Genomic DNA, 134,460 nt, shown 5'->3' on the forward strand with positions numbered 1-134,460 from the left:
CATTACTGAAGCTCATTTGACCATTCCTGGCTTTCTCCAGTGGTCTCTGCCTGCATTTGTGGTATCCCAGCTGCACTGCCTACACACAGTTTTATTCAGCTCACACCCAGACATACTCTACTCCTTGCTTTTATACCCTTCTGAAAACCCTTGCAGTGATATAGCTCAAGTCCCAGATGGCCTTGAATGAATTGTGTCATGGCCATCAACCTCTATCTTTTCAACTTTTTTACATTTGTTCCAAGGCAAAGATAGATTTCATAATCATCAGCTTTCAGGAGACTTCAGACAGCTTTCACCCCACTTATACATTAATTTCCACAAGGACTTTGGGGTACAACACAGAGAAGCTCCTACTTGTGCCTACACATGCTATGTGACAGTCACACATTACAAGTAGTGGCTTTGGCCACCTGAAGCCAAGGACAGACTGTAAGACTTCTGGTTTTTGCACACTGTTTCATCTTCCCTCCCATCACAAGGGAGAAAGAGAAGTCCACAGCACTTGCAGAGGATGTTCCTGCCACTGCAACACAATGGAAGAACAGGACTTGGGTACTTCAGTCCCCTGGCTTCCCAAAGAGCCTACAACTGGAATAGCTTCACTGACATTGATATTAGACAGCATTGACTTCTTACTTTAAAACTGCTCCAAGACGCTAAGTATTATATTATCCAAAAAAAAAAAAAAAGAGATAAGAAACCAAATTCCTTTTAGAACAGCTAGACTATATTGCAAACCCAAAATTTATTCAGTGTAGTCATAAATATTAAGTGTCAGTAAAAAAGTCTGAGAGATGAGAGTTAAGGCTAGTTCTTCTGAACCCTGAAGTGAGAGCTTCATTCAGTTTCAGCCCTCAGAAGCTTACAAGTAAATTATGCTTCTTGTAAAGCTTGCACAAAATCTTCCTCTCAGCAAAACTAAAATGACCCATTTTTATTGATAGAAGGGAAAGGAAAATTAAAAGAAAATACCAGATTGTCAATACGCAACTAGATCTCTACTTCAGCTAGTTCATTAATCCCAAGTAGTATCACCCACAAATATGTTAAGGAAAAAAAATACACAAGCCTGGTTTTAAAGTCCTGCTTTCCACTGAAGTTATTGTAATCATTGAGAACTTCCCACCCCGAGGGGCTTTTTAGCACTCATTGCTACTGTCTCTCAAGATACTGCTACATGGCACTTGCCTACCAGTGTTTCACATGCATTGCTGAATCTTTGTATCCATTATTTTCTGAAATGCAGAGTGGCAATGCACTGCACTCTCTAATCACATGTGGTAAGAAAAGGTGCTGCTTGGCTATCCATCCTGAACTCAGGCAGCTGGAAACTATGTAACTTACAATAACGTACGATTAAACGACCTACAAGCATTTCTGCTCACTCTTGTTTAACATATTGCTCCTTTTAGGCAGCATACAGGTAGAGTTCCATTAATTAAAGCTGTTCCCTACAGATATATTTCACTTCTGCCTTTGTTTCATTTCACACTTTGTTTTGTGCTTTCTCAGTCTGTAGCATATCTGTTTAGACCCCAAATCATGCAGCGGGGGAAGAAGTATACCTAACCAAGGCAGAATTACAGTGATAATCTGAGAAACTGTGAAGCAAACCACAGTTACTATTTGGATTTGATTTGAAAATGAAGTTGGTAATCTTTTGATCATATATACTGTAAAATACTACTGTACAGCCTTAAATACTATTTCCTGCCCTAAGAAAAATTATGGGCCATTTTCCAGATCCATTGTAGCACAATGGGCATGGCATCGAAAGACAAAATCAATGAGTACAGAAAAAAACCCACATATTTCTTTTTTTAATGAGTTAAATAACTCAACAAGTTTGAATGCGAACCCTAACACATGCAAGGTAAGATTTTAATATGGAAGAAGTGACTAACACACCGTACAGGAATTTGTCCCTTCAACAGATGCCTTATCAAATACATGAAATATCCCAATTTTGACAGAAAAGAATGTACTAAATCCTCATCTCAGTTACTAACTGGCTTCAGTTCCCATGGGATGGAATTTGGTGTGGTGAGTTTAACAGGAAACAATAGACCTAGCTGTCTCATCGCCTGTAAAAATTAAACACTGTATTTTCATAACTTGGGAGTTATGTAAGGAATATCTCAGAGGCATGCAGTTGTGAGAGCTCCACACTCAGCAAGCACACTTTGAAGGATAAGGTCAAATGATAATTGCCTCCAGAACTTGGGAAGTATAGAGATTTCAAATAATTACAATCCCCAGAGCATGATAAGACCCAACTGCATGAGTAGCTTGGAAGTAGTTTAATGCACTTTTGGAAAGAAGAAGTGGGGAGAGAAGGAGCAGGGAAGGGAGGAGGCCTTTGCACAGCCAAGTTTAATCACTCTTTCTCTATGTGCACATGCTTATCCTTAAGTAGTTAAGCACTTAGATCCCCTGAAAGTCCCAAAGCATATATGTAGGTAACATATATTCATACCACTCCCATACACATGGTTAAATACACCCCAGTGTTTTCAGGAGAAGAAATCAAGTCGCAACTACCTTCAACGTCACTTGATTGGCTGCTTTTCCATCAGTCAAAATATGTACACTTTGGTCATGCAGGATGGTGGAAATTGCATACACACCTTTGTGTGTGTACACTGGCTAATGGAGACCTCAACTCAGAGTGCTGTTTCCTAGTTTTAAACTAGCTTCTTTTAAATTTAATAAAACACACATATCTGAAAAAAACTTATGAAAACATTCATCCAGCTGGGAGAGCAGCTCTCATGGCTGGTGAAGACTAGAAAATAGACAGAAAAATTCTTAAGAGCTCAGTCTTCATGTTTGTCTTGCTTGTTAATTCTTTCCAGACAATGGGGTCACCAGGCCTACAGCTTTTTGACTACCCTGTGTTCTACTTCATATTTTCCCTATGTTCAGAGCTACCTTGCTTGTGGATGGAAAGCAATAGTGGAAGAAAACTGTAAAGTCAGATTTTTAAAAAGGATTTAAAGAACACAAGCAGAAATCTGGAGTGACTGGAAAGGAGCTGTGAGAAGAGGGAAGAGACAGTGGGAACACACAGTGGGAAGAAGATTTCTGCCTGCAAGCACTCTGTCACAAGGGTGGAAGGTCTGTAGAGTAAGAGAGTAACTGCTTGAGGTTCCACCAGCCACACCTCATGTGCATCTCAAGGTTTCCTTTGGAAGAGTTCTATGCTGACTCTGTGTCCCATTAGATGTGCTCCTGGAGAGCATTGACAGGATTAGCTTCATGCAAAAGAAATTCAGCTAAGCTGTATATTCCAAGACCTGCACAGCTCACTTTGAAGGACAGCAAGTTTTTTTCTGCAAAAATCATTCCTGATCCAAGCTGGGTGGACATGGCCTGGAACATGTGACATTGCAAAGGCAGGCTAAGCAGGCAGAAAGAGAGAGCCCTGCTGGAATTTTGAACAGGAGAGGCCTTTGAACTTTATATGGGTATAAAATAGGAACTCATGCGACCATGCAATAAATTCAGAAGAAAAAGTGGTTTATTCTAATCAGCCATACTAGACAACTGGGGCAAGGGGAAGGGCAGGTTTTCCTACCAACTAGGAGCAAAAGATCAACCCTGCCAGGCCATTAGGTATGCAGCCCATCCTTCCAGTACTCCCATATCCCTATACTCTCTTGACATTGGCTTCTTCTGAAGTTGGCTTCATATTTATGGTTTTGCTTCTGTCTCACAGAGTGTATATAACAGCTCATTAGATGCACTTACAACCCAAATAAAGGCGCGAGTCTTCAGTGCAGGGACTACATATGCCTCTAGAACTGAGTCTTAGCACTGAACAGCATTTCCATACACTTGTGAGATACACTGGATACAGGCTCTGATCCAACTTAGGGGATTTAGAGGTGTCACATTTCCCCAGAATTACCCATTCAGGCTGGAGAAAAATCACTGAGCTGATTTTTTGTCTTGTCAGTTAAGGTAATGCAAGAAGTCAGTTAAAATATTTCCCACAGAAGCAGTCCATCTTCTTATGTTGCTCTCTGCAGAGCTGGCACCACAGTAAAATCAAATTTTGCTGAAATGTTTCACACATCTTTTTAAACACAGACATTCTGAGCTCTATTCTTGGAGGCAGAAGCCTACTATTTCCAAGACTAGCTCTGCTGTGGCCCTTCGACAGATGCTGGGGTAATGTAGTCAGGGCCCATCGCAGCAAGGTAGCACCATTGCTGGATTTCTGTAAGACCAAGGGAAATTGGGACTATCAGAAAGTAAAGAGGCAAATGCAAGGTGGAAGATAAGCCTTCTGCTTCCTCTTGCATGGATTCTGTGACTAACGTGGGAAGTATGACAAGTGAATGCAGGCCATCATCAATGCCACGCTCATGGCCTGTGGAAGAGTAAAGCCCCAGCTCAGGAGCAGTCAGAGTGCCTGCTGGGGGATGAAGGATCCCACGTGTCTGCCAAGCTTAAACAAAAATGGCAGCAACTTTTGTCCTCCAGGCCACTTTTAAAGAGTAAGGTAGATATCTATGTAATATCTAACTAAAATAATTAAGTTTTAAGAGTAAATTACTACACAATAATTCATTTCCTGAAAGAAATGTAGATTCTGTTCCTCTTTCCCCACTTAATTCATCTACTTGCTTTTCTGCTTGTGTTTAGCAACAAGAGGTCAATTCTTGACTCCACTATATCAATGGACACGTCTCACTGGTCCTCAGAGAGCTTGTGGTCTCATTGTCTTTATCAACAGAAAGAAAGCATAAAGACTTAAGTAATGGGTAAAGATTTTAATTAGTCATAAAGTCAGACTATTTATGTAAATGTAAATATGCTGTTGTTCTGGAGATCCGAATCCATCCAGAATTATTCAGAGATGGTTTCTGAGAAAACCCACTCTATCCATACCAATGGGCAGAGGTGTAAAAATTTAATTCCTATTTGTGATCACAAGATTGAAATGTAACACAAGCTGCAACATGCAAACAGGCAAGTGCAACTCAGAGTATTATATCAGAGTGCTCATCCCACATACAAAATGACAGTCAGTTATCATCCTGAAGTGTCAAGCCATGAAGTGTCTAAGGTGTGGTTCTTCCTGAATCTCAGAACATGAACAAAATAGTGACCATATATAGTGGTAGGATCCTCCCTGGCTACCAAACACCATCCTGTTCCAACACACATGATTTTGTTTCCCCCAACCTGCAGGCTCATTCATCACCATATCATTCAGGTTTCATACTGTTATAACTCTGTTAGCACCAGGTCCATAGAAACTCTGATTGCCTGCTGATACTGAAAGAAAGCACACATCTTTCCAGTAACATAAAACCAAGTTTTGTTCTGCAGATTTTTCCAAACAAGCTGTTCTACTGCATTCAAGTGCATGACAGCTCCATTAATTAGGGGCCACTTGGCAGCAGAGTTCTAGAAAAGTTAAATAAAATACAGTATTAAGAGTCAAAACTGGCCTACATAAAGTAGTTTTTTGTTTTTGCATCACTTCCTTCTACATTATTTAACTTTGAATTTTTGACAGACCTGTATTTGTTATACATTTTTTTGCAACCACCATAACAATAAAAGAAGGGGGGGGGGGGGGGGAAGGGGGGGTAAAAATAAATAGAAAAAATTGTCAATTTCTTTCTTAGACTATTTGTTTAACTTTCCAATTCAGAACATTCTCCCACAAGAGTCAAGAGAAATACACAGTAATACCCATCACTTTTAAAATCAGTAAAAGAAGAGTTGCCTTGAGGGGTTGCATTTAGCCATTTCAGCTGAAAGCAACAAAAGAACAGCTAAAAGCAGCTGAATCCAGTAGAGTGTAAATAAGAGATCCTTGCCAAATCTTTCCTGGTTACAAAATGCTCAACCAATTTTAAAGATCCCTTTGTGATACCTTTGTACTTTATTTATAAGGCTTTCAGTAAGCCACTCCCTTTCCATATTTGTTTGAGCTTATGCCCGTATTCCCATGATTAGTGCAGAACAAATCTAGGTGAAAGGTTGTTCCTCTTTCACACCAACATTCATCTGAATTTTTCTTCCTTTCCTGATGATGTATTTTTAAATAAGCAACTAAAATCTTACAAGATTTCAAGCAAAATATTTAAAGTTCTGCTTAAGTCTTTATTTCTTCAGAAACAAGACACCTTTCACCAAGCACATTGGATATCGAAGACCTTGTTTTAAAGAGCTTTTGTCAAGTTTCCAAAGGAGGAAAAATTTTTCCTGCTTTTTTCATTTCTCCAGTGGACTGAGAATTCTTTGAATCAGAGTAAAGAGACCAGTTATTTGGCTATCTTTTTGCTCCATCAGTGATATCTATGCAGTACTGGATGCGGTCCCAAAGTCCTGCCTGAACATATTCCAGGCTGAGCTGTGCACAACTTAGGAGGGGTTCTCTGAATGCTGTCTCTCCTCTGCACCTTCTCTGGGAAAGCATAAATGCTTTCCCAGGGTGTTACACAACTTTGCCGCAGGTAAAGCATGAGATACCGAGTGGGAATGGTAATTAGAAAAAATTCGAAACTGAGTGACCTTCCCTCAGCACTAACATGCCACATAGTACTAGTTTTGTCCTGACATGTGAGGCACTTCTCTTCTGTATCTAACCCAGGAATCACTTTACATTTCATGAATCTACATGCAACATGAGTCAGATATAAACAGAATTGCCCAACCCTTTGAAAAATTCCATTACACTTACTCTTCCTGCCAATTCAAGTAAAAGTTCTAGGCAGAGCAGGCGGCTCATAACTCACTAACCTTTTTCCTCTCACATGAGAGGCTGGAATGACTGCATGCAGACATTACCAGCCACATTTTCTCAGCTCAGTCTTTCTAAGAGCTCTTTTCAGTTCTCCAACACACCACAGTTTCTAGTTGATGTGGTCCTTTTTAGGTGTCAGACTCACCAAGGATGCCTTTCGGGTGTCTCCTCATGCCTTGCTTTCATGACACAGGGCTGACCAGCTACAAAGTTCAGGAACTACCCTTGCTGGATTACACTGCTTCAACACATACTCATCTAGAGTTTTGTGGCTTAAAAATAATAGGAAATCCCTATAATTCCTTTGTCTTTCTCTTTTTTTTTTCTTTTTTTCCAAATTTCATATTTCCTGCACACCCCAGACCTCCACTAAAATTTGATAGGCAACTCCTCTTTTACAAAAAAAAAAAGGAGTTGTGGGGGGATCTACAGATACAGCCTTGGAGATATCTCATAGGCTCACAGATGAAAAACTGAGAGAAAAACAGGAATGTTTTGTTTGCGAAAACACAGGAAAAAATGCACTGGGTTTGAGTCCCTGGTACTGAACAGTAAAAGTGGCGTATATTCACTTGCCCTGTACTGCACAAGTTGCTGGCACAAAGGGTAACCATGGGTTACTAGCAGAAGTTGAGAGAAGTCTGGCTATGTATACCAGAGCCCTGAACTTAAAATGAAGTTCAGAAAAATTAAAACTAAAAATTTTGAATTAAAAATTAGATATGTTTATTAAAAATAGGCTCATAGGATTAGAAAAATACATCTTTGCTCTCCACCTAGTTCCTTCCTGAAACACTGCTTTGCTGGCTGATTACTGCTTGCCTCCACCACAATAAAATAAAACAAAAAATCTTTATCTCCAGCCTCACTTTAGTGACTCATACCAAAAACATACCCTTTTACTTCCCTGAACTTCTGAGGAATTTAGAAGTGCAATCCTCAAAGCCCCAAGGGAAGCTTGGCATTTCATAATAGCCCAGGAGCCCCACCTGAGGCATGAAGAATGCTTTGAAACATGCCTGTGATTAATTAATTAACATATTGGCACTTAACTAGCTTTATAACGCTCCACCTAATGTTTTAGCTTAGAGTTGCCTGTGCCTGTCACAGACACTGTGTGAACAGATGCCATTACCTTGTAAAGAATAAGGCATTTTACATCTAAATAAACATAACAGTGTAACATAGATACAGCAACTTGAATTAAGGATTAATTACAGTGATTCGTAGTGCTTAAAGAGTAGGCCATTTACAAAGCGAGGAAGAAATTACTTTTAAAGACAGGGGTGTTTTGCTTCAACATTTCTGAGTGGTTGCATCATTCTTACTCCTGACAACAAAGTAAAAATCAGCACATTAGAAAACAGCCTTACTTATGAGAGTCACAGCCCAGCCCTTAACATCTACTTGCTATCCAAGTGCAATGAAGGCTTGCTCTCTCCACGTAGGGCTGGAGCCCTCCATGCTCACAGCTCCTGGCTGGGTGGGTGATGGTCGGTGGCCTAACCTGTACCCAGGGTGAGTGTCCAGTGGGCACCAATGGCAGGGAGCAAAGAGGCGATGGGTTACTCTCCCAGCAGCCTAATGCACCATGCAACTTTGTGGATTACATGACTCAGGTAGTCCTGATATTTAGGCCCTGTGCACTCCTTCCTGTCAGCTGAGGAGCTCAGCTGTGTAATTTAATCTGTAGAATAATATGTTTTCTCTTAAAGGGGAGTTGTATGAAACCTTCCTTGAAGTATTAACTAAATTACTCAGTTAACCAGGGTATTTTTGAATATTTCTGGTTGTTTAGGTCCACATAAAATCTACAGAACCATAATAACAATATACAACCAAAATACTTTGACACAAATCCTCTTTCCCCCTTCCAACTACTAGAATAAATAACTTGTGTGTTGCTTATGAGAGAGTCTTAGGCAAGTATGAAATCCAAGGGAAGAGTTTTGCATTTAACCCTGGGACTAAAGAGGTTCATGCCATCCATACATTTCACCATTAATCTCTAACTCCAGAAGAAACTGTCTCCTGTGCTTGTGGCTCCCTAGTGTCGCCTAACGGCTTTATTATTGTAAGGAGACTGATAGCTCTTCATCAAAGGCAGTGCTGGCACAACTGCTACTAGGTATCCAGGTGGGACTTCTTGTTTACTTTCTGACAGCTTGGAAGGGCAAGGTCACTCTGCCAGAGGTGGCTCTGACTGCTACCAGGGTCTGCCACCTCCAGCTGCTTGAAGAGGAGCTCATCCAGAGTTGAGAGCTGTTGCCCCTTCTCACTGTTTCCAATTTGTGCACTGCTCTTTGCTTTGGCTTGACTACAGACAGCAAATCTCTTGAAAGACTAGGAAGCACTAAAAGGTTGGAAGTGGTTTGTGAATGTCCCATGGGTCAATGGAAAGCTCATTTGTATCTAGTTTCCTAAATTAAAGCATGGGAGAAAATAGTAAGCAGCACAGGATTCCATTTTGGGAATGTGTGAAATCTAGATTTTGCAATCATTGTGATCAGTGCTCTTATTGTGATGAGTGGACTGCAAGATGAACATCATAACTAGATTGGTGATCACAAATAAAACCATGATATAAAAAAATTCTGATGGAAAATGAACAAGTGGGATTCAGTTTAGGAAAAAAAGACATATAGGAAATAACTACTACACCCTTTGAGAAAGAGCAGCTTTACTAGAAAATATTGAGTTGATACTGTATGTCAAAATGTTTATAAGACCAAAAACTTACAATTCTGTACTGTTGGTACAGAAGTAGGACATGCTGATTTCTTGTATAACTATCCATGCAGATTTGGATATTTCAATACAAGAATGACAGCCACAACTTGGAAGGAATCCAGGACAGTGCAACAGTGGAGAAAAAAAAGCTACAGAGACTAATGTAAGTTGAGCAAGTAAAGCCTGAGGGCAAAAGAAAAAAAAAGAAATGGTAACTTTTACAAATTATTTCAAAAGCGTGACCAGCAATGAATTAAACTGTTTAAAATGCTATACCAATCAGTAAGAATAGTGGAAGAAAGAATAGTAATTTATTCTACTCATTGTATTACTAAAGAAATATGAGGATCATGTACTCAGTAGTCTCATTTGGAGGTGGAAATTAGGGACCTGATTTGTTTCAAATCCATTGTTGCTGTGTTTGATTTCCTTTTTTTTTTTTGCATAATAGTATAATTTCTTTTTTTTTCTAAAATTAGGTTATCGTAATATGCTGAATTGCTTCCCCAAAGGATTTTGGCCCCTCTCTAGATACACATATAGGGTAGCCAAGAAACAAGAGCGGGATTTTTTTACTGCTGATTGTGTATCTGTCATTTCCACTTTTCCACAGTTTTCTAAATCGTGTATTCCAGGAGTTACTATGTTTCCTTTTAGCAACAAAAGTATTACAACCACAGCCAATGCCATGGGAGTTGAAGACTCAGGCACATCCTAGATGGGTAACCCGGTTATTTCATTGTGGACCATGTGAACAACCCCACACCACTGCAGGTGGCCAGGTTTTGCTCATGATTACATGATGGTTGCTAGACTCAAGGGTGAATTTGTAACTAGAGCCTCATTGCCTAGATGGAATCATAATTCACAGGCTAATCAAGAATAGTTGATGAGAGCATTTGTTGTTCAAGGGAAGGAAATAGCCTTTGAAGGCCATTTCCACTCATCGGATTTCGTTACGTAGCATTGAAATATATTTTTCTGAGCATCTGGAGATTTCACATCCTGCACCTTTGTAATGCACAAACTTCACTTTTTCACAAAAGGATGATGGGTGAGAAAAAGCTATCAGGTATAAATCTGAGTATCTGCTTTTCTCCTCTCTTAAAATTTTCTCAGTCAATGGTACAGCTAGAGTCAACAAGACTCGGCTGACTCAAAATATCTAGGAAGACCACAGATTTATTAGACACTCTTCACAACATTTATTCTCACTGCATGGTACAAAACACTGCCATTTCAAAAAGAATGACCTGTGTAAAATGTTACATTTACCATTTAGGATTCTTAGTTTGTTTTGAATAGTTTCATCAAAAAAAAATTGAAGAAAAATAATAAACATGGTTGTGTGAGATCTGTAATATTCACATCACACTAATCACAAGCTGCATCTACTCATTATATATTTGAGCAGAAATTTAGTCATACAGGATCATTGAAACACAAATTCAGCAGCACTGTGCGCTACCACTTTCCTTTTTGGAAAAAATTACTTACTTATCTAAAAATCAACGTATATTTTATAAGGCAATGAGAAATTCCAGGGTCAATTACTCCTCTTCCACTCAGCTTCCCTTGACAAATGTTAATCTAACACCATTACACTACTTGTTAATTATAGTTTAAATTCTGCATAAACTCAGCTTTATGGAATTTTGGGGTTCTTAGTGGAGAAAAATTACTTTTAAAACCAACAGGAAAAGTGTTGACGTATCAGAACTGCAAACTGCAGTCCTACAAAGTTATGAGCTGTGTAGTTGTTTGTTTATATATGCAAACAGCAGTATAAAATTATCTAAAACCTAAATTGAGAGCCTCAAGTTATAAAGAAAATGTGTCCTAAAAGAGTCAAAGACTCAAGGACTTGCTTATTATTTTTAACCCCTTAGATTCTTGTATAAGTTCAGCTGTGGATGACAACATAGATGACCCGCTACATTTTGTCAGCTGTTTGATTGCTGTAAGGGATGTGGGTTGATGGTCTCTGCCAGACAGCTGGCCACAGCCAGAAACCACCCCTGCAGCTGGCCACAGTCTGTGCACTTGTTCAGGAGCAGGGATGCCAACTACAAAGTCATTTGCCTCAGTCCTGGGGCTCAGGCACACGTTAGTGACTCTTCCACTGGCTCTGCCCAGGCTTGGCTTCTCCCATGGCAAAATTCACTGAAGGCTATGGCAAGGCTTGCACTGATTTCATACCCTACGATTGTGTCATGCCTCAGCTTCAGACACTAAAATTATCAATCTGATGTTTTCTGTCACATCATCAGCAATTAAAAAGGGAAGCAGGATTCTGAAAAATTAAGGGCCATATGTAACAACAGACCAGGTGGGGTATGACCTGCTGTGCAGGCATCCTCCTTTGCAACCAATCCTTCTGGTAGACACACATCACTTTGAGGCTGAGAATACTCTGGCAGTATAAAAAGCCAGATGTTGGTCTGTTGAGTTGTCCATGTCTTACCAGTGGAAGTATTAATCACTTACTGGGGGTGTTAACGCTATAGCAAGGAAACCCAGGTATACCATTATTCTCACACACCAAGGCAGGTAATACATTTGTCTGAGAATTGTTTCTGTTGTGTCCAATAATCTGCTCTCTGTAAAAGAGAAAGAGCCCACTAGGAATTAATGTACTGCACATAGAAATGTCTGCTTGCATTCCTCTTTCACAGACATGTGTTTGGCGCCTGGGGTATTAACTTTCAGACTTTGTTTCTTTTTACTCCGTATTCATCTGCAGTACTGCTGCCTACAAACGGGGTGCAGTAGAAAAACAAGTTGTGTTGCCCTTGCCCTTTCCCACTTGGATGCAAAGGTCGTTCATTCATAAGACTATAAGTGATTTTAATAATTTCTTATATGAAGCACCATAATCCAATGAGAGATTATTTTCACTTTTTGTCAGAACTATAGCCCATATTAAGTTTCTATTTATAAGTAACAGGATTTTTTTAATACTGTAGTAGCAATAAAACAAACAGCAAAGTAATGAAGTGTCTCTGGAAGTGTCTCTGGAAAACAAGATGAAAATAATAAATGCTTAGACACAAAAGTAAAGGCAAATCATTATTGTTTAATAAATATACAATTGCTTCCAAAAATATTGCACCCTTATCTGGTTCAGAGCTACATTATACACTATTTTGATTGGGCTTCTTGCATAAATTAAAAACAGTTCTCATTTGCAGACACAAGAATGTAAAATATTTTCAGCAAGATGTTACTAGCAAACCATCCAAAAGATAGTTTTGACTATAATTCAAGGAAATCAATCTGACCAAGGATCTGTACAATTTATGTTCTGAAAACAATCTGCTCCTTAAAAGAGAAATTGCAAAATTTCTTCAGAACTAATGTATTTCTAACTTCACATATGAATAGACCCTTAAATTCCACACAATAATGTTTTTCTTAATATAGCTGAGAATATGTTTTGATACTATATCTTTCCCTGTGTACCAGTGCATTTTTGATAGTTCTACTCCTTTATCATTATTCCTGAAGAATAACCATGCAGGTTTCTATTTTGACACTAGCAAGGAAGAATGCTCAAGGCAGACATCAACATTTCCATAAGATGAGACAGATACATTTATATATATGTGTGTGTGTATATATGTGACTCATTTGAAAAACAGTAACTAATAACCACTAATATCTATGTATAATGCATATTATATTCATATGTATAATGTATATTCATTCAATATTAAAAAAAATAATTTCAATAGCAGGATGTAACTGCTTTGCATTATTAAATAAAGGAAGTTGGAAAGACCGCTTACATGAATACTCTGCAGAAAAGAGTAAATGACATGAGAATACTTGGAGCAAAAATCATTTCATCATCTTTTAACGTGATAGCACCTGTGTGTCCACATGTGCACAGCCACTCAGTGCAGGAAAGCTGTGATTAAAAGCTCTCATGCATGAACACATATAAACAATTATGTTAACACTAGTCACTCAAAAGGGAATAAAGAGGTAATGGGTCAAAAAAAAGAAAGCAATTTTTGTTAGCATCATTATCCTTATATATTCACTAGCACAAGACCTTGCAAGGCTTTGAGAGCAGAATTCCTTATTCTCTATGCATGGTCAAAAAAGTTCACACGGACCATAATAAACAAGTACTTTCACACAGCAATGGTGTTACAGTATTCATCTTCCTGAGATGGGTAATACTGAAAATGTTGTGTATTAGGAAAAAAAAACCAACACCACAACTTATTTTTCTCTACATGAAATACAAACTAGTTTTTTATTATTATAATTTTTTGCTCATTGTTTAAAGCTACTTCTAGGTATCTCTGGATTTCTATTTTAAGATCCGCTATTGGGAATCCATTCTAGATAGAATTTCATTATGATATTTAAAAACCAACAAACAAAACATGAAAACCTTTCCTTGGCAATTTCACAGGTCTGTCTGGTGCTATAATGTATTCGTAACCATTGATAACTGAATACCATGAATCAGAGTAGCAACTATTATTCTACTTATAGAAAGACTTGTTGATTTGAATGTTATGCAGCTACTTTAGTGATGTATTTATCTCATTATTCAACAACAGTTCTACTCATTTCAAACAGCTGTATGAAACAGGGTGTTGTTATTGTACAGGTAATAGTGCATTTGTAAAGAAAACCACATTCTAACACTCTTATTTACATTATGCTTGCAAACTGAAAGAGACAAATTCAGATACAAACTCTCACATTTCTCCCTTCTTACTTTACTCCAGTGAGAAACAAATCCTTTATTTTCTATCTTGACATGAATTTTAGCCCTTATTCCTTTGGATACACAGAAGTGGGAGCTCCCATATGGGGTTATACTCCTCAAACTGTCTCCCTTCCATTACCATTGCCATTCTCACTCTGATCCCAGGTGGGCGGGGAAGCAACACACCAGGGAAGGAACATACTGTCTTTCCACATGTACTGGAGCCTTCTCAGAGAAATTAGCAACGACACACTAATGTAATGAACTTGATCACACAGATGGAGAGATTAGTCCCATCTGAAAGGATTCCTTTGACAACCACCACATGGAACCTCCATGGGCAAATGGACCAGCATCCATGCAGCTCCGGCTTCTCTCTTGACACCTCTGAGGACTCTCCTGACCAAAAGTCAAGAAGTGACTTGCTGTGTCTGGGACAGCTGTGGATCATGAAGCCATTAAAAAATTAATTGCATTAAACCATTAAAACTTCTATCTTCTGGAAAAGATGAAGGTGTATTGCCCTCCCTCCATCCCTTCCTTGCTTTTACCCACAACAACAGGTGAGCAAAGCCCCAAACAAAGAAAACCTGACACATCCTCTCACTAATATCACTTCAGCAACAGTTAACCTTATGCACTTATTCAGTCCCAAATAAAATCCCATGGTTCTGTCTTTCTTATTGCCTAATCCTGCACGTCAGCAGAGTTCTTTAGTACACTCCATTGCCTGCACGTGACTGAAAGTCACTGGCAACTGCTCTGTGACTCCCGTCCTTTGATAACTGCAGTGCCACTGTGCACACTTCCCAGCACTGCATGGCACGTGAACACACTCCCTATGCCTGTAGGAGCAAGTACTGGAGGAAGTAATGCAGCAGCTGCTGTTTCACTTGAAGGAGGAGAAGTCCGGTTACACAATAGCTTAGCAAATATAGAAGATAAGAAAAAACTGCTCCCAGATCCCAAGCAAGTGCAAATCCATTTCTGCCATCTCTCAGAGATGACCCAAAGTGGCATGGAAGGTCATGTTGCAGGATGGTGTCCCTGCAGGAAGGGTGTCTCTGAAGCAGTCACACTGCAGATGGCATAAGAGATGATTCTGTAATTTGAGTGCAAGAAAGAGCCTGTGTGACTCTCCAGTCACAGGATCACATACTGGCTGGAATACACATGTTCCCAAACCTGCTGCAGATACAATAGTATGTAAACAGCTTTGTGTCATCCATGATAGAAGAGCAAGTAAAGCAAATCTCCAGTACTCACACAGATGCATGTATATAAATGTGGCCTAAGAAAGGTGAGTCACTACACATCATTTTTTGGACTAATAGTGAAGATACCTAACTCTGAGGAAGAGTTCTGCCTGCAAGAAGGCTCAACCCACAATCTAGAGAGAGCTCCAAAGCTGAATAAAAAAATGTGGCTCAGAACACACTTCTCAGAAAAACTGGGAAAAAGCAAGGACAGATGACTAGAAGTCTGTAACAATGTAAGGAAACAGTCAAATGACTCAGGACTTTACAGTCAGGAAAACAGATGACTGAGGGATTTGACAGAGGTGTGTAAAATCAAAAGTGTCATACAGAGAGTAGCCTGGCACCAATTTTGTACTGCATCTAGAAGTTTAAAAGTGAGCACTATCAAATGAAACTTCAAATAAAAATTCATACTGAACTAATAGGTGTAGTTCTCATTAAATGGCTGGAATTCCTAACAAGCAACATCAAAGATGCTAAAAGTTGATATGGGCTTAAGCAGCAACCAGATCACCTTTTCCTACTTTTTTTCCCTGGGCATCCACTTAAGATTAGTGGTAGTTTGGAGGTAGGAATATGTTTTAATTCAGGAAAAAGAACAAAAACAGTTTCCCAAATCACAAGTTGACAGTCAAATTCCCTTGATCTGGGAAAGCTTCTGGAGTCAGTCTACCTGAAATGCTAGTGATGAGGCGAACTCTCAAAAACACCTTCACTATCAGAATGCATCCCTGTCAGATAAGCATCACAGTGAGCCTGTTGGGCTGGGTGAATCTTTGTTTTGACCTAACCCAGCCATTCTTATGTTCACCCAGCCCCACGGTATCTGTTGATTATCAGAGTCTACTGGTATTGACTATTCGTGTTACCTTGTTTCACTAACTGCACACACACCCCTGCTTTGGCACCCACTTGGTAGACATCACTTACCTGGAAGATACATGGACATTGCAGGTTTGAGTGCTGCTAACATTTGCTTCCATTTGGAGCTAACACACAGAGACAGCTCCACATTGCTCAGCAGGTAGTCCAGTGTCTGAAAAATGGACCCTGTTAGTCTGTCAAAACACTAAACTCAGAGCCTAGACAACATATAGGGTGGGGAATGGCATTTTTAAGGAACAAGCTAAAACCCCCTGTTGAGTAGGGAATTACTTATAGACAGCCAACAGGAGATAATTTTTTTAAAGGAATATTGTAAGGACCATATTTGGAGTTTGGACCCAATAAATACTTCCAATGGATGAAGATGCAGATTCTAAAAGGCAAATCAGCCTACCTGGAGAAAGGCATAGGTGCTGAAATAAACATTCATAATCATACTCCACTGCCTATGGTCTTGTAGCTTTGGAAGTCACCCAGATTTTATAATCTCTCTCCTTAGCCAACTTCTATCTAGATTGCACAGAAGTGTCAGTGAGATATTTTGCATCTTGTCCTTAATACAAACATGTCTGAAGAGGAGAATCAGTTAGCTAAATAGAAAGAGTCTTATGAAAACTTAATTATAATCAATGGAAGTAACTCTTGTGCATCCTACTCTGGGAATACATGAACCTCATGAAGCTGGAGGTTTGAGGAACCTAAGGGATTTTTAAACTCTGAGGGCTTGCAAAATGAATTTTGTCTCTTTTTACTCTATCATTTAAACTCATAGTTTGTTTTATTTCATATAAGGATAATTCAATTTTTTTAAAACCACAAAAATATTTTTCTAACTCAGAAAATCATGTGCAATGTATTAAGAACAGAACAGCCTCCAAGTCCAAGGTCTGGCACAGTCTCAGGCCTGAAGAGACATACTTTAAAAAAAATGGGATCATTTTCTTTCCCTTTTCTCTGCTGCTTCCTCTGGGTGTCTCTTTCTTTTTCATACAATCAGCTTTCTGCTTCTTTTCTCACCCTGTTTTTCACCATGTATACTTGTCTTCTCTCTTTTTCATAGTCACCCTTAAAGATATCAATAAGATGTGCTCCCACTAACACTGAAATCAATTTTAATGAATAATATTTCAGTGGGTTTGAAATCTGTCAGAATTATTTAGCCAATTTCTAATAAGAACAAGATGTCCAGGGATTACTTCCAGTATTCTCTCTTGTGAGTTTATGGCTTCTGATTCAGAAGCACTGCATTTTGAAGAACACCAAACCAAACCTTCAAATAGTATTCACTCAGATTAAAATTTAAATTTGTTTGGGTGTCTTCATAATCCCATTTGCGTTCAGTTACCATTAACATGCCAATACGCAAAATGATGACAGAACTGATAACACGAAGATCCTAATTTAAACTAAATACATAAACAATTCAATAGTTGGGAAGAACTTAGAGAACAGAAAGTTTTTGCATAAATTTGAGATAGCTGTAAACAGATAAAGGGGATTTATTTAAGAACAGGTAAATCTAACAATCTACACAGGTACATATGGGTAAAATATGTAGCACAAATACAGAACATTATATTTATCAGGGACAGACTTGAAATTATAGCTACTACAGCTACTCTGAAACAACAGCCCAATCTCCAGGATGACCAACCACTATCAGTAGAAGAAACTTTAAACTTAGCTTGTATTACATGGCATGTCATCATGCACGTCATCAGGTATGGCACACACCTCAAATCTGACCTATCCTCACACAAAAGCATCTTAAAATCTAGGAGGTTTATTTGATATTATTCATGCCAGGACATTGGAGTAACATCATAATGTTTGTGTGAAAGATGAAGCAAGAGCCACAGGTTTCTAACAGCATCCTCCAAGTTGAAGGGAAAAAAATTTTTGAAACAACTATAAAGCAAAATAACTTCCAAAGAATAGTAAATAATGTGCTATCAGAGGCATAAGTTTCACAAGTTCCATTTTTTACACAAAGAGTAAACAAAAGGTGTATTCTCATACCAGCAAGTGCTGTTTTACCTTAGCCTGGTATGTAGAGGATACAGTTTTTTCATTCTTTCCTGTGTCACAAAATGTAGAGTAGTTCACAGGCTGCAGTGATTCAAATGTCCATATTTTGAAAGACTGCAACTGCTTCTCCAGACTGACAAATAAAACCTCTTGTGCCCCGGTGCCTCATGCTTACTTCACCAGCAGAAGATCAGAAGGGTTGCAGTGCTGGCCACTCTGCACTAGCTTAAATAGACACGTTAAAAAAAATAAAAAAGAGAGGCTTGCACTCATTTGGGACATACTTTATTTTACACATTTAGAAACTTTTGTTGCATCAAAACTATACCCAGAAACCAAGTAAGCAGATTTTGGATCTGAATTTGCCTTTTTGTTGCATTTTTAAGGAAAAGTCTGACAATATAGGTCAACCTACTTTCCATTTACAGTCTTTTAAATTATAGTGATAATCTCCTTGTTACTGACAGCACTGTTAGCAGTTGCCTATTACTGTGTTGCCTGGAAATCCTTGGCAGAAATCAGAATTCTGCCTGTCTAGATGCTGCAAACAGGATGTCATGAAGAAAATCTGTATTAACTGTGATTATTAGAGTCTGCTGTAACCAGAACCACTGCTTAAAGGAAAATTTTGGAAAATCTTGTACCCATGTTCAAACTAGCTATTCTGACCACTTCTGTGGTAATTGCTTAGTCTGTATCCTTGAAAACCTTAGTTGCTAAATCTGGCTTTAAACTGAAGCCTCTCTTCCTGTCAAAATCCCAAGACACAGAATCAACAGAAACAATGGAGGAGAAGAGGATGTTGTTCTGCTTCACAAAGTATTAAGTGAACACAGAATAAGGGTAGAGGCTACACTAAAATGTAAGGAAAACATAGTTTTATATATTGCCAGTAGTAAATTGTTTACATATAAAAAGTACTTTCTTTTTCTCTAGAAGAAAAGAGAAGTCTGTAAGTGCAAACAAATGGTAAAACTACTATGAACAAAACAGGAAGAACTGGGGGGGGAAGAACTGGGGGGGGAAAAAGACATTCAGGATTAGTCCATGTCTTAAATAGTTAAAGACCATCTTGCATTGGTGTACTTGCATAACCTCAAACCCCTTTATTATTAAGAAATGAATGCAGATTATTTCCAAATATGACAGCCAGAATATTTCTGTATTACTACATGAGAGGCTCCTTTCCTTTGCAAAATGCCATGACTCCAGTTAGGAAACAATACAGTTTTGTTAACTTATTACCCAACCTCACATGCAAAGTAATAAAACTTGTGATAAATTGCTCTTGCTCCATAAACTCTCCCAAAAATAAAAGGCTTTCTATGATAAAAAAGCAGTATCTCCCAACTCCCTCCACTGAATTTGTGTTAGTTTTGCAGCATTTCTGTGCCACAATTAATCTACAGCAAAGATTTGAGGTGAGAGCACAAATTTCACAAAATACAAAACAAAATGCTTACATTGTAAATACCTCTATACCCCCAGTTACAAGAGACATGTAGCAGCTTGCTGCTTTGCTGTAGTAGAACCTGCAACATACATGCAAGATAATGAAAGAAAACAAATATTAAACATTTTAAGAACTTGATCTTGCAAGTTGTTGAGGCACCAACAATGATTTCCATGGGAACTTTGAGAGCTTTTCTGAGTCAAAGTCGGAAACTCAGCACCTCCCAGCATTTGAATTTCTCCTCATTTGAAAGTACAAAGATAATCATGACACTTTCCTCAGCCATCTTAATTAGTTGAGGTGTTCTAGATGTAAGAAAGTTAGAAGACCATGCGTTCCTTTTAACTTAAAACTCTACAACTTTTTTCCTCTGTGCCTAAATACTTTGAAGAAAATCCCTTCTCTGCCTAACCTGAAAAGAATTCATTGACATATTATTATACATTTAACTAATTAAAGATGGTACTTTGAGTATGATTTGCCATGTACTTCATGATTGCATTTGATCCCCTGACCTTTTAATCAAAAGAGGAAATAGATTTATCTGTGCTGAGAACATGACACGATTACCAACTCTGCCATACTTTCTAGAATCTATATGAACCTTTTGTACCTAGGTTTTACAACCTAGTATTGTGAGTCATCTTCCTAGTACAGAGATGTCATCATGTTTATGACCCCATGTTTTCTTTTTCTTGCCTCAATTTCCGCTCTGCCCTTAGCTGAACAGTTTAACCTCAAAATTTCCCCATTGTGTTAAATCTGTGTTGTTGAGAACTCTTTGCTGATCTCTTAACCTCCAACATTCATGTTTCCTATGTATTGCATAGTCACTATTAAAATCAGTAACATTTTCTTGGAAACATTTTTGAGGTTGCTGAAGTATTTTGGACTCCTGCCTGTTCCAAATGTTCCTACACCAAATATTGTAACTCAGTGCTTGGCCAGTTGAACTATGACTGTCGCTCATGTTTTAGGTGTTCTCAAATGATGAGGATTCTTTGCAGCAGGAGCTCCACGAATACAGGAAGAAACAGTACAAAAAAAAATTCACTGTCACCAAGATAACAAAAGTTTTAAACCTTTAAACAAAATGACACATGACTTTCATCAATGAACAAAGTTGTAAGGGCTTTCACACTCTTGGCTAGGGTCAAAACGGGTGGTTTATAGGAGCAATTTTTTACAGATGCTAAAATATTAACTCAATGCTTTACTTCTTATGGTTCTAAGTAGCAAATCTCAAATGTAATTGGCTACAATAATTAGATTTAATACATCACACTGCAATGGATCTTTAAGTCAAGACAAAATTTGGATGCTTTTGTTTCTTCATGGTGAAAAGCATAATAAATGTCCATATTTTCACATCCACATCACTCTTCTTCAAAACATGGGGGAAAGTGCCCTGTCATCTTCAGTGTTCCAAATAATTTCTGCAACATTTTAACATATTTATTCTAGAAGAATTTTAGACATTATTGCCTCAATGGTTGTCACTTGCCATTGGCTTCAGCAGCAAAAGCAATTGTAAAACCTGGGTTTCTCCTCTTTCACCACACCAGTTTGCTGTCTCCTGCTCCCCCCCCCCCTCCGCCCCCGCTCCCCCGCAGCAGTACTCATGGAGCTGTTGGTGGGGGGCTCTGCGAGAAACTGAATTGCTGAGAGAATCAAGGTCATGAGAAACCCTGGAAAGGCTGATACATTGTGTTGTAGGGGCAGGAACAAGAGACAAGCAGAAGAGGCACACACAATGAGACAGGACTCCTTGAACTGACATTATCTTTATAACACAGACTGACATCCTGAGAAATACCCTCCTGTGGGTGGGAAGCAGCTGTGAGGAGGTGTGAAAAACTGCTGCGAATTACAAACACCTTCATTGAAGGTGAGAAGGCACCAAGTTACAGCACCAGTTGCTACTTCCAAAGGCAAGTTAATCACAAGCATTAAACAGATTACAAACTCATCTCCCTCCCCTCCCTCCCAAGTTTACAAACTACAGCTAAAAAATTCTCCCTTTCTTGAGAATGTTTGTTCCTTTTCATGATCTGATGTTGTTATTTCACTGATGCTGCTGTCACCTCACACATTTTTCCTAACTGAAAAGTATACTGAAGGTGAGGCTAGATTTAAAGAAAGCCCAGTCAGATCAACTTCTCTGACTATGGCACATCAGTGTCAGTAGTTACCCATACAGACTTCCTCAGGCTGCTTTTTGAGGACTCACCACCCACCCCTGGTGAGATGGTTGCACTTTCCCATCTCCTGGTGCCACTGCACACATAGTCTTCTCTAACCCAGTTCTGTCAAATTTGATCCACATTTTTTGTTGTGTTGGTTAGGTTTGTTGGTTTTGTTTTGTTGTTTTGGTTTTTTTTATCTCACACTATGAAGTACTTAAAGTCACTCGAATCATTTTGCCAGAATAATGTTAATGACCAGACATTCAGTTTTACTGGAGGCTGGAGGTAGGTAGGGGGACAAATATTTCCAGTTGGAAGAAAGCGGTAGGCAGGTGACAAAAGTCTGGGTAAGTCAGTCCCTCCAGCCCGTTAGCTGATGCCATATACAGGTAGGCTAGTCTCATACTGGCTAGCAAACCTGGACCTAACCCTTCAGTCACTACTAACTGATGCTTTTCAGTCAGTCAACAGCACCTGTTACTCAAGGATAAGTAGACAAGACTGTCCTAGTCCAAACAGTGTCTGGATTTAGGGGTAAAAGTTGAAAGAGTAAAAATAATGAAAAAAAAAGAAATCTGATCTTTTCTTTACACATGACAAAGTTTATAAAAAAAGGAAAATATCCATTTAAGTGTCAACTTTTCATTTCAAGTAATAATACTGCTTGAAAAATACCATCTCTGAATGAGAGTTGCAAAATTATGGGGCATGTTAGTCTCTTAGGTTACATATTTCCAAACTTTAATAAATCATAGAGAGACCACTGCCTTATCTTATTGTCTTGGATTTCTCAATTTCCTTTTTCCATCAAACATGTTTCAGTTGTGTTCATATGTCATTGATTTGGTAACTACATTTTCTTTCTTTCAGACAAATCATGTGTTGAGAAAATCCTGAGTTAAATCCAGGTCAATTCATTTAAACTGTGGCTGTGCCAGAACTGGATATTTTTTATGCCAAAAATCACTTACTAATTATTCTAATGTTTGAGATAGTATTGATTGATTCTGGTTTTATTATCTTAATACAATGCAGTGTCACTCTGTCAAGAGCAATATCAATATAAAGCAAAACATTGCTTTATATCAGGCTGCATAGTTCACTGAGTAATACAGCAGCAAGAATCAGTTTCTCTGAATCATTTATACCTTAAGGGAAAATTACTTGGTTGACACATCATTTTTTAATGTAATTTTTCCATGCTTTGCTCCTTTCAAAGGAAATGCAGACCTATACTTTAGAAACCATGTAATACATAGAAAGTGCAGTATTTGGTAACTTTACTTGCATTAAATAAGTAAGCACTCATAAAGAGCCACTGGAAAAATCTGAGTTTTTTCTCAGGAATCGTGCCTTGCCTTGCCTAAAACAAAGGAGTTACATATAAGTGTGCCCTTTTTTTGCAGCTAATCACAAGGTTGATGAGCAGGCAAAATATTTTAAAATGTTTCCTTGTAGATCTCTACTTTGTCATATGCTGAGCAAAATGACAGAAAGTGTACGTGCACATGCAGCTCCAACTATTTATTTTCTTGTCAATGCCCTTGGAAAAGAGTGCAATCATTGTTAGCAGGAACAGCAAATTCATCTTCATCACGAGTTTAGATAAGGAAAGATTTTACAGGAAGTTTTAAGAAAGAAAAGCAGTTTCCACAACAAAATATATTGATAAAAGACCATTCTTGTAAAATATCTGTTCATTGGAAGTTATTGAAAAAAAACCTACTGTAATAGAAATTTATTTCAAACACATGACATTTTGAAAAGTTTATGTGAACCCAAATATATTTGGAGGGTCATATTCATGGAGAACCAGTGATGAAAGCAAAAAAGTCCTTGGCAGCAGTTTTTGAGAAAAATACAATTTCCTAGTGAAACATGCTATTTATAGCACTTCAGCCAGGGAAAAAAAATGTGCTTTCAAAAGTAAAAATTAACAAGATTAGCCATGAATAGGAAAACTTAAGCATCATGATTTACTCTGAGCACTACAAAAAACTCTAGTTCCTGAATGTTTATCCCTTCCAACAATACTTCTACTTCCTGCTCATATTTCTAACACACTCTTTCTTCCCCCTCTTAAAAACACTTTTTTTTTGAGAAACTAAACTCAATTTAATTTTTCATAAAAAAATTTAAATGATGAAAATACTAAAACAAAGTTCTAGCACAATTATATAGAGCGGATTTGTACATCCACTAACACAAAGAGGGAGGGACCACAACAAATATGGTCCCCTCGTTCTGTAGAAGAGTCATTGATGTTTCAGGCTACTGTCTTTTCCACTTTGGATCTTATGAGGACCCTTTTCAGCACTGTTGCTGAAGACATTCAAGGTTCTCCAGACCTGGATGGTTTGAAGCAATTTCACTTAAACTCTCTCAAGCCATGGTGTATCAGTAGAATAACTCTGTTCACACCATGTTGGTCCTGTGAGCTGAAGTAATGAAGAGTTACTGACTGGGACATTCCATACCCATTACATTGTACAGCACTTATGCCAGATATGGTACTTTTCAGTATTTTCATTGATGGTTTGCACAGTGGAATTAATAGCACTTGTATCAGCTTTGCAAAGAATGCAACGCTTGGAAAAGCCCTAAGACCTATCCTGCCAGAGGATTTGAATTCAGAAGGATGAACTGAAAAAACAGAAAGGATGCATTAACAGAGTAAGATTCATGTGGTCATTAAACAAATGGAATGTGTTTCACTAATAATGACAAATCCAAAGCACAACACTTGGGAAAAATCGACTGAACAAACAGAAGATGGGGATGACTGGACAGCAGTTCTACAAGCGGGATCAGAGGTCGCAATGGATCACAGACTGAACATGCGTCAGCAATGCCATGAGGTTGCAAGAAAAGCAAATATCCTCAAAACGGTCAATAGAAAGACCATTTAGATGGAGTATTATTTTCAGTTTAAAGCATTGTTTCCAGGTATGCCAGGAATCAAATGGTGAGAAAACAGAGGAAAACGGGTAGAGCCCCCTGAGCCTGGGAAACATCAAAAGACCAGGCTCTTCATCACCTACAAATGAGAAGACTGTGGGGAGGCTTGATAATGGTCTTCAGATGTGTAGAAGGTGACTGCAGTGAGACCAGAGAGCAGTGGACTTAAATTGCAACAAAAGGAGAACTGGACTAATCTCTACCAAGAAGGATTTAGGCATCCTTAGACATCCTTTGAGAACAGAGGATAGACTAGCTGACTTTAAGAGCTACTTACTCCTTTCTATGACTTCTTTAATGTAACATTCAATAAAACTTTTTAATTACACCAGAAGCAAAATAGAAACATGTCAGTGGATTTGGAGACTTATTTAAATCAATCTAGTACTGCCCAACTAAAAATTACTATCTCTAAATTGAAAAAAAAAACAAACCAAAAACAAACCAAAAACCCCAATAACAACAAAACACATGTCTTCTACACCAACTGTGAGAAAAAGAAAAAAAGTAGAAAATGGGAAAATAGCTTCTTAGGAAAGAATAGAAATATAAAAAAAAAAAAAGAAAAAAGAAAAAACCCAGTAACAAGATGATTGTTCCCAACATTGATGAGTATGTTAATGCCTGAAGACTATGTAAGAATCTAAGAACTTGCTTCATGACAAAATTAATCAACAGCATTTAGCAAAATAACTATTTCTTCCATAAACACAATGTTTTGGGATAAAATATTCACCTCTGTCTTCAAAGTTGTATTAATTCTTGGTATGATTTTTCCCACAGAAGAATTTTAGCTACAGAGTTAGAACAGAATATCTACTGTAACTATTTTACTGCCACCCGCAAAAGGAAGAACAACTGGCTCCTTAAGCTTCCAATTAACCAGAACCTGCTCTTTGGACTCCAGGGTGGGCTTGGTGTTCCCTTCATTTTTTTTTTTAATTCATCTAGATAAATTCTAACTGGGGTTTTACTAAATTATCTCCTTACTTGGGAACATATTTCCTGGTATTTTCAAAGTTGGCAGAAGAAAAGAAGCCTTGTGTGAAGTACTTCTGCATGGAAAGAAGATCTCTGTCACTGATTTCACTCACAAGTGCATATGCATAGAAAGTAATAATCTGGCTTTTTTTACATTAGAGGAAAGATTGCACAGATAGTCTGGAATAATTTTGGTGATCAGCTACAGGCAATAAGAGTCTATTAGCAGAGAATCTGCCTCAATATGGACTCTGCCTTTCATTTGTATTTGATGTTAGTCAACACCTGCACCTCATTTATATGACTTGTCTTACATGGACCAGAGTACAACAGCATCAGACTAATTTCATGCTTTGCAACTGTGAAAGGATAAATTTTACAATAAGAGTTTGCTAAACATTCAAGCATGGATATCTTTGCAACAAAGTCAGACAGCCAGGCATTGAAAAATATTCTGAGATACACAATGAAGAATACGGCATTTGAGAGTCAGGTGGAAAGATAGAAGAATTAAAAAGGAGGGAGGAAAGGAGGGAGGAAAAGAGGAAAGATAGGAGGGAGGAAGGGAGCAAGGAAGCCAGGAAGGAAAGAGAACCAAAACAGAGTTGACAATTTCAGATTTTGCATATACAGCAACCAAAAATTAATATAAAACTAATTGGTTGAACAAGTTTCTGTGTAACTTGAATAAATTTAAAATTTCACTGTAAGTATTAACTACATCTGGAATATAATATATCTTTTTCAATAATATAATATCATAAAGATCAGAAGAATTACAGGAAGACCAAGGGTTACTTATTTAATATTGCATTTCTATTGGAAATAGGAGACTCATAAAATGAGAAAAGCAAGAATATCTTACTACTTACTACACACTTTTTTTTTTTTATTTTTAGACCTGGAGAACAGTGAAATACTACACTGAGGAATGCATATGTCACTATGAAACTCCATGTTAGCTCATCTCAGGAAAGTCTGAAATTCTTTGCCTGTATTTTTAGGCATGGTATTAACAGTATCTGTTTATAGAAATTAATGAAAATTAGTAGAAATAAACAATTTTGATAGTTCTTACCTTATGTCTTTTAAATTCACCTGGCATAAGCAGCATTTATCAGAAGAAAACTAATAAGAGTTTTATTAGCCTTTACTCTCTTGCAGCTTCACTACTTTTAAAGAAGATAATATTTGTATTAGAGCATTTAAACCAAAAGAAAATTTTTAAATCTTCTACCCAACACTGGGAATGAGAAAACACAAACTTGGGTCCTGATCCTAATGTCTGCGTGTTTGTGAGGAACTTGCTGAGTCCACTGATCTCCAGGACATACATGCCCCACTGAATGAAGGCAAACCATAAACAAAAGTAAAACAGATTCCATCATCCCGTGTGTCTTCTCTTCCCCTTATTTGCAACCCAGAACACACTGTCTATTCCAGTTCAGCCCCTGTACAAGAACAGTTAGCAGCCACCAGAAGCTTGTGATCACAAATTTAGTGGAAGATACCACATCCAGGGCTGACCTGGAGAAAGACATGTGAGCTTTCTTTATGCATTTCATGCAAAACAGCTTGGGTTGTTTAAAATTATCCTGGAAAGCTATTGACTTTGCACTGAAAAAAATGAGAAACTTCACAGACTGTTTGGCTGTGGGAGTAGTAACATCCCAATGCAGCACAACCTTTCTGCAAGTTTCTTATCATGGCATTAATGTGTGTTTGGAACCTGAGACCATGCTTGGCTCAGAAGGATTACAGCTTCAAAGACAGTGGCTAGGAAGAACTGACTGAAGAAAATCCAACTGCCTACCCACTCAGATTTACACTATCAATTATATTATCTGTTCGGCATTCCTGTGTGCCTAAGTTCTACATGATTATCCACACACAGATAAAAGGATGAATTAGTCATACGAGTTATGATAATGTTTAAAAGAACCATAGATTGGTTACTGCAACTGTATACATTTTACAGGCACATAAAATTAAGAATATTTGTAGCTTCAAGTACTGGAATATTTTTTTAATAATTAGGCAGTTTCATACAGCCATGATCATCTGCATATGGTAGTGTTTATGTATGTATTGACGTGTACAGAAGTATGAAACCTGACAAGATAGTATTGTAAAGTTCTATAATCCTATGTGCTTTAAAAATACAAGTAATTGCACAGTCTTGTTAATTCTTTGGGGCAGAATTCTCCCTGTTAAATTCATTCAATAATATGGAATAAAAAAACTTGAAATAAGATGTTACAATAAAGGTAGTGGCACGTTTTGCACTCTATAAACTAATGTAAGACCTTACTATTCTTCAATACTTTTAGGTTGTAGATTTATATTGGTTAAAATGAACCTATACTTTAAAATGTCATACTTTAAATTGCAAAGGCTGTTCCCTGAATGCCAGGCTTAGATGCTCACAAACTTATTAACTAAGGTATCCATTCAAAAATAGATCATTATAATCTAATACCAGATCACCTTCATCATAAACAGCTGGAGCTTCAGTTTAGAACAAATTTTTTTAAGTGTAAAACTGAGTAAGAAAGTATTTTGTTTACCAACAAAAGCTTGTAATGACTCTACATAGGGAGACTCCCACACCTTACTGTTAATAACAGCGGAGTTTGGGGCCAAATCCTTAGGGAAGGTCTTTGACTACAAGCAACATAATATTATGTAAATAGTAATAAAAGGTATCTTGAAGAGCTGTAACATTTTGGAAAAACATTTATTTCTACTGCATGTACTGAAATCATCTTGAGAGATATCACCAAATAGCATGAAGCTGTAGCATCCTTCCAGGAGTGAAAAATGTTAACATACTATGAAGGTGTATGTCGAAGCTGAGTCTGAGAGTGTGCTCTTATCAAGCTTGGCAGTGCCAAGAAATGACTGCCTTTTGCCACAACAGAGAATGAGCTAAAAGCCTGTGTAAAGGCAGGCAAGCAGAGACAATCAGCACCTTCAGCAACAGGGTAGTCCCACAGCTCCATAGGGCCAGGGTGGTAGTAGGGTCACAGTTCACCAATCAGCTATTGAACTAAGTCCATAGTCCATCCAGGAGGTGCAGCCAGGTGTTCCTGCAGGAGAGCACCAGAGTCAAGGCTGACTATCACGTGAGTTCAAGGTCCCAGCAGCAAACAGGGCTAGATACAAGGCTGTCTGTGGTGTAAGTTCAAGGGCCAGCCAGGAAGGCAACTGACAAATCTGGGCTGCAAGAGATAGAGCTGTACACAGCTCACTAACCCCAACACACAAGCAAGAATCCAGACCTGAGCTTAAATGGGTGGGTTGTGGGTGGGAGTCCAGGGAGGCTGGACAGGGCAGCTACAGCTTGTATAAAACACAGATTTCACCATTCATTTACCTACAGAGGGAAGTTTCTCAGAGGGAATGTCAAGTAAAGGGCCAATACCCTGACTGTGGCACTAGCTTGGAGCTGGTCAGTACCCAAGGCCTACCCTGTGTTTCCTCCCATGTCTTGGAGCAATTTTGTTGCAACAGTAGAGGACTGCCAGGACAAGGGGTATGCAGAGTCATGGCTCGTTCTGAGTTGTCAAAGACCTTTAGTGACACTAGGAATACATGAAAAATGAGCCCAAAGGGAATTTGTGCTAGTCATAGATAGCCTTACACTCAATGGTCCTTCAGCTTTTGGGAAGATGGTGTAAAATCATTTTTCATCAGTGACTGGCAACAAAATTATACACATGCAGGAAAGAACTCTGCCTAGGAAGTATGGCAGTAAGGGGTCCATGACAAGATCTCACTGGAAATTTAGTGAATAAAGAGATGATCTGGTCTCTTGATGACTCTCTGGCCTCTCTGTGACTCCTCCTATTGAGCCTTCCTCTCCTTTCTGTCTCCTTACCTTTTTTTTCTGAAGCCTTCCTATAGGTTCATTTCAAAACTTAGCACAAAAATAAAAAACTACAGAATAGTTTTTCTGTGTCATTAAGGTTTTACAATGCGCCAATCTGATCTGAGGGGTAAGGGTCCTGGGCCTGAGGCAGATGGAAAGAAGTGAAGCAGGCAAAGAACCAACAGAACAAAAGATGACTTGCCTGCACTTAGGGGAACTGGAAGGAGAGGGGTGGAAAAGCAACACCATTAGTTCTATTTAATTTCCTACATGTTTTCATGACTTTGTCTAGGTCAGTTATTCTCTCTCCTGTGAGACTGTCCTATATATCTTCTGTAAGAAGAAACAAAATTCTAAATTTTTATGCTTTCACAGATCATTTTGGCCACAGTCAAGGTCACCAAGTTTCTATCTGACAACAAATGGTATTTGTGATGTACAATTCCAACAATATTAAAACAAAGGATGTAAAGTTTTGGGGAAAAGTACAAATGATGGGTATGTCTAGTAGACTGATATAATAATTAACATTTATGTTCTTCATCTCCAAGCAAAATTTTTATTATTTATATAATTACCTCAAACATTTTATTTCTCTGTGAGACTTTTCCATTTCAGACTATTTACTAGAAAATCATATCAAACTAAATCATGACCCTGAGGAGTTCTGCAAACTACCATGACATTAACAATAATGTGGCAATCAGAACAGAAAGGAACAAATTGTGTATAAAAACAGCATTCACTAGCCACGATTAACTCTAAAGTTCCATTAAAACCATGTTTCTCTTTTTAAATGTATTACCTGTTTTGACATTAATTACTGAATCTATTCAAAAAATTTTAACCAGATTGTATTTTAAATTATATTAAATTTCTGGTGAAGGGATTCTACTTCTTCCTATACCTTCCTTGTTTATTAACTGTAGCCAATATCACCTGTTCATGCCAGTGTATTGTACGTGGAATAAAATGGAGAGTTTATGATATAGAATTTCTGTGTTTCTTAATCTGAGGTAGTTGTGAGATATATATATTGTTCCACATGTGTGCCAATCATGAGTTAAACTAAAAAAGACTCATTGTTAGGTATTCTACACATAACTTATAGAACAGTCTGTATTTTAAATTTTTTACATAACTTTTACAATTTACGGTTACTTTTTCATGTCATACCACAAAGAAAGCATAAGGGTTTTTAGTATATATGTATGTATGGCCAAACTTTGCGAACAAAGATTTGGGAAGGGCTCTCCCCACGTGGTTGAGCCCTTCCAGCCTGCGCAGTGGATGTTTTAGGTGAGGCACAGTGTGTGCAGAACTGGCCCCACCATTTAAGTCCTAAGGGTCCATTTGCCATGGCCGAGCGAGCTTGGACAGTGACAGTAAAGTCCTCAGGACTGTCACAGCACCCGGTACTAACCAGGACTGACCCTGCTCAGCATCCAAGATCTGACAGGAGGCATTTAACCGTCAGGGGACGGTCCCCACTGAGACTCGAACTCAGGTCCTTGGGATTCAGTCTGGAGTGCTCCCCATTACACCACGGAACTGCCCCAGGGTTTTTAGTATGGCATGACAAAATCCTGTATCAAATTTCAGCTCCATTATTTCAACATACTCCATCACAAATACAGTGAAATGAAGTCCATCGCATTCAATTTTGCAAAAGCTTTAATACCTGAACAAAAGCATGCACATGAAGACTGTATGACTATTCAGATGAGGAACTTTCCCAGAGTGAAGTCTCAGTATTTTTATGGTAATTGAGGTACCCAGGAGCTACAAGAAGATCCAAATGATCTGAAGTTCATACTATAATGTTTTTTCAATCCAAAAAAGGCCGTAAGAAGAAAGGTGTAATAAGCATTTCCACGGCAACAACCAAATAAACGCATTCATTCCTTCTCTGCTGAATGCACTGATAAACCATTTTATGGAATACCACAGGAGTACAATAAATCTCAAAAATCTATGCATTTACATGAAAATTGACAGTAAAATCTTTATTGGTCAAAGGTAAATTTCTATCTCTGTTCAAAGATTATAACTACAGATTTAACAAATATAAAAAAAAAGCAAATGAATGGCTAAATAAAATGTGAAAAGTCATGCTATTTATGGAGTAATTATGGTTCTAATGTAAATGTAAACCAGCAATGTAAACTAAATACTTACAAGATTTTAGAGAAAGTAATACCTGCAGATATTTCTGTAAATGTAAACTGGATTCTGCTTGTCAAAATCCAAACATGTACTTACATGTTCAAGGAAAAAAACTATTAAAAACATCATATACGAAGGGGAAATAAATGCATTGTACATATTTATGGTTCCATAATAAAACCTCCCTACATTTATGAAGCAGAAGGCAATGTTTACAGCTTCTCATAATTTATTTTGGCGTCACAAACTATTCAATACAGATTATACCTTGCTATCATAAATTGTAGATTATCTAGGTTTAGACTTAATCACTCTAGTTATGTACATATTTTTCTTTGTTCAGGAAACATTGCCAACAGAGAGCTCAATGTCTCTTTCAGACCTATTACTACTTGTATATTCAGGTAAAATATTCTCTGAATAAGTGCACTGCAAAACTGATAGTTCAGCACACTGAAATGAACACTCCTATATTATTTTCTTTAAAGCAAATCATTACTGCCAATAAATAATTTAATGTGGATAGATTTTTATTTGCCTTACATGGCTGCCTAAACACATTTCCATTCCCTTGCTTATAGCATTTTCAATGAAGTCAGCTGTAATGCTGTGTCATGCTTTCGTTTCCTAAGTAAGGGGCATAACATCACTCGCCTGATACACAGGAGAGAAAGTCTACCAATTCTTAGTAGAAACAGGGGTTGTCAATCATTCAGTGAAAGTGTGACTCAGCAGCTGCTTATTCCGTAAAAGTACTCTGCACATAGGAGATAACCAGGAGGGGCGATGTCTTTACAAGCACACAAACTCTCTGGTACATATACAACAAAAATGTCCCTAGCACCATACTGAATTTATGTAATTTTTTTTTTCACTATTTTATTTCAAATCTTCTCTTGGTGTACAAGGAAGACTGTATAAACTTAGTTATTTAAGCATTCTTAATTTTTCCAGGAATTGATCCATGCAGGTTTCTCTGACTAAATTAAAGATGTCCATTTTGCTCACTTAAAAACTGTACACGTTAAGGTAGGAGAGTGATTTTTCTTGCCCACAAGCAATGAGTTTACAAATGTGGCTCATAATTATTTACAACTAAAAAAAATATTTCCAAAATGAAAAATAAACGACTGTGAGTTTTCTACACATGGACATCAGCCAACTTAAAATACTCAGACCTACAGCAAACACTCAAACTAAAAAGCTGAGGGAAAAGTCCTTCCTCAGAGCATGTAGATGAACATGGCAGCCTGAACACAGAACAACAGCAAAAATGTCAAGGTAAAATCTGCTTGCTGCCACTTTATGAGAGACTCCACATCTAAATTTCATTGTCTAATAAAGGAGAAAACTCCTATAACAGCTTGAACAATTTTAAGTTTCTTTACTACAGGAATCCAGGGGAACCAAAGACATGAAACAGTTTCAATCAGATTGATTAGGACTCCTTGGCTTTAAGAAAGACTACTATACACTATATAATAAAGGCATATAAAACCCAATTCTTACTGTGCAAAACATGGGAATCTCAAATGAAATTATAACAAAGAAGTACAGGGAAAAAAATTAACAGATGGAAGAAGTCTCTGTAAATGCCTCAGTAAGCTTTGTCACTGCTTATGATAAATATAAAACATGGGTTCAGAACTGATTCAACAATTTCATGCAGATGAATATCAGAAACTATTCAATACATACATGTGGATACACCTTTGGTTCAGTAAATCCTAAATCCTAAATATCAGATTGCTCGAACATAGAACTACATGGTCCTATGCTCTTTCCCACCCTTTGTCATGGAGGAAACCTTTACTGGCCACTGGTGAAGAGAAAGTTTCATATTTTAGGGACCTGTTGTGATACTGTAGATAGCTATTCTTATGCTTTATATACTGAAGGTGAAAAGTGGAATTCTAAGTTCAGTAGATAATGGTTGCCTACCACAAAGCGGGATCCAGTCCTCAGTCTTCCAGTCCTCAAAATGCTTAGGAGTATCAGCAACTTTATCAAAAAAACAGATAATACATACTAACTTACACACATAAATTTACAGATGGAGATCCAATTACAGTACATTTTTATTCATACCAATTTTCATGGTATTTTTCAGCAAGAAATACTAAGTGAGGAGCTGATCTTCCTGGTGCACTGAGGCTTTGTTTTCCACCATAGTATAGTACTTGTTGATCTCCTGCCCTAATTTGCCCCTTTTTGCCCCATTCGTGCATACACACTTATTCTAACTGGTAAAGTACAGAAACCTCTTGATAACTATGCAATCATTCCAGTTTTGTTCCCTTCTGAATACAGCTCTTGCATAGAGACTTGCCTAGAGAACTTAGTCTAATTTTTTAAATTTACACGATTTTTAAGGGAGTCACAAAAATGCAAGTGACTTTTCAAAGTGAAGCATTATTTATAGACAACAACATCCTCAAAGATCTGCTGACATAATAAGTGATACTGATGTACAGACTCCTGTAATTATGGCAATAACATCTCTGGGAATCCAAACGCTTATCTTAAATTGTACTCTCTGTCACTAGTAAATGGTAAAAGAATAAAAATAATAACTCTTATTCCCATAAGGAGCTAAACAAAAATATGTGGGATGGCTTACAGAAAATGACAAGAGTTTCAGTTAACAAATACCATTTCCAAAGCTTTTCTAGATTTGTGCTGTCCAAAAAAAAAAAAAAACCCACCCAAAAAACACATTAAAAAAAACCCCATCCAGCCTTAAAAACTTATGTGAATTTCACACAGGAAAAAAAGTCAGTGTTTGTTGAGTGGAAAAAATGACTCCAGATTAGTGAGAAATGCTATTTTTAAAACTCCTAAAAATGTTACAGAGTTAAAAATACAAAGTAAAAGTTATTTTTATAGCAATGGACAATGTCCATTTAAGGTTGACAATTTCTTGCAACTGACTCTATATCTCATGCAGCTCCCACTATTTTGAGTTTCCTGCAGAGTAACAGCATAATCAGATGGCTTTAAAACTCAGACTCAGAATCTTTCCCCATTTTTGGCTTAAATCCAAGTTATAATTACAGCAAATGTAATGTTTTTTTGAAAGAATGCTGCTGATGCTTATATATTCCTAACATAGTGATTTTGTTGCTTTCCTATTGCAAAACTGAAACTAGACTAGGATAAACACAGAGGGAAAAAATTAAGGCTTAAACTAAGTTTAATATGTAACTCTAATGCACCATCACAAAGCCCAAGAGGCAGGATATGCAATCATGCATTCTTTATGCACTTGTAATACTACTTGGCTTCAGTGGAAGTTTTGTTTAAGAAAGCATATAATCACAACTCATGATTCCATTAATTGCATGCCACAGGCAGTCCATGTGAGGTAAGAATCATGAACCAAACTGGTTGGAAGGATGGTGGAACCCATTAGCCCTGCCTGCATCTTTGTCCATCACTGAGTCTATGCAGAAAAACCACGAATCCTTTTTTTTGTCTCTCATCTACACTTCCAGTTCTTCCTCATGACAGAATGTGTAGAGGCATTACTGTGCAGAGGTTTCATTCAGGAACTAATACAGCTCTCAGATCTCTGTCACTGCTCTGCATTACCATACTTTCCCAGCCTCTTGGCCGTACTGAGGATTTTACCCAATGCAGATCCTTATTCTGTTGGGATTTTTATATTATTCATACTAGGCACAGGCAAAATGAATGTTATGTAGCTATTAGTACAGAGTGCTTTGACACAAGATATTACATATTTTATTGGCTATCCTTTGGGTAATTTAGGAAGTATCATCTAAAAAACATGTGGATGGACTTGACTTTTACAGTACTACTGTACACAAAATTTTTCATGCATACCACAAACATAAATGACTCTACTGGGCATGTGCTACAGACAGTTTTATGGTACCCCACAAGGTTTATTTATGTATGTTGGAAGAAATAGCATGAAACAAGAGCTTCTTATATTATAAAGGCCTTTTATTTGCTAAAACATGAGCAAAGAAAAAACATGGACACTTGTCAGCTACTTCTAAACATAAAAACAACTAATCAAATTTAAAAAGAAACCATTCACAGGCTGAAAAATGGCAGGTGATGTTACAGTAAGGGGTGAATGTACAGTGCAGTCTCCGCTGGAAACCAACATTTAGAAGCACAGAGCAGATAGCTCTTCAGCTACAAACTCCCCATTACTTTCCTGTATAATACATTGAAAACTCTAGGTGATTTCTACCTGTGTAACTGAACACAACTCAATTTTTACAACACCTAACTAACAACTAACTTATAGTTTCTTTTACAACAGCCTTAGAACAGCATAACTTTCTTTTGTTTACATGGTTTTGTTTTGTTATGAAAGCATAAAGCATCACCCCATAAATGATTAGTAAGTCTTTCAGCAAGGGAAACCTGACTAAGAACAAGATACATTATCCACAGCTCTGTATTAAAGAAAACACCAAAACCTGGGTTTCAGTATTAAAAAAAAAAATCTTCAGCAGTCTTTACTCTCCAGAACTGTGCTGGGGTGTATTATGAACACACAAAGCAGAAATAGAATCTCCAGATTAAAGTTCATTCTTAAGGATACTAAACACTCAAACTTTGTAAGGAAGTTCCCAATGACTAAAGGCACAGGAAAGAACAAAATAAAAAGCAAATGAAGGTATAAAAATTAGGGTGACTTAGGGATAAGGAGAATGAAAACAAAGGAAAGGGAAAATAGAGCATAAGAATGTTTTTAAGAATGAAAGAAAGCAAAGCATGACAATGAAAACAAATGAATCGTTGAAACTATGGTGGGAGGAACTGATGAATATTAACTTTTATTATTCCGATTACAAAATACATTTCAAAATTGGATGAAACGCATTGTATGTACGTTTTGCCAAGGACATTCTTGGCAGTTGTAAAGTTAGGAAAATCATAATTCAATCAGTGAGGCATTACTTAAAACCACTTGAAAAAGCAGATCCCTTGAACCAGCAAACAGACTGCATGGGTAAAATTTTTAAGACTCAATATTCTGAAGCAGTGCAGATTGCACTGCCATGTTGCAAAGTGAACCTTCCAATAATGGGACCACTAAAAAAATAGCAATGTCTCTTTCTCAATGTATTTCACAGATTTTTTTTCACAAATGATCAAAAAAGGGTCATCATTTTTTGTCATATAAAATGAGGACAAGTTTGGGGGGGAGGAGGAGTAAGGAAGATAAACTCAAGCACTTGCAGAGTAAAACTTCCTTTGTTAAAGTCTGGTTTTAATTGTTTTAAAAGCTATACTGCCCACAGCAACCTGATCACATCTATGGAGATGATTGCTGTCCTGATCGGATGCGTGTGGGACTCTTCATAATGTACCTCATCTGTGTGCTTGCCTTGAGATGGATGATATAATCCTTAACGCGTTGAGAATACGTCATTGCGTTTGTTGCTATACTGGCAAACCCCACAACAAACAGGTCACCTTGACCTCTGTCATGTAAACAGTAATTTCACAGAACTGCTGACACCTGGAGAATGGGATTGACTCCAAAAGGCACCATTCCCACTGGAAAAGGAGTGTGCCCCACGTTTCCCGCACTAGTAGCGCTTATTTACATATCACTATGATTGCGCTGTGCAGGGGAGCGGCCCTTCGCCTTAACCCTCAGGCTGTTCCAGCCGTGGCAAACTGCTCGCTGTGCAGTCACGTTCCCAGCGGGACGAACACGCCGCGTCCCGGCACTCCCGGAGCGCCCGCACCGCCCGCCCGACCACGGGCACCCCACGCAGGCGCAGGCGGGTGCAGGGCTGGGCAGGGCGGGAGCCGCAGAACGCCCCGAGCGGGGCCCCGACGTTACGTCGAACCCCGCTATCCGCGGAACCAGGTGCGGCGCCTCCACCTCTCCACGCCCCGGGGCTGCGCGGAAGGCGCCGCAGCACATCCCGCCCCGCCGGGGGGGCGGGTGACACGCCGCGCCGGATGGGGGCGGGGGCACGACTGCAGTGATGGAAAATTTTCGGCTGCTGCATCTCCTGCGCGTGCCCTCGCCGGTCCCCGCCCCTTCCGCGTTTGCACCGCCCGCTCCGCATCCTGGCGGCGGCGCTCCAGAACCTTCTGCGGCCGTATCTCCCTGCGCCGCCCGCCCGCCCGCCCGCCCCCTCCCCCGGCAGCAGAGCCCCCAGTCCTCCTGCCTGGCTCACCCCAGGCGAGCCTCGTCCCCTTGGCACAGCCGCGGGCACTACGGTGAGGCCAGGAGGGCTGTAGCCTCGAGGGTCTGAGCTGCTCCCGTGACCCTGCGGCCGCCCCTCGCAGCCACCACGTGCTGTCGATGCTGCTAAGAAGGGAGTGATAACTGAGGGGCCGAGCGACTCAGTGGCAGCACTCGAGGGTGGCCGCAGCAGAGTGGGGCGGGGAGTGTGCTGCTGCGGCGGGTCAGGAGCTGGGGAGGGGAGAGGCTGCCTTGCAACACTGCCCCTCAAGAGACAGCAGCCATATAGGCCCCTGCTACCGTGGCATCGTAGCGTGTGTGCGAGGGGCTGGAGCGGACGGTAAAGCCCAGCCGCCCACTTCCACGGAGGCCCAAACAGAAAAGCCTTCCGAATTTTCTGCAGTGTTTACCCGAGGAAAAGGAAGTAGGGCATTCTTCCCTTTTCCCCCACCCCCCACCCCACCCCGCTTCCTACAGTGGTGTTTATCGTAACTCGCATCACCAGCGGGAGGCCGTCGGTCCGGATCGCTTCCCGGACGAAACGTTGGTGGAGCCTGTCGGCTTCCACAGGGGCCTGGGTTTGCACATGCACCACAGCTTGGTGATGTGGTTAAAAATAGCAAGTGACTGCAGCGAGGAACTACGATGGGTCGGTGGCACCTCGTCCCTTGCCACGCACCCAACCAGTAGGAAACGCCGGCGCTCGGCGGCGCGCCAGAGGCAGGCGCGGGATGGAAGCGGAGAGGCAGATCCTGGGTGAGCCGGTACCCACCCGGTGCTGCAGTCACGCTGCGGATGCTGCACCGGGCCGGTGGAAGCACCTCTCAGGCAGGGCGCTCTTGACAATCACCGCAGCGTCGTCTGTGCCGTGTAAACCAGTCCCCCCCAGTGCAAACACGGGAGAGCTGCTCGGCTCCATGCGCTACTGGCCCCACTCCCGACCCCCGTCCGGCACACGCCGGTGACCGGCTCCCACCCCTCAGCGGGGGCGCCGCCGCTGCCCCCCCGTGCGGCGCAGGGGGTCACTCGGGCAGGGCGGGGGCGGCGCGGCGCGGCGGCGGCGAGCGCCGCGCCCCTCGCGATGACGCGCCCACATTCCTGCGTGAAGAGCGGCGGCGCCCCGAGGGGGCCGTCAGACCGGGAGAGGCGCCGGAGCGACACAGACGCAACATTTTCTTTCCCTTTTACACCGCTGGCTTCTTTTACGTGACTTTTTTTTTCTACCTTTATTTATTTAGGGGTTTGTTTTCGCTGACGTTTTCTAGTTAAGGGCTTTTTTCCCTTGCAAGAAGAAGCAGCAGCAGAGAGAGGAGCATCTCCTTATTCCGAGGCTTCGGGAGAAAACCCTCGCTTCCAAGCTCTTGCCCAGAAGGTACGGCGGGGGCCGGCTGTACCGGGCCGCCAGGAGGAACGGGGGGACTTTTCGGAGGGAGCGCGTTTCGTCCTTCGCGCCTTTGTGCGGCGGCAGCGCCCCGGCTTGTCGCCAAGACCCTGCCGCGCTCCGCCGGGATGCGCCGCCGCTGCATCCCGGGAAGGTGGCAAGCCCGCAGAGCGACTGCGGCGCGACGCGGCCCCGCGACCGATTTGCGTTTTTCCATTGAAAACGCCGGGATGCGCGGTGTCACCGACAGGGAGGAGGGAGGTAAACAGGGAAAGCGGCGGGGCGGGAGGTTCCGGTAGCCGATGTGACAATCGCCGCTCGGTGTTGCATCAGGCTGCGCTCGGCTGTCGGGGCGGGGCGCGCGCGGCGGTGCCGCTGCCTCGGGCCAGTCCCGCCGCGACGCCGCCGCCCCGCGCGCGCTTACCTTCGTCCGCGCGCCCCCCGCCCCGCGCGCCCCCCGCCCCGCGCGCCCCCCGCCCCGCGCGCCCCCCGCCCCGCGCGCCCCCCGCCCCGCGCGCCCCCCGCCCCGCGCGCCCCCCGCCCCGCGCGCCCCCCGCCCCGCGCGCCTGGTACTTTTCCACTCGGCGGCGGGCGGGGGCCGCGCGGCCACGTGACGGCCGCGCGCCCGCTGCGGCACTGACGTCGCTCCCGCCCCCTCCGCAGGCGCGGCGAGTCCCGGCAAGGACAAAAGAGCGGCCGCCGCCGAGCACCGACCTCGGCCCCGCCAGCATGAGCAGCGCCGAGATGGGCAAGTTCAACATCTCCCCCGACGAGGACAGCAGCAGCTACAGCTCCAACAGCAACGACTTCAGCTACCCGTACCCCACCAAACCGGCCGCCATGAAGAGGTGAGCGGCGCCCCGAGCCGGGCGCGGGCGGCACCCGGGAGGGACCCGCGAAGGACTCGCCGGGCCGCGAGTCGGGCGCGTTCGGAGATGCGGGAGCGACTGCGGCGGAAACGGGCAGCGCCGTGCGCTGATGGAGCGGCAGGTGGGGTGGTTCTTTGGGGGCTGTTCCATCGGTTCTCTCGTTTCCCTTTGAAATGGATTGGAAGTGCTGAACGGGAAATAAATGTGCCAGTTGCCCGTGACAATCACTAACGAGGTAACGTTGTTTTGCAGCCACTATGCAGATATTGATCCAGAAAACCAAAATTTCTTGCTCGACTCCAATCTTGGAAAGAAGAAATATGAAACTCAGTATGTAAGTACATAGCAATGACGTTTCAAACAAACAAAAAAATGTATTGCCCAATTTATATTTGTTTTAATTCTGAGATGAGTAAGAACTCTATTAATTATTACTTATCTCCCTTTTCTTAGCATCCAGGTACTACTTCCTTTGGAATGTCAGTATTTAATCTGAGCAATGCTATTGTGGGTAGTGGCATTCTTGGTCTTTCTTTTGCCATGGCTAACACTGGAATTGCTCTTTTTGTGTAAGTATCTTTTTTGCTGTGTAATTCATAATGGAAAAATACTTGATGGAAGAATATGACCTCTAGAAACTGTACAGTTCAGTACAGTCTGCCATAGGTGCAGAATTGCATTTTAGGATTTATGGCTTGTTTTTAAATATAAAGACTGTGATACATTCAGAAGGACTTAGAAAAATTAAACATGTTAATTGAAAGTTCTGCAACCCACCAAAACATGTTATAGTGAATGTTACTTTACTTAGCTGTGGTTACTCCATGAATAACTGATAGACTTCTCTTGAAAGTTCCATTATCCAAATGCCGATCAGGGACATGGTCTCCTTTTCCTCAACTGACATTGTTGTGCCTACAGAGTTACAATGTACTTACACCAATAAAGAAGTCCTTTTTGTTGCTACGCTTTTACTCAATTCAGAAAACTGCTTTCAGTTAACACCTATAAAAATTGCTGTCTTCCTGCAAGGGAGGGACGACAAACAACTGTATCTTTATTGGTATGTCTACAATGGCAAAAACTTCCAGGTAAAAGTCAGAACCATAGTAATGTAATTGGAAATGACATGAGGAAACTACATATTATGTACAATGCCTTTAAATGTCTTGGGAAAATACATTTTTTGTGTATTGGAAGCAGTTCAGCTCACATGATGTGTAACATCAGTGACTTGACTGCTTATGAGCATCCATCAGTATGTTTAAGGGAAGTCTGTGCTTTTATCCTGGAAATAGATAAGTGTGTTAAATGTTGAAGAACATGTGAAGAGTAATGTTTAGTTCAAAATTTCCCTGACTCTGTTGCCCCGTGTCCAGAAAGTAGATCAGATTTACTTCCAGATGTTTCACAGTGTGTAGAGTGTCATTCAAGTTTCCTGAATAAACTAATATATAAAGTTCTGATCTAAAGGATTTTATTTTAAATGTATGGTGATTTGTTAATCTTTCACTAAGATTTTCACTTACTTAGATGATGATAGACTGAATGAACAACTTAGCCTGAATTGAGAAGAGATATATACTTCATCTCTCTACACATCAGTTTCATTCTCTAAAGATGTTCTGCAGCACATATAAGATAATGAGCGTAATGCACAATAGAACGTGTGAGGAGAGGTAAAAAGAGAATTTAAGGTTAGATATTTGAACAGACATGGTGGGTCCTTTTTTCTAAAGAAAAAATTTTTCAAAACTGTTAATATTAACAGTTGGGTGCTGAGGTCATTTAGTTGTCTTTCATTTCCAGATACTGCATTCAGATCTATTTGCATTAGTACTGTTTCAAAGACAAACTAGCTTGTTTCCTTTCAAAACTTACTGTAGGTTGTATAGTTCTGAGGCAGGAAGGCAGTTAATCACTGATGATAGTAAGGATTTACGATGACACTGAAGGCATTACAGGCATGCTTTAATAACTAGGTTATAGATTCAGATCCAGATGCAGTTGATTAAGGCAGTATATTCTTCAAAGACTGTGGAGTCCCTTGTGCCAATGCTGTGACTTGTCACTTGTGTCAGCGCTAAATAAATAAACAGTATGGTCTGGAAGCCAGAAATGGAGTGAGCTTCAGGATGAGTTTGCTGACTGATCTTGGTCAACATTGTAGGCAGGCATTCCAGGTTAGTACTGAAGGGTCCAGGGTATGTGCTGTTTTAGAGTAATGTAGACTTGGCACATCTCAGCTCTGTTGTTTCTAGTTGATGTCTGAGTCAAATCCTAGTTAATCTCTAGCTGTCAGAAGTAGAGAGGTTTGTTTGTGTGCATCTGTTGGTCTTGAATTGGTGCAGTAACAAGAGTTTCCTGAATGCCTTGTACAGACCTGTGAAGCTTTGCTCAAATCTCTTGGTTTCCAGTTCTTTGTGCTGCATTTGCTAATTTCACCAACATTAAACACTGCACGAAAGGAGATGTAAAGGGTACTCTTAGGAACATTAAATGTAGCTTGCCATTTTTGAGCAGATATGCTGATTCTTAGGTTTTCTATAAAGTAGAGTGTTTCTAATGGTATAAGAAAGACCAGGGGATTTTTTGAATATATTGTAATTTTCCACTGTTCTTAAGCAGCTGAGAAGTCCCCCCTAGCGTGCCACTTTAGAAAGTGCATTTGTTGAAGGAGAGATTTGTTGTTGAGAGATCTGAATTTTAGGTGATTCAAATGTGCTTCTGGAAATAATATGCATTGCTTGTAAAAGCTGTGGGAAAGATAAAAAAGCCACTAGCAATTCCCTTGTAAGCACACCTGAAAAGGAAAGAATTTTTAATTTTACTTTTTTTCATGACACTAGATATTTATTTCCATTTGAAAACACAGCTCTCAATGTGTCTTAATTTTCAGTCAGTTCTTAAAGACTTTTGCAGTTTCATCTTTACATTAAAAAAGACATAACACAGATTTAAGCTGAACAGCTGATGTCTTTTAAGACCAAGAGATGATTTTCACCTCAGCTGCTGTTAGTCACAACTGTATATTCAATAGGTACATGACACACTGTTGAACAAGGATAGGAAGAAAGGAGAAATATAGTTTCTTACAAGGATACAAACCTCCAAGACCACAATTCCCACTGATAGTTTGTTAACTTATTTATATCAAATGTAGCCAATTATAATTGCCTGACAGCTTGGTGATGTTTACTCCACCTTACAATGAATAGAAGCGTTGTTTAATCCTACACTGGAATTTCTTTGTATGCCTCTGAAATGCAATTTAGTATAAAATCCTTTCTAAACTAGGTGCTCATGGGGTTTTTAGCTGACCCTAGAATCTACATTTTTTTTCCCAGATAGTATTTTAATATGAATAGTGTTTAATACCCCTTTATTAATAGGGTTAGAATAAGTCATTTATGGCTATTACAGATTTGCATGTTTTCTCTCCCCAGAATACTCCTGCTGTTTGTCTCAATATTTTCTTTATATTCAGTGCATCTTCTTTTGAAGACTGCCAATGAAGGAGGTATGGAAAATTATTAGTTTACAAACATATAGTATTTATTTCATATAGTATCTATGTGAAACATACCTTTCTAATGGAATATTCTGTTTTCTGTTAGGATCTTTATTGTATGAACAGTTGGGAATGAAGGCTTTTGGTATGGCTGGAAAACTTGCTGCTTCTGGATCAATTACAATGCAGAACATTGGAGGTGAGCACAAGGTCTTAAAATGTCTGTACTGTCAATAATAATTGTTCCCTACTTATTCTTGGAGACTTACTTTTCACACAACATGTGTTCATTAACTGCTTGTGTTCAAGTGAAGTTATGAAACATGTTATGTGATTCTTGCATCGTGTGGCATATTCTATATTTGTAATGATCTATGATGTTATTCACCTACAGCTATGTCAAGCTACCTCTTCATAGTGAAATATGAGTTACCATTGGTCATCAAGACATTTATGAACATCGAAGAGACTACAGGGTAGGTGTTAGAACTCCTCATCAGAGAAACTATTAGGAGAAACAAATATGGAGACTGTATATATTTTTATATGAAGACCACGTTCGGTACACCATAGGGTAGCTTCTTACTCAGACAGAGATACAGTAAGTTTTCCCTTCCCCTGAGTGCTTCACTTCATTTAGATCAAGCCTGACCGGGAAAAGGGTAGAAAAATACAGGTATCGCGTCATATTACAGAAAGCTGTTCTCTAAAGAATATCAGGTAAGTGTTAATGTATGTACCAGCCAGTACACACTCAATAAGAAAAGATAAATGTGGTTATGGTTGGTTTTGTGTTTTGGTTTTGTTTTGTTGGGGTTTTTTTACTGCATTCAAACTGGTTTGGTCTGATTAATTTGGTTTTCTAGTGTTAATATTGTGGGGAGTGATTTATGCAATGGATGTCTGAAGGAGCAAAAATGTTCTCAAAAAGATAGGGGGACTAAATACTGACCTAAACCAGAGTTTCTGTGGCCAAGACTAAACTGGTGGATGCCTTCCCATCTATCCCTGGGGGCACCTTGACTCTAGAATGGCTTTCACACTTGCCTTTAAAAAGGGGTGCCTTAGATATGATTCATTTTATCTAACCATACCCTCTGAAAGTTAGATTTTGAGCTCCTCACTACTCTGGTCATTGTATAATCAGTGGAGAAAGATGATCCTCTGTAGTGGTCAGTTCAGTGCACCTGGCTTAGATGTGTTTTGGGCATCTCCAAAGAACAGTTAATTGTATCACTCTGTATTGAGAGAGTATGTAAAAACAAGATGCCTGAGTTCAGATGGATAGAGTTAAGTGCTATAAATCTCACTCTTCAGAGTTGTACTTCTGTGCCTTGTCCTGAAGTGTCCCAGTCTTGAGAGGGCTGAGCAGCTCAAGACTCCAACTTACACCTAAGCCTGAGTTCAGAAGGTAGGCATTTTTCTGCCTGTGTTCCCCAAGGGGTGTTAAGCCATTTGGTGGTGTTCATACAGCTTGCTGATAGATATTGTCATAACAAAACTGCTAGCCATCTCTTTTTTTTTTCCTCAACATACTCGAATACTGCACCTACCCCATCTACTTAGTAGTGTTATGTTTACAAATTCTTGCTGGGAAGGTTCATTTCTCTGCTTTGAATTCAAGTCCATATTTTTCAATTCTTAAGAAAGTCCCTGGCATAGCCAGTACTTAGAAGGGGGCTTGGAGGCAAGTATTTTTAACTGTCCCATCTTCAGTAAAGAATTCAAAATTGGTTGCAGTTCAAGAAGGAAAGTTAAATGCTGTGAATGAATCTCACTGGATACAGCTGCTGCTTTGAAAATCTGGCAGAGAAAATTAAAAAATCAAGATCTCTGTCTTAAATGTTTTCTTGTTGGCTGGCACTAAGTAGCTGTACATTGATTTAAAGTAAATATTTCTCAGCGCTCTGGCAACTGTGAACCCCATTTAGCTGAGTCTTCTCCATGCATTGCTTAGGGGAGCCTGGGTGGCTACCATTGGCATGGATTCTACTCTGGCAGCCTAGTGCCTAAAATGTAAGCACTTACCTGTTTTAACTGTCCCAAAATAAAGCTTACTGTAAAAGATGTGGAATTCTGAGTATTACAAACCACTAGCTCCATTATTAAAATTTGTTTAACAAGTTTTTAAATAGTTTGCTGTATTTCAAAGCCACGCAATCCCATTCTTTACTCTTTAGCACAGAAAAGCTTTGAAGTCCTTGATCTGAAAGTCCTGATGGCCTCTATATGGGGTATGCATAATAACAATGGACATTCTTATGGCTGTATCAAATGCAAGCCATCTCTGTGCTGTGATTTCTTTTAAATTTACCACAAGACCACGGTATTTAAGAATAAAAGGTGTATGATGTTAATGTCCTATACATCTGAAGTTTCTCAAACAGTCCTTTTTACATCTAGTTACCCCAGATAAAACTGAGGAAAGAGATGACCAAATTAGTTTTGTATTTACTACATAAATCCAGAGCAAGTCAGTTACTCCCATATTTCCACTAGCATATAAAAGCTTGTAATTCAGCAATTGAGTTTGAATATACAAATTTCCAATTAAATCATTAATTTTGCTTTGTTTACCTCAATAGTATACAATGCATTTTCAAATAAATACTGTTAGATGATGCTATAAGAGCATGTAAAATACTAATATTTGAGAATAAATGCTTAGTGATTCTTTAGTTGCTTAAAGCATATAGGATGATTCTGTAGGACTTTGTTTTTCTGTGTTTGAAAATTATGTTCTAATGCTCCAAAATGTTTTGTCAAAAAATAGCCTTTGCTTCTTATGGAATAAATGGCAAAAATGTTCTGAAGGAAAAAATTTCTGAGGTTTTTACCGTGTTTTCCCTACTGAAAGGGACTAAATGTGCCTCCAAGAGACTCCCAATGCTTGTTAAAGTTTTCTCAGCCTGTGGGCTTGAGCTACTCCCTTACCTTCAGCCCTCACCTGTTTTTCTTTGACTCCTGCAGGGCACCCGACAGAATTTTATTTCCATTAAAAGTGGAAACCCTGTTGGGGCTCTGCAATGTTCTAATACATCTGGAGAGTTGGGAATTAACACTTAAAACATTACTATTTCTTCCATGATTGATCCCAGCTGACTTTTTTTTCTAACCAGACATTTACTTTTCTGTCCTCTGACTTCCAGATGCATATTATTTTTATAAAAGGACACTAAAGGAAAGGCACAATGCAGGTTTGGGGTGAGATAAGAAGCTATTGTGAAGTGTTAGGCCCATAGAGGAAATGGAATGCTAATCCTTTGACATCAGGTAGTGCATTTTTTAAGGAGCTATGTGTTGTAAAAGACAGGGGTGAAAACTAAACTGCAAATCTAATTTTTAAACATATGATTACTTAAAAATATTACCTTTTTTCTGCAGAGAATGGTATCTCAATGGTGACTATTTAGTGCTGCTGGTGTCTCTCATCCTCATTCTTCCCCTGTCCTTACTGAAAAATTTAGGTAAGCAGTAGAGTGCAATCAAAATAAAAAACATACTGAAAATACTTTGGGAAAATAGATTGATACAATGTTTGAGTCTTGAAATGCTGTGTGAATTAACAGCTATTTCCAAACTTTTCTCTTGGGACTAAGTGTTTAGGTAATTGCTATCAGTCTGCTTGAAAAAAGAAAAATAAGACAAGTACCCTAAATTATAGGAAAGTTTTTGTGGAAAATTACAGGACAATAGATAGGGTGGCTTTAGAACAAGGCTTAACAGTAACTTTCTGGATTTGGTCTATCTTGGTTGATAGTGAAGTAATATTATTACTAGTTATCCTATAACATCCTCCAGAGTATAGGGATGAACCATTGTCTTTGCAATGTCTTTTGATTTTAGATCCCAAGCAGTAGCAGAATATTCATACCAGATGCTTTATCTGAAATGTCTGTAATTCAGCAATATATGTGAATAATTTAGTTAAGTTAGTTGTTTGTTTGGAGAATCTTGTAGTGGAGCCTTAATAACTGAGAGCCTCGACATGAGTTAATTTCTCAAGTTACTATTTTCTAGAAATCAAGTAAATCAATAAAAACAGAAGGGAAAAGGATAAGTTCTCATAGTGCATGCTATAAGAATTAATCATATAATCAGTTCATACACAGTAAACAATACAGGTGTTGCTATGAATTTTTTTTAGTTTGCCTTTTTTTTTTAAGTTAAAAAGTTTGATATTACAGACTCACTGTATGTACAGACCCTAATATGTCTTCAAGAACTTTCAGATCTGGGTTGAGATTAGCAGAAAGTCAATGAATAATTAATTTGTTCTGTGTGTAATGCTAAGAAAATCACAGTGTAAAGAGATCACTGATAGAATATGTTTTATCATAATGTTTTGACTTGAGTGGTGTTTCTGTTTATTATACCTTAGATTTTTTTTTTCTTTCTTGATCACAGGGTATTTGGGCTATACCAGTGGCTTTTCATTACTTTGCATGGTCTTCTTTCTGATTGTTGTAAGTATAATCTTGTTGACTTCCAGTGCTTGTAAACCTGCATTTTAAAGTGAAATTAAACACAATTTCTGAAAATTTTCACATCTTGCATTAGTTAAATAATAATAAATGCATGACTTTATTTTTAGGTAATTTGGAAGATGTTTCAGATTCCATGTCCTATGGACAGTGACATCATTAATGCAACATTGTTAAATGCAACAGTGGCATCTTCAATAAAAGAAAACATAACAAATGATGATATGTGCAAGCCAAAATATTTCATCTTCAATTCACAGGTAACTGACCAAAAATCACAAAGTATTGAAAATAACTGAGACTAAATACATGGCAGATAAATTAAGTCATTTTTCCTTCACGTGATAGCCCAGTTCTAAACTTAGGATATGTTAAGCCTTTCTGTTCCAGTAGACTTGGACACTGTTTACCCCATGTAGACTGGGTGTTTCCACATTCCAAATACAGAAAAATTAGCAGAGCTTGAGATGACTGTTTGAGTGGCAAAACCCACATCTTTCATTCTTCAGCACAGCATTTCTCAAACTTTCTCAAATAAGTTAGTGAAACATTTTAGAAAGTAGATTGCAGAAGATGAAGGAAATAAAATTGTGAAAGCATGCAAATAGGAAATGTTTGCAAGGGTTTGAGATAGACTTGTTCTCAGTCACAAATTCTTGACTCATGAATGCTTGCAATTACAGTGGTGAATGCCACACATGGAGAAGTATGTGGAATACACAATACCAAGACCAGGCTATAATGGCTTAAGCCTGTGAGTTGCAGAACATAATTTTAAATGCAGATACATTCAGATCAGCATGGACTTCAGTGACATTTGAGACTATTTGGTCCTCAAGGTCTGGTCTTAAGAAAATATGAACGTTTAAATTTTTTCCAAAGTTTCCACTGTCAGGAATTGTTAGCCTTTGTCAAAAAACTAATGTCTAAGTCAAAACTGAAAAATCTACTGTTGATTTTTTTAAACTTAATTATTTAATGTCTGTTGAGATACTAAAGGAAGATATTTTTTTTTCAGACTGTTTATGCTGTCCCAATCCTAACATTTTCTTTTGTCTGCCATCCTGCAATTCTTCCTATTTATGAAGAACTGAAAAGGTAAATGTTAAAGATACACCTGTAATTTCACTAAACAAAGTAGTATGAAACAGTATGTTATCACAACTAACAATGTTTCTTTTCCTTACAGCCGAAGCCGTAAAAGAATGATGAATGTGTCCTATGTATCTTTTTTTGCTATGTTCCTCATGTATTTATTGGCTGCTCTCTTTGGATACCTGACATTTTATGGTGAATATGCCTTCTTTCTTTTAAATTATTTATTCTCGGCAAACCCACAGTATTACTTTAAAGATAGAGCAAGCAAGCATTTACTATGAGTTCTAAGTATACACTGTTTGTTGGAGGTGTTTTTAGTACTTCTATAAGTGCACAGCCAGATCAATGGTAGAATTAGGCCCAAGACACAGGATTAAAATTGGATTAGAACATACTCTGTGCCTCCAAGTCATCCCTGTGTAAAATGGAGACATGCTTACAGGAGCTCTTGAGGCTTTCAATTCATATTGATGTGACTAAAATTTACTTAGAATTTAGAGCAGAAGCAGTTAGTTGTTATAAGAAGTATGTCAACTACATCTAATTAAAATACTATTTTATTTATAGAAAAAGTTGAACCCGAACTGCTTCATACCTACTCTGCTTATCTGGGTGCTGATGTTCTCCTTCTTATTGTGCGTCTTGCTGTACTTATGGCTGTAACCCTCACTGTTCCTGTAGTTATTTTCCCAGTAAGTAATTTTTTTTATGTGTTACTATCATTTTTATTTTCATCATCTGTACTGTTGCACTATTTTACTTATTTGTCCACTCCTGTTTATTAATTTAGAGAATTTTTCTCTTAACTGAAAAAGGAATTTTATTCTAATAACGTTGATGAAATATAGCTATACTATTAGTTCAAATAAATATGCAACATTTACAAAGCATCAGATACAAATACATTCAGTTATATTGTTTTCCTGGTGTGATTTAATTGGGGAAATGACATAGATTGCACTCTTGTATTACCATCTTAAAAAAGTCAGCATGTTTTTGTATGTACATTGTGGACACAACCTGACTATTTAGATGTATATTGTTGAGCAGCATGCTTAGATGTTAAAAAATTCCCTGGAATTTATTTTTGTTCAAGACAGCTGTTTTTCCTTTTTTTTTTTTCTCTATTACTGACTGTGCTTTGAAAATCTAAATCACTAAAATGAAAAAAAACAGAAATGAAGAGCTGCCTTTCAAATGCAGAAAGTAACTGTCTTAAAAAAGAACCAAAACATTTCTTTCGTCTTTCAACTTGCATTAAAATATGAAGTGTTCAGGAAAGTTATGTTAAAATACTTTCAGAAGGAAGGTCTAACTTAAATAGCAATCATTGTCTTCCACAATAAAGACTAAACTGTCTTTTTTCTTTTTTTTTTTTTTTAATTCCTCCCTCACCCATTCTCTTCAAAAGATCCGCAGTTCCATTACCCAGCTGTTGTGGGCAGGGAAGGAGTTCAAGTGGTGGCGTCACTTTTCCATTACAGTTGCTCTTTTGGCATTTACCAACGTGCTTGTTATCTTTGTCCCTACTATTCGTGACATCTTTGGATTCATTGGTAAGCATTCTCTTGTCGGTTCAGGCAGTCGTTCACATTTTAGAAAAGGCAGTTCCCATGTATCTGAAGTATGTTTACCTGTTTAAGAATATTTATTTCTGTGCTTTTTCTATGCAGGTGCTTCTGCGGCTGCCATGCTGATCTTTATACTTCCTTCTGCCTTCTACATCAAATTAGTGAAGAAGGAACCAATGAAATCAGTGCAAAAGATTGGGGTATGTATAGGCAGATATGTAATTACACTTGCTTAGTAGTTCAGACACAAAAAAAAAATTCTGCGTCATGATTTAACACTTCAGAAGTCCTGGTGAAGGTAGTCACTGAATTTGCATTTGATGTTGCCTTAATTAACATGTGGGTGCTGCATAGGAACTAAGAAGCCAAGGAGCTGGCCATCACAAGGCTCAATTCACTTCAGTGACTTCTCTCAGCCCGTGGCCCCCAGTTTCAGCAACAGTTTGGTCATTCTGTTGCTGGTAAGAGCTAGATTTCAACAGAACACCCTTAAGAGCTATACTAAAAAAAGTCAAAACAGTCTTTAAATATTCCTTTAAGACTTACTGATGTCATTTACCCCATGAAAGCTGACCTCTGCCAATCGTGTGGGTTATCCTTACTGTTGGTAGTCAGTATATACTGAGTCAGAGTCAAGTCAGCACACTGGCACAGCCTGACTGGTATCAGCAGCTACATTGACTTTCCTTAGCTGAGGGTGAGGTCTGCTGTACTGAAAAAAACTGTACTTTTTGATTTGAAAAAGGCCCCCTTAGTATGAGAAAGGTACTTAGCTCCTTATCATTGGCTTGATCTCTTGTCTCTTAGTTTGTGAGTCATGGCATTTGTGCTATACATGGGCATGACTTTACAGGTGTATGTGACGGTTTAACCAACAGTGTCACAGCAGCATCTGAAGTACTTTTTTATGTTTTCTTTTTTTCAGGCTGCATTCTTCTTTCTAAGTGGCATACTTGTGATGACTGGGTGTATGACACTGATTATTCTAGACTGGACCCACAATGTTACATCTGATGGCCATTAACTGCCCTGGTTTAATCTCTAATACTCCACTTCAAATGCCAGTGTTCACTCAGATACCTACTGAGAATGAAAATGAGCTATTCAGCTTCCTTTAAAAGGCAGATTCTTTGTTGATGGTTCGTCTGACTGTAGAATATCTGAACTCTGTCTTTAAGAAACTATTCTGCATGATGGAAGTGGATATTAACATCAAACCATGTGAGTGTCTGGCTGAAGGAAGTGACAACTTTATTCCATTCCAGAGAATGGACAGAACTCTCTGTAGACTTTTATCAAGCCATGTTTGGCTTGCACCATTGTTACTTGGATATTTTGTTATTTTGCTTGAATGTGCCTAATGGAACCATTTGATGTGAGAAAGAACTCTTTAATTTACAACAAAGTGTTTAAATAACCAATGAGAGAGAGAGAGAAAGAGAGAGAACACTTATTTTTTGTACCAAAAATTCTTATGGACCTCAAAAGCACTATTTTGACTGTAAGAAACACTTTTCTAAAAAGAAGGAAAGAACAACATAGATGAGCTCATTACGAATATTTAATCAGTGTCCTAAATTAAATTATTAAATTTAGTTTGACTTTCTCGATCTCTTCACTCACGTGACCAGTGATAGGACTCGAGGATACAGCATGAAGCTGAGGCACGGGAGGTTTAGGTTGGGTATCAGGGAAAGGTTTTTCACCCAGGAAGTGGCTGAGCACTGGAACAGGCTCCCCAGGGAAGTGGTGACAGCACCAAGCCTGTCTGAGTTCAAGAAGCATTTGGACAATGCTTTCAGACCCATGGTGTGATTCTTGGGGTGTCCTGTGAAGGCCAGGAAGTTGGACTCAGCAGTGCTGATGGGTCCCTTGCAACTCAGCATGTTCTGTGATCCTTTAGAAGAAATTTTATTTTAAAAATGCTTCTGATGACCTAAACAGAAAATTAACCAATTCAGGTCAAAATTCTCTGATACTAAATGCTTCCCATGAAATTCACCTAGTTCAAATTAGAGTGAAAATAATCCTGAAAATCATTTGTCAGTTTACTTGAGTAACTATAGTTACCTTAGTACCCAAAAATGGTGTGGAAATCCACATTGTCAAGCTTTAAAAACCCCCACCATTTAGAAGTGAGTACATTTGAGAAAAGCTTAGATAATCTGAAATTGTAAAGATGGCATTGACATTTCCCTTCTTGAGGTACTCAGTAGTGCAATTGTGTAAAACAGGGTTTGGAGGTTTTGCTTTTTTGTTCTTTTTTGTTTTGTTTTGTTTTTCCTGTTGTAGATATAAACTGAATGGCACTGGAGTATATGATGCCATTATTACAAAACTCCCTCCTTAAATTCCCTTTATTATTAAGGTCCATTGTCAGTTGTAGCAATGTTTGTTGGGTTTTTTTTCTGTCCAACATATCTTGAAACACTCTGTAGGAAAATGAAAGGTCCTAATGTAGTCTACTCCTTGTATAATATTCAAAAACTGTACAGTATTTCTCAAATTTCTCATCCATTATTGGATTTTTAATTACTTGACTATTCTGTTTCTGAGTCAAATCCACAAAATAACTGCACCAATAAGTCATACTTGGTACAAGCTCTCTTCACATACACAACTGGGATTACTCTTCCAATCTATACTGTATAGTAGTATTCAAGATAACCTCATAGGCTGGATAGTCATCTCATACTTGTTTGCTTCAGAAATAGGTTTCCTATGAGCCATAGCTGACGAAACAGGTGCTGTATGGTTGTGATGAGCTATTTTGTTTCTACTGCATGTTTACTCTTTCTTTCTTATCCCAGGTTGAAGAGAGGTAACACTTGTATAACAGCGTACTTGGCTTATTAGAGGTTCTCAAACACAGCAATATTGGGTACAAAAGCCTAGAGAGAGATTATTAATGAAATAATCATGGCAATGTGGTCAACTGTCTTCATCTGACACAATGTGTTAAAAATCGATTTACAATATCCCGCTCGGTTGTCGTGTCAGAGAGAACAAGTAAGGGCCTGTAATCCATTGATTATACAGTGCCTGAGACTTTTTTGCTCTTGTAGAATTAATCAGAAATACATCTAAACAATAGTCACTGTTTGGCAGATAATGTCAATCTCTGCCCAGCCATTTGAAATCTGTGGAAAAAGCAACTGCAGGTATTTTGTATTGATACTTCTGCATGACTGTAAGTACTGGTCGCTAACTCTATAGTGTAAAACTGTAATGAGAAGTTAGATTCCTCTTGTGTTACTTGTATTATTTGTTTGGTGGTACTCAACTGGCAATTCACGATCCTGGAGTCAGCACTGACTAACACTCCTTAGGTACTTCTCTGCCTCAGGTACTGTACATCCATGGCTAACTATCCCATGTTACCTGATCTCCACAGAAGTGCTGAGCATGTGCCTCCTCAGTACTTTGGCAGCTTTTCTTCTTCCTCCACAAATGTGCAAAGGTGGAAGAGGATTAAAATGTTGTCTACCTTTGAGCAATTTGTAGCACATAAGGGATGAACTGCTTCCCTTGCTAGGATTTAAAAAGGAGGAAAGAAAGTGAGAAATAGCGTCCTTTCTCACAGTAACCATGGAAGAGGAAGGAGTTGTAAATGAGAAGTTACTACAAAGTCCTTCTCAACAACCAGAAAGGAGGAAGATTTTTGTAATGACACCTCATAATGTATTTACATGTCATGATTTCCTTAATGTAGCAATTTCCAGACTATACATTATGTGTTATATTATTGGATGACTGGCTCTCCACCTGCAACAGTTGAGTTCCACTTGGCTGGGTTGATTTCCAATATACAATTTTTTTAATTATTATTTTTTTCCAAACCTGTCTGTTTAAAGTTACCTACATTATAAACCACCTAAAAGAGCAGCTTCAGTATTAAACCACTGTTTTGTCACCTCAGTTAGACATTGCTGTCTTCCATGATATTTCAGTCATAAATGTAACATGTTATTTATAAAACATTAATCCATTAAAACTAAACCTATTTTTCAATATTTATGATAGTGTATGTACATAAATTGTATGTGTGTATATACTGTAAGTATAATGTATATAATGTAGGTTTGCAGTCCAGGATTTATGTATATATTCCTCTCATTACTGATTCTGACATCATTTCAAGGACTTGTTCATGCTGTACATCTGTATAACAACTGTCAAAGGAAAGAGCCTTTTACAAGAAAGTATAATGCTTACAGAAGTGTGTTACGCCTAAGTTGTGTAAGAAAACACTAAAATTGTATTTATTACAAATGTATATGTTGCAATAAAAACAGGAATCACTTGGGTCCATAGAAGGCATTGTTCAGGTTCATGCATACTTTTCCTCTAATATTTACCATGGATGTTGCAACTTCCTGAATGCAGCAAGTTAACAACCTTTGCAATCTAACCATACCTGTTAGGCTGCCAAATTCGGGCATCCTACGGTACATCCGTGTACATATGTAAATACCCACTGTATTGGTAGAGGCCGGCAGTCCAGCTGCAGTTGTTGGCTAGACTGTGGGCCAACAACACAGTTTCCATGAAACATTGTATGTTTGTTTTAACTGAAATAAATAAACAGATAATCCTAAGCAAAGGTGTGGTGTTTTTCTGGGGGGAGGCATTCGTAGAATTTTGTTTGCAGATTGTATTGAAACTGTACCTTTAATTTCAGGTATACTTAACTTACTGAGCAATTTTCAAGAAAGCAGGAGGGGAAGAGAAAAGGGCATACAACTATATCCACAATTTATGACACTAGAAGGGTAAATAGAACAAGTCTGGGCATTTAAACAAGAGATTAAATTCTCCAAGGAACCTGCATTAGATGATTTTTTCAGAACAGGCATAACCAGAGACAAGACTCAATATGTTAGATCTTGTATAAAAAGTGCCACTTTCCTTCATTTGAATCTCTAGGTGAAGAATACCTGCTTAGGTAAAACTTCAGAACTGTTGTGCCTGTTTCACTTCCATTTTAGAAATTGGGTACAAACCAAGTGCAGCATATCTATTCTTAGTTTATAAATCTCTACCAATTCATATGAATATCTGTCCCAAATATTAAGAATAATGTTAGAGACACTGGAGTTGTAACTCAGTGTGTCACGTACAAAGCAAAACAGTATAGGAAAGGAATATTAAAGAGGTATAATTAAGTGCCCTGAAACTAGGAAATGCCTCAAGCTTGCATTAATTACATGATAGCATAGTATTTGTTTCCTGGAATCCTCAGTAGCTGTTCATTATTGTATTTTGTATTATGCTTTCTGTACGTTCACAGTGTTTATGTATTTGCACAAACTCCCGAGCCCATGCTGTTGAGGGGGGAATGTCCTCATTCCTTCCTAGTTCCCATTTTAATGATGTCTTTGTGAAACACGAATTACTCATTTGCACAATGTTGCAGGCCTGTAAGAAGGTGTGAATCAGTACACAGCTCTGGGGACCCTGAGCATGGAGAGGCAGTACCGTGATGCAGCCATGTATTTGAGTCCACCATTCAATGTGGACTTGCTTATTTTAGATTTCAGCATTACATGCATCTGAAGCATAATTTGAAATAGGTTTTGTGTGATCATCATTCTTGAAACAAGAACCTTAAGCATCAAACTAGCTATTTGGAAAGGTGATCAAGTCTAGAAAGGCTTATTCATTTGAGTTGCCTACCATTGCACAATAATTTCATAGCACTAGAGAAGCCCTTTCCATAGAACCCTGCATGACTAGTTCAACAATTAAGTCCACCTCCATGTAATCAGGCATTTCCATCAACTCAAATAACAGGAGAGGCAGTGTTTCCTATGTACTTTTTTCTCCCAAGAGCTGGCTTGTCCTGTGAGATGAATGAGAGGGTGTCATGATTTAAAAAAAAAGAAACTGAAATTTCATTGTGACAGTCTCAAATCCTGTGCTTTCAACCTCTCTGCCTGCCACAAGGTCTTTGCTTCAGAAGAGGGTTAAGTTGTCCCTTAGAGTTTATGCACAATGCTGACATTTCTGAATCTCTTGGGGGTATGGGTATGGCCAAACTTCACGAATGAAGATTTGGGAAGGGGTGTGCCCTTCCAGCCTGCGCAGTGGATTTTAGGTGAGGCTCAGCGTGCGCAGAACTGGCCCCACCCTTTAACTCCTGAGGTTCATCTGCCACGGCCAAGTGAGCTTGGACAGTGCCAGTGAAGTCCTCAGGACTAGAACCTACAGCACCCGGCATTTCCCGGGAGGTCTCCCATCCAAGTACTAATCCGGGGCTGACCCTGCTGAGCTTCCGAGATCTGACGGGATCGGATGTCAGATCTGTGCATATGACAGATGTCATCTTCTGCTTCCCCTGAAATATACCTCTTTCTTCCACCCTGGCCTCACCAAGTCTCTCCTGTTCCAAGGTCATGCCGAGGCACCTCACCCTCAGGTGTTCATGCAGCAGCAAGATTGTTTCAGGTTGTGCCCTAAGGTTCCCTGTGGCTTTGCTCATATCCCTGTTTGCAGGGCAGCACAGCTCTCATTCAGTCTGAGTGCCCAGGTTTGCTTTCTGGAGAAACAGAGAAGAGCATGGCCAGTGTATGCCCAAATTTCAGTGCCACAAGAAACCGAGATGCCATGAAGGAGCCTCCAATCTTGTCCTTCTTCAAGGAATGTGAACATGCCATCCCATTTCCAGTACAGATGTGCCAAGCACTGGCTTCTTTGGCCTTTCTACTTTGAGTCTCTTGAGTGTGACAGTGTAGACACCACCTGCTTTCACATGCATTTCCTTCTTTCTTTTTGCGCAACTGCTTTCAGCTGTCATAAGGTGTCTCTCTCAACTCTGCCACTCTTGCTTGCACCCTAGTCCCAGTTTACCAGCTCCCCAGTAACACCACCTCTTGAAACCTCCTACTACCAGCCACCTTCATCTCCCTTCTTTCCTGCCTATGTGCCTGCCCAAGCACGGCACCAATTCTTACACTTTTACTTTACCCAGGCACAGCTGGAAACATATTCCTTTGATTTTCCTAGTCTCTGCCTAGCTGAACTACTTATGGCCACCACTCTGAATACAAACCTTATTTTCTTCTTCTCTGGCCATCCCTCCAGTCATGGCTCTTCAGCAGTCTCACAGGGATTACTTCAGCAACCCAGAGAAGTCCACTTCTGCACTCAGTTCGAGCACCTCTTGCCTCTCGAGCCTTTGGCTGAGCGCAAAGCCCTGCTGTAGAGAATGGGAGGGGCAACTTTTTCAGAAAATTTATTCATTACTTTTTATGTCCTCTTTTCCCTGGTTTTATTCTCATATGGGCCAAATCATTTAGTCTGATTGTTTTTTCACACAGATGTACAAAAACACCACCCTGCTGCAGTTACTCATGATGGAAAACGTCAGCAGAAGAATCTAAAGCTAGGTATCATTTAAAAGAACAAAAACATATTCCAGTAAGAGAACAGGGATTTAATTCCAGTAACAAGTGGCATAATCAATCAGTAAGTGGTATTTTTAATTTTCATTATTATTTACATATATTAAAAAGGCTTTCTTTTTGCAGAACATAAATTACTAAGTAAATATGATAAGTACTAATAATAATGTAGAAACTCAGTACAGGTCTTGGAAAGGAAGATTAGCTTATAAAACTAGCTTTTTCATGATCTTTAAAAGTCTTCTTCACATCATTGCCAAACAGCTCAGATTGCAGCAAAATTAAATAGAGCCAAGTGAGATGCTGTGGGTATTTCCAAATACTCCGTAGTTATTGGGCTGGGGCTAACATGGTCAATCACATGTCTACTTTTTGTTAAATATCAATTTGTGAACCTCCAATATTTCTCCTTCCTGCTCACTTCAGTAAAATGACTCAATGCGCTGGTGGAGTGTACCTCAGGGCTGGAGCCCAGGTGACTACACAGAACAGACAGACAGACAGGTCTCATGAGAGGTGGCATGAGTTGCCCCCCAGGCACCTCACCCTGCCTGCAGCACCGTCACTGGAGTGCCCACTTGAATCCTCGTTGACGACCTGGGCAACTAATAAAACTGGCAGGCATTTCCGCTGTGGGCAAGACATGGGGAGTGTGCCCCAGCACCATGGCTGAGGAAAACACTGAGGAAAAGACTAAAACAGGGATCAAAAAGCACAGCAGAGCCTCAGCTTTGTGGAAATGTGAAAAGCAGTCATGGAGAGCATGAGCACTTTCCTTCTTTTTCATTAGAAAACAGTGGCAACCAAGAGACCTTCAGAAGATCAGTTTGAAAAAAATGCCCCTAAAATATTTGGGTTTGTGCTTGCTTTTCTGACACAACTGGGGAGGCATCCACTGTGGAACTGTTGGTGTGTGAGGATTGATGGGCTCCAAATGAAAACAGCATATGAGGCATGTGTTTTTTGGGGAAACAAGTGAGGAAGTTCCTAAGAACACCAGCTGCAGGAAACCAAGCTGCCACAAGAAGCTGCTGAAGTTACCAGGGGCCAGCACTGGGTGCAGGTATTTCCTGCCAAGGAGCAGCGCCAGGAGCAGCACGCCTGCAGCATACACCATCCCACCTGCAAAAATTGCGCCCAAATGTCTTGAGTGCAAGAAATCATGAAATCTGCAGTAACACAGATGGACCACCCACGGGGGCTGTGGGTAGCCTGCTGCTGTCACACAGCTCATAGAGGCTGCATGCTTTCCACTTGTGCCAGGTTTTGGCACTTGCTCCCTTCCCAAAGAACAGATCCCAAAGGTCTCTTGCCTTACTGCAAAGATGAGGTTTCCAAGCACTAACAAGATTTTCATTCTTCCAAATGGATTATTAAAACCATGGGTGTCCCAGGAAACATTCTGAAGTCATGCTTGATATAATGATCGTGGTTTGGGGTGACTCCGTGTGCATCTGTGTCTGCATATACACGCTAGGAATAGAGAGTACAGGGGCTACTACAATCTGTTTACACTTACAAGGAAAGACAGTAAAAATTCAAATGAGAAAGTGAAGAAAACAAATTCCTCTTCCAGTAAACTAGACAAGAGACAGTACTGATTTCTACACCTATATTGCCTTCCTCAGTCCCAGAAGGATCCATGATTCTCAAATTCCTCTCACACGTGGTCATTTAGAAGCCCATACTCACTCTAACAGCCACTGCAAGCTGGTTCTTAATCTTCATTTCTTCCATGAGAGCATTCATTTCACATCCTGGCTCCTTCAGATCTTATATAGTTGATGTGAACATCAAATTGATTATGAGACAAGCACAACAAGCTTTTTTTTTTCCCAGGCCCCAGCACTAAGCTCTGCACAGTGAGATCTTGTAAACTACCAGCTGGGTCAGAGTGTATTTCAAAACCAAGTTTGTAGTTTAACATAAAACAAATGTTTTTGGGTTTTTGCTGCCACAGATTTCCAGCCCTTGTGGTAGGTCAAATGCAGCACTTCACTACTCTTGCACTTAACAGAGCCAGTTTCCAGCTTGTGGTTAAATTTTTCAACATATTTAAACAATCAGTATCTTGAATCAGCACACTGCTTATCACCCAGTCCCAGTGGAGAAGTCCTGTGATGGTTATTATATCTGAACATGGTTAACTGCTGGAATACCCATCTGTCTTCCTCTGCAAATTTTACTTTGGGAGGAAACGTTGATCTTCTTCTGCATTTTCTAGCAGCAGCTTCACCAGAATTAAACCTCTAAAGTATTTCCTTTTTTTTGTTGAATATGGACAGGTGTATGAAAGAACCAGATACAATCTTTGTCATCCAGAAACTTCAGAGAAGTTCAGAAATCCTTCTGAAAAAGGCATCAACTACTTAGAGTCACTACTTTGATTGCCTTCTTATTTTTACAAATACTGAGTAAACTTAAACACATGGAACCTAAAGTACTTTTACACTTTATTTTGTTCCTATCAGTTCTGCTGTTATCTGAGTAGAGTTGCCCGCGTGATTCAGATTTTCTCCCTGCTGAAGTGACTAGAATGGTTCTTTCCCTGTCTGTGCACAATCAGTGCACATAGTCCAATAACACAGATAAAACTACGAAAGTCCCTCTGCAGAATCTTTCCTGCTTTCATTTCTCTCATTCTTCTTCAGATTAATGTATTATAGCTTTACCTTCTCCCTCCACTACACACACTGAAGACCATTCAGTTTGCTAATTCTCACAAGGTTTTACAAACTCTTAGCAATTTTTTTTCTCACATATAAATCTCTTTGCTCTTCATTTGCTTTGTAGTTTCTGGTATGATCTTTTCAGAGACTATAAAGATGAACAGAATTCAAAGGGGAAGTACATAGGTTCTTTTCACCTAGTCTAACAAACCAACTGTAATATTTTATAGAAGTATAAAAGAGGGGGAACATTTGGAAGTGATAAAGAAACAGTGAGAAATATTGCAATATCATGGTAGTGAGTATGACAGCCAACAGATGCATTAATGTTACTAAACTATGGATTGCTTTTGACGCTGAAAAGCATAACTGAAAATGTAACAGCATAAAGTTTTCTCTGCATCCTCCTGCTGCAACTTGGCCAAGTTTACCTGCTGCCCTGCACAGTGATCTGGCTTGCAAATCCTCAGGGTTTTCTCCATTAGCCAGCGTTTCCTTTAGCCATGAGCCCACTATCCCTGCAGCCTTCCATGGAGCTGGTAGATGTGGAAAGCTGGCAGATGGAGGAGCAGAGGTAAGCAGGCCACTGATCTGGATGCTGCCCTAAAGAGAAAGGTGTCCAAGGCAAAAATTCAAGTGTGTGCTAACAATAGGGATGATTGATCAAAGGCTCCTGCTTCATGGTTCTTGAAGGGCAAAAATGAGAGCTGCCAGCAGCCAGTTATTCTACACAGGGGAAGGACCTACCACTGTTGGCCAAGCACTTATCACAATGGGATCTGCTGGGCCCTGCTTGCAAGGAGGTTGGTGTCACTGAGGACTCCCACAAGCAGGAGTGAAAACATAGACAACAACTGTATTTTAGGAGTTGGCAATGGAACTCACTGAAGCACAAGTCATAGGAAAGGGAAGCAAGCCAGAATAAACAAAGGAGGGAAAAGGCCTGTAAAGAAACAAAAAAGGAGAATTTTTTCATGATTGTGAAGAAGAGAGAAAGTAGAACCACTGACAAATGAGAAGGGAGCTGAGAAGAATGTCTGTGCAAAACATAAGAAATTCCCAAGTGACTTTGTGGTTATTTGTTTGCCTCCTTGCCTTCCTTGAAAAGGAAAGTAGAAAGTAGTTTGTGAAAATAATCCTGGATAAGGTACATAAAACGGAATGTGTGAAGAACTGACCATCAGCCAGCCCAACCTGTAAAGCAACTCCATTAATAAATATTCATAATGAAAAATACTGGAGAAAACTGAACATGTTGGCAGTCTCCAAGGGAAACCTGAGTCATTACTTAACTCTTGTTACTTCGTGCCCACAAGGCTATCTTCTATCCCACGGACACATAAACATAAGTAATAAAATAAATCACTGTAAGCCAGAACCTTCCCATATATTACTGGCATCTATATGCTTAGGGAAATCAAGGGAATAGCTTGTCAGAGTAGTGTGGAGGTCCACATCACCATTTGAACATGGATTTTTAGAGAGGATAACCAATACAAATAAACCAAAAAGGTATGACTAAGCTTTTTCAGACTTCATCTCTTTCTGACTCTTAGACTAAGATACATAAACCTTTTTCTGTCCTGGTTTTCAAGCTGACAGTGAAGAAACTCATCCTGGAAAATAAAGAAGAGCTCATTCCTGCCACAGCAAAGTGTGTCAAGGTAGCTAAGAAGTGGCATAGCAACAGCTGGCATAGCAGCCATGGCCCATGTAACAGCCAGTGTAGCCCCACAACTGCCCTTACAGGCAAACTGCAGGTAGGTCATTCTGCCTTCTCCTAAGCAGCCACAGAGCAACGACACAGGCATGTGTATGCCTCTCTCCACAAAAATGTTCTCTCACTTTATAAAAAGCTTTTGCAGTGATGAGTTTTGGCACTACAAATATAAAATTTAAAACTTACTTATTCCCTAGGGAAATAGTGATCTTGATATATAGTTTTGAGGGACCATAGGATTGTCACTCTATACCTAAACATACCAGTGATGCTGTAGGCTTTCTACTCTCAGTAAATTACAATATTCTGAATCACATGAATCTCGTAAAAATTGCAAAGTCATAAACAAGATTCTGACCTTGAGGCAGTAACTTCACTTCCTGAAAATAAATCAACATGAAGTGGTAGGATGATGCAATTTTCCAGGAACCAGATAGGAAGGAAAAGAAAGTATTTTTGTCTGGCCTAAAGACTGACGATGATATTCACATTTGAAGGGAGGAATTTGCCTTGACTCATAGGAAATATCTTTGTTCTTGGGGATTTAAAAACAGCCTTTGGGGAACAAAATAGATGGCCTGAACTATGCCTCTGTTTTGAAGAAGGATAACTTTGCCTTTTGAAAAGAATAACAAGGTGAAGAAGTATGTCAATGGAATGTGAGGCTGTTTTCATTTTTCTTTATAGCTGGCTGCACCAAAGGCAAATGACTGGTGAATTATTTTCAAGAGCATACCAACACAGAAATTGAAAGAAGTTTAGATTTTGAATAAATAATTTGGATCATGTTGCTGTTGTCAAGTTGTTCACTTTCCTGGAAGACATAAAAATGGAAAAATTCTTTGCTTTGAAGAGATTTATAGTCTTAACAATGGTGATCTAATGTGATATTGGTACTAGCTGTCACAAATTTACATTCACTTTTTTTAAACCTACCACAAAGCTAACAAGGATTACTTGAGGCACTAACAGAAAGAGAGCTCCAAATTCCCTCCAAAATCCAGTGAAGGTGCTCATTCGTCATCTAACCAAATTTTCTATACAGAATAATGTCTGAGGGTTATTAAAATCATCTTTAAACCTGACAGCATCATTATTACATTCATTATTACACTCCCAGGGTTGTTTTATAGCTGGAACATAAGCAGCTGTACTCCAAGTGTGATGATGTTGCTGGAGGAAATGAGCAGCACTTGGTCCAGCCTTGCCGGAACCTAAAGACAAAGTTGTCCTTCCATGCATGGTGCTTGGGGCTCTGGGGATATAAATTAAGTATATGCTTTAAGCACCTCGAAGTGTCCCGCTAAGTAATGCTTATTTTAAAGTAGCTTTGGAATCAGGCCTAAAACAAGTTGTGGGTTGTTTTTGTGGTTTGGTTGTTTTTTTGTTTGTTTGTTTTTTTTTTTACTGAAGATCTCTTATATAGAATTAGTTTGGAAACTGAAGAAAGAAAGTGGAACTCAAACTGTGCACTGAAATGAGCAAATAATGGGGCCTGTGCTGAGAAGGGTGACAGGGAGAAACTCTGCAGCATGAGAAGAGTTACTCCAACTCCCAGGCCTGCCATGGATACCTAATCCTATTACAAACCATGCTGGATCATTACCAAAACTGTTCACATGGCATTTTCCAGGCCAAAATAACCTCTGTGTGTTTCACGGCATTGGGTATGGCACCATAAGACAGAACATGGCATCAGCATAGCCAGGAAGATGAAGGGGGGTAAAAGAAGCTGTGTTTCTGGGGTGCATTTCAACCTTCAAACACACCATCTTCTCAGCTTTATGGGCTCTTACAAGTATTGCCAGATGTTCCTCCAGCTGTACCAGTCAAGGAATTTCTCACAGATGCCCTTTCACAGTAAATGTTTCAAGAAACTTCTGCGCTAAAGGACATGAAGGTGTTTCAGGGAAGACATGGTCCCTTCTGGGAGGAGACTTATAAGCAGGAGAATTAGGAAGATGAAGAGAGGCAGCACAGCGTGGCTGCTGTGTGGATGTTCTGTTTGACTGTGGGTGTCCCCCTGCAGCCACCCCCTGGCTGTGTAGGCACACAGGACGTTGCTGGATGAGACAGCAGCAGCCATGCCACGCACGCTGGAGCTTCCATGGGCCCCTCACATGGGCCAGCAAAGCCACCGTTATCCGCTGGGCAGAGTCATATGACGGCACACAGAACAATATTACTGTGTTTCCTTCCCATTGACTAATTAGCTACCAATCTGATACCTCAGAGAAAATTACGAAAATTCCTGCCTGCTTCTGTTAAGTAACTAAGTTATGAAAAAATTTCCTTTAAATTCACTTCACATTCTCCTCTTTTTACAAACAGTTTCTCATTCTGCTGGGATATAAGACCATTTAACATTATTTTCTATCTGTTAGGTTTCCTGTGTAGGAAGCACAGTCCTGATGTACCATATTGAACTTTAGAGAAGATCAAACAAAAATAGGATAAAAATGAACAAATTTCAGAGTTATTAAGATCCTCTTAGGATGATTTTCTTGTTTTCCATTTCCTGTTGGAATTTGATTTTGCAAATGAAGCTGACATATGCAAACCCTGATCACACTTTTGTATTAGTTTTATATTTAAACTTATGAGCATGATTCAGATTTAGCTTGGGATTATCAGAACTTCAGCTGCTCACTTCTTTAACTCAGAAAACAGCTCTGCAAGAAAAGCACATCTGAGGACACACCATGATAGATCAGTAAGAGAACTACATGTCATAACATATTTTTACCAAAGATAAAGCATCTCTCACTTGTCTGAAAGGTGTACACCTATCTCCTGGAACAGCAACAAGAAAAGAGACAAAGCAATATATCCAAAACCAAATGCACACCAAAACTATTTGGGACACCAGAAATAAACTAAAGAATTTTCAATTTAGATGTCAAAGAACTAACACTGACATTTTCCCCATACATGTTAAACATGACTGTGGTGAAAACTGCAATGTAGCAGAGGAACGCATAATCTCAGAGAAGTCCATTAAAAAGACATAGGATTCACAACTTAATTTTGTTACTTCTCTCCATGAACTTTGCCATATGAATATATTGTCTCCTTCATATGCTGTAAAATGAAAGATGAGAATACGATGTCAAAAGAAGTTGTATTCAATAACTATTTGTATCACAAGATAGAAAAGATACATCATTGTAGCCAAAAAGACATAAGAACATAAAGAAGACAAGTTTTGTAGGTAGGGTTTACATCTTTTATTGGATGAAATGGTATAATTAAAAAAAATTAAGAGTAAAAATCTTGCAGAAGCACAAGCTCTTGTACAGGTCTGAAATAGAAGCAGCAAACCAAAGTTTGCTATGAAACTATGTTTCATTGCACATCACAGTCTGTTCCTTTCCTACTGTCACACCAGGCAGGTGATGCATTACCCCTCCCCACACTTCCGGGGCTAAATTTCTCAAATCTCTCCACTTTACTGAGCAAGTACCAGCTACTTTTCCTGCTGGGTGGCCTAACACACACACCTAATTTGGCCTAGAGCAGCTTCCCTCCACTTCTGCCAAGCTTTGAAGTTTGCATCTACATCTTACCTGGAGAAGGCCATGTGTGCTCAAAAGTTTGCTTTACTTAGTGTGCATACCTCAGCTTGCCAACCCATCTCCATGAATTGTGTCCTGCTTTGTTGCCATCTCTCATGATGTGCTAACACAGAATAATACAGATGCCTAGAAATCAAAGGCCAAGTTTTACTGCAGAAGCATGACAATGATAGAAACATTTCAAGAATTAGTGTCACAGGCACAGGAGAAAATAAACGCTTCCATAGTAAGAAATAAATACTTAGAAAAAATTATAGACTTGTGAATGAAATATAAGAGAATTCTGTATGACACAGTATTTTTAGACCACATAAATGCAAGGGAGTGGTAGTTATTTTTGTTAGTAACTAAACATTTTCCAAGAGCAGTTCAACAGTAGACTAAAAAGTTATTTTAAAAAGTTTTATTTCACTGTCCAAATGTGCCATGTGGACTCCAAAACTCAGAGATCATGTCAATAAATATCCAAATACCAAAATAGCCCCAGATGGACTACCTAGATTTTGCATTTTGTCACTGAGATGAGGGATGGTACAGTGTGTGCTTGCTGTCCCCGTGTCCATAGGGCATACTGGGACAAGGTCTGGATCAGCATACTGGGCAATGCAGGTGAACTGGCAGTGGGATATTTTAATCAGCAAAGTGTTCTGCCCTGAAGGTAGTAAAAAAGAAAGTTTTGTCTGCCCCTAACTAATGACATTAGTGCTCCACCTTTCCCATGATGTAATGTGATATAATGGTATCTACGATGTAACCTAGCCTAAATAAAACAAGGTAAGGAAAAAGGCAGGGGAAATAACATAAATTTCAATCCAAAATTTTTCCAAGCATAAGATTAAAATGATGAGAAAAAAATCCTTCCTTTTTTAGAAGTCCCAATGCAGCACTGTTGTGTGCAAAAGGCCTGAAGAAGGTGGCCGCTGGTTGTGTTACCATCCTCTTCACATTACACAGCTCATCAACTCTGTTGTCGCAACATTTTCAGGCAATTGATTACCTGGTTAGGAAACACAACTTAATGAGTCATGAGCAGCAATGTTAGTTGTGAGTGGCATGTGTTTGTTTAATCCACATGAGAAATTAAATGAAAAGCATCAGTAGCCATTTCAAACCAGCTGAACGTCAGAGAAAAGCAAATAGTTCTATATTTGTAATACTACACATTGGCACTGAACCCTTCCCTTGTGTGAAAACCAAGAGGCAAACAAGGAGCCAGTGAATGTTTGTGCCCATAGAGGCTGCATGCGTCGCCGGCAACAGCTAGCCGTGAAATTGAAAGCAAATATTTGCTCTGCTTAAAAAAATGCTCAGACTGTATTAATTGTGTAGTGCTGTAAGTTTCGAGAGCTTCTTGATCATTTATGGAGGCTGCCTCTCTGCTTGCTGAATATTTACTGTGCATGGGGTGAGGTTCCCAGCAATTGGCTATCAGTTCCTTCTCTGGTTAAATCCAGAACATGTTCAAACAGAATTATGCAAGTGAATCAAGTTCTCATATACCACATTTTTAGTTTCCTGGTTCCCTGTAACATAGGCTGCTGGTTTTGTTTGTAGAAGTGGGTATACCCCAAAGTCTGACCCCTCTTTCATTTAAGGTCCTTATTCAGGTTTCTTAAAACCGTAATCAAAATCTTGACACTTCCTATGCCAGGATAAATTCTTTTAAGCCAAATTCTAGACTTTTACATGCGTCTTATAAATTTTATTGCACAGCCCTATTAAAATGTTATCTATTTTCTTCATCTTCTGAGTAAGCAATGTGAAGCAGATGATAAACAGTAGCGACCTCTAGATAAGCAAAAGCAGTGAGAATCCAAACTACTGAATCCCTTTTCCCCTGTGAAGAGCCTCTGCCAATGTTTGAGTTGTGTATGTTCCATTGATAATCATTATCTTGTTTGCTGTAAGAAGAAACGTAAACAGCTGTATACATTGCTAACACATCCTTGTTTGAAGAGGCTGTAGGACAAGACAGGTTGTCTTCACTCAGTTGTTCAACTTCTGGTCACACCAAGTGTCCCAGAAAGGACATTAAGGGATGTAAGCTAGGACAGGAGAGGTATGTAAGCCCATAGTGCTGAAACACATTGTAGGTGGGCAATATACAGGTGCTGAAAGACAATAAAACAGATGTTGATAAGAAGCAGGTTCAGTTTCCATCTCCAAAGATGTCAGGAGCTGGCAGGAAGGCAGACCGGCCTCTACAGAGGTAAATACTGATACTTAAGGTGGACACCTGAAGTATTTTATTTTGTAATATTGTGCTCCTACCATTAATGAGACCATACAGAATAGTGCAAAGAGTGGGGAGTTGTTCTGGGAAATAAAACTTGCAGGTGTGGTATCCAAGTGGAGGCTATAAGCAGTCTCATTTTTTTACCCAAAATCTAATCTATAGCATCAGGACCTGCATAGAAGACTCTTTAATTAAAAAAAAAAATTAAAAAAAGCAACAGAAAGTCTTTTGCTTGTAGGATGCTCTCAAAGGAATTAAAGGAAAGAGTATCTAATCTCCAGCTAACTAGTCTTGCTCTAACATTTGATGGGAATCCTAAATAATATACTCTCCTTTTTTCACAAGTTTTCAGTCTGCAATGGGGCTAATAATACTTGCCACTTGTAAGCAAAACACTAGGAGATGCTGAGATGAGAAACACTGTGTAAGTTCAAAGTACTTAATGTAGTCAATAATTCTGCAATATGATAGACTCCTCACTTCAATCAAGTGCACTTTTAAAAAAAATTATGTACTCTAACGATAATTTCCCAAACATTATCCTTGAAATCAGAGGATTTAGATATGGAATACTTAACTAGATTGCAGGAATGCATGCCATTTCTAGTCCTGTAATTAGGCAACAGAGCAGATCTAATCACTTCATTACTATAATGACAGCTGCTATATGAAGCCCAAAACCGGCAAGAGAAACGGGTTACCACATAGGTACCTCAGAATGTGTTTAAGCATGACTGCTAATAGAGCTGCATACTTGGATATTTTGTCTGCCATTTGCCTTTTTTCCTTATTTGCAGCTCGAGCTCAATAGCCTGTCAGTGAGGCGCAACTGGTGTGGAGCACCTCCATGCAGCACAGGAACCTCAAGGCGAGCAGCCACACCAACAGGGCTTGGGACTTCCCTGTCTCAAGCAGATCAGGAAGTTTTGCTATATTTGTAACAAGAAGTTCCAGTTAGTTTATAGTTTATGATTTTAATGTTTTTTCTGCAGAAATTAACTCCTTCATAAACACATTATTAAAGGCATGCACATTTAATAAACACTGAACACGCATGCACAGGGCATTGCCTTGGCCTATAGCACTGTCACAGTCTCTAGGGAAGGACTTGCATGGAATACACAATACTCAATGCCTTGTAAATTGTGAATTAAATTTTGTTCTCACTGATTTAATCTAGGTTTAATGAAAATGAAATTTGTTTGCATTTTAAAGAATTGCAAAAGCTAATGTAAATACCAGAGGAAGTATGGAATGGGTACTGGGCACTACCTGAGGCACCTGCCTGGTTTTACAGCTGCATAAACAACATCAGATTTTAAATGAATTGACTATTTCTTCTGAATTTCAGCCATACTTCCTGACATGCCCTTGGGCACATCCATAGTTTTATTTTGGTTTATTTATCTTGTTTTATTCTTTTAAAAAGTATTAGCCATCAAGATGTTCTTAAAGGACTTCATTTTAACCTAGTCCTCTGCTTCCTGAGTATGAATTTCTTGCATGTAAAGCTAAGCTTTATTGGTTAAAGAGTTCATAATTTTTCTACCATCCTGAAAAGCTTATGTCATCTTTTTGAAAGTTAATTGTTAAAAAAGAAGCCACTCCTTTATCCAAATTCACTCATTTCATGATTTCTCATGATCTCATAACTTCTGTAGGATACATTATTGCTGGATTACACTAAAATCAGCATGTAGAACCTGGATGCTTATAGGTCAGCATCTATTTTCTCATATATAGTCAGGGAAATGAGCACTCTGATTTCTAAAGATACTGAGTTCCCTCAGCTCCCATGGATTTAAGCAGCAGTGAGACATGTTCAGCAACTTTGAAAGCATTAAATGAATGTTATGCATTTAGGTATATAATATTTAGATATGTAGTATTTGGCACCCAAACTCTGAATTAAGCTTTCATTTTTTTTCTTTTAGAGATAGATATATATATAAAATATATCTTTTAATCTCTTTTTTTTAACAGTGGAGAATTCAATTACTGGGCTCTGCACTAGCAGGCCAGTCCCAGATTAAATAAATTAGCTTTAGTATAATTTAATACAATACGTAACTAAATATTCTTAGAATAATTTAATTCACAACAGTTATCAGTTATTTAAAGTTTCTAGACACATCCTATTCGCTATAGGTATATGCCTTTTATTCTGGGTCTAGGAGTTGCAATTTATGCAGACAATTTATGGCAAGATGATGTAACAGACACTACTCCTCAAAATGCTGAGCAAGCCTTTGAAGTTTCTACAAACAAATGGGATGGCAAAAAAATATCCTTTTCTGGGGAAACAGAGAGAGAATCTCGTCTTTGTGTCATAACACAACTTGGCATCTTGGTCACCTCAAATTCTAAATTCACTCATTTCAGAAAGATCACATTTTTATGGGCTACTCAGACCATAAAAATTCGTCTAAAGCACTATAAATGGACATCAAGGAGCAACACCTTAAAACAAATAAACAGAGGAGCAATTTGTTACATCTACTTTTAAAGTGTGTTTAAATGAAACTTTTACTATCACTACAGGCATCTATCATATTTGCAAATTTCTTTATTTTAGCCACTTCTATATTCCTTAGCCTCACACATTCCTTAGCCTCACTACAGGCATCTATCATATTTGCAATTTTTTTTATTTTAGCCACTTCTATATTCCTTAGCCTCATGCAAGAAGTCTGAAACCTTTGTATCCCAGTAAAACGCTTGTTCTGACCAAAGAAAAGAGTTGGAGATGATCAGGAAGTAAGGAGAAAAAGCACAACTACGTCGTCCATTGCATGAATTCCTGAATCTAAAGAGGAAGAGCAGAGGACAACTTCTATTAAACCAGGATTACTCATCATAGTTGTATACCATACTTTGGTCAGAAAACTAACAAATGATAACATCTCATGGTCACAGAGTCACTGACATGCATGCAAGATTTTGCAGCCTTAGAAAACTGATAGTCTCAACATGCAGAGTTGGAGGCAGCTGAACACGTGTTTAAACACAGTTGATGCTATCAGTGTTCACGAAATCTGTGACAAGTGTGGGCAGTTCTTTTCAGAGTATCGCACAAGACCAGTCATGTACATATCGTACATTATGCATCATAGTCAATGATGTTCTCCCTTGCTCAGCTGCCAGGCAAAATATCCTCCTCTGCTAATGTCACAGACTCAACATCGAGACCCTGCTAGCAACAGAAGGCTTTTAAGGCAGCAAGATTTCCCAGAAACCTTTATTTTTGTTTGCTAGCAAATTCTGGCATAGCAAACTAGAGAAACCATACATATTTGTTGGAATTTTTACTTTATTTCAAAGAAGTTTGCACCATGCAGTGCAATAGCTTGCTGTACCACCCAGAAAGCCTACATCCACCTCAGCATGCCCCATGGTATATTTGGGCTTGAGCCACCTCCAGTCCAGGTAGGTACCAGGATTGTGTTCATTCTTGCAGCACACCTGCAACAATTTTTGAGCCCACAGTCTCTGTAAGGCCTTGATGGGAAAAGGCTCTCCCTGTCTAATTACTTCCATTAAGAGGACCGGTACTGTCCCCTCCTGTGAGCACCCCATGGCTTAGTCACAGCCTTATCAAACCTCAGCTCATGGGCTTTGAAGAAAATGGATGCAAATTCTTCTTTCCAAAAAGCAAAACCAATGAAAACCAATGAAAAAACCAGCCCCAAAATTCTATGTGCATTTTAGTTCAACTTGATTTAGATGTAGCACTGAGGTGCAAAACTAGCCACTGCCTATACCCCATGCTTCCTCATCACTCTTGACCGCTCTTGAAGGGCAGTCAGAGACTTCAAAGATGTTCAAAGTCACTTTCTGGCAGCAAGCACCTTCTCTACAAAACACAGGATTTTTCACCTTCAACTGGCTTTTCACTTCTGATCTGCTTTCTTTTATTCTTCTTTCTTTCACATAAGCATTAGCACGTAAGTTCAAACGTGCCAATGATGGATGTACTAAAACAGAGGTGAAGAAAACTCTGTAAGCACCTCCAGCTCCACCTGTCAGGTTTGTCAAATCAGTTGTGAATTCCCCACCCCCGGCACAACCACCTCCAAGTCCACCAACTCCATTCCCCTGGGCTGTAGCCATAAATTTGCTGGAGGGTAAAATAGTTGAAATGGGTAATCATACAAAATTAATGATGCTCTGTCATCAGCTTTGTGCCAGGTGCAAGAATTGTGCTTGCAGTGTCTGGTAGGCTTTGCTACAATTTGGAAGTAAAAGGAAACAAAGAAGCCAACCAAGCCCCACTTCAATTAAATGCACCGCAAATCAAACAGCATTCTGAAACTGCATGGAGAAAATTTCTAAATGTTCACATGCATGATAATTGAGTGCACTAAAGAAGTATTTGGTGTCCTTTGACTTTGGTTAATTTTTACTATGAAGGTATATTTTTTGTCGCATACTAGCAGTTTCCATTATGCAGTATAAGTTAGTCAATAGGCATAAATTTTTGAAGGACAGTTCAGAAGGGAATTTTCTAGACTCTGGAAGAACATTGCACTTCAGAGGGTAGTTCTGAAAATGAACATGGCTGTTGACTCATTTTAGGCAGGCAAAATACAATCTAAAGAATATTTGGAAGCTGCAGGTCTGAACAAAAGAAGGAGGGGAATAGTGTTACCAAAACCAGAGAAAGGCTCAGGGCTATTTCAGAGGAAAGAAAAGAGGATCCATTTTGACTACATAAAAGTGTATTGAAAGGCATCCAAGAAGAGAACTGCCAGTTCAAGATGGGCAAGAGAAAGAAAACAGCGGACCTTGAATATAAACGCAAATTCCTGAAGTGTTTTGGTATACCTGAAACCATACATGGGAATGAGATTATGAGTGAAAAGGATAAAGACCCAGGAGGAGTGAATAGAGACAATAAGAAGTGAATGGCATGAAAATCTGTTGGAAAAAAAAAGTAAAATAAACCACAAAAACTAGATGTTTGCCACAAGCATCAGGGTTTCACAGCATAACAAGGCAAACAGAACCAACAGTGATAAAATATCAGAGAGATATTGAGAGGAAGAGTAGAGCAATTTGAAATACTAAAAGTACAGAGTAAGTCTCCATTTCTTAGAAGTGCTATCATTTTTGTGGAGCTCTATTAAGATATATTAAAATGATTTTTTTCCAAAATCTATGAAAAATATGTACCCTGATTCTAAGAATGAGTATGACAAGGTAAGAATCAAATAACCTGCCTTTACAGCTATAAAATGAAAGGTGGTAGAAGAACACATCAAATCAATGGTCATTCACCTGATAGCCTGATAATGTTCTGTTCTAAAGAAACAAAGTACTTCTTACTCTCTAAAGCAACACCACCTGATGACACCCACTGTATAACATATATTTTTACTCAGTAATCTTGGGGAGAAGTTCATTTTCAGTTCAAGATACATAAGTCTAATTGAGTCAGAGTGAATTGTAAATACCTTCTTCTCTGCTTTGGGCATGATGCCTTGCATGTAATGCTGGATGGGGAGTCAAGCCTCTGACTTGGAATCCAATCCCACACCTTTTGTCAGCCGGAAATTTCTCTGGGATTACATATGATTCTGGTGTGAGCCCCAAGTGGTTTATTCAAATGATTAAGTGTTGCAGAGCAGCCCGTGGCTTAATGCCCTTGGGTAGCTAGCTTTTCCTCGGGCTTCCCTCTTGTTGCTGGCATGATGCGGCTCTTGTCCTAGCAAGGTGCAGTGGGGGTTAATTAAATTACTGTTTGCAGAGCTCTTCACATTCAAAGAACTCTGGGGTCCTCAGCACAGGAAAGACAAAGAGCTGTCAGGTCCAGAGGAGGGCCATGAAGATGATCACATGGCTAGAGCACCTCTTCTACGAGAAAAAGCTGAAAGAGTTGGCATTGTTCAGTCTGGAGAAGAGGAGGGTCTGAGGAGACCTTGTTGTGGCCTTTCAATACCTAAAAGGGGCCTATAAGAAAGATAGTGACAAACTTTTTAGCACAGCCTGTTGCAACAGGACAAGAGATGACGGCTCTAAACTGAGAGTCTATTTAGATAAGATATAAAGAAAAATATTTTTTTCCTTATTCCTTAATTACAAAGAGGGTGGTGAAACACTGGAACAGGTTGCCCAGAGAGGTGGTAGATGCTTCACTCCTGGAAACATTCAAGGTCAGGTGGGACAGGGCTCTGAACAACCTGATCTAGCTGAAGATGTCCCATTGGACTGGATTAGATGACCTTTAAAGGTCCTTCCAACACAAACTATTCTATGAACTGCCCTATTGAAAAAAACATGTGGCAGAAGAACCAAAATAGGAATCCAATTTGTATATGCAAAACCAGTGATTTGAAAACAACAGCTCTTAATATGTGTCATCTGCCTTTTTGGCCTGACATTTAGGAGATTTTGTAGTGGAAATTCCAGAACAAACATCTCAAGAAGTTTCTGGAAGAGTTACCATGAGAGTTTCCCGGCAGCCATTCTCTTCCACTGTGGGTGGCCAGGCAAACTGCCCCCAAAACCCGCATGCTCCAGCATCCTTTCACTCTTTGCCTTGTGATATCCCATGCGAGTCATGTGTTGTGTAGGGTGAAACTGAGGCCAGCTGCAATGCCATCTTACTTCAGGTTTGTTCTTAAAAGGTTTTTTCTAAGTCAAAAGGCCTATACAATGCTTTCTAGAGATTAGTATGGAAATAGCAAATCACCTCTGCATAAAATCCTTCCTTGTATTTGAGAAAGGTGTCTTGCCCCAGCTGGAAATGCTCTGACCCCTAGCACACATGGCAGCATTTTCAGCATACACATTTTGCATGATGAAACAGGAAATCGGATAACAGGATAATGCCAGATCTCCCGTAGCCATTTCACACCACAAAACTCCGGCCTGCCTGCCAGGAGTAGTTCTCCTCTGGGGCAACCATGGCATGAGAAGAGAGAGAAAAATTACTGTCTCTTGTAAAAAGAGTAAAAAATATTGTGGGGTTTTTTAATAAAGAAAGGTGCTGAACGTCCATGTGGCAGGAGAGCTGGGGGTGTCGGCGAGTCCCGTGGGTCCCCTGCCCGGACCACGTGTGACTGTGTGCCCCGCGGGGGCGCGCCCAGCAGCACCTGGCGTTGCGGCCCCGGCCCCTGGCCCGGCGCGGCGGCGCGCCCGGCGCGCTCCCGCCAGCCCGCCCACCTCCACATGCACACACCCGCGGCGGGAGGAGGAGCGGCATCTTTCTCGCCGTCTTCGTTTCGCCAATTTAATTTCCCCCTCCATCCTCGCCCTTTTTTTTCCTTTTTTTTTCTTTTTCAATTTAAATTTATTATTATCCCTATAATTATTTGTCGCGGTGCTCCGGCCAGTTCCCGGCAGAAAGGGTGGATCACTTCTGTGGGATCCCCGCAGCTTCTGGGGAAGGTAGGCAGCAGCTGATGCAATCGTGGGGACGGGGCCGCGGCTCCCCGCGCACCCTTTGTCTCCGCGGCGCGGCGCGGGCGGGAGCTCGGAGCGCAGAGCCCGCGCTTTGTCCCCGGCCGTCTGTGCACCCCAGAACGTGCCTCCTCGTCCGCGGGTGTTGCGCATTCCAAACCCGAAAAATGCGCGCAGCGAGGCGGGGAGGGGCTGGGGGAGCGCGGCGGGGCGGGAGGGGACGGCTAGCCATGCGGCATCTCCCCGAGGCTGGGGCGCGCTGCCGGGCCGGGGCGCGGGGGCGATGCTGCCCTGGGCGGCTGCCGAGGCGGGCATGGGAAAAAACCCCAACCAAATCCCAGAAGAAATAAAACAAAAACGTGGTAGTCGGCAGCTACGAGCTTCCGCTTGCCCCGAAAAAAAACAAAGTAGTAAAAATGCGAATAAATGCGCTTGCCCCGGTGACGGCCGGGCCGCGGTGCCGCAGCCCCCGCACGCTGTGCGGCCGCGGCGGAGCCCTGCCCGGGTGGGGATTGTCCTGCCTTCCCCTCAAAGCCAGCGCTGCCGTGGGGTCACGGCAAGTTCTACGGTATTGGGGAAATGCAGGCGCGCACGCGTGTGCGTTGCGGCCCGTAAATACATAGTAACAGCTGAGGTGGTCCCTTCTAATGAGCGCAGGCGAGAACAAAAAGCGGCCGGTGTGGATGCCCGGGTGTGCGCTGGCTCACGTGTGCGTGCGCCTGGGTCGCTGCTGTGTCAGGGGGCTTGTTTCATTGTTTTGCAGAGTTCATAATGCAACCTGTAGCTAGGATGTGTCTGTATCTTTTTGAAAGAGGAGATGAGGAGATGTGTAAACCCGTGCTTTGTTTATGTGACATTGGAAGGACTGAAATAAACCCCGGATCTGGCAGCCGGTTTTATGAAAGGTGAAGCTGTAGTCTGCTTGTGCCACCAGCTGAACTCGCCACATGTCCTGAGGCTGTTCAGCATCCCAGACTGCTGTGGGGCATTTCTACCAACCTCTAGTCCAAATTATAGACAGGAACTTGTGCTTTGTGCTGTTTCAGTCACCTTCAGGTTTGTTTGGCTTTTACACGTGCTTGAAAGGCAAAAGAACATAGATCAGCCATTGTTCTGAAAATAAAGTGTTAGGAAAAGATACTTGTTAGTTGATAAAATACATTCTGAGAATAAAAATAAAACCAAGAAAATGACATTCTGAGTCTAACCTTCTTAGATCAGAAGTAAAAGCAGTCACAGGGGGAGAAAGAAACAGCATCCTTCCATCTAATCTTTACTTCATTTGCTACCAAGATAGCAACTTTGTTTAAAAAGCCTGTAAAAGGAAATTCCATCTGTTGCTGAAGGATATAGATATCAATAACGGCCCTTTTCAGGATAGAAGCCCCTGCTGAAATGGCGCAGAAATCCGCTTGCAAAACCTGCCTGAAATCTAGGAACTGCCGTATTGGTGGTAAGCAGAGGCCTTCTGCTGAAGCTCGGTGGAAATTCACTGACTAAAATGGGATCTGCTTCACTATCGTACTGAATGACTCCTATTTGACTTTGCCTTTTTGGAAGGGTTTTTTTTTTTCTTTTCAAGAGGCACCATAGAGAGAGCACTTCACTGAAGCACATTGCAGCATCCTCTGGCTTGTCACTTGAGACTATTTATGCTGGACCAACTGACCTGTCCAGTCCCGGTGAGGACAGACCAGTTGGCAGTGAGTTGCCATGTTCCACATACACCTGTGCAGAGGATTATCTTCCAAGTTGTTTGAGGCTTTTTGCAGACTGCCATAAAATATGGAGGATCAACTATCCTTCATGATCAAATCTTGCTTTTTACAAGGGTTTTAAAGGATAGAAGGGGAGGCAGGGCTCTCTCACACTTCCTGCTTTCAGCCTGCTCATGACGGCTCTCTATATCCTACATTTTGTCTGTTTTCTCTTTTGGGAGTTTGTTTCTTATGAGGGGAAGAGTGGTGACTGAGCAGAAATGGGACTCTCCTTCCTCCTGTGCTCTCCATCTTTTTATCAGCCTGCTCATTTCTGTAGGAATCCATGTAGCATGTCAATAGCCATGGCTTTAAAAGTTTGTTTTGTGAAGGCAAATGAAATGTTAGGGGAATATTTAAAAATTTTAAGCCTGAATTCAGTTTCCTTTCTGATGGATATTTACTGCTGTGACCTTAATCCAATTCAAGAAATTTGAGCGACTGCTCTTGGGAAAAATGGCAGCTTTTTCATGTTTTGCAGTCAACTCTCATAATATTTGTCTAAGCTTATCAGATAAATATGACTTTGAGTCTCTTACAGGCAAGAAAACTGAGGTAGAGAAATAACTTGTAAACCAGGGCAGAAAGGAAGTGAGTTACACGTGAACTTACACAAAGGGTTTTTCCTTCTGTAATATAAAATTTATTGAAATAGGAATCTCAGAGCTGCTATTTAACCCTTACAAATACATCTGGGTAGTCTGTTCTGTTGCAGTGACCCATAAAGCCCCACTCATACAGCGTTTCCACTTTCTGTGGAAGACAAGAGTTTATTTGTGGCAGTGCTTTCTGGGATCTCTTCTCAAAACTGTGACTGTCGAGAGGATTTCACAGAGAAATATAATTAGGAAAAAATGTGACTCTATTCCTCTGCCAAATGCCTTTCCTAAATTGACTGGGAAGGGCTCAAAACAAAAATGTACTTAAGACCATTCTCCTTTATGGCTCATCTTTAAGTGTTTTGCCTAAAGTAATGAATCACTGAGTGAATCAGACTGGGATTTTATGGTTTCTTATTTGCCTGCCTTTGATCAGCTGAGTAGCCCGTCGAGTCTTAATTTGGGACTCTCTTTCTTTATGGCAGCACGGAAGGGCAGTGTGGAGACTGATGGGACAGAGCAGAACATTTTCCTGTTGCAGCGCAAGGTCGTGCACTGCCAAGAGAAAGATTGACAATCCACATTTGTGCTCATCACTTCTGTTTTATAGCATCCTTTTCTGAGCTTCCTTCCCGAGTCTTCCGTCACTTGTTTTTCCACCTTTTCTTTTAACTGTTTCTATCCTGCATGCTGTGGGAGCTGTGTGAGAGAGGAGGAGTCTGGAAATGAAAGGTGGTGGCGTGTAGCCACCAAGGAAATAGCTGCATCAGCTCAAAGGCCTTCCAGCCGCTGCACTGCTCTCATCCTGGTGCTGTGTCCGATGGGCAGGACAGGCATGTGCTGGCACCTTGGTGGTTCTCTGTGGGCCCCTGAGCCCGACTGAGGCTGAGTTTCTGCCGGGGCTGAAGTGAACCCACTTCCTTCCGCTGGTCCTGTGGCTGCAGCCTGCTGCAGAGGGCAGAGCTGAAGAGCTGGAGGCAATGACATTTCAAGCACTGCAGCTGTTTGCTCAGTGGATGTGAGTCAGTCTTTTAATTTCCAAGCTCTTTGTTATCTCTGTGGCTCTTCTTTAGTCTGTCCATTTTGTCCTTCCTGTAGATGAGGAGTAAATCTGGAGCTTTATGTTCCTCATGTCAGGTGTCACTAATGCGGAACAAAAAGGAGATAGTTGCTTCCCCACCTCCCAACGTGATACTGTTTCGTATAAAGCTTATTCTTGCTTTTTGTCATTTAAGTGAATAGTCTGTGCATAGAATTTCAGACTTAGTGTTTCATTATTTATATCCATCATGTCTTACTGGTCATATTGCTCTACTTTGAAAGAACTTTCAAAAGTATGAGCAAAGACGTATCGCATCTCAGGCTTTGCAGGACTAAAACCAGCTTGTGTGAAAATCAAATGTTGGATTCTGATGACTTGTAATGAACCAAGAGTAGTTCTTAGCAAAGCTCCTTTTGAGAAGGAAATTGAGTCACATTTCGTCTTTCGAGCAAATTATCTTGAATTTCATAGTTAAAAGTTCTTAGTGTGTCTTGGGTATTTACCAACCCCAAGACTGTTTGACTGTGAGAAGCATGCAGTGAATGAAGCTTCCTTGTGAGTGTGCAAGGACATGTTACAAAATCCATACCCAGAGATGGGCTAGATGGTGTCCAACTCAACCAATTGCCCAAGTGCCTTTTGCATACCAGGCCGGCTTTTGGACAGCCATGTGCCTTAAGATGACACATTCTGAATGATGTCACTTACAGGATATTAAAAAAAAAGTCATGCAAATTAAGCCATTGCCATTACCACCAAGAGTTATGATGTTACTGTCTAAAACACAGCTTCCAGCAAAGTGTTTTCTGAGGTTATGCTTCTTCCAGGTATGGTCCAGAAAGGATTCATGCTTGAACCAACAGAGAAATGAAGGTAGATTGTCTGTATTATCATTTTATTTTTAAATAAAAAATTTTTAATCCCATTACTACTCTTGTAGAATTTTAACAGTCCAGAAACTGGAGTTGCAGGATTTTTTTTGTTTGTTTCAGAAGGCAGCAGTTAAAATAACCACAGTTCTTGGAATGTGCTTTAATGGTTTATTAAGGTCTCAGTGTCCTTGAAAAAAACCCTCATTTTATCTTCTCATGTCATCACATAGTCCTCCTGATGTCTATGACCAGTTGTAATCTTTCCTGTATTCTGCAAGGAGCACACAACAAATAAATTATCCATATAAATTATCCATAAAGGGTTTTACAAGATGTATCATGGGATATTTAAGGGAAAGCCAAGCTCCCAGGCCAGAGCAGTGCTTTTTCTATTAAACAGAGGGACTGGGTCAGCTACCAAACACAGCCCCTTGAGATTCCTTTTGAAGGGTCATTAACTCTTTCCTGATTTTCTCATAGGGTGATTCCTGCTTTAAGGAGGGGTGTTTGCCCATCTGAACAGAAAAGTTTGAAATAACAGCAAAATTCAAATTTCTTCTTCATGATTTACTCTGTGTGTGTCAGGAGAGAGAGGTTTGATAGCAGGTCTCTGGAAGTTTTCCTTTTGGGAGGTTCAACTCTTGGTGGAGTAGTAGGCACAGTGACTGAAGTCACTGGGATTTCTGCAGCCACTCTTCACATGATTATTTACTGCCTTTCAATGTGAATTAGGAATAAAGCTCAGCCTAGGAACTCTTGCCAACATAGTGTTTTTATTTGCATTTCTTAAATGAAAAGACCATAAAAGTACAAATATTACCGTGCTGCTTCCAATATAGCTCAGCATCAACATATGGTGAATTTTTATTAGTTGAAGCAATCTGGGTTTTTCTTCCCACAGCATTAGTGGCACCTACACCTGAGGTGTCAACTTGCTTAGCTCAGCTATCCCAGCACTGAATCTCCCTTTGGGAGCAAAGTTATTGCAATTGCAGGGAGCAGCTCAGCATGACTGCAGATACTTCCTGTGGGTCAGGGTGAGTTGTCCTCCAGCAGCACCAGGCTCCACTGGAGAGGCCAAGTGACAAGCCGAGGGTGGACACTTGACTTGTAGGGAATGAAGCTGGTTAACGTGGACACTATCCTTTGGAATTGTAGATTTTATTTAGACTCTGTGATTTGTCACATGGGTGAATTTGAAGTTTAAAATAGCTTACTTGGGTATGAAATTTATGTGATCACCTGTACTCCGTTGACTGTGGAGGGTGCCCCAAGTGACTAGCAATGACAGAGGATTTTCTCTGTATATCTCTCTGATAACTTTATCTTTGCCAAAATTTTGTGTTTTGCACAGTGTTTTATTCCAGGTATCACATTTATCACCCTTTCTCTGTGAATCTTCAAGCACTTCACAAACTGAGTCTTATTGTTGCTATTATCAATTTTACAGATAGAGGTGCTAAGGATATGTTGGTTTTGATTTGCCAAAGATCTGTGATGAGTTCATCAGTCCCCAGCCCCACCACACTCTTTTCACCCTCATGTTTTGACACTGAGATCAGGTTTTCTCATACTTGGAAGTGCAATGCATTATTTCACTCCACAATTTTTTTTTTTTGTTTCAGGGTTTTATTTTGCCTTTTTTTAGTAAATCACTTACTCTAGCAAGAACCTGAGGCACAGATTCAAAGATGACTGTTGTGCTGCTTCAGGAGCAACTCATTTGCCTGAAACCTGGATTCTGCAGAAATGATTGTTTGTGCTTCAGCTTGCACCGAGATTTTGCTCCATCTTATAGAATCATAGAATGGTTTGGGTTGCAAGGGACCTTCAAGATCATCTTGTTCCAACCCCCCTGCCATGGGCAAGGACACCTTCCTGTATACCATGTTGTCAAAGCCCCATCCAACCTGGCTTTGAACACTTTCAGGGATGGAGCTGCCACAACTTGTCTGGGCAACTTGTTCCATTGCCTTACCATCCTCACAGTAAAACATTTCTTCCTAATATCTAACCTAAACCCAACCTGTTTCAGTTTAAAGCCATTGTCCCTTGTCCTATCAGGACATGCCCTTGTGAAAAGTCTTCATTCAATTAATTTTCTGTAGAAGCAGAGTTTTGGTTAAAACAGACGAAGCTTGTCACTTTTGCACTGCAAAGATTCCTCGTGAATAAAGCAGCGAGCGATGCTCCTGCCAGTCTGGCCCTGCAGTGTTTCAGTGACAGAGAGGCAGAGCAGCAGCTCCTGAAGCTGGAGCCACACCTCAGTGAGTTGTGCAGCTGGCTCTCCAGTGTGCTGTTTACCTCACATGAGTGCTAATTTCAACACCTGGTTTTGAAACACTTAATGGGGAATTTATTAAGCACAGGCAATGTCAAGGCAGTTCTGAAAATCCTCCTGGGGCACCATGATGCAAAATGGTGCCCAGAGGAGAAGCTTCTCTGCTTGAATCTCAGATTAACATTACACAGGTTTTTAAATGCCAGGGGATACAGATCTTGGTACAGAGGTTGTCAGGTCTCTTAAGGAATTGTTTATTTTAGGAACTCATGGTCACAAGAAGCTTCAGGATTCAGTGGACTTGGTCCTTGCCATCTCGGCAGTTGCTGTCTCCTGTGGCTTTATCCTTTTATAAAAAGATCGTGCTTCTCTTCCAAAATAGGTAGACTATTTTATCCCTGCAGCCTCGAGGAAGAATGTTCCAGAATGTCACTGCTAAAACTACCCTCTGCTTGCCAGTCTGCATTTATTTATCAGCAGCCTAAATCAATGTTTTTTAAAATATTTCATTGTACCAAAATTTTAATATCTGAGCAGTTTCTCCTGATATCCGTGGCGGAAATCTGCTCTGCAGAGGAGTTAAAAAGGACCCAGCTAATAGGCCCCGAACTCTGTCCTCAAACCAGGCTGTACCAGGCCCTGTTGGCCACCATAACCACATGCTTAGTTGCTCCTTCAGTGGGAAAGAACAGATCTTGCCCTACTATTAACCTCGAGGCTAGCCTTTAAATTTTGCACCTGAAGTCTTGACAGGATGGGCCTTTGAGTAACTGCTAAGAGCACATGTAAACTCTAAAATTGCATTTCTGAGAAAGTATTTACAGGGAAGAAACTGCTCATTTGCAAAGCCCTGTTCTGCTTGGTGATGTGGTATAAAACAGAAGTATTGACTTCTGTAAAATTAATTTGAAACTGGCAGATGTCATAACTGAACAAGTGAACTACATCCTCCTGTCTCGCCCTGCAAGAGCTGGGGGTGCTCATGCCTCTTCGGTTCCTTGCAAGCAGTTTGATGGCTTTGAGGTAGCCCTGAGAATTTAAAAATATCCCCAGATTAATCTAGCATCTGAGTGTTCACCACGCACCCAGGGTGAATAGTTGTTTGGCAATAATGCACAAAATTCATTCACAAAATGGGAATTGAGAGACTTGTGGTGCAGCAGCTTGTTTGTGAATAACATTCTGTTGCCTCACCACCACGCTGCAGTTGTAGCTCAGCTGAGAGTGGTTGGACTCCGGAAAATATTGGTCTTTCAGTTAGTTTGCATTGCTGATGAGGAAATATGTCACTGTAGCAGACTTCTTGGATCTGCCTTCGGTGTTATTCTTGGTGCTTTTATGCAACACTTCTATCAGAGGAGAGTTCACCTGATCTCTAGACAATAACTGCTTGACACAAGGTATACATTACTCTTTCTTCCCATGATATATGAGCTTAGGAATTTAGTTTTGTGTGTTTCTGTCCTTGTTCATAATAAGTTTAACCATACACAAAACATCATCTGCACATCCATTTTACCGAAAGTGTGTTGGAATATATATATTAGTAGAACAGAGTACTGGGATAAGCCTATCCTGCTTTCTCTCACTTAGCATCAGCATGGGCACAAGGTGTCTTATATTTGTAAGTAAGAATGGAGAACATACAGAAGACAAACACCAAATAACAAAAGATGACTTGGACAAGCAAGTAATTTGTATACTTTAATTCGTAGACAGTTAATATCTTTTTCCTGATACAAACAGGCTTAGTTTACTCACAATTTTATAGATAAAGTACTGTCTTCAGCTGGTTGCAGGACAGAGTAAATTTGTAAGGTTAGTGAAGTTGATCTCATTAAGGCATATAAGGTTACTACTGTTCTGCAATGCATTTAGGTTATAACCTGAGATGCATCGAACAATACAAAATTTGTTGGTAAGGGTGGTCCCTCCAGTGCAGGTTTCACTGGTTTCTTCTGGTGATACTACCTGCTGTTGGTGGTATACATCTTAGGTTTTCTGCTTGTGTTTCATGTAGGTTGCTGTCACTGTGGCTGCAGTTTACTCACAAGATACCAACCAAACACTAGTATTTGAAGAACTACTTGGATAGGCACAGCTCCTCACCCAGAATGCCTTTCAAAGCTGGATTAGAACTGACTGAATTGCAGAATATGACTGTCCCTGAAGATGATAACATCAGCAATGATTCAAATGATTTCACAGAGGTGGAAAATGGCCAGATAAATAGGTGAGTATTTTTCCACTGATGTTGCCTCTGCTAAGAAACACACTGTTTAAAAACAGCATTCTAATTTTCAGTATATGTCTTGAATTATTCATTACCAAGTCATGCTCCATTTAAAGATGTAATTTGAATTTCATACGTAACATCTGTTGGGCATAGGCTGCAAGAGCAGATAAAGCAAACAGGGTGGCAATTTATTCATCGTTTTGAATTTTTCAAATTAGTCTAATAAAATTCACAAATGTATAATGTAGCAAAAAGACAACATTTTGAAATGTGTGCTTGCATACAGCGAGGAAGTAATAACAGTTAATACAATGGCGTAATTTGGGGCAAATCTTTTTGTTGACCTTTGTTCCCTGATATGACAATTTTATCCTGCCTGGCTATATCCAAGCATCCAAGCTCTTGGAAATTTACAGCTGGTGTAGTTGGCAGCAAGTGTAGTCCCAGTCCATGTTTGCAATTTGGCAAGATAAACTGGGCAGCGATTTGCTCCCTTCAGGCAGGGGTGGCAAGAAGATGGCAAAACAGAGTCTTACGTCTAACATCAAGTTTCAAAAAACTCATCAACACTAGTTACAATTATTATCAGTACAACTATTAGGCTGTTGGCTTTTTCTATAAAGCAGTACAGTCATTTCCAAAGAGCTGCCTTTTCCACCAGAAAGCAGTTCTCCCGCCCTTCCTGCCAGACTCCAACAGGTGCTGAGCCAACCAGTTTACAGCAAAGACCTGCTGACAGACCCTGTTTGGCTTTCATGAGCTGTAAAACAGGAAGCTCTTTTTCAGTCAAACTTCCTACTCAAATACTGCAAACCAAGGTGGAGCACGCCAGTCAGCCAGTACTTGCATGGGGATCCAGCCCTTTAAAATCTTCTCTTGCCCTTTCTGCCTTTTGGCAGTATCTCTTGGCTACCCAAGAAACTCACTTTGTAGTGTTAAAACAAAATTTAGAGCTGTTTTATCCCAAGTGAGTGTAGAGTCACGTGACGCTTGCAATTGTGTGGGTGGACAGGGAGCTTGGTGATGGGTGTGGAAATAAGCACCCAGCACTGGCCATACCCTTCATGTAGCAAACCCAGCCAGTCATATCGTGGGACAAAGCAGGGGGCCCTGACTGGTGGTATGGGTGAGCCCCCCAGCAGGAGCGTGCCAGCCTCCCCCACCCCCTGCCCTGGAGAAGTCCTGGGGCCCTCGCCAGTCGGGCGTGTGGTGGTGTGACCGCAGCAGCTGCACTGATGAAGATTAGAGCTGGTCAGGAATTTTCTGATGCAACTGCTTTGATGAAAAGTGCCAAAATGAAATGCAAGCCGCTTCTGTAAAAAAAAGAAATTAAAAAAAAGCAAGAGCAAGACACAAAACCACTCAAACTTTGCCAAAACAAAACAGTTCCAGTATGAACCTGCTTGCTTTCCTGCTGGTTCATGTTGTAAGGAGAGAAGCTCATGGGCTGACAGTGGTGAATTTGCTCCCTGTAGCCTGCCGAGGATTTATATCCTTGAGAAAAGGAGTGGCTGGGTCAGGCTAGCTGCACCTCCCCAGTGCTTTGGCTGCTGACACCAGTAACTGTTAGGGGGAAAACCCTGTTGGTGTTTCATCTTTCAGTGAATGTTTATGGAGGGTGGGGGAAGAAGTGTGCCATATGTGCCTGATTCTCTGCAGTCACAACATGCTTCATAGAGTTAGGACATAGTAAGCAGGGCAAGAACAGAGTTGAATCCAGACTGCCTGCAAAAGGAAGGAGAAAAGTGGGGTGAGAAAAGAGGGTCAGGAACTCGGAGGCAGAATTTCTGATTAATGCTCTGGTTCTTAGGGCAGCTGAACATATTTCTCATTTTTCCACTCCTTTCTGGATAATTTTTTTTTCTTCTGCAGAGCATCATTTGTTGTAGAATGCAGCCCATTACGGTTCTCTATTATCCCTCTGCCAGGGCTCTCATGAGACAGCTACTTACATCCACGCATGAGTATTTTGCCCTTTATATCCTGGTTTGTTCACGTTTCACTTCATGTCTAAAATGAGTTTCAGGGCAGCTTATGCTGACCGCAGCTTCCAGTGCTGCAACATGTTGGCACCAGCACAGCCCTGTCAGCATCCCCCTATGTCATGAGCAGGGGTGCACATCCTGCTCTGCATCCCGTGCTGAATGCATCCTGAAAGGATGTAGTTATTCCCTTTCTATAACTATTTTGGCAAACACCTTTTTCCCATGGAATAAGAGGTTAACAGGCGTAGGAAATAACACGTTTTGTGCCGTTTGGCACATGGTGTTAGGTCTTGTGAAAACTCCAAAGTCCATCAAAATCTGTGGGACTTTTTCTGTTGAATTCACTTGAGCTTTAGATTAGATCTATAATTTTCAACTAATGTGTTTTGTTTGTTTTAAGCTGTTTGATTTTGCATTCTGTATTTAATTTTAAACATTTTTTTCTGGCAATGTATAATTTTTCAAGCTCAATGTAGAACAGATTTTTTAAAGGTCTTTTGGAGAAGGTACACCAGGCAGAAGCTGATTCCAAGTTTGGTTGTAAACTCCAAATGTTTCTTGATCTTGGAAAATAATTCTATAGTTTCCTTTGTATTTCCAGCCTTTACTGGGCCTAAATATACAGTTGTATGTAGGGAGGGGATGTTGTTTGGAAGAGGCTGTACTGAGAGGGGTTTTTTTGTATGCAGATGTTGAATGGGAATGTCAGTGAACAGATCTGCATCAAATCCAAACATGGATTTGGTGATTTTTAACCATATCTCCTGGCTATAAAACTTTGCCGTCTCTGCACATAACTATAAATCAGTATTTAGATGACTTACTCCTTATCCATAACTATGACAATACAATGCTTTCAGGAAGTTGATGTTTGAATGCCTGTCTTGGTTTACAGCTACAGAAAGTTATCAGTACCTCTTGTTTGGTTCGCAAGGTTGTTAGTAGGTATACCGAGTGGTCCAAGTTTCATAGTGTAAGTCAGACTTTCACAAAGTTTTCTTCTGCACTTCTTGTTTCTGCCTGCCCTGGAAATTTTTGCCACTGCTCCAGCTAGCATGCAGTTTAAGAAGCTCCCTAAGGATAAAGTTCTGTCATCTTGGCAAAACTAGCTTTCCTTGACAAATGTTTAAGGCATTGTCAAATACCATTTTAATTTAATTATGTTTAAACATATCTGAGATGGCTAAATGGTTTTTGGCTAACTCTGCTTAGCCAAAATGGTTAGCTCGGGGATATCACCTTAATCAAACATTTTTCATTGAAGTCCTTTAATAAATTAAATTTGGAAATCATAGTTTAACATCACCCTTTTTAAACCTCTTTATCAATAAGGTTAGGTTTCTACTTTGCACTAAATCAAACCAGGAGGATAATTAGATTAAGATATTCTTCGCAAGCAAACTGTAAAACTTCATGCATTGCAAGGATGAGCTCATTATATCTTGGCCAGGATATTTCGTTAATACACCTGAAAAGTTTTATAAAATCTGTTCATACTCAGCTGTGATGTAGGGAACACAACAGGAAAGCAGAAGCATATAAGAACAGATTATGTCTTTTAATGATGAGTAAAGCATTTGAAATGAAGACAACAAACAACGCAAATGGACTTCATGCTTGTCAGGCTTTGGTGGCACAGGTGGTCCTACCACACATTGCCACAGCACCTCTCACAGTGGCCTCTGATCCATGGGAGGGCTGGGAGAGGCTGGCATAAACAGGCATTTCACTTAATTTGTGTCATATTTATGGAGGTCAAATATACAACATTCTGTGACAATGAATGACTTGTTTTCTAAGACCGTCTATGAAGCAGAGCAGATGCATGGCACAGTTTAATTAGAAATTTCTGTATCCCAGCATTTGTTTCCTTTCATATTCCATAGGGGGAAAAACACCCTGAAATGAAAACAATGTTGACAAAAAGCAGTATCTTGGGAAAATTTGTTTCTGTGGAATTCATTAAAATACCTTTCCCCTTACTTTTTTTTTCCTTTTTCTTTTTTAGATTTTATGTTTATTTGACTTAAGATCAGTAATACTTTCCATTTGTGGAAAACTTGTCTTTCATATGATAGGGCTGTACCACCTCCCAGGCATTATCCCAGAGCAATCTTCCTGTCTGGACTTGCAGGTTAAATTGCCTGCAACAGCAAGTGCAGCACAGGCAGACCCCACATCCCCCAGCACTGCCTCACTGATGAGCTTTCTGGGCAAGCCATCGGGAGGCTGGGAGATGGGCTGGGAAGGGTCAATGCTATGTACCTCATGGTTTGGGAGCTCAGTAGCCACATTCCCATGTCTGATTTTGCCCTCCTGTACACATTCCACAGTGTAAGTGGGGAAAAATGTGCAGTTTGGCATGCTGAACATGGGGAGGGTGAGGAGCCCAGCTTGTAATAGAAGATGAGAGGCCGGAAAACAAGCCCACTTCTTTTTTAAAGTAGAACTAACTCAAGGAAGTACTTTAGATCAATTTATCAAAGTCCCATCCAGATGGAAATGACATGTTTGTTGGCCACAGAAGACACCAGTTCTGCAGAAGCTGTTTACTGTTGGAAGTATTCTAATGGAAAGTCCCATGGAAGCTTTTATATTCAAGCCATATTTCTCATATGTTGTCTTTATCATGTATTAGGATTTTAACAATAATTTTCATGGACCTTTAATAGCAGAGGGCAATAATAATAGTATCTACATAATTATTAAGGGGGGACTGGCTGCAGGGGCATGAGCAGACTAGTGACTTCTGTCATAACTCTTGACAAAATCTAAAATGACACATGATCTCCATAAATGACAGAAGAAGACAAAGTCCGCAGATGTTCCCAGCAGCAGTTACAAATCCAGAAGAGACAAAGCTCTTCTCTGTGCTCCTGTCTGTACAAATTGCCTGCAGGGTGTTTCAAGAGAGAGCTGGAATGTCTTTTTCAAACACACTCTGCTGCCCGTGTTCAAGAGATGGGCTTTAAACAGACATGGGGAAAAAAACCACATGCTCTGAATCAAGTTGAGATTTTATTCCATGAGGATGAAATACCTACAAGGTGAGCTTGGAAAGTTAATTTTGGATCAGTCTATCTCAGAACTCTATCTCTCACTGCTCAAAACAGTTTTGGGAGGTTCAGCCATCTATTCCAACTGTGTTAGCACTGGCAAATCTGACATTGTGTCTATATTTTGCAGTAAATTAGTTGCTGAAGTCAGTATTTAAAAAATACAGGAGAAGCTTGTAGTTGTTTTTTATTGACATAAAGGAAATCAAAGCAGAACAATGGGTAGGAGTCAAAATTGCAACAAACTCAGCAAAAATACTACATAGGTTTTGCCAGCTATGCCCAGATTTAAGGGATAAAAACAAAATGTTAAAAACATTAGGCCCAGTATGTCAGCTCTGGAAGCCAAGTCAGCAGCATCATAACTGCATGATTTTGCCATAGCCTTAGAAGCTGTGCTAGAATATATCAATATGTAGTAATTAGGCCATAGCTGAGTAGTAGGGAAGTTTGCTAGAGCTCTGTCTTTACATATTTGCCTGAATACCTCTAGATGTACTCTGATCATATGTAGTCTTGAGTCACAGTTTGAACTGTACATCTGTAGCCAGTAGACATTCCCAGCTGTGGGAAAGGACCAGCAGTGCTGCTGTTTATGTTCAGTGTTTGTCTGTTTTAGTTTAAGAAGAATCAGTTTAATGTACCAACACTTAAAACAGTCTCTGATACTTGGTGACAGCCTCTGGTTAGGTATGTGACATGTACGATGGCTGATGCATTAGCCAGTGCAGACTAAGAACCATCTGTGGATTAACAAAGATGCCAGGGACTTAATTGTGCATAAACGTTCAAAAGATGAAAAGCTGAAAGAATGCTTTATACAAACTAAAATGTTTGCTGAAGAGAAGATCTGCGAGAAAATAACAGCTCATCCACATCATAAATGTCGTAAATCCCAAGGATGCCAACACAGTCACAGGAGGACATTAAGTTCCTAAATGTGGCTACATCAAGGACATAAAACAAGTAAAGAGTAAAGAGAAAGAAAAGCTGTTTATTCCCTGTTTCCCTGCACAGAAGTGTTTAATTTTGCATTGTGATGAATTCAGTATTGAGTTTTGAAAGACACTCATGTGAAAATCTAGTAGTCCAGAACAGTGCACCAGCAGGGCGGGTTGCCTGGTTCAGTAAGGTCCAGGCATTTATGACTATGTGTGGCACATCTTCCTCCTCTTAACTGCAGCCATACCAACCCTATGTGGCAATGTAGGGTTTTGTAGTGTCACTGGACAGAGAGGGGACAGACAAGGTCTTTTTGGGATCCTTGGCAGAGTGATGATTGCAGTAAATCATAGTTACAATTACAGCTTTATTTTTTAGCAGGGTATTATGATTAGTGTAGCACAGAATTTAGTATTTGAATGGCACGAGATTTCAACAAGCAAAATGTATGTAGTGCAATCTATAAGCAGTATAATACAGAATTTGTAGTACAACTTAAGATTTTTAATCATCTGGACCCTCAGTAGATGGAGTCAAATCTTAATACGTGGTTTGTTGTGTCAGTATACAATCATAATCTAGACACAAAAATCACAAAAAAGAATGTAAGTCGCTCCCTTAATCCTTGGAGGATGAAGAGGACAGGGGGATGTTTCCTGGCCAGCAGCATCTGCGGTCCCAAGTTCCCCACCAAGGCCTGTTAACTGCTTGATTTTACAGCCAGTGCTTGAGGTGTTGTTATGCTTCCCTCTTGTGTGAAGGGGTCATCACCACTTCCTCATGGGGCTGGTGCCTGGGACCTTCCAGGCTGGCAAGGAAGGAAGTAATTGAGCTGGCGCCCAGGAGTCGTGAGGTTGACAGAAAGGGGAAAAAGAAATCTGAATGGTTTATCTACTTGCTTCACAGGACGTTCAGGGCCTGATAATGAGGGAAAGAATGAATACATAACATGCTTGGTCACAGAGTATGGGTGATGCCTTACAGAGCATTAGTTACGCTAATCCCATGAGCAGTGCTGGGAGCAAGGGGTACTGTTCACATGCACCTCTGCAGGACACCTGGAGAAGTATCTCTGCTTAGCATCTGTGCAAATTGCTTTCCCACCCACCAAATCCATGCTGCTCCTTTACAAAATTGCCTAAAAGACCATTCTGTATATATATACATTTATTCTGATCTTGTGCTGTGTTACCTTTATTGATGCCCAGTGCACACTGTATTAGTGAGGCATAATCTGGCTCATTAAATAGTTATGAATGTGACCTCTTTTTGCATACAGTTTTTATACACTGCATATTTTGTAATCACATGCTGCTCATGGAATTCATGTCTCTACATTTTCTAAGCACTTGCTGGAAATAAATCCTCTGACTTCTTTCAGCAAGTTTATTTCGGATCGAGAAAGCAGAAGAAGTCTCACAAACAGCCACCTGGAGAAGAAGAAATGCGATGAATATGTAAGTCTTTCTCACTGCTCTGTTCTCTGTCAAAATGAACTGCATGCTGTTTATGAAGGGCCTTTAGACATCATCTTCAAAAGTGCTGAATTCAAGTTCCAGTAGGAACTGACTGGAAACAGCACTTAAATAAATCCCTAAAACAAAACTCCCAAGCATTTTGGTTGGGTTGAGGCAGGAGAATCCATCTGGCCTGTGTTAGGCAGGAAGTTGTGGTGGTTCCTTATGGCTTTACCATATATAAATTACATGCCTAAAATGTTTCACAGGCGTAGTGAAAGATAGGGTTTAAAATTTAAAGTGTAGTATGAGCTGTATCTTGCCTATACCATTTATGTCAGTTTACAAAATCTATCAGACAGTGATCAAAGTGTAGCTGTGACAGGTTCAGCAACACTTTTCTCTCTTTTGAACCAATTTTTCTTAAGTAATTTCCATAGTAGTTGTTACTTATATCTAATACATTGCAAAACGTGGAATTTGAAACAGAGGTGCATTTCCCTGCTCTGTTCCAAGCTGTTGCTGTCACATCTGTCTTTACTTCTCCAGATCCCAGGAACTACTTCACTGGGGATGTCTGTCTTCAACCTTAGCAATGCAATTATGGGCAGTGGGATTTTGGGTCTTGCTTTTGCCTTGGCCAATACAGGAATTCTCCTTTTTCTGTAAGTATTCATGTGGTGAGTAGCTGATCTCTGTGGAGTTTCACTGTTTTTAAGGAATGTGTCCGCTGCCAGCAAGTGGAGGGATTTATAGTCTGTCTGTAATCAAGTACAAAATTGAAGTCTGAAAGCATTACCTACAAGTTTCAGACATTTTTTTCAGTCAAATATTTTTTAGGAAAAAGCCATTACTCTAATGCTAGGGAAAATTGAGTGCATGTTATTTACTACAGACCTAGAGGGGGATTTTTCCTATGCTCCACACCTATGCATGCATCAGAAATATTCAGTAGTAATAGCTGCAGTGAGCTAGTACCTAGTTCTTACCTGAGTCACAGGATCTCCAGAGCATTCTTAGAAGTATGGTGCAATAAACACTTCTTTTAAAACCAAGAATATTTATATTCCTTTACATATTACATATAGTATTTTCATCTCACTCCCATAGTTTCTTCAGTTTCTTATGTGAGAGTACTTGAGAGCCAACATAAATATAGCCAAAATTTTAGTATAGAAAAGACTTGAGGTAGAGTACTTAACCAGGAAAAAAAGAGGCTTTTTATAAAGGAGAATTTAATAGTTTAAAAATGAAACAATGCCACTGAATGACTAAGACACTGTTATTCTGGATCTCAGTATGAGATGTTTCATTGTGAAAAGTAATTGTTAGGGAATCAGTTGGGAATTGTGTGCAGATTTCAATGATAAATGGTCATTGAGAGAAGAAATACAGTAATTGACAATATTTGAGAACTATTCAACATGGTTACTGAGTTTAAAGATTGCTCTAAAGAGGTGTCATTTCTTGAATGTCAAATCTAAAAATAAAGAATTTTCTAATTTCTTAGTATATATTGTGAGCCCTGTGTAAAGCAGCGTAGATGGCCAAAGCGATATGTATAGCCATCTGCTCTGGAGTTTGACGCCAGGATGGCTAGGTCCATGCTGCTAGCTTACAATTTGCTGTGGCTGGGTAAAATCTAGGAATAATGCAAGGAGTTAATACATTTACTTAAGAATGTATGAAGTCTTATAACTGTGTTGTCACTAAGCTAGGCCGTAAAGTATCTGGGCTCTAATTTACATCTTTCTTTAACAGAGTGACTGAGTTTATTTTATTTTTGCTGCATTTTTTACTCAGTATTTTAGCCTGTATATGATACTACACCCATGCTCTGATAAGCACATCTCTGAGGGTACAGACTGGTGGTTGCAAAAACTGCTGTAAGAAGGGGGAAAAAAAGTAACGTCTTTTCAGCCTTGCTACTTCTTCTGTGATAACAGTGTCTCAGCCAAGGAACAGCCTCAATTTCTCTTTACTGCTTTAGTGTTCTATAACCTCATCCTCTTCTCATTCTTTTAGCAGTTTTTCATGACAGCTCAGTGAAACATGGTTGTTCTAAAGGGTGTAAAAAGGCAGTTTCTTTTAAATGAAATATATCAGACCAGAGAACACCAGAGAAACTTCTAACAGTGTGTGATGGTGACCTAGCTCAGCCCAAGTAATGAGTGCTTAGATCTGTACCAACACATTGTGCATAAAACTGCCCAACCCGCATGTAGATATTTTATACAATAAATAAATGCATTATTCTCAGTGGACTTAACTGTGTGTATTTAAAAGTGGCTAATTGTTTTTCTTAGCTTTATAATGCCTTTAGATATGTTGGCCTTGAGATAGGGCAGCTGGCTGAGATCACACGTAAGGAAGCTGGCAAGACTTAGCTGACCAGGCTAGCAGAGCTTTCCCCTCTGAAGCCTGGAGATGCAGCATCCGAACACGCTATCTGTAGTTATGCTTGACAGTTAAACTGCTTTAAATGTTCTTTAATCATACAATAATCTTAGAGTTAATCCTATCTACTGGATTTTTTCTTACACTCTCAGTACATTTTTCCCATAAATATAGTTCTGCTGTTGCTGTCACAGGTAGGTTATTTCTGCTTAGCCGGTGATTAAATATAGAGTCCTAACAATACTTGTACTACTTTTTGCACATGAGAAAGCACTTAAATTCACTGCTTTTGAGTAGCACGGTTTTGGAAAGATTCTAGGTTTATCCAGTATTGCCATGCACCATCCCTGAAAAGCAGAAAGCAGAGGCAGAAAAATGAAAGGAGCATTTTCAGCACTAGCAAAGCAGACGCACCCTGATTTCCACTCTCGCAGCTTTTGGGCTCCTGCAGTGCGAGGTGCGCACTGCCGTGAACACCTGAAACAGTTTAGATCCTATATTCTTGGCATAAGACATGCAAAACGTGGCAATGACACATCCTATTTGCATAACATTGCCATGACAAAGCATCATACTTTCTAGTCAAAACTTCTGAAGTAGGAATTCAGAGGAACTTAATCCCAGTGTTGGTGATAATTACAGCCTAGACCAAGAGAGAGTATAATTTCCTGTATTCAAAAGGAGAGAAAACTATCTTGCAGAAAGATGGCACAAAAAGTTTGGGAAGTTAAAGATGAGCCAGGTCACCTAGGAATGGGAGGAGCAGTTGTTGCCACTTAGGGTTTCATCCTGGAGAGCCCGAACCAAGAGTGAGGGATCATGTTGCAGAGACATATGGGCCAGCCATGCACAAGGTGCCTTCAGCCTGCACTTAGCCCAGTACTGCACATGATCTGAAAAACCCTGCTGAGGCAGAGGACCTTGTTAAATGAGGTATAGTGTGACACTACAGCTGAAGTTTCACACTGCTTCCTGCAACCGATTCTGATAGTTTTGACTGGAAGGGGTCATGAAGTCTTACCTCTTGCAGAGGTTTAGGGCAGGCTGGCAGAACAGCCCTCTAGGAGGCTGTACAGTAGCAAACCCCGTGCTCTTTCGTCTTCGGCACCCAATACCTTATGAGGGTTCAGAACTGCTCTGTCAAATAATTTGGGTGACTGCATGAGCCTTACAGCTCTTCTGGCCCCAAAGCCTGGGACTCCACAGAAGGCTGGGGACAGCATGGGATTCAGCTGATCTAGTAAATGTGGCATCTGGGAAAAAACAGCAGTGGCATCACTGGAACGGTTTGTTCTTTCCAACACTATATCAGTACCCTGGCCTAAACTGTTTATTCTTTTGTGGGGAGGTGACTTTTGCATCTGCTGTTTGCTTGCACAGCTACTACCACTTTTTAAAAGCAGGCAAAATAAAAAGTAGAGGAATGCTTTTGGGACTGTAGCACAAGCTCTCCTGTTTCTGTTTTGAATTTGTGCAGAGCGAGTGACATGGACATTTTCATTCCTTTCCAAGGGGTGGTTCTGGCACGAATATTCCTGTCCATACCACAGTCCTAACACAAACAAGTTTTTCATACAGTGCTAATGAAAATGCAGTGTCTGTAAGAATCCTATGGGGAGCTAAGGATAACAGATCAGATAAATACCTGGCTGCTTCAGAATGTTATTTTTACCAACACAAAGGTTCTGTGAGCTCAGTGCCTGGAAAACAGGAGCTTTTAATATTAAGACAGACTGAATGCTGGCATGCAGAGCTTGAGCCATTTGGGGCTGGGAGTGAGTCAGCCCCAGCAGCCAAGCACTGAGGCTCAGTGCCGTGTCTGCAGGCAGACAGGGGTGGAACGGCTCAGCAGGGAACATGAGCAGGAGCAGGGCTTAGCAAATCTGTGAAAAATGGAGCAGAGTGACCTCAGCCAGTACAATCTCCCTTCCCCTCTCAATCTTCTCAAGGAGAAACACACTTGGGGCTCTACAAAGAGTGTGTTGTTACTGTCAACCATCATTCTTTGCTGGCAAAAGGACAGTGCCTCCTATCACCTCTATGTTTCTCCCTGCTCCTCGGGCACCAACGAATTTGTGGGTCACTATTTGGCACTAAAGTATTTGCAGTTTAAACTAATAAAAAAGGTGTGGGGGGGAGGAGGCTTCTCATCCTGTTCTTTCTATGTACTCATATGAAAAAGATGTGTTGCTGCCTATCTATGACAGCAGCTTGTTTACTGTTACATTTTAGTCTTGTTTTTCTTGGTGTCCTGAGGGTAGTTGTCATAATAAAGAGAGGAATTGCCAACAGATTGTCTGAATGCTCTTCACACGCATCATGAAAACATCATCAGGTCTTTGTGTGTCCATGTTGGAGGGGAAGCCACACATGGTGCTTGACTTAAAGACATTAAGCAATGAGAAAATGTGCTTTTATGCACTTAGCCCCTGGTGCTGACTAATTATCATTTGTGCCAGCAAGTTCCCTACACAAACAGTTTGGCCATTACTTCCTGCAATTCTTCTCTGTGACGTTAAATTATGGATCATGTCAGACCAGAGCTGAAATCAGTGAGGAAACATGAGTACCCACCTGGACAAAGTATAAGCCTTTGGTTGCTGCCTTTATTCCCAAGAGAGGCCACTCGAGCCTTAACCTCCTCCTCCTTGTCACTGTGAGGCACATAAAAAGTGATTTGGGCATGTGACCTTTTGGTAACATACAAAACCTGTCCTGGGAAAAGATGCTTCCATTTGGTATGGAAGTCCTTAAATACAGGACATTCCTTGAAATTTTTACTCTGCTTCCAGAATAAAAAGCTTTAGTGTGGATGTTGAGTAACATACCTGGTTCATTTGGGCTCTTACTAAATCTTCATTCTTATCTGATAAGACATCTTTGTTCTTGTTTTTTTCTATATGGGAAGGTGTAACTCAGCTGCACTCTGCAGCTCTGCTGAGTTTTACTTGGTTGAATCCCTCTACATGTGGAGTTTTTATCTTCATGGTGGAACTACAAACAGCACATGAATCACATATATTTCAGGGCTTTTTGCATTGCCAGAAGAATAAAAAAAATTATCTTGAAGTCAATAGGAATATGACCTGACATGAAATATTGCATTGTTAGACCTCATCTCTTATGGTAAGCTTTATTTTCCATTCTTTTGTAGGCTACTTTTGATTTCAGTCACGCTGCTGTCTATTTATTCAATACATCTCCTGTTGGTGTGTTCAAAGGAAACAGGTAATTCAAGATGTTATACCATTTCAGTAGAACTGTAAAAACCAAGAGGTGAAGTGTTCAAATGAGGACACGTCCTTTCTGTAAGGTGAAGTTTCTGTCACTTTGCTGACACAATAGGAAGGCCTGACACATTTTGGGTCAAAAGCCCAAAATTAACAAGAATTTATGCCATGACAATTGAGAACAGTATCACTATAAAGAAAAAAACTTATGACAAAGAGTGAATTCTGCTGCCCAGAAATGTTGTCTTCAGTGAGCTAGAAGGAAGAACTCATATAGTTACTTTGCATTACAAAGTGAATTGCAAATGAAATATAATGAGCCTTTGCCTATAGTGAAGCTTATGTGAAAATACAGTTTGTCCTTAATAGTTAGTGTGAAATTCCTAACAGCCTTTGTGGTATAGTAGTAGTTTTCCTGGAATAAAATAAAAGGGAACAGTTCCTTCATGGATATAACAGAGATACACTATCTAAACATAGAAAATAGAAGTTACCTACAGTGTTAAATGTCACTGTGCTCTGAAGTCCAAGAGTCTCTTTCCTTGTTAACCATCTCTGAAGCCATATTTTTTAAATTATCTGTGCATAAGAACACTGTAATATTTAATCATGCAATTTGAACACACGAGTTACTGTTACAGCATATCTAATATCAGCAACTGCCTATTAAACTAGGTATGTGTGCCTCAATGTGGACACCTTTATGCCCTGTTAATTCCCAAAATCTGAGCCCTGTTTTCTATGTTGGTGGTATATTTAAGCTCAAACTTATTTTTATATAAGCTTTAAAGCAGAAATGTCAGCTTTAAGGAAATATAGAGAAAACCAAACCATGGGATGAATTTTAAAAATCGTCTGCCTAGTGTAACATCTGCAATATTTCTCTTTTGGTTCTCATGTATCTCATGATCTTCACAATGCCCAGTCTTTTTCTCAGCCTAATTCACAGCCAAGGAAAAAACATTTAACAGAAACCAATTAATAGAGGAGTTTCTCAAGCTTGACAGATATTTTAAAATAAATCTTAGTTATAACTAGGACCTTTCCCTGCTTTTACCAAAAACACACCACATTGAGAATTCACAGGTTAAGGCTTTGTCATTAAAGGTTGTAAATGATCCTGTAAAACAGTGGCTGTCCTCATTGGGATCATTCAGTGAAAGCAAGTGGAATTGCAGAATGGCAGTACTTTGTGATAGCCAAGATGCCAGTGCTGACTTGTGGGTCCTGCCTGTACAAGGTTTTGTCTGGAGAGGAAGCTTTCTATGTCACTCTTATTGCAGGCACAAACCTAATATGCCAGGATGGGGATACCAGAACTTACGGTGTCACTAGGGATATAGACAGACTCATTAAAGGGGTGCAGTAGTCTCATTAGGAGCTTCCATTTCAAACTGACTGGTAGCCAATGATAACATTTATACAAGACAAGAAAACATTCCTATGTAAGTTTCAGTCCTAGAAATCACAAAAGAGCTCCCTGTTTGTTTGCAAAGGGCAGTTTTGTCTACGTAAATGGGTGGTTACCTGAAAAGCAATCTTAAGTGTTTCAACTCAAGAGCTTCAATGGTGTATGTGTTACCTTTCTCTTCTTTTCCTGCAGGCTGCATGGTGTATGAAAAGCTTGGTGAGCAGGTCTTCGGTACCCCAGGCAAAATGATTGTCTTTGGCGCTACATCTCTTCAGAATGTTGGAGGTAAAGGAAATGAGGAATATTAGAAAACAATGCCTAGGAAGATCTCAGTAATGTTACAGCTACCAACCAGTCAGGTTCTTCCTTCTCCCCATGACACCTTGCGATCTTCATGCTTCTCAGTATAGCTGTGGCTAACACTTTGCATGCAGCCTTTTAAAAATGCTGTAATTTTACAATCAGTCATAGTTAGGGTCTTTTATCATCAGACATTACTGTGGGATAAAATTCAGGATTGTTTTCTGCACTTTTTCCACCAAATATTTTCGCAATTTTCTAAACTGATCTTCTTCCTGCAGCAATGTTGAGCTATCTCTTCATAGTCAAAAATGAGCTGCCTTCTGCCATAACGTTTCTAATGGGAAAAGAAGAAACTTTTTCGTAAGTTGAATTAATTTTGGTGCCTAGACTGTAGAATTTAATGTTATGTAGTTAAGTTTAAGCATATGTTTACAAAAGCTCTTAAGTGTTGGATATCCTTTAGGTTTGTCAAAGTACATTTTCACAGAAGTCTCTCAGGGATTCATAAAAGCCAAGACAATTTTGGGAAGAAAAAGAAAATGGATAAAAAATGAAAGTTAGTTAGTTGCTCTCTTTGCACACTAAATTTTTGTGACAAACTGTAATTTATACAAAACTCTTATCATAGAATCCAATATTTTAGTGTTAGGCAACACTTGAAAATATTGGGAACAATGCAAGTTAAAGATATTGTTTCCCTTCATTCTAAGCATCTTACAGGATTTTGCCCCGGAACACTGTCCGTAGTATGAAATTCTTCAATACTAGCATATGACAGCTGCAGGATATTATACTTAGATTTCTGCCACTTATCACTCAACATTTACCAGTTTCTTTAATAAGGGGGTGGCACTTTTTAATAGTGGTAAATACCCCTCACACTAGGTTATATGGTGTGCTGTAGCGCACAAGAAAGTGGTAGAGATTCTGTTTCTCAGGTTGTCATACTGAACTGGACCAAGCAATGGAAATAGTTCATACAGAACATCACTAACACTGTCCCTTCTCCTCTTTCTTGCTTTCCAGCAGCATTCAAAGCTAGAGGAGATACAGACTTGGACTGGCTAGTGCATGCCAGCCCACACAGGAGTCTGGTTTGCCACTCTAGTCAAAAGCCTGGGTGGTTTGGCAAATAAAAATTGTGGTGTCCCCCCTGACCTGCTGTGCAGTATGTTGCACAGTCTTTCATCCTGGCAGGGTGGCTTACATCAGGATATGAAAGTGGCTGTTCTGCCTCTCAGTCCCACTCACTGATCTCAGCAGTAGGGTGATATTTTGTCTAGTGACTATGAAGATCTTCCATACCTGAATAGACCAGTGCCATGTTTCAAGGGCTGGATACTTAATGAGTCTGCAAAGTTGAGATGTGACCCCTTCTCTCCTTTTGTAGGAGTTTGTAGGGTAAGAAGACCAAAGATAGTTCTGTAAGTACAGCAGTCCAAGAGGATGACTCAGTGTGGGGAAAACCAGAGTGTGTTTAAAGTGTGCTCATGGTATGCTTTTTATGCGTTTTATGCGTTTTTATGCATTTTATGCTTTGTATGTGTTTTATGCAGGGCATGGTACGTGGATGGACGGATTCTTGTTGTCATAGTGACGTTTGGTATAATCCTCCCTTTATGTCTCCTTAAGAACTTAGGTAAGATGAAAATGCCATTCTGGGAATAAAATAAAACAAAGATATCATGCCACTGACAGCCACACTGACAAAAAATAAATTACTTTCCTATCAGCATCAAAATTTTTAGCAGTGAGTTGAACTGGGGGTATTGGGCTTTGAAGTAAGACCTGTACAGAGAGTTACATTTTCAAATGTGTTTAAATCCACAGAGATGCCAATAGGTACAAAATGTATTTTTTCAAGACCGCGTAGCAACATTTGGCACCAAAGTCCAGTTGGGATTTTCCTTTTGAGAAAATAACCCAAACTCAACTGATGTGACTTGTATCAGGGAATCTGTGTCACATTCTGATCGCAACAATCATCACAGCCTCTTTCAAAAGTAATATTAGTTAAATTGATGTAAAGGTGACCCTGAGGAAGTCAAGTTGATTAGAGCAAGGCTCAGGCCTATCTGAAAGCTAGGAGACTTGTTATGTGGGAGATTCCCAACATGGGAGACTTCCACAACAATAGGACTTGCTTTTGTTCTGCCCGTAAGCTCACAATGCATATTAAATGTGTAATACATTTGAACTTTTCATGAAGGAGCAAAAGTATGTAAGAACCAAGATGAAACTAATAAAATGATTTTGTGTGAGATTTCCTTTTATTTTTTTTCAGGATATCTTGGCTATACCAGTGGATTTTCATTAAGCTGCATGGTATTTTTCCTGGTAGTGGTAAGTTCGGCTTCCTTTCTTTTTTGGGTGAGTCACTTAGAACTGTAGAATCATTAAGGTTGGAAAAGACCTTTAAGACTATCAAGTCCAACTGCCAACCTAGCACAAGAAATTCACTATTAAACCATGTACTCAAGTGAAATAGCCACACCTTGTTTGAACACTTCTAGGGATGGTGACTCCACCACTTCTCTGGGGAGTCTGTTCCAATACTTTGCAACCCTCTCTATGAAAAAAAAAATTCCTAATATCTAATCTAAATCTCCCCTGGTACAACTTGGGCCATTTCCTCTTGTCCTGTCACTTGTTACTTGTTGAGGAGACAGACACTGATCTATAAAAGTCTCCTGAGCCTCCTTTTCTGCAGGCTAAATAACTGCAGTTTCATCAGCAGCCTCTCACATCACTTGCTCTCCTGATCTCTCACCAGCTTTGTTGCCCTTCTCTGGACTTGCTCCAGCATATCAATGTCTTTCCTGTAGTGAGAGGCCCAGAACTGGACACCAGTACTTGAGGTGTGGCCTGATCAGTGCCAAGTACAGGGGAATGATTACTTCCCTCATCCTGCTGGCCACACTATTTTTGATAAAAGCCAGGTTGCTCACAATTTCACTGATATTTTCTCATTTTTTAATTATTATTTTAGCAATTAGCTATTTTCTGCTCTTATTCTAGGTTATTTACAAGAAGTTTCAAATTTCCTGTGGTGTACCAGAGCTAAACGCAACAGCTATCGCATCAAATAGCTCAGCATATGAACGTTTGTGTAAGCCAAAGTATGTTACCTTTAATTCCAAGGTATGTTTCTTTTTATAATATTTATTTTCAATTCACATAATATGTGCATCTACACCTCATGTTCTTAATCCAATCAGCACCATATAGGGCCTGATTCTCTAAGCTTCCACTTGTGATTCACTGGTGAATGCAAAATGGGTGTCCTTGCCTGGTCTTACAGAGATGCCGTGATGAATGTACCTCCTTGCAGTCTTGTCCTGCCCTGGTAGCAGATGTGCTGGAGCTACTGCTGGACAATGAATGCTTTCTTCGGGAGATTTTTTCTTTCCACTGCTTCTTACTATCCATGCCACAACTGTGCCTTTAGGCTGTTGTTCAGCAGAGGCTGAGTAAGCCTCACCTGCATCCAAAGCCCAGAAATAGTCTCTGTCCTTTTGCACACAAACCACTTCTTCATGACAGGGTACATGTTTCTGTACCTATGTGGTGAACTGGATTGCAAAAAAGATACAGCTGGAAGTTAGTCCAGCAAAAATTTGGTTGCATTTCAGCTGTATACTTTCCTCTGTCACCACACAGCTGCAGAAGAAGCTGGTCTAAGAAAGAATGTGAGAGAGCAGCTGACTGTAGCTATGTGAGCAGGAGGATGGCTCCTGTCAGCTGTGCTGCCCAGCAGGGCACGGTCCTCAGGGCCTCACAGTCACATTCATAGAGAATGTGCATGTGTAGCAGAGGCATGCAGAATTTTATTTTTTTTAAATTCAATCTACCACCTTCAGTTGAAGAAGCCAATCCAAGCACTCTTCTTTAGCTGGGGGAAACCATCACCCCAGATCTAGTGTGATGGGACAAGAATTAGTTAGCTTGGTATGCAATAGCAGCTTAAGTCTAGGTTATTCATAGAGTGTTGAAGGGCACCCTTCTGCCGTGCATATCAGCATTTGCCTCAGAGACAATGGAGACACATCAGAAGGATTGGTCTGTTTGGATTAGGCACCCTGGAGCTGATCTCCCTAAGTTTGCCCTCAGGGCCAACAGTTCCAGTAACTTTCTAGTCCTCTAGCAATTTTGGTGTATGAGAGGAGAGACAGGACAGTTTCAGAGAATCAGAGGATAATCAAGCTTGACAGAGACCACTGGAGATCTCTTGGTCCAACCCCAGTGCTGAAGAAGGGACACCCAGCCCTGTGTCCAGTCAACTTCTTAATATCTCTACAGATGGAGGCACAACAGTATTGTGCTGTGAGTGAAGGAAAGGAGGTGGCAAAGGCCTGGGCAAGGAAGGACCACTGGGGAACAACCAGTGCACTTACTGAATCTGTCAGGCCTTGGCTGTATCACAGAACAGCTTCTGTGGGAAGGGATGCCTGTGACCAGCACAAGCAGATCTCAGAAGGTGGGATGCAGCTGCATGTAGGGATGGACTCATTTTGTCCTTGCAGATTCATATGACCTCTGCTGAAACCCATTCCCTCATGGAGAATGGATGTGCCTGGGCACCGAGATAATTTGTGAAATTTGGCTGAGGACTGAAACCCACTCAAAATCTTAGTGGAGAAGGGGGTGAGGTACTCCTTGGAGGCCTATTGCACTTCCTGGTGACATAATGGTCTTTCTCTTTCCCTAAGGAAAAGTATGCTCCCTCCACAACCCTCCTAGTCCCTTTGTTGGCCTGGGAAATTAAGGGATTCAGTCTGGTACCTTGAAATATCCATTTATTTGTAAGTTCTGCATTCCTGTTCTCTTTTCTTACAGTCTGGATACGGGCTTCCTCTTCAGGACTTCAGCCTTAGCACCCTGGGTGCGCACCCCTCTCCATGCCAAGGCAGGGTAGTGTAGCGGTGACCCGCCATACATCCCTTTTACGCATGACACTGTGGCAGTAGCTGGGCAGACAAACCTATCCCAGGGAGCAAAACCAGCAGCAGTGTGGCAACCAGAGCTGCACTCTGTGAGCACAGTCAGGGCTACACTTGCGCCACCAAGGAGAAGCCTTTCTCCTTGGGTTGAAAGCACACTGCTTTCCATAGTTCATTAAATATGGTCTAATCGTCAGGTCTTCTGCCTTCTCTGAAGGGCTGTCAATGTTTGGTTGAAGAATTCAATGAGTTGGGAGCTGAGATAGTTGAATACGGAACATTTCTTCACACCATTGGGGGAAATACTTCTTAACTTTTCTGAAATTCTCTCTGAACAGACCGTGTATGCTTTGCCCACCATTGCTTTTGCATTTGTGTGCCACCCGTCAGTCCTCCCGATTTACAGCGAACTTAAAGAGTAAGCCTTTCTCTCTTTTTTTTTTTTAGTTAATTGTTTTGAGCCATTTTACATGGAAAATGTTAGCAAAGAGGTGCTCTGAGTCATTCATGCCACTCAGAGATGTGCTTTAACAACACCCAACAAGCCAGTGAGCATCACTGTCAGCTGGAAATCTGGCCTCCCAGGCACCGTGGGGGTGGGGGCGAGGGAAGTGGAGAATAATGCAACACTTGGAAGTTTTCTCTGGAACTACACAGCAGCCTGGGGAGGGCCAAGTTGTGCTGGTCATTATTTGGCGTAGGAGAGGCATGTGTTCCACTAATGGGGGTTGTTCCAGTGCAACTAAAAATCTGTTGCAGTACCAGGAAAATACAAATACTTTCAGCCTCACTGATACTGAAAGACCTTTGCTAGTATTGCTGTCTCACTGACACCTCTGCCTGGAAAGAGCTGTGGGGAGCTGGAGACCAGCCCTGCTGTGATATCACTGGCAGCTACAGTGGGTTCCTGGGCCATAGGGGAGCCCAGAGGAGAGGTCAGAGACAGTCAGACCCATGAGTGCCCTCAGGCCCCAGCCACTTGCTGGGTTTAAATTGTGTGCTTAAATTTTGTGCTTAAAATGACTTTAGCAGGTTCACAGGCACCTATTTAGATCATCCTTGTGTGGACTTAAAAGTCCAAGTTTAGGTACTGGAGTGTAAATATTTCAGAACAAATATCTAAAGCTGAAATATTTACATTTAACCTATTTTACAGGTCTGCATACATACAGTATTTTCTAGCCATAGTGACACAAATGTTTCTTTGTGGTTGTTCAGAATGTTTCTGGATTTTTTTCCTCTCTGTATAATTTTATGCTTCTCTTATTTTGATCTTTTAATTTAATTACTGAAGTGTTTCAGGGCTATCCTCCCTCCACAGGGCTACGCTCTGCTTAAGCAGGTATGGCCATGGAGCAGAGCCACAGGTCAGAACCACCATTTTTTGACCTAAGCCCCAAGGAGGCTCCTTTTGCCCAATCCTTGTCTTCCTTGTGCAGCTGTCAATAAATTCCTGTTTTATACAAAAATTACTATGTTTATGCAAAGACTTAATACATTTTGAAACCGCTATTGAAAAATCCAGCCCAACCATTTTTATGTGTTCTTTTTTGTTGTTCTTTCTCCAGCCGTTCACAGAAAAAAATGCAGTTGGTTTCAAATATCTCATTTTTTGCCATGTTTCTGATGTACTTTATGACTGCCATATTTGGCTATTTGACTTTCTACGGTAAGTATGCAGTTCTTTGTTGATCAGAGTAGAAAGGGGATACATGTAAAATCAATAGTGTATCCCAGCTGGAAAGGAAAGTGCCATCCACATATTAAAACAGTATTCCTAATAATTTTCCTTAAAATTTTCATATTGAAGGCATAAATCCTTCAAAAGCACAAGTGAAAGTATTATTTGCAAAAGGTATATTCAAAATATGAGGGAGAGATTTGTTTAACAGACTTGAGAATTAGCTGGGCCCCATTACGATTTTGTTCCAAGGTCCTCACCTGAATGATGTGTGCATTGGTAATCACTGAAGCATGCATATTTGCAAAAAATGAGACAGATTTGAGAGGAGGTCCTAAGAAATGAGTAACAAATCGCCCATCACAGCTGTTTCACTTTCTTATTGACACAGGCCAAATGCATTCCCTGTGTCTCTAGAGCTGACCTCTTTAGGTCTTGGTTAAACAAACTGGCAGTGAAGGTGGGGAAGCTTTGAGTATTGTCCCAGCTCAGCCACCAAATGATAGTTATCTCGGTGTTTTGAGACTCCCACCCTGTCTCTTTTCATGCATATCAATTCACTTAACACATTATGTTGTATCGCCAAAGGATACAATATGTATGCCCTAAAGGCACAATTGTTAATTAGAGTAGGATAAAATATGAATGTTGCCCAGGAAGCTACTCCCATGTTCCAGTATAATGTGAATGTTGAAAAGTAGTATCTTTTTCCATGGACCCTTAACAGGTTACAAAACAGGTGACAAAGCTGATGTTTGCCTTTTACCTCAGAATCACCATCAGCCTTCTTCACCCTGTTCCAAGTGACCTTTTTGTTAGAACCTCCTCATTCATGATACTGTCCCTTGTAAGCCACCCACTGAAAGAGAAAGAAAATAAGTAAATATGAAATGTGGCATTTTTTTCCTTTTAAAGGTTTACCTATCTCATGTTTGTTTTCCCAGACTCTCATTCTGAGGCCTTGAGTATACATGTGTTGAAGTAACTTGAGGTCATCTGTTCTAATTTTCCCAATAAAAACCAATAGGCTGCAAGTAACAACAGCATCAGCCGTTCTCATCCAACTGCTCCCATCTAACACATTTTCATAGAGAATCATCAAATTAGCAGCCCCAGGGAGCAAGTGGGTGTAAATCAGCATGGACCCCTTCGCTTTGGCAGGGAGGAGATTCTGATGTGATTGCCCCAGGGATCTGAGGAGGCAGATCCGTGGCGCTCCTCTCTGGGAATCTCCCACATCCCTCAAGGACGAGGGTCTGGAGTCCATGGAGGAGGTAGGGGCTGCGTCCTTCTGGCCCTCCTGAGGGGGAATGGTGGAGGAATCCCTGGGGTGTCTTGTGTGCCTTTCCCCACATCAGGCATCTCTGCTCCCCAGAACTGAGAGCCCACAGATGGAAGCCATGCAGCTGTCCTGGGGCTTCTGCAAGTGTCAGTGCCATGACAGGCAGCAAAAAAGACACTGAGGGAAATATAAAATTCCTCCACTTGGATTCTTCTTCCCCTTGAGACTGACAAGACCTTACCTTTCATATGTTCACTTACAGTGTTCTAACTCTTCTCTACCCTTACCTGGGTAAGAACAGTATTTTTATTGTGACCATTTCTTCTTTGCACCCGTAGTACTTGTCTGTTTGCTGTGTTCTCAAAAGTGTTGCAGTGATGACTATATTTACATTGCAGAATTACAGAAAAGAGGTGTTTTTCTTCCCCTAAAAGGTCACAGTGTGGTTGGGCTCTGTGGTGTATCTAGCTGAAAGGAAAACAGACCTTCAACTGTAAGCCTTGCCCTTCACTTCCTACCTGGCTGCAGCCCGTGAGCGGTACAGAAGTTGCAGTCTATGCTTGCAGGAGCAGAGTAAGCTCTGTGTCGCAGAAGCTGTGCATGTGCCCGGCTTGAAAACCCCACTCCTGATCTGTAGGGAGGTGGGAGACTGTTTTCTTTCTCCTGGTGGGGATTCAAGCACTGTGTAGGTGATGTTGACCTGTGGTCTCTACCCAAAAGGGCGCCCTGGGGGGAGCATAGGCATATTGCCACAGGATAGATCCCTCTGCGCCCAGGAATACATTAGGTTTTACCAAGTACTAAAGATGGTAAACTAGATGTGGCCATCAAGTTCCCTGTAAGAGCTGTTATGTTTTACCACTAGCTTTCTAAGATTAGCAGGCAGAAACAAAACATGAGCCTAAAAAGGGGCAGCAGGTATGTTTTGTGGCACGCTTAACAGCCCCCCTCTTAGGTTATTGGTCCTGGATATATAAAACTTAAAAAGCAAACACGTAGGTCCCTCAGCAATTTGGTTTTCCTGTTGGTTAGTACATGCAGACCTGCTCTGCACTATTTATCACAGCTTCAAGGAAACATCTTGGCAGGAGGTCGTATTAAAATATTCCCAGTGCCTCCCCGTTAGGCACCCCCTGTGATTTGTCTTGGCTGTTGGGGCCACTGGCTGGCATGAGGCTGAGCTGCAGGTACTGCTGGCAGCCCTTGGAGTCACTGCTGAGGGATTTGAGTGAAAATGTCAGAGCATCCCACTGATTGCTGACCCAAGATAGGCTTTGTTCTCAGTTGAGAACAGGGGCAGTGCTTTTCACTGGGAGTTTATTTGCTGTTTAGACTAAATTAGCTCAAAACCTTGCAGTTTATATTAAGTTCAGCCATTGCAGTGCATGTGTTTATTTTTATATCATTTGAAACTTAAAAAAAAAGTCCACGGAACCAATTAAAATGGCTTATTTCACTTTACCTATTTTTGTATCTACATATATATGTCAGCAAGCTTTCGTGTATGTCTCACTGTTGTCTTCCCTACAGTGAAAATTACCTTAGACTTAGGCATGTGCTGTCTCTTGAATTAAGATGCATTTCTAAATCAGGCCTCCAAAGGATTAATCTGGAATAATGGGATCATTGGGATTTTATTAAAAGCATTGTTTTAACTTGAGAATGTTTCATTCCGTACTCTTTTGTTTACAGATAAATCACTTGTTGTTCAAGAAGGCTGTTGTTAAACAATGATTTTTGGAACTAATTGTCTGTTTGCCAGAACACTTACCCTACTGTCTTTTCCATAGAGAGTGTGCAGTCAGATCTGCTTCACAAATACCAGAGCAAAGATGACATCCTCATTCTGACCGTGCGCTTGGCTGTGATCGTGGCAGTGATACTCACCGTGCCGGTGCTGTTTTTCACTGTAAGTAAAAATCTCTGCATGGTTTGGAAGTTGGTAGTAGCTGTACACAGCACGTTTCTTCAAACCACAGTCCAGCAGTTGCCAAGACCAAAATATTGCAGGTACTGAAAGAGCTTGAGCTTGGATTAGTCTTTTCGCACACCAGACTGCCACTAACTTCTGGAGAAGTTCTTCATGCAGGAAATAGATAAATTAATTACTTTTGGTCTTAAACTTGTTTTAAATTGAATCCAAAAGAATGCTCTCTTACTTCACATCACATTATGGGAGCAGGCTCAGAGGTGAAGTTCATTTTTAATCGCAGAAGGATTCCTAAAGATAGGTTAGAAAGAGAGGAATATCCTACTGCACGTGCATGTGTACCTACAGTTCTGAAATAACAAATTAATTTTAAGGATTATTTCAAAGAACATTACATCAGACAATGCAGAATATCTGATGGATCTATGCAGCACTTGTCACTTGAAGAACCAGTTAAAATAAGCATGGGAAGCTTTGAATTGGCTAATAGACTATTCTTGACAGAGAACTTTCTCTCTCTTTCTCTCTCCCTACAGGTGCGTTCATCATTATTTGAGATGGCCAGAAAAACAAAATTTGACTTATGCCATCATGTTTTGGTTACTTTTGTTCTTTTGGTTATCATCAACCTACTAGTAATTTTTATCCCATCCATGAAGGATATTTTTGGAGTTGTAGGTACAGTATCCTGGTTTTCTACTACTAATAAAAGACAGTTGCTAATCAGCAACAAAATAATTAGCTGTTGCTAGCAGTTAACAAAACTCATTTATTTGAATTTTGCAGGGGTCACTTCTGCCAATATGCTGATTTTCATTCTTCCTTCATCCTTGTATATTAAAATTACGCAGGAGGATGGATCAAAGTTGACTCAGAGGATTTGGGTATGCATTCCATTCCCATCAAAGCAACAATTTCATCTTGTCATTCTTTATAATGTGCTATGTGCAAAGCACACCTAATCTGAACACAGGTGTGAGCCTCTTTATATTACTTTCCTTCTGTGCTTCAGTCAGCTGACAGCTGTGCTCACCCTTCTCCTTTGCTAACCCTGGGGGTCTCCTAGTGGAGGGGCCATACCATGCGTGGCATCTCATGATTTGGAGGGTCCTTCTCCATGGGGTGAGGGACTCTGGCTGGCAAGCAGCGGTTCTGTAAGCAGCAGTAGCTGTCAGCAGGCAGCAGGAGCCCCCCAGCCCGCCTCAACAAGCCTTTCAGCCCAGCAAGCTCTCTCTGTTTCCATGTGTTGATCCAGAAGGTGTGCAAAGTGCTCCATTTGTAGTATTCCTCATGGTTGTCATGGACCAGAGTCTGACTTTGGGTGGTTCCACCACAAGCAGCCAGCTGAAATGTTATATTAGCCCTTCGGCCTGCATGAGCAGATGGGAATGGGCCTTGGAAGATTTCCTATCAGCCCCAGAAAGAGCTGAAAAGATGCAACACTCCTGTTTATTCCCAGCCTAACAGGACACACACTGGAAGCATTGTAAGGTCAGGTCTTCCTTTTCTGAGCAGACAGACAGGAAACATGTGTTTCACTTGTGGCTACATCCACAGATCCCATGATGAAAGGGCTGAACTTTGATGAACACATATCTGCTGGGAAGAATATCCTGATTTCTGTGAGGCTTTGGAAAGAGCAGAGCTGAGCAGTCCTAAAAACAGACTCATTTAATCCTCTTTAGGGATGATCAGTGTTTAAGAAGTGAATAGAACCAAGAAAAAACATGGTTTGGTGTTCAGTGAGTAATTATCAATGACACTAATCTGTTTAATTATCTATGGGTCTTGTCTTTACCAGAAGTGCTATTTCATTTTAGTTGATAACTTTGATACATCACCTGGTAAATTTTTGTAAGAGAAGAAGTTAACATACTTGAATTAGTTGTCTTCTTTTTATTCATTAATTTTCTCTCCTATTTTGTTTCAGGCTTCTCTTTTCTTAGTGCTGGGGATAATGTTTTCCCTAGTGAGCATTCCCTTGGTCATCTATGACTGGGTGCAATCGGGAGGCAGTGCTGAAGGCCACTGAAGTTCACCTCCTGAAAAGAAGACACCCCTGTTTGCTACACACCAAAATCAGAACCATCTGTTCTGTTATCTATTCCATCTTTTGTGAGTTTACTCAAATCTAATCCAAATATTGATTATCCAGTACTGAAAATACTGTTATGGGTGTATTTTCTTGGAGAAAAGAGACCCATTTTTCCAACTAGCATATTAGTCTGTCCCCCAATACCGAGTTATCAGATCAACAATAAGTCTGTGATAATTGTCCATGAGACTATATAGAGCATTGTTCATGAAGTCATCACAATTAGTTTCCCCTCTTCCACCCATGAATTGCGTTGTTCCAGTATTGTCCTTAGCCCTTCAGCCACAAGTTCTGCTCCTTTAGGGCAGCAGTGCCTGTTGCTATCAGTTCCAACTGAAGTGATGTCCGTTCACACCCTTCCCTCCCACTTTCAGCCAAAACTCTCTTCTCTGATTGTGCGCATCTGGTTTGTTGGTTTGTTTGTTTCTTCTGTTGCTGTTTTAGGCACCATTTGCCTCACTGAGTTAAGTGTAACCTTCTAGATACAGGCATGAAAAGCACCACAAGAGCATAACTGAGTGCTGTATAAGTGTAGGTCCTAAATCTGGTGCTTCTCTCTGATATTCTGGTGGGGAAGCCAGTCCCGAGGCTTGGCCTGTTCGTAGCTTTTGGGAACAGACTGTGTGTGTCTTTGCGATGGGGCAAAGGGAGCAGGAGAAGGATGGCCATCACCAGTGGCCATCATTCCCCTGACACACTTCAGTCAGAGGCTGACCAGAACTAGACTTGACCACAAACCAGGAGTACTTGAGCCTGAAGAGGAGCAGATGTTCAGAGATTTCCTTGGGAAGTCTGCATTTTCTTCAGTATTAAACTGTTCAGTAATGCCCCACTGCTTTCAGAAAAAAAATACCAAGCTCCAGTTTTATTAAAACCTGCACATTTAATCATACCTCATGCCTTTTCCATTCTAGTATTCATTTGTACATGCCCTGTACTGACTTCTCTTAACCCTCCTCCCACTGAAGTCAGCAGGGTCTCTGACACAGTGGGAGCAGGGTTTGACTCACTCTCTAACAGAAATTTATATCTGTAACATTTCTTTAAATGAACAGAAATACTTTTTATATTTTAAAGGTTTCATTTACATTTTTCATCATTTCTCTGTAACAATTAAGAGACATTCAATTACTACTAGCAGAAACACTGTAACTTGCATCTGTTGTCCACAGGATAAGCATTTGCCTAATGCCTTATAGCTGGTGTAGAGAACTACTTGTAGAGACTCAAATGCTAAGCAGGTGATTGTTCACCATCCTGAGCAGACATCTTCTATTACTGCACTGCCAGCAGCATAAATGTGTGCACTTTGTGTCATCCACCATGTGAGCTAAAAAGTGTCTCAGAATATGAATGTGGCTCTCCCTGAAAGAACTGATGGCTAAAGAGAGCCCTGCTTCAAGCCCAAGGGTTGAGTGATGCCCTCAGTATGCTCAAGCCATATCTGTCAGTTTGTAGTGACACTCCTGTTCCCAGTAGCTGGTTCATTGACAACTCCCCTTATAACTGTGGAAGCATACTGTCATCAGCTGTGAGGAACCTGTCATTACAACTTGCTCTTTTTAGGGTTAGGGATGGAGTATTTGGTATCTTGGGGTTTCTGTGAGCTATTGAATTGCCTCAGTTGCCATTGCCTTGTCCTGCTTGGCTTGAAGTCGCTGAGAATTGAAGCCACAGAGCATATCTCAGGACCTTGAAAGCTGGTTTCTGAGGGTAACATCCAGAGAGGTTAGTTGGGACCTTCCTTGGAATCTGGGCATTGAGCTGCATAGTGTTCATGCTACAGACCCTAAGCCTACTAAAACCAGATTTCCAGATCTGTATTTCAGCCCAGGCAGTGAGGTACCTGCCTCCACTGTGATCCAGAAATAAGGTAGAGTGGACTCCACAGGCTGCCCAAGTCCTTGGAGTAGCCCAGCAGCAAGAACAAAACTGGAAGCCTTCTCCCTCCAGGCAAAGTGACCTGCTAGACTGCAGTGTAGGGTTCCTTTATTCAGCCTTCTTCCTGGCCCCCAAGACCTTCACTCACAGGCTCCCAGCAAGATCTCCAGTGTGGCATCCTTCCTCCCAAGCACCCCCTAGCCCAGCTTTTAACACAAGATCTACTGAGATACCTGGGACCCCTGGACTAAGTTCTCTTGTGCTTTCCCGTGGCTGGTCTCAGACCCTTGCCTGTGATGGTGCAGGTCACCAGTTTTCTCTGCACTGTCTTTTATGGGACTGATCCCTGCCCTTATTCACAGGGAAGTCCATACTACAGCCTACAAGACCAAGTGTTAGGCAAGCTCTTGGGAGAAGAACCTATGTTTTGTTCCTGTCTCTTCGCACCTCACTCCAGGCATCTTCCCAGCTTGAGATGGAAGTTTGTGGCTTCTGTTTTGCAGGCACCCAACCCTTGGTGGTCATTGCAGTAGGAGCCCAGCATCTTACTCCATTCTGATTCCGCTTGTTGAGATTTCATTTCAGGTTTTGAGGTGCCTTATAATCTCTCTGGATCTTATCCTAAAAAATCTAACTCAGACCTGAGAATGCTGTACAGTGTTATCCTTAAGATGCTCCAGGGCTCTACTGCTTTCCTCCCCACTTAATCCTTCTTCTTCTATTAATTAATGAGCAGCACAGCTCTGTGCATTGAGGGGTTGTGAGAGAGGAGATCCTGGGAGCAACTTTCAAGTACCCAGGTATGAGCTAGAGGTCTGATCTGCTGCACAGGGTTCCAACAAGGTCAAATCTGTGACATCTCCCTTCCTCTCCTCCCCACAAATAGTCTATAGTTGGCTGTTTGAAATACCAATCATTGAGTTTTGGCACCCAACTTCCTTCGCTTGGAAGGGCTGTTGGGTCCCTGATTGCTCCTTGCATCTTCCTGTGTCTCCTCCATCGCTACTATTGCTTTCTCTCCTCTTTGCTATTCTCTCTTCTCCTTTTTCCCAGTTTATTTGTATGCTGGAATTTTACTGAATAAATAGGGAGAATGAGCTGAGTGGACATAGAGTGAAATTACCCAAGGTACTGGACCACCAAAGCATATCTTAGATACTGAAAAATAGATACCCAAAATATTAAGTCTTTAAACAGACTTTGTTTCTGGGTCTCTTATCAAAAAAAAAAAAAAAAAAAGAAAGAAACAAAAAAAAACAGAGGGAATTTTGCTTAGACTGATTTACTGGCATATTTATAGATATTTATGGAAAGGAATCATGTGTTTATTGACGTCTGTGGTAATGAACGTGAAATAATGTGCTTTTTGTTTTCTCATCAGGTTTATACATTCTTAACAGAATGCAATAGACCCTGCTGTAACTGTCAACATCAATGATGGATGACAATATTTGTTTAAGGTTATCTGTAAAATGTACTGCTGTTATTCAGTTCATTTGGAATAGTGAACCTGTAGCAAATGATTGTACAAGTCCCACACTTTAGCTAGGATTTTAAAAGCACAGTGAAATGCTTTAGGATTTTCTCTATTGTTAAATTAATAGGATCCAGAGTACCATATCTACTTAGTAGGGGATAGCATGCTTTCTTTTCATAGAGAGTTTATCACTATTGTGAGCACTGCAAATGTCATAGACTGGATGCAAAATTGGTCCTAATAACTACAACAAAAACCCTAAAACTCTTATTTGCATAATAGCAACAATTGAGTGGTGAGGGACAAGAAAGGACTAATTAGAAGCAGGGGCTACTAATAAGATTGTAAGAGTTAATCCTACACTAAAATATGGCCTTGCTGCCTCTCCTAGTCCACAGCACATTGCAAAGAAAATAGTCATGGGCTTAAAGCAACTGTAATACAGCTGCCCTTCTCTGTCCAATGGCAAACATGCCTAGTAAGTAAAACACAGTCAATTATTTGGGAACAGTATCTCAGGAGCAATGATCTCTCTGGGTTATGCTTGCTCCTGGTCAGAGGGCCAATGCCAAATCCATGCACCAGCACAGAGATTTTGTAGAGCTGCCAAGGACCAAGTGGTGCCTGGCCCATGTGCAGGCCTAGGGCAGAACAGCTAGTCTCATCCTTGGAGGTCAGGGATGGGGATGCTTATTTGCTCCGGAGGGCTTCTCTTATGAGGCACATACAAACCCATAGCCTGTGCTCCACTTGCAAGTGGGGGTTGGATGATATATGGGTTGTGTCTGTGCATCTGCCTTACAATGCATAAGCGCAACACAGCTCTCTGATACCGAATATTAACAGTAACGATCTCTATCTTATCTATAAATGAATATTTTTCTGTACTTGAACCTTACATTAAGGCTAAAGAGCATCTTGGTCAAAACAAAACTCTTTCCATGTGGTGTTGTCCCATGTCCAGTCCTACTGTCCCACCCCAGTGCCTGTAGGAGAAAGGCACCACAGAATGTACTCAACTCCATCAGCAGCTCCAAGAGATGGCTTTATCAGCTGGCGCCAGGGTGCTTTCAGAAACTAGTCCCCAGAGCCCTTGGCTGGAAAGTCCTTATTTCCTGTAACTTACACAAAGAATGTTTTATTTGTAGCTAATGTAAGGATTTCTGAAACAAACTGCGGGGGGGGGGGGGGGTGGGAGACGGGATGGGAAAGAAAATGAATTAATAAAAAGTACAGGGCTGGAAAGGTCTAGAATTCACAAATTGTACACATGCCTATGTTTCTCAAGACAAATCTATGCAGTTGTGTTGTATTGTAGGAAATTTCATTTTTATGTACATATATATTGTAAATAAATAGGATGCTGTATATTTTTGCAGTTGTTTATCCCCTATGATATAGAAGTGTTGAGATAGGCTCTGCATATTAAGAATAAATTTAATAGAAATACAAATACTTTAGCTTCTTAGCAAAATGCATATCTTTTTCTTTCTCCCAAGAGTTCACAAGTTAAATCCTAAATATGAAATTACAATTACATCTGTAATGTAATGAGAAAAATAAAAATAAAATAAAAGGTCCAGTGAAATTGCTAGGATTAATTCCAGTGCATGACGACTCCCTGTTTTCTCAACAGCAAGTTTACCAGTCTTCCTGTTGGGTAAAATATCTCCCTTGTAAGGGGCCCCTTTGGTATCCAGGTACCTCTTGCCTCCTCAGCTGAGGTCAGGTGGTAGTAAAGTGCTGAAAAGGCTTTATGCAGAAACCATGGCAAACTGCAGCCAGCAATTTGACCCAGCATTATGCCATGTTGCATCCAGGCATGTATTTACCCAACTAGTCCAAACTTCTGTGTTTCCATTTTCAGTCATCAGAAATGCCTGTACTTCAGAAAAAAAGTACAAGCAAGGGGTGGGCAGCAACCAGAGCAACTGGTACCATTTCTGCCCTCTCCCTTCCTGCAGAGTCCTGGGGCTGCTCCTTCACCACAGAGTCTGCTGCTCTCATGCAGCCAAAGCACTAACATCTGAGGCTTCCAGGAGCACTCCCAGCTAGGGACTGCTTGCACATCCCACCCTGTGAACCGGCAGAGGCCAGAACTTTGGTCATGGGATAGCTGCGTGTCCAGGGGTGAGGGTGATGGAAGGGGAGGGCTGTGTATGTCCTGAGAGTGTCTCTATCAAGGACCTTGCATAGACTTTCTCACTGGTAAAACATGGAAATGGTTTTTTTTCAGGATTGCTGAAAAATGGAGATTAAGGAAATGCATCTAAAAATAATTGTATTTTTTTCCATGTTTACTTTGTGAGCTTGGATGAAGATGAAACTTGAAGTAACATTTACTTTCACCATGAGCACAAATTGAGGAAAAAACATATATACAGTCAGTTCTACAGAGCTTTTCAAGTTAATACGTGTACATTTTGTTTTAAGTGTTACAGCTAACAAAATATGAACTGTAAAGGTATTTTTCCACAAGACTTGAACCTTAACTTGTTTATAGAAACCTGGTTTTAGTGTCCCAACATACATTATGGCTCACACAGATCCGGTATAAACAATGCTGTTTGAATGATGTATGTTTGGTAAAAGCTCTTCTGCAATAGATTTTTGAAGTGAGTCATTGGTAATATTTTGCTCCTGTTAACATCTCCTGTTAACTTTGTGCTGCTCATATCCAAATAAATAACACAGTTTTTCGGTTTCTGTGTGTAAATAAAAAAAATGTATTAAGTTCTATAATCTCTCTGTTACCTCTACAGTTTTTAAACATTAAAATTGTGATCTAAACTAATGCTGGGACCGTACTTGTTCTTTGAAAGGAATGCCTGTGTATCGCATGTTTCTCAAGAGGACATACAACACACTTTTACTGGCAAACTTCAGAAAATAAGGGAATCTGGCAAAAGTCTATGGGCAACGTCCAACCAAAATAAAGCACTTCACAAAACGTTAACTTAGCATGTGCTAACTCATACAACTTAGCAAAAGCCAGCCCATCCAGCTTTAAGTTACCCAAATATCAAGGAAAGAGGTTGGGAAAAGAAGTAAAGAAAGAGAGAAAAAGATAAAGTTAAAACTTCCACTTGGGTGCCATGCAATTCCAGCTTCCACGACTTCAGACTAGTGTTCCGACTATGTGGAGACTTCATGGTGTTGGTTTTATTTGCTCTGTCCCACTATGGCTGCCCCCTCCCCTCCAAGTGGGACTTCTGGCCCTCTGGCCACTCTGGGGCTGGACTGGGGCTCCGAGTCAAGGAGTGGGGCAGTGCTCCTGGTGTGCCAGTGGCTGACAGCTGCACCAAAGGCTCTCAAGGAGGTGGATTTATGGAGGTGGGCACAGCACCATTCCACCTTGGCAGAACCCAATCTGCCCCCTCCCTCCACAGCAGAGATATTCCTAGCCAGTGAGTTTCCTTTGGTCCCTCACACCCATGCTTATGTAAGCTCCCAAAAAATTAATTTTTTCCAAACCCCACTGTTTTCCCAGCAGTTCTCACTTTACTACATAAGCTTTGCAAGAGCAAGACCATCCCCATTCCTGCCTGCTACAGATCTGCCCCACAGCCCAGGCAAACCTGCTGGCTCCCCTTACCGTGCTTAAGAGGGGTTTGCTCAACCATTCCCCATGCACAGCACTGGATGGCAATAACCCATGTGCAAAGGTGTTTGACAGTGATTAGAGAGGTGAAAACCAAGTACCAGATGCAAAAGCATCTGCAGCTGCCATTTCTCCTCTTCAGGCTCATGCCATGAGCTTGTCCTGGTGAGCAGCTGATGAGTGTGAGAGAGGAGGGGCTGTTGGCCAGATGTTTCCTCAGCCACCCGGACCAGCCCTTCAGAGCTCCTGGATGTGCAATCTGTTGCAGAGATGGGGCAAGCAAGGTGCTTGGCAGCACTGCCACAGGAGCCATGTGCATTGAGGATAAAAAAAGCAGTTGTTCTACCTGGAGTAATTATAAGGGAATGTAGCAGAGTTAGACCCCAATATATTGGAAAGTGTTATGATAAGAAACTCATGGAGAGGGTGGAGAGATTTTTATTACGCGGGATCAGATTAATGACCTGCACAACGGCTGCAGTAAAAACAGCAGCATACAGATGCTACAACATTTGTAGAACACATTTCTTCAAATCATAACCAAAGCCTGTAATTCACTGGGATGTTTAAAAAAAAAAAAAAGAAAAAGAAAAAAGAGAAAATTATATGTTCACTGACAAAGCCAGCTCTTGCAGGTTCTGAAGTCTCCTTGGGCTTGGTGCAGGCAGCAGTTGCCAGTAGTATTTCTTACATAATAGCTGAATCTCCTATTAATTTTCAGATACACAGAGAAGTACCAGACGCTGAAGAAACAACTTCCCTGACATAATAAGGAATTATATATCTCTTACAATTAGATTATCATAAAAGGAAAGGAAAACAGGCATCACTTTGCCATTCCCGCATCCAGTGGCATTTAAACAATGAGCACAGTCTCTGTTACTACTACTGGCAGCCCTCCAACAGCACTTTGAAAAGACAGCGTGGCCTCCCTGTAAACTGATAAACAATCTTCTACAGCAACAGGCACAGGAACACTCAAGTCTTTGATAAAATTTTACTTGACTAGAGAATTAATTGGCGTCTTTCTGTGCAGAACAAGCAGGGTCAACTGTTCTGTTTTCCAGAGGCAGATTATTTTAACCACAATCTGCAGTCCCTTCAGTTAGTGGAATAAAACCTACAATGCAGGTACTATGGGATGCAGAATCTGTTTGTTTTCTTAGAGTTCTGCTAGTAGAACAATCAAACTCAATTTGCCAAAAAGACTAAATACCTGAGTCCTAGCTGTGTTCATGGCTTCAAAATATGCTCACTATCACTACAAAAGCAGGCATGTCATCCTCACACAGGATGCTGATTTCCTAGAATAACATGTGATCACTGGCTGTACCATTCAGGACCAATCTCATACACAGAGGAGATGATATTCTTGCCTCTGCTCTGGACCAAGGAATAGAAAATGGCCTGAAATTTTTTGTACAAGGCTGCCAATGGCCAGCAAGATACAACCTGTTCTCTAGAGATTGGATAATATGCTCTGATACATGCATGCCACCTAATTACCTTCCTTCATCTAGTGCTCTGGCATGTCCCTTCCTGCTACAATTACACCAGGGCAAATTCAGCTCTTGGTGGGACTCATGCTCTGGTCATCTGCGAGGAGGAAGCTTGTCCCTGTGACTGACCAGAATATGAGTAGATACAGCATGACAAGTGGATGTACCAGATGCACCCCATGCAGTCTGCAAACCCTATGCAGGCAGCTAAAGCACTGAGCAAGTGGGGTGGCACTTCAACACACCAGCAAGTCACCACCAACACCTTGACTTCTCTGGAAACAATCTCACTATCCTAAAAGAGAGCACAATGAGAAATCAGCTCATTCAAGTAAGAACATTGCTATGTTTACATTACAACACTCTATAAAGCACAAGATTGACCACTAGTTCCTGTTTACTGCAGAAATAACGCATACTTCCTCTCAGGGCAAGTAAGTATCACTCTGAGGGCTCAGAACAGTGGTCTAAAATTGGGAAGACTTTTCTTGGTATTTTTGTATTTTACTATTTTGTATTTATAAACAAAATAGGTCAAAACTAATAGCTAGAAAAAAGTCTTGCAACACATTCTTTACTTACCCACCTACCTCTGAGGAAACAATATGGTTAGCACAACTGAGACATGAAAACAACACCCACAAAGAGCAGGACACATTGAAGCCAGCTCTGAAAAGTACTTTTCACAAGGGGACAGGCAGGAAGAGGGCATTTACCCACAAGGAGAACGTGCAGTATTTCCAACCCCGCTACTTTATAGCTGCTGCATCGGTGGACCTCCGTAAGTGCTTCACCTAAGAGAGCAATGCCCCAGTATACAGCTGGTAACACCTCTGCTACCTTGCTAGGAAAGTACCAACTCTGGAATATCCTATGGCTCAAAGCTGCCTAAGAGATTCCATATGTCCTTGTCAGGGATCTACCCAGTAAATTTTTCCACTCAGAGACCTAGAGGATCTAGATGAGCCAAAGACGGAATACCCACAGTCTAGTTCTGATGGACCAGATTAGCTATATAGCACCCATATACAAATGCTGTACATTTCTTAAGAATTAAGAGTCAATTAACAGCTCACAAGAATTTACAGTGCCAAGTTTTACAAGCAAAGTACTCCAGCCACAAAGATCTTGGGGTGGTACAGAGCTTATTTTCAAAGGTCACTAGCAGCCACTACCAAGTGGTAGGCACACCAAACTAAATTACTAATTAGATACACAGAACTATTCTCAGGCATTACTTTCACATGTTTTCCATGGTTCACAGCCTGCAGCAAAATGGTTGAGATACACTGTGATCAATGGAATTAGCCTTAGATTTATATAACCTGAAAATGTTATAGACTTTTACAATCTGAGTAACTGCCTTAATGGATTTCTGTTAAGATACTAAGTTATACATGAACTCCTTGGGCCAGGCCAGGGCAGGCAGTGGAGGGGACAAAAGAAACACTAGATAGGCTTGAAGCCTCTATATATTTTACTGCTGCTAAAGGATTTATGTTTTTATTTGTTCCAACCTTGGTAAGAAATGTAAATCATCTAAACCAACTTTGTAGAAGATGTGGAGAGTCAAAAAAAAAAAAGCAAACCCAAACCCAACAACAACCAAACCCAAAAACCCCAGGAAAATAAACAGCACTAGCAAGGAAAAAAAAAAAAACAAACGTTCAGGAATGAAAAATACCACACTGAGTTGTATGAGGTCCAGGTCTTTTAGGACAATATTACCGCAAATTTCAAATGAGAATAAAATATCGAAGGCAAGTCCAAGTGTGATTGTAGAGCTCAGTGAAACTCCACATAATCCACATGACCCAAGCTGTAAATAAAGCTCTAAGTAGGTGGCCAACATGGCTAGGGATGAGTTCTGAGCTTTGCACAACTAGGCATCAAAATCTTCTCTGTTCTTGTGGCAACATTACTCTGCATACATACTCATTGATAATTGTGTCTTTAGCTATTGCTGCTCTTCTTCCTCATCTCCACAGGCAGCAGAGTAAAGCCACCAATATTGACACGATTTGTCCTTGAGGGCTACACATGCAGACTAATCCCTGGCACAAATTTGTCATTCTTATCCAAGTCAGGAGGTAAATCAGCACAGATACCAGCAGCTTAGCACTTCACCGGTAGGTTTTGTGGCAATATGTATGCTATAGAAATTATATCTGCTCTCGGCTCTGGTGAAACTGGGTCATCAAAAGTATTTCCTCCTGCACCATCGTTTTATATTTGAACACACAGAAACTGAAGTGTTACTCCAGTGTATAAGCTCCTGATGACCCATGAAACAAATCCACCTCACACAGCAAGTAAATGAAGGGCAAACACAAGCCTCATTGGGAATAATTTTTCAAATGGTTAGGTCTCGGATAAGACAAGGTATCCTGTTTTGCTTCCACAGCTGAAAAAAACAGTCATACTACAGCACTTATGTGTGGACATCATTTAGCAGTCCACCTGACATTGCTTGTGATGGCCTTAACTTCCCTGCAAGACACTATGTGCCTACTGCTTCTTCTGTTTCAAGTCAGATGATAGTGCTTTTAGAAGGACCATCTTCTCTGTCAGCTGCTTTACAGCCAAAGAAGTTCAGTAGACTCCATAAAGGGATGCTCCAACAAGATGTGCCTCACCTGGGAAGCCTAGAAGGGGAGTAAGAAAAAAGGGTTGCACACAGATAACCTTAATACTAGTTGAAGTAAGGAAAGACTGACAGAGGGTCAGAAAGCTTTGTGTGGAAATACAGACCCCTTGATGAACCATGCTGTCTTTTTTAGAAATGTGCTGCTCTCTCTTCTCAGCATTGCATGCTACTGATTCTCACAAGAGAGTCTCCTACTGCCCCCAGTGCACAGTCAGTCAAGGTAGTGGTCTGTCTGTTCAATGTATTCTGCAGAGAGGCACAAAACACACTGCAAAGGAAGAAAGGATGTATAAGAGACTCAACATCTCCTAAGAGTTGGCCAGGCAGGAAATGTTGACCAGAAGGCCTGTTTGACTGTCTTGCATTTGAAGGCCTCCAGAAGGACTGGGGAAAAGAATAAGGCAGCTCAGTTTATTTATAATTTCCCTTTCAATGCTTCTGTCCTTTTCTGTTTGACTCAGTCTCTTCCCTGTGGCTGGATTTTCTATACCAAAATAAAAGCCATTTGAATGAATTTTAATAATACTGATCGTTATGCTATTTATGGTGGTCTGTATTAAGAGGCTTACTCCAACTTCTGGCAAAGTAACAACTGTATTAACAACTAAATTACAAGTAGTAAGCAAGCAAGCCTAGAGGCCCAAAAGCCCAAAGAGCCCAAAAAGCCCAAAGAGCTTCAAGAGCCCGAAGAGCCCTCCTCAACAGAAGCCTTAAGTCTTTATAGTCTCCATCTACTGTCCACACTCACGTATATGATTTTTAATTGGATAAGAGTCTTTGTTCACGAGCCTTGGCTCAAGTCTTGACATGTGGCTGATATCTTTCTCCCTGCTGGCAGTTCTCAAAACACATCTTGTTATTTTGCAGGGGTTTTTCCTCTTCTCTTCTTTCACATGCCACAGCTAAATCCACTCAAGGCTGAGGCCGTGGCCGCCAGCAGCCCAGACTTTGTCCACAATTATTCATAATATTGTTACATTTTTATAATAACTATAATAATTCAGAAAATAAACATTGCTTATATGCTTTAAATATTAATTCCCTTTGCCTTTTTATTGAAAATTATATTTTCATCTAAGTTATTAGAAAAATGCTGAGAATTTTCAGGTATCTCCCCTTTGCCTTGAAGGCGTAGCTGCAGCTGGATTTTCACAAGCACAGCTCAGACCCCTTCCCCACGCACGGAGGCAATCCTTGCTCTCTGCTTGCCCACTCTTAAAGGCTGGGCAGGTAGGGCAGAGAGAGCTTCTTGGCCTCCAACCAAGTTCACAAACCACGTGAGAGCAAAAGTAACTCATCACATGGGCCCAGACAGGATCACTGCAAACTCAGGGGATTGGTGCTAGAAGTGGCTGTCCTGCCTGTCATCCTTTTCTTGCCATAACAAATCCATAGTTTTTCAGCCACTGCCTTTGTGCTTTCGAGGGGCTGCCAGCAGCCTAACTCCCGTAATGCTTAACAGAGCGAGGCACAGGACATCATGCTCACGCCCGTAACCACCATGACTGCCCTTTTGCCAGTACTGAGCCACCCTCTCCCTGCAGAGCCAGTGACCGATTCAAGTTTTCACATTGCTGTGCTGGAACCCAAGTGACTTCAATAATGCTCCCATCTGACACCTGTATTTATGATATCCTGACATTACAATAGCAATAATATAAACCAGACCTCTGCAGCTTTCATGGCTTCTTTGTAATAACCAAGAACTAAGCAGACGTTACTCTAACAGCATCCAAGGAAATCCGTAGTAAGTTTCCAACCAGTATGGAAAATATTTTAATAAATGAGAAGGTCTACATCAGTTTTCTTGCTGTTTTATAGAATAAACCTTGTTCAAAACATTTTAATTTGAGCACAGTTGATTGGTGATACTCCATGTTTCCTATATTTAGAAAAAGTCAAAGTAATTTAAATCTCCAGTCTCTCACAAAACTGCAGAGGGTTGTTAGGCCAGGCATGTAGAAGGTAGCCAATATGGCTTTCCTGGTATATTGCAGCAAATGACAATACAAAATTGATACTAGGCAGAAGATCAGCAGAAGATCTACAAACACCATGAACAACTTCACTCTCTATGTTGTCTTAGCTGTGCCTCCTGCAGCTTGTTATAACATCACTCACACATGAAAGCAGATGGTTTGCTGCCTATCAATTTACTATGCCTCTCTTTCACTGATTTTTTTTCAGCTTCATCTGTGTATTTTTATTCAAAAGCAGACCACATAGTCCCTGTGAGGTAGTTTATAAATCATTGTATATTTACAGTACCAATTGAAACCAGGGTCACATGCTTACCCTTCAAGAAAGCAGCTGAAAGTATCTGAGTACTATAGGATTTGGAATTATTTTCTCAGTACAGCACAGAGATATGCAATGAATAATTAAACAAAAATGGATTTCATGTGGCCTTCCTGATTGCATTTGTTCTGCTACTGCTGCAAAACACAAGGTTCCTAATCAGAGCTGGTCGAAGAGAGACAGGGTCATGCATGCTCTGACAGCATTGCCTCCATCTGTCATTTGCAGGCTGGAGCAATGATCGCGTGTCCCTGCTCTGTCAAGGGCTGGATTCAGCTCCTAGTGAAGGATGCTCCTGTCTCACTAGGAGACCCTCCTTGACGTCTGCAAGGGCTGGTTTGAACACCTAGTTCAGCCCTTTTCCCAGGAGAGCAGTGTTCTGGGTGCAGATTGTGGAGAACAGCCAATGTCTAGCTAGCAAACACTCTCAGGATTAAAGGCTCTTTTGAATGACTAGTACTTCTTCTGGGTGCCCTTCCCTTTCCTCCTCATGTGCCCATTGGCCATACCCTATTTCAATCTCAGCAAAGAGTAAATTTACTTCTAGGAAAAAAACAACTGTCTGAAGAAACAAGACCAAAGTTGCTCTTGTGACTGAAGTGACGGAATTAGAGGACAGCCTTACCTCCTCCTTTCCCTTCGCCTTCCCCGAATATTTTCAGCACTGCCCTTGATTTTGCACAACAAGAATGAAAGACAAACCTGCACCTCCCCACAACCAAGGGAGGGTATGCAAGGTCAGATGTCCCAGAAAATTGTTCTCCCCACTGGGAGTAAATTGCAAGAAGAGTTCAGCTCCTGCTTAGGTCAATAAATAACAGTATATTTTTAAGCACTTCACATTGATATTACTGGCCAGGATATGTCAGTGAGAGCACTATTCCAGAAAGTTCAGTACCTCTTTGTAAATCCTGCCTACTCATTTGAGAGCTTAACTGAGGGCACTGGAATAAACACGGCCCCTGACTCACTAATCCCACACCTTCAGCCTGAGATCCGGGCACAGACATCCCTATACTCCAATTCCTACCTCATTTATGACTCCCCTGGCATAGTGAGTTTGTGTGTCTAAGAATTAATGCTGGATAAAAATAAAGATAAAACTGATTCCATCTAGATGGCAACATTATAATTCTCCTTACTTTCGATTATCTATCTCTTGCACTGCTGATGGGTAATGAGATTTGCTTTTCATCATTATCCTCTGAGTTGATGCTTAAGAAGAGCTGTGAGCTGTGATTTACTAAGCTAGGAGGCAGGATTAGGTGGGTTATGTAAGCGAGACAGCAAAATCAATCATGAACAAAATCTAGACTCATTCCAGTATTGTTGTCCTGACCTCTTCCCTTCAGCTTGAGTGGAAAAGTTGCAGAGATCTGTACAATGATTTGAGAAGTGGCTTTTAGGCACTGCCTCCTCTACTCCTTTCCATCTTGTCTGTTCATACTGCCAGATGCTGCTGGCATCTTTTGCTTCATTTATCCAGCACGTCCATCAGTACCACAATATGTGCTAATGTGTTTCTCTCATGGAAGTATGCAAGAAAATCAGTATAGCACATACCTACAGCCCCAGGTGATCAAGACTGCTCCCGGTTCAGTGACCAGTAAATATGGACAGAGATAAGGTGATGGTTTGCCCACCAAGCTTGTGGTGACCACAGGGCCAAGCACTGCCAGCCATGAGTTTCCCCAGGGGTAACCCTGGTGGGAAGTGGAGCAGGTTGGGTTTGCAGAGTTGCACAGACATCTCCTTCAGAGATATCAGGCCTCTGTGGTGCTTCAGTTGTTTGCCTTAAGGAAGCTAGAAGATGTATTGCCTGAAATTGCTGCCCTTTTCCCACTTCCTAAGGGGGGTTACAGTATAGTCATCTCACTGAGAGGGCAAGGCAGGCTGCTCACATGCATCCCCACCATAGCCACCAGCTGTTCTGCCCCTCCCTGCACCCTGGGTAGTCAACCTGCAAAAGCATCTGTAGCAGTGTGAGCTTCTATGTGGAAAGCTACCCACCTACTGTTATCTTCCCTACCACTGAATGGAAGCTTTCTGCCCCCTCTGTTTATTTTGAGAGAAATTTTTCTTTCTAAGCTTGACAACCCTATTGTTTACAGTAACAGAGTTAGGTACAGATTAATGTGCTTCCATGATCAGGACTGTCTGACTCCACAAAATTATTTAGGCTCCTAACAATAAACACGAGGACCAGGCTTGCCCTAGATTTTCAAACTGAAATGCCTCTGAAGATCTGGATCTAAGTGGCCATATCTGCAAACCCATGAAACTAATTATAAACATATAGTTACCAAATGCATAAACTAATCAGCTAAAAAATAGGGATGGCTTTTTGCTAATGGCTTTCAATAATAATTATTTTGCTTTTACTGGTGATAATAGTTCAAACTCTTTTTCTCCTGATGAGATCACTTTAAAAGTATCAATGCAAGGCTTCATACAAACACAGTGCATCAGTTCTGTGCTTCTTCTCCAGATAGTAAAACTGACATAAAAATGAGAAACATAGCTTTTTGTCTAAACTAGTTCACTGTGATAAAAAAGCAAGCAGAATACCTAAAAATACTGAATTTTTACAAGTGTTATTGTTTCACATAGTCTACACTATTATTAGCTCAGCAATCCTATCTTTAAAAGTATAGACCCATTTTAAAATATACTGGACCAGATAGTACACTGATGCAAATAATAATTTCACTGATTTCATCAAAGCCACTTTAACTTTTTTTAAGTGAGAACCAGATCTAATAGTATCTGTACTCTATTTGTAGTTTTACTCTAGCACTCCACATTGTCCCTGACACCTTTCACAAAGGCAAGAAATTAATTGACTTCATATTCTAAACAAGCCATTGTTAAAATAAATGGAAATCTCTTAACAATAGTGAGTCAGATGGATCTGGCCTCTGTGGGTGGGACTTTAATTATGCCCACTATGTTTAAAAAAGTACAGTATTGTAATAATATTATTCATTGCATTCCAAGAGTTCCATCAAAGGCTTGACAATCCCAGGAAATTATGCACATCCTCACTTACAGCACTGCTAAATTGCTAAATATGTCCGGTCATAAAAAGTGTGATCCTGTGAAGTTTTGGCATCGACCTTTAATAGGAACTAACAATATCTTTGCCTGTCCCTTTCCTTAAGGGACAGTCATTGTGCTTAATCACAGCTTGCCGCCTTTAGCCCTCTCTTAAAAAGGATGATGGGAACAAACCTACAGCAAAACCCAGTGGTATCAGTGCTGTACAATGAAGTGTTTGTGAGGGGTGGAAAGAAGGGGGTGAATGAGTCTGGTGGGGAAAGCCAGGGATGGGTTATATATATTCCATGGAGGCCAGGAGGGCTGCTGGAGAGAGGGAGATTGCAACGTGATGTAAAAGCGGCATCTGTGTGGTTGCTGCTCACCAGCTCGGCTGAGTCAGAGCTGCCCTCTCGCGGGGTGACGTGGTGCCACCTACCGCTCCTCCTCACATCGGGAGAGGAATTCTGCATCTCCTTCAAAGGGCTGATACTTAATATGACAATCAATTTTGAACTCATTTCATTGCAGTGAACAGAAAAGTTGTCTGCAAGGAGTTCCTGCAGTAATTTTTTATTTTTATTTTATTTTTCCTTCTGGAAATGCAGGATGCCACTGCTCAGTTATACCTGTCATTCACAGAAACAATTGTATCCTTACTGAGTCATAGGCTGTGTTTTAGATCCTGCTGAATTTTGTGTGTGTGCGTGGAAATTAGTCAAATTATGTTCAAAATTAAACTTTTCCGCTAATCTTATGTTTCCATTTTAGCAGTCAGGTGTGCAGCCCGGGTCCTGTGCCTGCTGGCACTCAATCCTGCCATTTAGCTTTGCTGAACAGCTTGCTAAATCTCTTCCTCGTTGTCAAGTGCTTTTTCTCCGTGTGTTTCCTGTCTATTTGAAGGCCTACTGATCACTTATGTCTGAAAGACAACAAGCAGGAAACTTGCCAGCAGTTTGGAAGGCGGTGTCTCTCTTCCCAAGGCCAGGAGGAACATTTCCTGGGATGCTCTGACCGCCCTCTCCTCACACCTATCTCCACCATGCGGCAAGTTGTGTTACTTGCCATCTTCTGCACGTCCAGGCATACAATATTGGTGCCTGCTTCCAGGAGTTGCTCCAGGAAGGTTGTCTGATGGGGGTTACCAACTGCTCATCCTGATGTTTATGTGGGGAAGAGGCCCTATTCAAAGAGGATTTTGCATCATTTCCCATAATTCTCTAAGTAATGAAAGCTGGAGAAAACATGGATAACTGTAGCTAGCATAAACAGTTTTTGTTTCCATTTAAAATTTTCAACAATTATTAGCCAGTATAGATTCAAATAAAAATCACATTTTTCTTCTAAAAATTAGAAATTTGCTTTGCTAAAACTAGTGTAGAAATCCCCACAAACTACTGCCCCAGGAAGTGATCCAGGGACTGGGTGGTAGAGGGGTTTGTACAAGCTGGCTGGCAGTTGTCTCCTTGCCACATGCAAACCGAGGGATCCAACTTGCTCCAGAGCCACCTCAGAAGCAGCCTCTCCAGGCAGCAAGCTACATGGCTTTGAGGAGCGACACAAGAAGGCTGCCCATCTCTCGTACCACAAAAAAACTCCCAGCATCCAGAAGCCAGCAGCTGCCAGCTCGTAAATTCACCTCAGCCTTGAAATGATTCGCTATCCATTCTTGAAGTTATTTTGGAAAGGTGGTCAGCAAGTAGGGGGAGCAGAATAATTGCTCTTATGTGCAGCAGTGCCCTCCAGGCCACCGCAGCACCAGCCTCCCATGTCAGGTAGTACGTGGATGCTGTGATAGGGAAGATGGCACCAAGGACACACTGACTTTGCAGGGCTAGAGAATGTTCAACATAGTCATCTTATTCTGGAGGGGTTGGCTAAACGTGGAGTATCTCTGCTGGAAAGGTACAATCTCAGTGCTGGATATCATTTTTGTTTAAAATGTACAATATTTTATTTGAAGTCTCTTTACCACTTGTATTACAGACTTTAAAGCTGTTATGGGTTCACCTAGGTGGGCCTAGCTTTGGGCTCTGAAGTTTGGACTAGGCCGAAGCTGTCAGCTGACTTGAGCTGGGCTGAGCTAACAGCTGACCTCTTCTAGCCAGTACTTTTGTATTCCATACCACATTATTACATCATCTCCAGGGAAGTAGGAACCAGTGTGGGAGTGGTTAAGGCAGTTGCTTCTCAGCCCTCCTCTTGGGAGGACGCACGATGCTGTCCCAGGGGGGATGGAGAGGACCAGGCCCACCACTGGCTCACAGGGTATCTCCGGAAAGTAAAATGTGTTGTTCTGGGTCTCTCCTTTCTGCTTGAGTTTGTCTCCCTGGGGAATAAGTATTTTCTTAAGTAATGTGTAGTTAGGACAGTAGAATTTGTGTGTTCGTTAAGAAGTTGAGGTGGGGAACTTGTTGTTGCAGACTTGTGTGAGTGTATATTTGTACTCTCTTCTAATTGTCTCTTTCTTTCTGCGAAAAATATATGTAGTTTTAGTATAAATGCCATTTGAAGTGTTTTTTTTCTTTCCCCTCTCTTTTCCTCCCTTTCCCTGGTGTTAGGAGGGAGGCTTTTCTCTCTGTGCTTGGGGGGGTTGGCAGTTGCTTATCTCAAACCAAGACAAAAGCGACTGGAAAAGAAGTCGGTAGGCAAGAATAAATACCCTTATGCTATGCACTTAGAATGTTAGTGGGCAGTGTACCACAATACTTGAAACACAAGGATTGTCACAGATCAGATACAGACTCAGTTACAATTTTAATGTCAAATTGAACAGGTCACTACTAACTCCCCTTAATAACTTAATGTTATTACTACCTACAAAAGAAATAATGTGCTTCCTCAGAAGAAATGTGCTTATTTTATTAAAACTTTAAAACATTCCCTTTCACTAGCCTGGGAAGATGGCATTAATAAAATCTACTTAGCTCTTTTGTAAATCTGGAAATTCACAGAGCAGCTCACCTAATTTGATACTATTTTCTTTTTCTTTTTTTTCCCTATACTTGCTCAAAAGCATCTTGGCAGAAAAGGCCCTGGAGGTCCTGGTGGACACACAGTTGACTATGAGCCAGCAAAGTGCCCTTGCTGCAAAGAAGACAAATGGTATCCTGGGCTGCGTTAGGCAAAGTATTGTCAGCAGGTTGAGGGAGGTGATCCTTCACCTCAGCTTAGCACTGGGGAGGCTACACTTGGAGTGCTGTGCCTAGATCTGACCTCCCCAGGACAAGATCAATATAGAGCTACTTGAGTAAGACTAGCAAAGGGCCACACAGATGATGAAGGAACTAGAGTATATCACATATGAGGTAAGGCCGAGAGAGCTGGGACTGTCCAGTCTGGGGAAGAGGAGGCTCAGTGTGTACAAATTCCTGAAGGGAAGGTATAGAGAGAATGGAGCCAGGCTCTTTTCAGTGGTGCCCAAAAACCAGGACCCTTGACAATGTATGCAATCTGAAACACACGTTTGAGTATCAGGAAACACTTTTTCACTGTGAGAGGTGTCCAGCCACTGGCACCAGCTGCCCAAGGAGGCTGTGGTCTCCATCCCTGGAAATATTCAAAAGCCATCCAGACATGGTCCTGGGCAACCAGCTTTAAGTGGCCCTGCCTCAGCAAGGTGAGGCTGTACAAGATGACCTTCAGACATCCTTCTTGACCACAACCATTCTGTGATTTCTGTCTGATGAACAAATGAATACATGACCATCCTGTACAGGTATAGCACAAGGATATATCCAGCATAAAAAGCATGCACAGCCATGAAGGACACCTAAGGAGTTGTTGTGGATGAGAGCAGTTACCTGTAGGCACTGGTAATAGCAAGATGTTAAGAAGATATGAAGAAGATAATTAAGATATTGTTGCTTCCTTCAATAACTGGCTAATTATGTTTGAAAGTTCAGATCCCTTCTGATTTGTGACATTACATGACAGTTGCAACCCAGTCTCTCTTTTTATCTGCTGGGTCCATTGAAGAGATGATGGATTTTCCTTTCAGACACTACTCCAAAATTTGTCTTTCACCTCTGTTTCCATGAGCCTTGCTTGGGTGATGTGTTCACATCATGGCAGTCTCACCATTTGGCCATGCAAAGCTGAGAGCAGCAGGGACAGAGATGCCACAGCATGCAGTGTACCCCACAGCTCAGACCCCAGGACTGCAGCAGAGGGCATATCAGAAGGCATCCAACTCATTGAATTATTATTGGGAAGTTACTTCCCTATTTTTATGTAGTATTTACAGTTGTGAAGGTGCTTAGAGTTTTGGTTAGATTTTTCTTCTAGCATTTAAAAACAAAAGGACTAACGAACTTCAATTTGAAAAAGCCTCCTTGGAAAAAATCCTAGCTTAAGTGCTAAAAATAATTTTTGAAAGTAACCATAGAAGGACAAAATAAACCAAAACAGCCTAGGAAAAAAACTGTGATGATGGACCTAGGAAATAATTACATTTCTGCTTATGACCTCTGGCTAATCTCAGCAATTCAACAAAACTCGCCTCAGTGCATAAAGCTAACACCTCTTCTAGTGCAACCTCGATGGTGTCTGCATGAGCGTAAGCATCGTAACATTAACAACTCCTCCACCTAGCTGCCTTCTTCCACAATGTCAACCTGAGCAGCTGCAGACAAGCAGAAGTGCTATTTTGGGGGAAATGTCAGAAATAATTTATTTCAACACACCTTTGAACATACTGTTCTCAGGGTATATTAAGTGGGGTGTAGTACTTTTAGTAAAGTGGATATTTAGCTTTGGATAAAAAGATTGTTTAGTATGCACTAAAAATACTCCAGTAGAATTATACATGATTAAGGGGTGTTCTTTTTAGTGGTGCCCTTATTAGTGAGTCTGCTATGAACAATGTGTTTATTAGATAGTGAACAGCACTTCAATTTGTATTGGACCATTAGCTAGGAACCTCACGGGTGACTCTACTGGGTGATCGGCTGGGGATTACTGCCTAGGGACCGTAATAACATAGCTCAGTTTGGGTGGAGTAAATCACTAATGTCCAAATTATGCTACCAACATAAAGTATTTGATAATAATACAAAGCTAAATGACTGTTTGGAAAAGCTGTTGGTGGTGGTGTTGGCAATGGATGTAATTCATGTGAGCTATAGAGCAAATAATCTGAAGCCTGAAATGATTTTTTTAAAAGTTATGGCCAAGTTTTGTTCTTATTTTAGCCACTTGTGTTAATGCCAGTTGTACTTAGGACTTGACATTTGCTGAATGCATTTAAAGAAACACACACAACTCTAAAAGTATTTAATAGAAGAAATGGTCTGAAAGTGCCCCTGAGAGCTGCTGCTTCAGAGCAACTCCTTTTTCCACCTGTGTGACACTGAACTACATTTCTGATTTTTGCCTTCTCTGAAGAAGAGCGATGCAACCAGCACAGGGGATCAACAAACTGATTTGGTAGACTCTGACTTACTGAAAAGATGAAATGATCTATCTCAAAATCTAAACAATCCAGTAGAATCATCTTTTCTTATCACCATCTCACCAAAACATTACCAAAAGTGAACATGGATCGACTCCTGTCCTCTCTGAGTATTTCCAGACAAGCTTGATTGACTCATGTGGAGCAATCAAAGAGGGCATTGACATATCTAGTTATCTGCTTTTCTGTTTTGCTCTTGCTCTTTGCTCCACCTCACAACAGAGAACATAAACAATTTTTTAAGCTGCATGGCAAATTATTGTAGAGAACCATCTCCCTGGGAATTTTTTTGTATTTCATGTGGTTGGGGATTTTTCCGGCAATGGAAACCTCTGGGAGAGGGACAGCTTAGACAGGAGGGGAAGGTAATGTCTCTTGGTATGAACAGAGAGACATTTTCTACAGACGCTGTTCAGCATCATGTTCTTTAACTTCTCTTGGATTACAACTTGATGGTGTGGTAGGTTGGATTTCAGACTCCTGTTCATCCCGTAACTGCCACTGCCAGATGACAAAGGTATGGATACAGAATTCCTCAACAGGAGGAATGGCAAGAGCAGGAAACTTTGAGAAGTCTTGTATATTCAAAACCTCAGGGAAGGGCAAAGGATACTGCATGATTCAACATGCTGGACAACCAAGGAAGAAAAATATTTCAAAGCACCTTTGAACTGTAGTAGGGAATACTTTGGAGAAAGTAAGTCAGTGCTACAGATTCAGCATTTTAAATGAAATACAAAGGACTCTTTTATAGTAGAACCAGGAAAGGTCACTCAAGGTTAAAGAACAAAGATCAGAAAAATCAATCTGCCCATATTTCTCATGTAAAAAAAAATCGACTAATGGACCTTTTGCATCTCTTTGAAAAATAAAAATATTTTAGATATTCATATGAGTACAAAAATATTGATTCACATGAAACAAGGCTATTAGAATGCAGTATTCTAGCATTC

At 40.6% G+C, this 134,460-nt stretch overlaps 2 protein-coding genes across 2 annotated transcripts; both read left to right on the forward strand.

Moving 5' to 3' along the window:
• The first annotated feature begins 39,312 nt into the window (after positions 1-39,312).
• Positions 39,313-52,674, forward strand: SLC38A2 (solute carrier family 38 member 2). The gene is made up of 16 exons (XM_071552341.1): positions 39,313-39,574; positions 40,247-40,431; positions 40,705-40,786; positions 40,906-41,021; positions 43,899-43,972; positions 44,070-44,162; positions 44,358-44,439; positions 47,348-47,430; positions 48,371-48,429; positions 48,558-48,707; positions 49,466-49,545; positions 49,637-49,737; positions 50,113-50,237; positions 50,957-51,101; positions 51,219-51,316; positions 52,042-52,674. Exons 2-16 carry the CDS (start codon positions 40,313-40,315, stop codon positions 52,138-52,140), a joined length of 1,506 nt encoding a protein of 501 aa, XP_071408442.1. The 5' UTR covers positions 39,313-39,574; positions 40,247-40,312; the 3' UTR covers positions 52,141-52,674.
• Positions 52,675-75,846: 23,172 nt separating this feature from the next.
• Positions 75,847-116,165, forward strand: SLC38A1 (solute carrier family 38 member 1). The gene is made up of 16 exons (XM_071552343.1): positions 75,847-76,108; positions 84,692-84,904; positions 92,272-92,347; positions 92,897-93,012; positions 97,899-97,972; positions 99,578-99,670; positions 99,967-100,048; positions 101,245-101,327; positions 101,973-102,031; positions 102,707-102,829; positions 104,967-105,046; positions 106,197-106,297; positions 109,382-109,500; positions 110,058-110,199; positions 110,308-110,405; positions 111,452-116,165. The coding sequence occupies exons 2-16, from the start codon at positions 84,786-84,788 to the stop codon at positions 111,551-111,553; spliced, it is 1,467 nt and encodes a 488-aa protein (XP_071408444.1). The 5' UTR covers positions 75,847-76,108; positions 84,692-84,785; the 3' UTR covers positions 111,554-116,165.
• Positions 116,166-134,460: the final 18,295 nt, after the last annotated feature.

Source organism: Pithys albifrons, chromosome 3 (genome assembly GCF_047495875.1).
Source record: "Pithys albifrons albifrons isolate INPA30051 chromosome 3, PitAlb_v1, whole genome shotgun sequence".
Classification (NCBI taxonomy): Eukaryota; Metazoa; Chordata; class Aves; order Passeriformes; family Thamnophilidae; genus Pithys; species Pithys albifrons.

Excerpts from the sequence above, each read along its gene's own strand:
- SLC38A1 (XM_071552343.1), top strand. The coding sequence starts at position 84,786 with ATGCCTTTCAAAGCTGGATTAGAACTGACTGAATTGCAGAATATGACT. Across the intron at positions 97,973-99,577 it reads GGTGTGTTCAAAGGAAACAG|GCTGCATGGTGTATGAAAAG; the intron begins GTAATTCAAGAT and ends CTTTTCCTGCAG. Across the intron at positions 110,200-110,307 it reads GGATATTTTTGGAGTTGTAG|GGGTCACTTCTGCCAATATG; the intron begins GTACAGTATCCT and ends TGAATTTTGCAG.
- SLC38A2 (XM_071552341.1), top strand. The coding sequence starts at position 40,313 with ATGAGCAGCGCCGAGATGGGCAAGTTCAACATCTCCCCCGACGAGGAC. Across the intron at positions 48,430-48,557 it reads TGGTCTTCTTTCTGATTGTT|GTAATTTGGAAGATGTTTCA; the intron begins GTAAGTATAATC and ends CTTTATTTTTAG. Across the intron at positions 49,738-50,112 it reads TGGATACCTGACATTTTATG|AAAAAGTTGAACCCGAACTG; the intron begins GTGAATATGCCT and ends TTTTATTTATAG.